We start from the raw sequence: 125,112 nt of genomic DNA on the forward strand, positions 1-125,112 counted from the left end.
TTAGGGGTTTTATGTTTACAGCATTATGTCTTCATGGCAACTAAGTTGTAAAATGGGATATAACTTTCCACAGAAAATATTAGCAAGCTATTTTATCACACTAAAATCATGTTAAAACACATATTGTTTACATTTTGTGGCAATACTTTTGAAAAAGTATTTAAATGTTTATGGATTGGCCCATTCACTACCATTGTAAGTGCCTCACTGTACCCATATTTTAAAAAAAAATTATTTAAAGAAAATAAAGGACACATTTTTGTTGTAATCAACATTGTGCCACAAATGCTTTCGATTGAGCTTAACATGTATTGAACCTGGAATATTCATTTAATTCTGTCACATCAATAACTATTTAATTGTTTGTTTTCTTCGTACACCTGCAGTTGTTAAAAGGTTGAAAATATTATGCTATTTTGTTTCAATCATAGAAATATCTGAAAACATTCAATTTTCATGACATCCTATTGATATAAACATATTGTGTCTATATATGTATGCATGTATGTGAAATATATGACTTCCTCTAGGATCTTCAAGAAGATGACACAGAGCTATGACTGCACTTTTCTTATAATAACAAATTTGATATTTACCAATTTTAAGTTATATTTAACAGGATATCACTTAATTGTCCCATCCTTAATTTGGGCATTCTCCATCCATCTTTTGCCGGATATCTGGGATCGGATCAGGGTACACAACACACTAATAAGCAAAATAGCCCATCCTTTTCCCCGGCCACAACCTCCAGCTCATCCCAAGGTGTTCCCAGCCCAGCCAAGAGATATAATCCCTCCAGCTTGTTCTAGATCTTCTCCAGGGGCGTAGATTCCAGGGGGGATATGGGGAGGTAACCATCCCCAATAATCAAAACAAGTAAGTACCCCCCCCCCCCCCTCCCCCTCCCCCCATTTATACCATGATTAATGGAAACACGTAAATGCTTAACGCTGCAATCCCTAATGTTCAAGCCAAATCTACCCACTTGGTCTTCCCCTGGGTCTCTTCCAATTTGGACATGCCCAAAACACCTCTGCTGGAATGTGCCCAGGAGGCATACTAATCAGATGAATTTGGGCATTCTGTCCTGTCATAATCTTCTTTTAGGCACTTGAAATGGCAATTGCTGATCCCACCAACAAGATGTTATGTCCCTCTGTGTTCAAATAATGTCCGATTTCTGAGCGAAGATGAACAACGGAAAGACATGTGGCAAACTTTGAGAGATGCCTTTTCATTTTATCAACATTCCCCATCTCAATGTGTTAATTAATCAATTAATTATTCATTTATAATTCAATTTATTATTAATAATAATAAAAAACATCTTATGCTTTAAATTATTTTTTATGCTCACCTGAGTGGGCAGTCTTCTAGTTATGTAATGAAGTGATGCTGATTTGACCTAAGTGTTCACATGCTGTTTCACTCAAACACCAAGGTAACAAAATTACTATTCAGTAGGGAGATCCTCCATCAGTTCCCTCTCCAGCCCTATTTGAGATTTAAAATGACAAGATCTGGCTGTTCAGTCTCCTTTGAAACTGTCTAAATTAATTTACCAATTTAGGTCTATGGGATCTAAAGATGATTAACTGCTTGATGGCTACAGGAGACAGCAGTGTAAATGTGTTCATGTGTCAACGGCATACCAGTAAGTCTCATTTGTCACCCTTGTCTTTTTCCAAACCTTTAAATTACAAAATAGACTGGCGACAGAGAGGTTAACCCAAGCAGTGCAAAAATAGGATCGTATTCATGTCACTCCCTTCTCGCAGGCTGTACTAGAGGTTCACAGTCGCACTTTTCAGGTTTACATCTGGACTGATCTGTGTTCACGCCTTCATTGTAACGCAACCTGCTCCATTCAGAATCAATCCGTCGCCGTTCAGCAGCCACAGCTCCACTCATAGCACTTTCTCATGGAAAATGTATCTGGTTTCTTCGATACTTTTGCAGCAGTGTAATAGTTAAATAAGTGCCGAATGCGTTATTTGATGTGGTGTGTGGTGTCTACGCTTGAACAGTCCTCTACAGTGAGAAGATGGCGTCGGACGGAGCGAGAGGGGAGCAGCCACCTCCGCTACAAACACTGGTAACCACTGGCCATGGAAGCGTCGAGGCGGTGAGATACAGCTACAAATAAACTTTTATCAGCTGCAGTTATAATCGTTCAAAGTGTTAATTATTACTGGGAATAGATGGTGTTTACAGAATAGGAATCGTCCAGTGGTGTAAATCACAACTATCAGTGGATGGGTTACGGTGGTCCGTATGTGGAGGAGATACATTTCGCGCCGCTTAATGTTACTTTGTAACAAATTGTCAGTTAGAATGTAGAATTCATGTTGTATGCTTTATTTCGGACAAAGCACAATACCGTATTCCCAAGTACCGTATTATTTTTTTTATCGTATGCCTAATGTGCAGCTGCGCACTATTCGTGATACTACCATGGAGATCTTAAAAGGGGGTTGGTTACCGTTTCCCCCAAAATAAAGAGCTTTATTTGTTGCATCTATCATATTCATCATCTGTTTTGTGACGTCACGAAATTCCACGATGATAGATTTATAATGTGCTAAAATCCGCTTATTATTCGAACTGTGTTTGTAATGCAATCGAATCTAATGTTGTTATATAAATGTGTATATATGTGTGTATGTATGTATATATACATACTTGTGTAAATTCCAATGGCACATTTAATTTAATAAACAGTACATGATGTATATTATATACAGTGGTATGTTCCATGGCATTTTATTTGACATTAGTTATGTTTATATTTTCTTTGGTAAATAATAGCCTACTTTATGTTTAGAATGCAACAATTATTGCATCTCACACATTCTGATGACAAGTTATCAACATATGTGCGTTAACCACACTTACCACCCTTTAAAAAAAAATCAATATTACCCCCAGGAGAGGTGCTGTAGAGCCCTCCAGTACAGTTGCCTGCTTGAATGCTCAGACGAACTCCTTGCTCTCCAATGTATTGATCTGCATGCAGCGTCTTACAGTAAAGGGTTGTCTTTAGTTTCAGTTGTAAGATTTGCATCAAATCTTTCCATCCATCCTTTTAAATTAATTTGCATGACAGGTGAAACACTATTTCAAGTGCCAGAGCCAGCCATATAACAAGTTCTTACAGATTAGTGTTTTAATGATGCACATAGTGGCACAAAATATGTAGTGAAAAGACAGATCTAATGAAGTGTGTGGGGGTGTTAACTGGAGATGTTTCTAAATCGGTCTGAATTGAAGTGACTCAGCTGGCATAGTTCAGAGTACTGTGTCACCCAACCAATCTGAGCTGCTTTAACTGCTCGAGGCCCGTTTACATTTGGAGTTGGTTTGAACAGTTGTGCAAACTTCAGCGCTATCCATTGGCCGGTGGCCGTAAGCCATAAATATCTGTCTTGTGCATTTCCCCGGACACCTCTCTCAAGGGCTCATGAAGGTATGTTAGGCCTAGGCCTACAAGTAGTTTATTTGGTGGGCTTCTGTTTATCACATATTCTATGACCCCATCCATACCCCATCTGACTTGTGGAAAGGACAGGTTGTGCAATTATTTCTAGCAGGAATTCTGAAAGGCCTGATCAAAATCTTTGAAACTTGAATCTTTGAATCTTGAAAACACAAAGATATGATGATTATAGCAATGCTGTACTCTACTTAAGTTTAAGATGAAGGCAGTCAGTTTTATCAGGTTTTTTTATCAGAGGTGGATTTTCATTTAATTACATTTTTAGTTAGGATCACACCTGAGAGGCCGGACCATTACATTTGCCGCCATCTTGGATTGTGATGATTAAGGTTTAAACCTTTCATATCCTGTAAACTTGGTCCAATTTTCCCAAACAATGGCTCAAAATAATAATCTCCTGACTGAGCCGCACAGATATGACTTCACTTAATTTTAATTTTTGCGATTGTTGAAAAGTTACAGCTTAGTGAAGTTAACTTTGTCCTATTGAAACATTGGTATGCTTCATTGGGACCATGATCTTGGGGTACATGCCAGTGGTCTGTGCGACATACTATGTGCCATGGTGATCGAAAGGGTGCTGGTTCAAGCCCAGCTCCGGGCAAGTTGAAAACCATTTACAAATTGCAATGAACTTTGTATCTTGACTGTTCTTTCATTCAGTTTTGTTTGATATCAGCTTTATTGGCTATCCAAGATTTAGGATATTTAAAAAAATATATATATCTTTTGAATGCTTTCCCTGATTTGAATGAAAAGATGCATCTTCAACATCAAGTTCTGAGGGTACCTGATCTTTTTTAAGACATCACACCTATAGTTAAAAAGAAAACCCACACTTGTGTGCTGACTGTAAACTTAGATTGTCTCTTTGCCACTCAATGAGCATGTTAACTCTGTGGCACAGTGTGTTAAACACTGGACTATAGGGGGCGTGGTAGCTCAGTGTGTATTGACGCTGACTACCACCCCTGGAGTCATGGGTTTGAATCCAGGGTGTGCTAAGTTACTCCAGCCAGGTCTCCTAAGCAACCAAATTGGCCCGGTTACTAGGCAGGGTAGAGTCACATGGGGTAACCTCCTCCTGGTGGTTACTCAGAAGCAGAGGCAACTGAGACTTGTTCTCCACCTCCTGGATTGAGGTGAGTAACCACGCCACCACAAGGACCTAGTAAGTAGTGAGAATTGGGCATTCCAAATTGGGGAGAAAATGGGATAAATAACTCACACACACACTGAACAAAAAACACTGGACTGTAATTCTAATAGCCATGGGTTCGAACCCTCGCCTAAGCAGGTCATCCGATTTGATTTTTCTTTTACTGGAGACTTTACCGTGATTACTGAATGATTGCAGGGCTAACTTACCATAATTTCCGGACTATTGAGCGCACCTGAATATAAGCCGCACCCACTGATTTTTAAATAAAATATTATTTTGAACATAAATAAGCCGCACCTGTCTATAAGCTGCAGGTGCCTACCGGTACATTGACACAAATGAACTTTACTCAGGCTTTAACGAAACACGGTGTGACAGCGGGGGCGTGGTCAAGCGCCCGTCCGGGAGAGAAAAGCGGTAAGGGTGCTTACACCTGAGCTAAATTATGTCTAACACCGGTGTCTAATTTCAGTAAGCATGGGGAGAGCGGCATAAAAAGGCAGCAGCCACAGAGCTGAGAGAGTGACACACGTCAGTCTAGTGTTGGCGCATAGAAGAATTCAGAAACTTTATAAAATTGATTGTAAACATTGCTGTGGCCATTAAAAGCCTTACCTGGAACGTCAAGTGCCCTGCTGAAAACTGTCACACTGGTGCCCGTGTGACAGTTTTCCCAAGAAGGACATGTGAAGCAGGGCACTGGAAATTAGACACCGGTGTTAGACATAATTTAGCGCAGGTGTAAGCGCCCTTACAGCTTTTCTCTCCCGGGCGCTTGACCACGCCCCCGCTGCCACACACGGCTTGTAATAAAACATTTGCAGTAAACAGTAGCCTACCAAGAAAGTCATTGGTCACTATCTTCCTCGTCCTGTGCACTGAAACCACTGAAGTCATCTCCTTCGGTGTCGGAGTTGAATAGCCTCAGATTTAGTCAATTAGTCAGAGTCAATTCCTCACGCTGCTGTTTCCAACGTCTTATCATCGACTCATTAAGACCAAGCTCCCGTGCAGCAGCTCTATTTCCTTTTCAACAGCCAGATCAATCGCCTTCAACTTGAAAGCAGCATCATATGCGTTTCTCCATGTCTTTGCCATGGTGAGGGTGACAAAATGACTACCGTAATCAGAATGATGGGAAGTTTGAGCGCGCTTGATTTAATCTAAACAGTAAACCAAAAAAGTTGTTTTGACCTTAACCCGTTCGGCAATTTCATTGGTCTAATGAAAGCTTCACGCCGCCAAAAAACTGAGCACGTCACAGAATGTTTTTTTTTTATTTTTTTTTTTTATAAAATTTGAAAGCGGGAAAAATCTATATATTAGCCGCGTCATTGTGGTCATTGTGGGAGCGAGGTTCAAAGCGTGGGAAAAAAGTTGCAGCTTATAGTCCGGAAATTACGGTAGTTTTGATTTTATATTGAACTAACTTTACAACAGAGATTAAAGTTGATCATGGTAACCGCTTTGTTTAGCTGTGCTTACTGTCAGCATGGTATGACATTCTTGTGTCTGGCAACCACGAGTCCGCATGGTTCAGTGGATTATGCACAGAACTGTAATACAGAAAGTTACAGGTTCGGACCCTTGGGATGACTTGTAAACGGTTTGCATTTGCAAAATACAACATAGCCATTCTGAGGGTCCAAGAAATCCGGTAGGCCACAAAGGCCATACACAGTTAAAGTCAGAAGTTTACATACAATTAGGTTGAAGTCATTAAAAAAAAAATGTTTAACCACTCCACAGATTTCATATTAGCAAACTATAGTTTTGGCATGTTCTTTAGGACATCTACTTTGTGCATGACACAAGTAATTTTTCAAATATTTTTTTACAGACAGACTTTCACTTTTAACTGACTATATCACAGGAGTCTACATACACTAAGTTAACTGTGCCTTTAAGCAGCTTGGAAAATTCCCGAAAATTATGTCAAGCCTTTAGGCAATTACCCAATTAGCTTCTGTTAAGATAATTGGAGTCAACTGGAGGTGTATCTGTGGATGTATTTTAAGGCCTACCTTCAAACTCGGTGCCTCTTTTCTTGACTTCATGGGAAAATCAAAAGAAATCAGACAATACCTAAAAAAAATGGTGGACCTCCACAAGTCTGGTTCATCCTTGGGAGCAATTTCCAAACACCCGAAGGTACCACATTCATCTGTACAAACAATAGTATGCAAGTAAAAAAAAAACAGGGACTACGCAGCTATCATACTGCTCAGAAAGGAGTCGCATTCTGTCTCCTAGAGATGAATGTAGTTTGGTGCGAAAAGTGCAAATAAATCCCAGAACAACAGCAAAGGACATTGTGAAGATGCTGGAGGAAACAGGTAGACAAGTATCTATATCCACAGTAAAATGAGTGCTATATCGACATTACCTGAAAGGCTGCTGAGCAAGGAAGAAGCTTCTGCTCCAAAACTGCCATAAAAAAGCCAGACTACAGTTTGCAAATGCACATGGGGACAAAGATCTTTTTGGAGAAATATCCTCTGGTCTGATGAATTAAAAATATAACTGTTTGGCCATAATGACCATCATTATGTTTGGAGGAAAAAGACTGAGGCTTGAAGAACACTATCCCAACTGTGAAGCATGGGGGTGGCAGCATCATGTTGTAGTGGTGCTTTGCTACAGGAGGGACTGGTGCATTTCACAAAATAGATGGCGTCACGAGGAAGGAAATTGTGTGGATATATTGAAGCAACATCTCAAGACATCAGCTAGGAAGATAAAGCTTGGTCACGAATGGGTCTTCCAAATGGACAATGATCCCAAGCATACCTCCAAAGTTGTTGCAAAATTGCTTAAGGACAACAAAGTCAAGGGATTGGAGTGGCCATCACAAAGCCCTGACCTCAATCCGAACTGAAAAAGTGTGTGCGAGCAAGGAGGCCTACAAACCTGACTCAGTTATACCTGTTCTGTCTTGAGGAATGGGCCAAACATACAGCAACTTATTGTGAGAAGGTTGTGGAAGGCTACCTAAAACGTTTGACCCAAATTAAACAATTTAAAGGCAATGCTATCAAATACTAACAAAGTGTATGTAAACATCTGACCCACTGGGAATGAATAATTCTCTCTACTATTATTCTGACATTTTGAGTTTGGACTCAAGATGGTGCCGAGTGTGGCTGCTGCTTTGCGAGCTCCGACACAACACTGCAGTTTGTTTGTTTTGTTTACAGTTTTTAGTTTTTTTGTCTTGGATGATGTCTGCCTTATTGTATACGACAGACAAACGCTTTTGGACATTGGTTCTACAATTACACACCGTAAACCGGACTTCAAATTCCTCAATGCCGACCCGCTGTTTACAAACACGCCAGCGAAGCCCTTTGTCTGGGCTGCCCGGCCGTGGAAACGCAGAAGGAAAAGGGGGAAAAAGAGCCGGCGCTCTCATCAGAGTAAGACGTCGTGCAAATCGACCCCCGCTACCCAGTATACCCCTGGGAAATGTTCAGTCTCTGGACAACAAGCTCTGCGAGCTGAGAGCGTGGATCTCTTTCCAACGAGGGACTGCTGCATTATCTGCCTTACAGAAACCTGGTTGTCTGTGGAGATTCCAGACTCGGCCATTGAACCCACAGGGTTTTCCGTGGACCGAGTGAACGGAGTGAAAGACCTCTCAGGTAAAAGCAGAGGTGGTGGTGTATGTTTTATGATCAACAAATCATGGTGTGATCAGAGGAACGTACATTTTATCAAGTCTTTCTGCTCCCCTGATCTGGAATATCTCATGCTTCTGTGTCAAACATTGTGGCTACCCAGGGAATTCACAGCGGTCATTATCACAGCTGTGTACATTCTCCCACAAGTCGACACAGACCGGGCTCTCAAGGAACTGTATGGGAGTATAAGCGAGCAGGAAACCGCGCACCCTGAGGCCGCATTCATTGTTACCGCGGACTTTAACAAAGCCAACTTTAAAACAATCGCACCAAAATACCACCAACACATCAGCTTCAACACACGAGAGGACCGGGTTTTGGACCATTGCTATTCTCCTTTCCGGGATGGCTACAAATCCCTCTCCCGCCCAGCTTTTGGCAAATCAGACCACTCTTCCGTTCCGCTTCTGCCCGCTTACAGGCAGAAACTGAAACGGGAAGCACCCACCCTCAGAACGATCCAGTGCTGGTCGGACCAATCAGACTCTGCACTACAAGACTTTTTTGAACACCGCTGCCTCTCTCCCAGATGAGCTTAATACATTTTATGCTCGTTTAGAGGACAATAACACCGCCCTTGCATGATGGTTCACTCTCCGTCTCCATTACGGATGTAACCCGATCCTTCCAAAGGGTGAACATCCGTAAAGCCGCGGGTCCAGATGGCATTCCGGGCCGCATCATCAGAGCGTGCGCAAACCAACTGGCTGGTGTTTTTACGGACATTTTCAACCTGTCCCTCTCCCTGTCTGTGGTCCCCACATGCTTCAAAACGTCAACCATTGTGCCTGTACCGAAGCAAGCCAAAATCACTTGTTTAAATGACTGGCGTCCTGTTGCTCTGACCCCCATCATCAGTAAATGCTTTGAGAGGCTAATCAGAGACCACATCTGCTCTGTGCTGCCCACGTCTTTGGACCCATTGCAGTTTGCCTACCGCAACAACCGCTCCACTGATGATGCCATTGCATCTACAATACACACTGCTCTCTCCCATCTGGAAAAAAGGAACACATATGTGAGAATGCTGTTTGTAGACTACAGTTCAGTATTCAACACCATAGTGCCCTCCATGCTTGATGAGAAACTCCAGGCTCTGGGCTTAAACAGCTCGCTGTGCAGCTGGATTCTGGATTTCCTGTCAGGCAGACGCCAGGTGGTTAGAATGGGCAGCAACATCTCCTCATCACTGACCCTCAACACTGGAGCCCCGCAGGGCTGTGTTCTCAGCCCACTCCTGTATTCTCTGTACACACATGACTGTGTGGCAACACATGCCAATGCCATCATTAAGTTTGCTGACGATACGACGGTGGTAGGTCTGATCATTGACAATGATGAAACAGTCTACAGAGAGGAGGTGCACACACTAACACGCTGGTGTCAGGAGCACAACCTCTCCCTCAACGTCAGTAAAACCAAGTAGCTTGTGATGGACTTCAGGAAGAAAGACAGAGAACACAGCCCCATCACCATTAATGGAGCACCAGTGGAGCAGTTTCAAGTTCCTCTGTGTCCACATCACTGAGGAACTCACATGGTCCGTCCACACTGAGGCCGTTGTGAAGAAGGCTCACCAGCCCCTCTTCTTCCTGAGATGGTTGAGGAAGTTTGGAATTAACCACCACATACTCACATGTTTGTACAACCGTACTGTAGAGAGCATCCTGACTGGCTGCATCACCGCATGGTACGGCAATAGCACCGCCCACAACCACAAAGCCCTGCAAAGGGTGCTGCGAACTGCCAGACACATCATCGGAGGTGATCTTCCATCCCTCCAGGACATATATAACAGGCGGTGTGTGAAAAAAGCTCGGAGGATCGTCAGAGACTCTAGCCACCCGAGTCATGGGCTGCTCTCACTGCTACCATCAGGCAGGCGGTATCGGAGCATCAGGACCCGCACCAGCCGATTACATGACAGCTTCTTCCCCCAAGCAATCAGACTTTTGAACACTTGATCTCTCACGATCAACAATCAGCACTGCAATTTATTAATCTTTTTAATCTTCATCTTATTATCTCACACTGGACTGTCAAATATATATTCCCCTCAATACAACTACTGCATATATATATATTTTATATACTCTTATTTATTTATTTTTTATTGTATGTGTATTCTATATTGTTTGTATTGTTTACTGTACATTGTATATTATATTGTGTTTTGTAAGTATTTGTACATTTGATATGTAAATTGTGTTTTGTAAATATGTTGTTTATTGTAATTGGTATATGTCTCGTCACTGTCATGACTGCTATGTTGCTCGGAACTGCACACAAGACTTTCACCCACTTTTGAACTTGTGTACATGGCAGTGTGACAATAAAGTGATTTGATTTGAGTAAACATTTCACATTCTTAAAATAAAGCAGTGATCCTAACTGACCTAAGACAGGGAATGTTTTCTATGAGCCTTTCTGCAGAAATGTCAGGAATAGTGAAAAACTGAGTTTAAATGTATTTGGCTAAGGTGAATGTAAACTTCTGACTTCAACTGTACATAGGCAATTTAAAGGGCTTCGCCCCGGAATGGCTGCTTGCAGCTATATATATTTAATAAATTTCCAACATTTTGATGATATTTGAGTATAGATTTACATTTATTAATTTGGCAGATGCTTTTATCCAAAGCGACTTACAAAAGAGGAATAATACATCTTAACTGATTCATCTTAAGGAGACAGCAGTACGAAAATTGCTGCAACACAAAGTGTCACCTGCATTAGAATAAAAGTATCCAAGACAGATAAGAGTGCGACGAGAATATATATCATTTTAATTTGTTATGAGTGCATGGTCAAGTGCCCATGGAAAAGATGTGTCTTTAGCCACTTTTTGAAGACAGAGAGTGAGTCTGCTTCACAGCCGACCGCAGGCTTCTGGTGGGAACCTAGCTCTGATAACGGATGGACAGGGTTGGGGAGTAATGGAATACATGTAATGGGATTACATATTTAAAATATAAATATTAGTTACTGTATTCCACTGAAATCATTGGAAAGTAGAATATAGTTACATTTTAAAAAGTATTTTGATGACTGAAGAGAATGCGTTGGTTTTTATTTTCATTTGTTTCATTTCATATTTAGTCCTTTAAGATGGAAAACATTTATAAATATAAATTGTGCAATCCAAAGTGCATTTGAACAGCAGTTAAACACTTTCTTATGATGCGTTACATTCATACAAGCAGACAGAGAAGTACGTTTGAAGTTAGTTTGGAGCAGAAGAAATAGAAATAAACCTTGTGTAAATTGTCGGCCTTATGATAAGCTAAAATGCTATTTCTAGCCATTTTACATGCACGTTACCAGGCATGATCATGTTTTTTATCAAGAAAATTCACTTTGGATAAATTTTTTTTTCTATTAGGGCAGAAATGGTATTCTTGATACCATTAAAATTATTAATAATTTTTGTATTGTTTTCCTATTAAAGTATCGAAAACTCCTTAAAACAAGATCAATTTGATTGATCTTGTTTTAGAAACAACACCGCATACGATATTTAGGTTTTTCAGAGAATGTATTTTTAACATGTGTGTTTTTATTGTCAAAACAATTGAAAAAGTCTAAAAGTGCTGAAGATGTAATCCAAAGTATTTAAAATACGCTAGTGACCTTGAGCAATCTAACAGAATACGTTACAAATGACATTTTACAGCATGTATTCTGTAATGTGTAGTGGAATACATTTCAAAAGTAACCATCCCAACCCTGCGTATAGATTCCTGAAAACAGTATGAGTTTTCCTTCAGGAATCAGGAAGAAATTATACCTTTTGGTTATAGTCAGAAATACAGAATTATATTGTCTTTTGTTGCTCTGTGATGTCACATGCATTATCTTATTTTATTCCATGTCCCTTAATTTGAACTCAATATTGTGTCTGAAATATTGCCTTAGAAAAGTAGTTTGTTTTTATCTTAATTTTTTTGTATATCATGGTATAACGACATAAAAAAACGGACATTTAAGCAATATCACACAAGCAAGATTGCGATAGGGCCCAGCATCAGCACTGCTGTGATTCGGCCACTGGCACGAGGCTGCAGGCAGTCACAGCAGTGCTGATTTAGGGCCATATTGCATGATTGCAAGTGTGATATTGGTTATATACAACAGTTCAATGAACAAGTACATGTAAAAATAAAATGGTAAAATTGAGTACGGTCATAAAGGCATTTGTGCATGGAACTAATTTCTTATGCCATGGATCAGAATCTGCCAGTGCTGGTTAAAAAAAAATATATGTTTCCAAGCCTCTCAAAAACAGCACTTTAGAACTACTAGTATCACAGCTTGGGATGTTTATAACATGTTATTGGAGAAACAAGGATATGTGTGAGAGAGTGAGATGGAGCGTGTGCAATCACCTGTTGATGATGCTGTAGTCTGTTAGCCCGGTTTTTGAAGATAATGTCATTTTCGTGAAATTCATCCTATTTTCTCAGTGGAAAAATAGCCGTCCAATCGGGGGTATTCCTCCCTTTTTCATGGTAGCTGATGCGCAAAAAGTCTTTCATTATAGAAACCTCAATCTCCTCCACCATTTTGAACAGTACAACCTCTCCAATGTGGAAAGTCCGGTAAGAGATAAGCACCTTGGCTTTGTGTAATTAATCAGTCTGCTTTGTCTCTCAGCTGTGATGAGCCTTAATGCTGAAGTTGTTAAAGCTTTTTAAAGCTATTTCCTAGCTGTAGTAGTAATAATAGTATCAGTAGTAGTAGTAGTAGTAGTGATCACAGAGTGCTTTTGAATGTAAACACTGAGTGACGCTGACTCCCTTCACATCACCAACTGGCTCATACTATAGTCAAAAATGGTCTTTTGCCTTCACCTTCTGGTTAAAATATGTGATGTCACAAAATTAAAAGAGACCGATATCTCTTAACACATCTGCACTACTCTTATACTTTAGTTTAGAATGGCACGAACACAAGCAGAGTGATACACACAGTGAAGCGTCCGAGTGCTGATGGTATGAGACCATCAGTACTCATGGAATGTCTCCCGTCCAATGAGATTCGAGGACCGGAACTAACTGTTGTATATTATAATTTAAAAATAATTTATTTTTAAAGCTGCAGACTACATGCATTTTTTTATTAATAGGTTGTAAAAATGAGAAATCTTCAATAATTATGATAAAGAAAAATAGCTCTTGTTATTGATATGCAGTGCTTGTTTTATGGATCATGATTTACCATTTATTTTACCCCTTAGGATTACAACTGAATGGAGCACAGAGCAGACAGTTCTGGTTTCAAATGTATTTGGTTAAAGTTTCAGTGAAACCTTAATAATGTGTGCAGTGAGATCAGTGCCCACTCAACACCTTCTCTGCCAATGATCTAATAGACCATCTGAAATATTCAGTGCCATTATCCTGTAACAAGACTCATCTTCGTGCTCTGTGTTTTTCAGAAATGTGAGCTAAACATTGACAACCTGAGCAAACCAGAGCTCCTTACTCTCCTGAGCATCATGGAGGGAGAGCTTGAGGCCAGAGACCTAGTCATTGAAGCTCTCAGGGTGAGTTTTTGCTCGAACTTTGCACCTGCACCACCTCAAATGCATACACATTAATTGTATAAAGTACCAAAATATGCTCACAGAATGGAGATGTATGTTCAGTCTGAGCTGTGTCATATCCGATCCAAGTTCTCTTCTCTCTGTACACATTCCTATAAGTGAATGGAATGAAAAATCAGTATGCCATATATTTATCAGTTAGACTTGCATATGTAGTCTATTTCCCCCATCTATATGAAAACAGATTTTACAGATTTAGTGCTCTCTTTTTTTTCTGCTCAACTGGATGTGCAGAGAGAAAAACTATATCTACCAGTGATATGGTAGCATTGGTTAAATTCAGGGCCATAACAATTCATGACAAAATTATGGTATAACGACATAAAAAAAATGGATATTTAAGCAATATCACACAAGCAAGAGTGCGATAGGGCCCAGCATCAGCACTGCTGTGATTCGGCCGCAGGCACGAGGCTGCAGGAAATCCCCAGTGATATGGTAGCATTGGTTATATTCAGGGCCATAACAATTCAGAAAAGTTGGTGAATGAGATGGGGTTTTCAATGATCAATTCAGATAGGCAAAGTGTAAAATATTTCAACATTACTGAAAGACGGCTATTCTTAGATTGATTTTTCCATAGTGTATAATCTGTGATGCTGTCAAGATGTTGCTTTGTTTGTTTGAGCATCCTAACCATCCCAACGCAGCAACACTGGCTTAACCGATGCCGGTATTTTGGGGGCAGGACTTTCTGTTTGTCTAAACAAACAGATACACAGAAGGAATGTTCAGGAAACCTGTTTTCAGAAATGACAAAATTCTACTTTTAACTTTAACATTTGGTCTTTCTCAATCTATAGGATACTATTTTGTTACATCCATTTTTATGGACATCAATGGTCTGTTACTTTTCATTGTAGCTGTTATGCATATACACAGGAGGGTTACTTTTGAAATTTATTTCACTACAGATTACATAATACATGCTGTAAAATGTAATTTGTAACGTATTCCTTTAGATTACTCAAAGTCAGTAACGCATTCTAAATACTTTGGATTACTTCTTCAGCAATGTTAGATTTTTTTCTCTTGTTTTGACTATAAAAACTCTACCAGTACAGACAAAATTCACATGTTAAAAATACATTCTCTGAAAAACCTGAATATCTTATGCAGTGTCAAAATTGATCTTGTTTTAAGGATTTTTTTTATATTTTTACAGGAAAACAATACAAATATTATCAAGAATAGGATTTGTGCACTAATATCAAAGGTCTTACTAAAAAAAATGTATTATGAACTAATGTGAATTGTCTTGCTAAAAAAATATGATCGTGCCTTGTAAAATGGCTAGAAATAGCATTTTAGCTTAGCGTAAAGGTGACAATTTACACAAGGTTTATTTCTATTTCTTCTGCTCCAAAATTCTCAAACTTACGTCATAAGAAAGTGTTTCACCGCCATACAAATGCACTTTGGATCACATCATTTATATTTATAAATGTTTTCCTTCTGAAAGGATTAAATATTAAATGAAGTAATCTTCAGTAATCAAAATACTTTTTAAATGTATTCTGATTACCAATTATATAAATTGTAACTGTAGTGGAATACATTTACTTGGAGAAAGAAGGTGTTTAGGGTTCAGTCGAGGAGCTGAGTCAAAGGAATTGTAAGGTTATGGTCCAGCATCTGTCCCTGTTTATCCTTGCATTAAGGTCATATGTTTGCAGTGGGATTAGAGGCCAAGTACATCTGATTATGGTTAAAAAAATATATATATAATTTCAAAATTGAGGCTAGGAGTGTCACTATAATTTCAGGTGCTCTAGTTCAGGTTTTCTGTAAAAAACACCTTTAGTGGTTGTACCACACTTGTTTCTAGGCCAGTTTATTGGCAGGATGATGGGCACATTTTAATGTGTTTCCATCTCCTCGCTTCCTATCTCTCTTTACTTGGTTTATAGTGATCAACTTTAGCATAACTTTAGCATGCATTATAGAGGCTAATCTCTTTGTTATTCTGTTCCCTTGGCTGCAAGTATATCCCAGCTGGTTTCCCCCCTACAGATATACCATCTCTTTTTCTCTCTTCCTCATGCCCCTGTCCCTGTCCAGAGCAACCAGCTCAAGCACAATGGTCTCGTTTGTTTCCTCAGGGAAATGGTGATAAGGCCAATCAAGTCCATGTAGACTTTCAGACATACCAATTTTAATAAACCAAATCTAGAATTCAGTGATTTCAGACATTTAGTTATTACATCTAGTCCACATTGTAAATATTGAAGTTGATGCATAGAAGATTGAAGCAGCAATCCTATTCATTATTAAGAAGCCGACTGCTGTGCGATGTTTTTTTTTTTTTTTTTTTATTTATTTTTTAGCAAGCTGAAAAAGCTCTGTGAGAACTTTTTTTTTTCCATCAGAAACAATGAAGGGACTAAACTGTAGTCCCCACTGTAGTGATGGGGGCGTGGCCGAGGCCGAGCGACGTCTGTGGAGAGCAAGGCCGGGAGAGTGATTGCAGTAAGCGTTGGCACTTGTGGGATATCACCTCTAACAGCTGTTTTGTGTTTGTAGTGAGAGCAGAGAGTGATTTAAAGGGTGATCCAGACCTCTGGAGGAGAGAGAGAGAGAGAGCCAAGCCTGTGTGTGTGTGTGTGTGTGTGTGTGTGTGTGTGTGTGTGTGTGTGTGGGCATCATTTGCATGTACAAAAAAACATTACAGAGTGCGAAAATAAAAATACCTTTTGAGTTTTATTCGCCGTCTCCCGCTTCCTCCTCGAGAGAGTGAAAGAACCTTGTCACAGTGGTGCCGAAAACCAGGAAGGATACGCTGCCACGATGTCCTCGCCACTGGAAGAAGTCTTCAAGTCCCTTGCCAGCATCCTCCAAGCACAACACCAGGCCCTAATGGAGCTGCGGATGGAGCAGGAGAAGTGATTCGAGGTGCTGAAGCGGAGGGCCGGGGAGGAGGTGTAACCGAGCTTGCTGCCCCAGGAGGGGGCTTAAGCCGTAACCCCAGCAGCAGTAGGACCCCATGTGACACAAGCGAAGATGACACCACAGGATGACCCGGAGTCCTTCATGGAGCTCTTCAAAAACACAGCCGGAGCCCTGAAGTGGCCATGCTCACATTTGGCAATCCATATGCTACCGCTGTTGTCTGGGGAAGCCCAACTCGTGGCACACCAGCTTCTGGTGGCCAACCTCCTGGGGTATTTTGATTTGAAGAAAGCCATCCTGTAACGGGTCGGTCGTAGCCCAGAACAGCATCGCCAGCGGTTCCACACACTGACACTGCACATGGTCGGCAGCCGTTCGCCTTAGCACAACAGCTTCGTGATGCCTGCCGGCTTACACCAATTTGTCACCCTTCCTTTTTTGTTTGAGTCCCTGGCTAAATTTTTTGCAGCTCATGGACCGAATCCTCAGACAGCACGCTGCTTATGCCGCTGCCTATCTGGATGATATCATTATTTACAGTAATGATTGGCAGGGGCACCTTCAGCATCTGAGGGATGTCCTGAAGTCATTGAGATTGGCGAGACTCACGGCAAACCCTAAGTAGTATGCAATTGGACAGGTGTAAGTATGGTATCTGGGCTGAGAGTAAGTGACAGGCCGGATGGCTCCCGGGCCTGAGTCGGATGATGGGTACATGTGGTTGTGGAGAGCGAGGCCATGAGAGTGAGTGCGGTAAGGGTTGGCACCTCTAACAGCTGTTTTGTGTTTGCAGTGAGAGCAGAGTGATTTAAAGGGCGATCCAGACTGCTGGAGGAGAAAGAGCCAAGCGTGCGCGTGTGTGTGGGCAAACCAAGCGCTGCCGGATCGTGACGCACGAATGGCTTGCACATGCTGTATGAGTCTGTTAAGTATACTGCAGTCTCGTGATTTAAACTTTTTGTTTAGCCTCCCATTCATGCTGTGTGGTCATGAGGAAGGATTACATCAAGATGTAGATTGGAATGCAGGTGTGGAATTTATTTAAATGGTTTACTACGTAGCAAAATCAAATGTGTTTTCAAACAAAACATATCGGTGTGGTTGTGGCTTAATGCAACATCCTAAAATGGAACCTTAAATTTGGAATGCTCTACATTGACAACAACTCCATGCATTAAACAATTAGCGCTCATAAGTTGAAACTCGCTCCACTCCACTCAATTGATTTCAATTAGTTGTTGACATGTTTCTAGTCTTCACCGCAGTAGCCCACCTTTGATGCCTTAAATTGCTGCCTAAGTGGGCAGCTCACTAGGTCTATGTGTATTAAAAATCTTTTTCTGGTTACTTTTGGTCTTTGTTTATTTTGTTCATCTGGGTGACCAGGTTTTTTTTATACTAAAACTAATAATAGTCCTAGCGAAGACCTGGACCTGGACCAGTAGACTGGAGTTGTGTAGACTGTATACTCATGTCCTTGCTATTAATGTGACTACCAATCAGTAACAACCCACCTGCACTTCACTGCCCTTCTTATGCTGCTATGATCAGATGGAGCTATTTAGCATTAGAATGCACTTGCTGGGACTGCCACGTGAGATAATGTCAGGTCATCGATAAACAAAACTGGAAATAGTATCAAGAGATAGCCTTTCATTGTCCCCTCTCTTTTGTGTGACCATGAACATATTTAGCCTCAGATGTGAAGGCATATTTACTGCAGACCATGTATGCAGCAACTGTCCTAGTTCACGTTCACGTGGCCATTACGGGGTACGTAAAATATAAATAAATAAAATACAAACATATTCGGATAATTAAAATGCTTTACATTCTTGTGGCAGAAGAGTTATTCATTAATAAGACAATTCAAAAAGTGGCTTTAGAATACAATGTATTGTTTACTACCAGGAAACCGATGGAGTGCGTACTCCAGGTAGGGAATGAGGTTTTGCCCCAAGTGAAGGAGTTCAAGTACCTCGGGGTCTTGTTCACAAGTGAGGGGACAATGGAGCGGGAGGTTGGCCGGAGAGTCGGGGCAGCAGGGGCGGTTGTCACGAAAAGGGAGCTGAGCCGAAAGGCAAAGCTCTCGATCTACCGGTCAATTTTTGTTCCTACCCTCACCTATGGTCATGAAGGTTGGGTCATGACCGAAAGAACTAGGTCGCGAGTACAAGCGGCCGAAATGGGCTTCCTCAGAAGGGTGGCGGGCTTCTCCCTTAGAGATAGGGTGAGGAGCTCAGTCATCCGTGAGGAGCTCGGAGTAGAGCCGCTTTGCGTTGAAAGGAGTCAGTTGAGGTGGTTTGGGCATCTGGTAAGGATGCCCCTGGCCGCCTCCCTAGGGAGGTGTTTCAGGCACGTCCAGCTGGGAGGAGGCCTCGGGGAAGACCCAGGACTAGGTGGAGAGATTACATCTCCACACTGGCCTGGGAACGCCTCGGGGTCGCCCAGTCAGAGCTGGTTAATGTGGCTCGGGTTAGGGAAGTTTGGGGCCCCCTGCTGGAGCAGCTGCCCCCACGACCCGACTTCGGATAAGCGGTTGAAGATGGATGGATGGATGTTTACTACCATATTATTGATCATAAGTCAATCATTGGCATACAGTTCACAGCAATCCATTTCACAAGTGAATTTGTCAATCGGTTCGAGATGTATTATGAGGGCTTGTTTAAGGACCTGTCAATGTACACATGCGTCAGACATGCTTGTGTAGCGTCTCGAGTGCGTTGCATCATAAACATAAAATGTTTAGGTCACTGTGTCAAGTTAAATATAGTTTAACTCTTTCCCCGCCAGTGTTTTAAAAAAAAAGTTGCCAGCCACCGCCAGGGTTTTTGACGATTTTCGCTAAATTTTAATGGTCCGCAGAATATTTTCTTCCATGAATATATGAAGATGCTATATATCACAATAAAGATCTGAGCCTCTGCTTTTAGGCAAAAAAAACCTAACCGTATAACACCTAAAACACGGAAACACGGAAAATTCCGTGTTTGGCGGGGAAAGAGTTAATACTTAGAACACATCTTGAGATCCCTTAGTTCGGATTTGTGCTCAATCAGGTGTTTTGAACGCAAGAATGTTACGCATGTTTGTGTTGTTCTGTCTGCTGATGGGTTGATTTCTTCACTGTATAAACTGTGTGTTGCTCACACAGCTGAAGTTTCACTTACTGCCCTCTGGAGTAAACAGGTGGTACTACAAGCTTGCATTCTCTGGAAGGAATCTTCCTTATTACGGTCCGGGGCGATTAATTGCGTAAATTTTTTTTAACACGTTATTTAACAAATTAATCGCACTGAATTAACGTGTTAAATCGACAGCCCTAATTTCTATATATTCATTTTGTTTCAAAGATGCTTAAGAGTTATTGCACAGTAACAGGCTGATACAAATAGCCACAAACACACTGTTATCTGTACGTATACTGTAGGTAGCTCAATATAGCATGTAATTCAAGGAAAACAGCTTGGAGCTGTTTGCGTTGTGTCAGAGTATTTGCCTCTCTCTCTACCTCCCTCTCCACCTCTTTCCACCACATTTTACATTTCTCTCTGACAAATGCAAGAAGCAGAACCATAATTCCACATGCTATAAGAGCAGCTTAGATGCTTAGGACAGTTGGCTGAGTGTGTGTGTGTGTGTGTGTGTGTGTGTGTGTGTGTGTGTAGCTGGATGGATGGACAGAAGTGCATGTTATGAGAACACTTTGAAACAGTTGAAAATCAACTGAATTTATAAACCCCCTTCTCAGGTATTTTCCAGTCCCCTCCCTTTTATTTAGAAGGTCACTTTCAACCATTTGCAAACACAGAAGGTAAAGAATAATTTGCCCTCATACAGGAAATCCTAAAGGATCTGAGTCAGTCATTTTGTTTGCTTTTACCTTAACAGTTTTCATTTCCCCTCAAGATTTAAGCATGATTCACCAGAAAAGAGTGCTGAACAATTAGTCTTACACCAAAAATCGAAAGCTTTTTACTGCAGCTGTGTGGAGAAGTGAAAGAGGGGGGTGGCCATTCAAGTGAGTCATCAAATATAGTAGGTGGGAATTTACATTTAGTGATCTGGAATTCTGAAGTGCTTAAAGACCCTAGTTATGTTTGCTTTAGTCCATGTCTGTTAGCTTTTAGACTCTATATGCTAGTGTACTCCTAAATGTAAAAAAAAAACTGTTAGCACATTTAATACACATTTAAAATGTACACACCATCTCTTCTGGAGAAACTGACCAAAAGTATTTAATGATGCATCTTGCATTCACGGACATATCCAAATTTTTGTTCAGTAGAATTCTCTTTAGAATAAGAATGTCTCACTTGCTAATACCACCTACTTCTGGCAGATAGCAAGCAGATCTTGCCCGTGTGATATAAACAAATGGCTACTGGTAAGATTAGACAAATTAATCTTATGAGGCATTGGAAAATGTAAAAATGTATTTGCAATTTTGTTGATCCAAAATGGGAAGTCAATGAGGCCAGTACTGCGGGATTTAACGAGGCCAGCACAGATTTGGCTTTCTCATCTTGAATGTGAACCTGTTAACCCGTGCACCCTTGTTTTGACCACAAGCCAAAAATTTCAACTCAAAATGTAAGGGCTGTAGTTCATCACTCCTTTGTATTACTAACATAATTTTGTTCTCTTTTGAAAGAAGACACATGAAAGTTTGGTGTCCAACAGTCAGAATTAAAATAGTTAGAGTTGCTCATATTTATTGTAAAGTTTTTGAAAAGTTATTTCCATAACATTTATGTAAAATAATATATGATACTGACATTCATTGGGCATAGAAACACAATGGAGCTGAAGTAACAATTCATCATGGTATAAATTGCTTGTCTTGATTATTTGGGGGGGGTCTCCTGTGCATCTCTATAACGGTTTCAAGATATTTTGACATATTGCCATAAATTAAGAAATTACTCTGGCAGTAACATTTCTACTATAAAACAGTGGTCTTACATCGTTGCCTGAGGCTTAGAACTTTTTAATTCACAAAAAAAGTAAAAGACACAATGCTTACAGAATGTTTATACATCAGACACCAGAGCTGTTGATTTGACAGCTACTGCTCTACTGGGCCTGTTTGAGAGAGATTAGGCTTATGGTGTGGAAATGTTGTCTTAACCCTGACAGCCTAACAGCACACAGACATCCCACAGACTTTTGTTAAGCTATGACAATAAAGTCCAAATGGAAGCCCACACTCCCATTATCCCGATGCACCATAATGCGCAAGAGATATGTTAGATTAGCTATAACAATTTAAAATGCAGTCACATTTATATTAAAGGTGATCTGGTAAATTGTTTTCTATGTTAAATACTTTCTCCTATCCTAGCCTAATATGCAGAGTAAGATAGCCATTTGTAGTTTGTCCACCAAAAAGTGCAAACACTGAGTGCGTTTACACGCACACCAATACATTGCTTACTACCTAATATTGCCGTATTAAAAAAATCTGACAAAGCAGAAAACCGAGTTAACATGAGATTTGAAATCATTATGTTAATTTCCCATTTTGACGTCCAAACGTAAACGGGCATGGGCGCAACTCTTGTTCACATTGAATGTGCTGGTAAAAAATGCAGGAAAAGGTAGTTTATAGTAGATTACATACAACGTGAAATTGGAGTAATGTTAAAAAAAATCATGTTTTTTGCTTAAATCTTTAATGACCTTGTTTCGGGGGGCTTGTAGGGGGGGCTACTGTATTATACCTTCTATGTCCCCTGTACACAACCAAATATTTACCAAATTTGAGTAAAAATATTAACATTTTAATTTTAAAATTTATAAACAAACATGCTCATGACAAATGTTTTAATTAATCAGTACGCCGTAATATTCTAGTTTTACCCATACATTTTTAGCCATGTTGTTAGAGGTGCCATGTTGCATGTTCTTTTGAACGACTAATGCAGTACAATTCTTTGGTAAATGGAATGATAGGCTAAATTAAGATTTTAGGTTAGAGGCTAATCAGTAGGCTAGAATCAGCATGTACAGGTCTTGTAAATGGTCACCATTTCCTTTAAGATTCTTTTTAATTTTTAAGCATATTTTTGAATTCACTAGTTAACTTTAAAGGGTTCAGTGTAACAAGTTAATTTTTAAATGCACGTATCTATCTCCATATAAGATGGCTTTAATGTGTTTTTTAATCAATATTATGTCTGTCAGTGTTTATGCCCTTATAAAGCGGTTGCTAATATTAAGCTCAATTTTCCATTGAGCACATGTGTGCCTCTTGTGATTGGTGCGCTGCGCTTTAAGGATTTGATTTATAAATGGTGTTCATAAAGAGGACGTTGTGTTTGTTATCTACCCTGTAAACTATTTAGTGCTTCTCTTGCATTTTGTTGTCTGCAAGAGAAACAGCAGGCTCAACACTGCAGCTTTGTTCTCTCTCTCCCAGTTAGTTGTATATTCGCTTTTTATTCTTGCACCTGTACCCAACTATACCAATATTAATCCGTATATATTATTAGGTTTATGTGCATTGATGTGGTGAGCTTAGTGTATAACAGCCTTTCTCAATGAAGGTAAGCTCTTATTTGGGCTTTAGTGGGTTTTTAAGGGTTTAAAATGTACATTTTTGTTTTTAAAGTTTTTTCATAATAAATTTGCCATTGCAGGTGTGGTGTGGCCCTGTATAATGTTAGCTGCTGTTTCTTCATATCTGTTTCTATACATCTGTTCCTGCATGCTGTTTCAGTCGATGAGTCACTTCATTGTTTGTATTGCCAAAAATGTTGCCCTACGTTTGTCTTGTTTCTGACTGGTACAGTGCAAAACATTAAAGACAGTGGAAAAATACCTCATTAGCAATAACACAAGTGTGTACTCTATGTTGTTCCAGAAATGAAAATGTTTCTGTTACTTATGTAACCTCGGTTTCCTGAGACGAAGGGAACAAGACATTGCCTTTATTATCGCATATGGGGAGTGCCTTCTTACACGACCTAGTTGAAACCTCTCTCCAATAATGCCAATATCCTAATATTGGCTATGGTGTTTCAGGGCTCCAGACTGCGACCAAAAATAATTGATTGTGACAAAAATTTTAAATCTAGTCGCCATTGGTGACAGTCAGGTTGTGTTTTGGCGGCATGAGGGGGACCTATACAATATTATTCAGGTCCTTTTAATGTTGTGGCTGATCGGTGTTTATACAGCTCTGGAAAAAATTAAAGAGACTGAAGAGATTTCTTAATTGTTTCCAGAGCTGTATATATGAGAGCCAGCTTTTGACACTTAGGAGAATTGAGGGACTCCTACACAACTATTACACAAGGTGCAAACATTAATTGTGTTCAAGAAGGAAACGCACTACTATATGCATACTATGCTTTATGTAAATTTCTGCTTATGTAGATTCTGAAGGGCAGTACTAAATACAAATAATATTTGATCTCTTATATTTGTATAAATTATGAAAGGGGTGTGAACATTGATGAGACAAAGGGGGAATGCAAACTTGCGTATCTTCTCAACTATATATACTGTTTATTAAACCTCTGATTAATGGGTTATCAGCTGTCTTTTCTTCTTATCTTGTTTCTGAACAACAATCTTAATGGAGCATTATATGATTTAATGACTAAAACAACCATTTGGCTCCTTAATGTTTCAGTTAAGGAGCCAATGGCTCCCAAGTATTTCAGTACAGGCTTGAGCCTGCCTGTTTTGGCGCATAGGAAAAAACAGGACAGTATAGACTCTTCACGACAAACAGTGAGAGACTTAGCTTTAGGTTATCCAGCACAGTCAGGCTGTTGTTGATGTGTATACCCTCTGGGGCTGGTTTGTAATTCCCCCTGTACTGTCTGAAGAGATATAAACTTTGATGTTCTAAAATTAGGCTAAGCCAATATCCTGTAGCATACAATTTGCTGTCCAAAGTATTAATTGGTAAGTGTCCTTGCTTACCATTTAAACTGAAATAGCATTTATAGTTGAAGACAGAAGTTTACATTCAACTTAGCGAAATACATTTGTAAAAATAAATTCACAATTCCTGACATTTAATTGTAGAAAGCATTCCCTGTCTTAGGTCAGTTAGGATCTCTTCATTATTTTAAGAATGTGAAATATCAGAATAATAGTAGAGCGAATTATTTATTTCAGCTTTTATAACTTTCTTCACATTCTCAGTGGGTCAGAAGTTTACATACTCTTTGTTAGTATTTGGGAGCATTGCCTTTAAATTGTTTAACTTGGGTCAAACATTTTGGGTAGACTTCCACAAGCTTCTCACAATAAGTTGCTGGAATTTTGAACCATTCCTCCAGACAGAACTGGATGTCAGTTTTGTAGGCCTCCTTGCTCACACACGCTTTTTTCAGTTTTGCCCACAAATTTTCGATCGGATTGAGGTCAGGGCTTTGTTATGGCCACTCCAATACCTTGACTTTGTTGTCCTTAAGCCATTTTGCCACAACTTTGGAGGTATGCTTGGGGTCATTGTCCATTTGGAAGACCCATTTGCGACCAAGCTTTAATTTCCTGGCTGATGTCTTGAGATGTTGCTTCAGTATATCCACATAATTTTCCTTCCATATGATTCCATCTATTTTGTGAAGTGCTCCAGTCCCTCCTGCAGCAAAGCACCCCCACAGCATGATGCTGCCACCCCATGCTTCATGTTTGGGATGTGATCTTCGTCTTGTAAGCCTCACCCTTTTTCCTCCACACATAATAATGGTCATTACAGCCAAAAAGTGTAATTTTTGTTTCATCAGACCAGAGGACATTTCTCCAAAAAGTAAGATATTTGTCCCCATGGCACTTGCATACTGTAGCCTGTCTTTTTTATGGCGGTTTTGGAGCATTGGCTTCTTCCTTGCTGAGGAGCCTTTCAGGTTATGTCGATATAGGACTAATTTTACTGTGGATATAGATACTTGTCTACCTGTTTCCTCCAGCATCTTCACTATGTCCTTTGCTGTTGTTCTGGGATTGATTTGCACTTTTCGCACCAAACTACATTCATCTCTAGGAGACAGAATGCATCTCCTTCCTGAGCGGTATGATGGCTGCTGGGTCCCATGGTGTTTATAATTGCATACGATTGTTTGTACAGATGAATGTTGTACCTTCAGGTGTTTGAAAATGGCTCTCAAGGATGAACCAGACTTGTGGAGGTCCACAATAATTTTTTTTTCTGAGGTTGTTACTGATTTCTTTTGATTTTCCCATGATGTCAAGCATAGAGTCACTGAGTTTGAAGGTAGGCCTTAAAATGCATTCTCCAGTACACCTCCAAATGTTGCCAATTAGCCTATCAGAAGCTAATTGCCTAAAGGCTTGACATAATTTTCTGGAATTTTCCAAGCTGCTTAAAGGCACAGTTAACTTATTGTATGTAAACTTCAACTAGTCAATTAAAAGTGAACCAATATGTCTCTAAACCATTGTTGGAAAAATTACTCATGTCATGCACTAAACTACTTGCCAAAAATATAGTTTGCTAATATGAAATCTGTGGAGTGGTTTAATGACTTCTCTCTACTATTATTCTGACATTTCACGTTCTTAAAATAAAGTAGTGATCCTAACTGACCTAAGACAGGGAAGGTTTTCTACTATTAAATGGCAGGAAATGTGAAAAACTAACTATAAATGTATTTGGATAAGGTGTATGTAAACTTTTGACTTCAACTGTACTTGTCCACTGCCAGCCTCCTTCCCCACTTCAGATATTCCTGTCTATATATTTAATCAAAGTCTGTGTTGTTTTCAGATTGGTTGTCATTACATTTCTTGACAACTTAAGTTCTCCTCTCCAAAGTAGTCCAGAAATAAATTATGATGATTTCTAATGTGTAACAGCCTCTATTTATTCTTGAGTTCTTGTGCTGTTTGTGTTAGATTATTTACTATCACGTCAGAATGTGGCACATACTTGCACTACCCTTAAGACTACACTAAGTACATTCTTAAAATAAATGAGTTGCTACTGCTAAACCACCCTGAATGCAAAAGTCATACTCCACTTTTTCCTAAATAGTCTTCTTGGTTTGCTGGACTGGTCCTAGGAGAAAGATGTATATGTATATATATATATCTATATATATATATATATATATATATATATATATATATATATATAGTAGGCTAATATAGTATTTGTAATATATAATCCTTGATCCATTGGCTATCTGACATCAACTAACACATTTATAAACAAAATAGCCTTTCATTTTGCACTTGGATAAACTGCTTGAGAAAAACAAATGCTGTAACTCAAAATGGAGCTACCTCTTCATACACACCTGTAATGTAGTGTAGTACAGAGAGAATATCCTCAGTGTCATTTGAAGCATACCATACTTTATTCTGGCTTTCGTGAGTTCGTACCTCTTATCTACTGGAAGTAACATGTATGCACCGGTCAAGTTTAAGCACAGATACTACATTTTTTCTATGTGGTTGCATACTGAATGGTTATGTATAGAGACATACTCCTATAAGACAGTTACAGCTGTTTTTCTTTAAGAAAAGTTAATTTTAGAGCAAAGCTTCCAAAAGACTTTGCTTGTGTGAATCTGTCAAGTTTTGCATAGGCTACAGGTTTTGCATGTTTATTGGATTTTCATAGATTTTCAACAGACCGTTGAGCTCTGCACAGAAATGTAGTTCATTTGAGAGGGTCATTAAAATAGGCCACAAGCATCATTAGAGAGCCATGACCAATTTTAGCATTCCAGCAGTGCCTGTCGATCTAGAGGCGGAAATACATTGAAACCCTCTCAAGTTCTGTTTTAGTGACTTGGTGGGAGAAAGCCCCACCATTCCCTTATCCAACCCCCAACCAAAACAAACCCTCATATGTTCAGCTGTGTTGAATAATTAAAGGATGTATGTCTTTCTTATATAATGATTTAGCTATAAATAGTTCAAGTGATTGCTCATAAGAGGGGGACGTATCTGTTGTGGAGGATGGGTCTTTAAAATAAATAGGCTGGTGCCTAGCTCCGATACCAGTTTAGCCTTTCATATTCTAGGACCACTGTCGCAATGCAGAGAAGAATTCTGTACAGATTTACAGTGCCGTAAGATGCGGTGTTGCCCATGAATGCATAGTGAATTCCACTGTAAATAATAAATCTGAACTAGGTTTTTTCTCAGCCAATCAGCAGATTGTCTGGTTTATGTGTGGTATGCAGCAGTGGCATGTGGTTTAATCAACCTAAGTGCATCTGGTAAGGAAGTTAATGTATGGTTTGTTTTGTGTGAAAACCCCAATGTATGCTTAACTGTCACTTGTCAATATAGCACACAGGGATTACTTTGCTTTCCCCTTTTCTATTGTAACTCGATGGGTGGTTGGTGCTGAACATAATACCTGCTTTTCGAAGAATTTTAAAAATTCTGTAGAATACTTTGTGTTTTGCTTTTCTCTGTGAAAATGCCAGTGAGCCACTGCTGTGACCTATTTATGTAATAACTCCTTGAGGGGCTGAACTCAAATGATGTTGCTTCTATATTGACAGGAAGGAAAATTCAGAGTTGGCTGTGATTCATTGCCTCACATTGTACACTCACTGTAAGGAAAATGCCCTGAGTGGTACACATTTACATAAACATAACATTATGTGTGTGTTGGTTTATTTAACTAAAGTTTGTGAAAAAATTTGTCCCCAGAAATTAGCTAATTATGACAAAAGCTTAATCTTGAAAATATCCTCATTTGGAAAACCAAAATAAATAATAATTAAAAAATAAATATATATATATATATACTTGAGCAGAAAGGGAAAAAGCATTGACCATTTATTTGCTGAAACTTCACTTGGTGCAGAACAATCTGGAATAAAATGAAACAATGCAACAGTCCCCTCTATGCAGCCTGAACTTGTTCAGATTGCTGAATCTTTGTGACAACTGTGCTAAACAGTAGCAGTTCTAGCTTGTTTGGTGCCCTGGGCGAAACCCGCTTCAACACGCCCCCAAAGTCGTTGACCCCGTAAGATGACGCCTTAAATCTGCCACTGCTGCTAAAAACAATCTAGATGCAGTGCAAAGAATGAAACAGAGTTTCAACATGCATTTTTGAATGTTCTTTTTACTTTGACATGGTGTTTAAAATGTGCCGGTCCTGCGCAAGATGCTGAAAAAAAAGCGAGACACACTACAAATGTCAAAGACATTTGTCTAGCATGTGTTTACATAGGACAATAATGGGAAAACAGAACAGATGTGTGCAAAAGCATGTTCAGTGTGAACTAGTGTTGCAACAGTTTGAGATTTACCCAGTACGATAACGTATCAGAATATATCACGGTATATGGTATTACACCATTATTATTATTAGTTACAATGACCCTTAAAGGAGTGAAAACAGACATTTTTGTTTTTTGGTTGAACAAAAGCTTTATTATAAATGAAACTTGAAACAATTATTTTATGGAAGTTTGTGTAAAAAAAAAAAAAAAAAAAAATTCTCCCTTTTGAAAATAAATAGAATAAATAAGAACGCTAACAGAATTATAATAAATAACCGAATTATAAACATGAAAAAAATAGTCATGTAACTATAACATGTTATATAACTAAAGCATGTTAGCATAGCATGTTAAATTAACTACTAAATAAAAAATAACATCAGCTGTGAGAGCTTTTGAAGTAATGTCCTATGATTATGAATTATTATTATATACTGTAGTTGCATGACAGTGCAGCCAGACTGCTCCTGTCTGTACCTTTAACTCAGTGGTTCTCAGCTGGTTTTGCTTCAGGACAGATTTTACATTGGAAATCAAGTGGCGACCCACCATAGTAAAAACATAACCTGTATTTAATGTATCCTGGGTTGCATTTCCTTTCATGTTGCATAGATTTGTTCATGAATTTCAAGAACAAGGACATGCATCAAGGTACATTATTTTTGTTGTTGACGTCAACAACAAAAGCAACTGGAAGTTTTCTCTCCCCCTTTTAAAAATTTAAGAGCATATTTACTTATATGAGCCCATTATTTTCCCGTTTATTTCCTTATTTCAAACATAATTCAGTCTTAAATAATAGTAATAATAATAACAACAAATTATAGTTGTTATGAAAAAAATAAATACTAGCTGAAACACATCTTGAAAAATACCACCGTTGATATAAAATGAGGTCTAATAGATTCTACCTTTTTAGATTATTTCATATGAAATTATAACATTTTGTCAAAATATAACAGTTACTTTTACTCATGTAAAATCGGGAAACAGTTTTGTTAAGGTGATGATGTATAATAAAAAAAAATGTGCGCATAATACAGTGTTGGTCTTTTCCTCCTCAGTGCTGTTAGGCTGCTTTCTGTTTGATGGGTTTGACTTGACTTCCTATTTAATGCTTTAAACTAGAAAAGTCTCACTAGAATTTAAATTGGTTGCATAAGATTGAGGGAAGCCCAGTTGTTGCGTGCTCGTATCAGAGAGCAGAGCAGATCATTAGCTCGAGCTGGTTCCATTACACTCGTGCGAAAGTGCAGATGAGAAGCCTGAAGTTGTTTGCGAGATTATCATTAAATCTACCTTTGCAGTCCTAAATAGGCGATCACTTGGGCGGCCGCCAAAATATCTTCAAAGGGAGAACCATGACATTGTTCTTTCCCTACTGTCCACGAAATGCCAGTCCGAATAGACCTGCCACCCACCAGTTGAGAAACACTGCTTTACCTCGCTTCTCTCTGACGTTTTCTCTGCTGCATGTGCAAGTCTGACGGGCTAGCCCCACGCATATCAAATGAGCACAAAGAGATGGTTTTAACACAACAGATTTCTCAAAATAAAATCTTTTGTTGTTTCAAATAATGGATATAAAACAAGTTTAAGATATTTCCATAGCTATTATTTCTTAAAATAAAGGTTATCTCATGCAATTTGCATAACAGCGACACATCTAGTGGGACCAAGGCTGGAAACGGGGGTGGTGGAGTTCACGGAGTGAATTTTGTGAGGGAATGATGTTCCCGTTCCAACTGGCTAAATGTGTTAGGGGAATAAAGGATTTGTATCTTTTTTACACTTAAAAAGTCTACAAAAGCTTTGCGGGTTCTGCACATAAATGTGTCTTCTGCATCTGTGCTTGCGCAATGTTGACTATGTGAGTGGCCAGAAGCCCAGAACACATTCACACAACAGATCGACAAATGCACGTAATAATCCAAGGGCAACTGATCCACACATGCTAGCAACGGATGCACACACGCTCAATTTAAGAATCCAGGCACCAGAAGAATGCACAAATATATGGTTTTCTTTGCACACAACACAATCCACAAGTACAGGTGAAACTCGAAAAATTAGAATATCGTGCAAAAGTTCATTAATTTCAGTAATTCAACTTAAAAGGTGAAACTAATATATTATATAGACTCATTACAAGCAAAGTAAGATATTTCAAGCCTTTATTTGATATAATTTTGATGATTATGGCTTACAGCTTATGAAAACCCCAAATTCAGAATCTCAGAAAATTAGAATATTACATGAAATCAATAAAAAAAGGATTTTAAATACAGAAATGTCGGCCCTCTGAAAAGTATAATCATGCATATGTACTCAGTACTTGGTTTGGGCCCCTTTTGCATTAATTACTGCCTCAATGCGGCGTGGCATGGATGCTATCAGCCTGTGGCACTGCTGAGGTGTTATGGAAGACCAAGATGCTTCAATAGCGGCCTTCAGCTCTTCTGCATTGTTTGGTCTCATGTCTCTCATCTTTCTCTTGGCAATGCCCCATAGATTCTCTATGGGGTTCAGGTCAGGCGAGTTTGCTGGCCAATCAAGCACAGTAATACCATGGTCATTGAACCAGGTTTTGGTACTTTTGGCAGTGTGGGCAGGTGCCAAGTCCTGCTGGAAAATGAAGTCAGCATCTCCATAAAGCTTGTCTGCTGAAGGAAGCATGAAGTGCTCTAAAATGTCCCGGTAGACGGCTGCGTTGACTCTGGACTTAATAAAGCACAGTGGACCAACACCAGCTGATGACATGGCTCCCCAAACCAACACAGACTGTGGAAACTGCACACTGGACTTCAAGCATCTTGGATTGTGTGCCTCTCCATTCTTCCTCCAGACTCTGGGTCCTTGGTTTCCAAATGAGATGCAAAATTTGCTCTCATCAGAAAAGAGGACTTTGGACCACTGAGCAACAGACCAGTTCTTTTTTTCTTTAGCCCAGGTAAGACGTTTGACATTTGAAGCCCATGTCCAGGACCCGTCTGTGTGTGGTGGCTCTTGATGCAGTAACTCCAGCCTCAGTCCACTCCTTGTGAAGCTCCCCACACATTTGAATGGCCTTTTCCTGACAATCCTCTCCAGGCTACGGTCATCCCTGCTGCTTGTGCACCTTTTTCTTCCACACTTTTCCCTTCCACTTAACTTTCTATTAATGTGCTTTGATACAGCACTTTGAGAACATCCAACTTCTTTTGCAAATACCTTTTGAGGCTTTCCCTCCTTGTGGAGGGTGTCAATGATGGTTTTCTGCACAACTGTCAGGTCAGCAGTCTTCCCCATGATTGTGAATTTAAGTGCTTACTTACAATAAAGAGGACAAAATCATCTTTAAAAAAATAGATTAAGTTTCAGTAAATTCAGTAAAAATTCTCTGCAAACAAACTAAACTATTTTAATCAAGAGTTGTTGTCTTGTTTTTCATTGTTTCCCACAGATTCTCTAAAAGCAAATCAAAATATCTTATATGTTGCTTCTCAGGTAAATGTATCTTGTTTTATGTAGGCTGTTTTTAGATAATGAAAATAATGTATTCAATATTCTCCAATAACAATATTTTCTTCGGCAGTATAGCTACTAATGTAAATGTACATTGTTTTAAAGGAGTTTTAATCAAGCCAAAAAAAACTATAAAAAGACTGGTCAAAAACTTTGTTGCAAGTGTTCTTGGATGAACAGAAGGTTTGAAGAGTGCATCATTTATTTGAAAAGAAATGGTGAATTGTAACATTATAAATGCCTTTTTTTTGTTTTTTTTTTGTTTTTCAATTATTTTCAATAAATGTATCGCATCCTCAATGATCAAAGTCCTGTATGCAGGTTTTGCATTCATTGTGGGGAGCAAATGTCCCCACAAAAAGAGTAAAACCTGAAATAACCTCTGTTGTGGGTACTAGGTAACATTTTGTGAGGAAAATGGCTTAATAATCATACAAATTTCTTTGAAGGTTAGGGTAATATCAGTAGCTCAGTTTGAAAAACAATAGAAGTCAATGGAAAGTCCCCACCATGAAAGAAAATCGTGCATGTGTGTGTGCGCGTGTGTGTGCGCGTGTGTGCGTGTGTGTGTGTGTGTGCGCGTTCAAACCAGGTCAAATACATTTTTATATGCTTCCATATGACGTCAGTGTGCTGTCAGCTAGAAGCATTATTTTGCTTGAACAGTCATGAGAATATTGTTTCTGTGATGTCCTCAGAGGGAAGTTGATCACATTTAGGATGTACAAAAAAGAAAGCAGAAACCAGCCTAATATGCTGGTACAAGCACAGATTTGGGGACACCGTAGTTCTAACGGGTCTGGTGATCCTGATCAGGGCTCGAGATTGTGGCTTGTATGAAAGGATGGATAACAGATGGTGGTTGGTGTTGGGAGTTTTCAGAGGGGGGTGGGATGGTCTGTAGGGACTCTATTGCTGCTTGATTTCCCAGATTCTTCTTTCCAAATTCTCCACTTTAGGGCCCTGTGGACCCCATCCTTTCCCTTTACCCTCTTCCCATTCTGGATACAAACCTCTTTAACCTCTATTTTTCTACCAAAAAAACAAGGCTCCTTGCCATATGACATCCCGCCTGATCATCAACATGGCGGCATTTAATCTGTGCCAGAAAACAGCCATGATGATGTGTGACTCAAAGAGATGGCAATGATTGAAATGAGCATTCTGAGAAGTCTTTTGTTGGTGAGGCCTTAAAAGAAAGGTATCACCATCTATACTTATAGTGTTTCACACTAATGTGATTGTCACGAACTGAATTCTGATGATCAAAGACGAAATCAAAGACTTAATCTCCTCTCAGAATCGCTCTTCCCCTTCATTAGCCTCATGCCTTTAGATCTTGCATTTGGGTTAAGAGACAGGAGCTGCATTAGTCCTTGGCCCACAAAGCCAGATTTGTGTCGATCTAATTGAAAGGCCCCTTGTGAGAGTCTTTGGACACACTCACACTCAAACAGCAGTGGCACAGGAAAAGCATTTTCTCCAACACAAAAGCCTTACTCATTGGTTAACCCTTTTGGGGTTTGTGGTGATGTGCTTCCATAGAGACTAACTTTATTACTTGTAGTGCCCTCAATCTGGCCCAGTTCAATGTAGAACTTTGCCTTGGCCTGACATTTAGAGGACGTCACTCATTAAATCAGCCGTAAAGAGTAATGGCCAATGAGAGTGCCCCAAAAATATGATAAAGTGCTATTTGATTCTTTGGCAATGATAAAATAGAGTGCAACTGTTTGGTTTAAAATGTAAATATCCCATTCATTTTCACCATAGATAAATTAATTTTCAACAATGCCATATAAACCTTTCAAGGTAGACCTTATCATAATTTCAGAGATGAGAAGTGATGATGTATGCTTTTATATAAGTCACAAATCAGAATAATTGTACCGGTAATGTAGATATTTCAAAGTCCTCATGCTGTATATCTGCACATGTCTAGATATTTTTAAATAAAACTATATATTACATATTGTTTTAAATATACAGTATAGCTAATGACTTTAAAGTAAATCGTTTTCTATTTGTCACCATTTCTGATTTAGTAAGATTCCAATAATAGTTTATTAACTTATATAAACAATAATAATATATAATAAAAACATTTTAAAATCACTTTGTAGAAAATGAATGTTGCAATCCTAAATATCATGGGGGAAAATACATTTAAATAATACAATATATAATAAAAATGTATATTGCCCTCTGTCTCACTTTGTTTCCCACCAGTTCAGTCATCCCCTGTCTCTCCTCAAACTTCCTTTTGTCTTCCCTCTCCTTCTGCTCATTTTCAGTGTCACTTTGCCTTTGGCAGTGTTCTCTGAACCCCTCACTCAGTCAGTGTGTGCCTGTAAAGGTTAATGCTAATAATACCAGAGATCAGCCTGAACTTCAGCAGGATTCTGGTGGGCTTCACAGGTCCGGTGCAATTTAAGCTCAATACCTGGCAGAATGCGTCGGAGGTTTCAACAAGGTATCTTGTCTTCGTTAAAGGGGACATATGGAGAACAGGATTTGCTCTTTTTCAAATAAACTTGTTTAATATACTATGTAAACATACTCTGATGTTCATAAACGCAAAGCTCTCTCTTCAATCCACCCGGACCATTTATGGAGACTAAGCTGCAAGAATGACTCAATTATTCATAATTAATTATTAATCTAAATTAATTTAAAAAAAATTATCTTGATGTCTGTTGCACATTAATTAATGCATTTTAAAGTTCGTTCACAGTTGCTTGCGTGTTCAAGTGAGAACTTGCATTGTTTAGCGCAAAAGACAATGCACACATTTTCATTTTTGGGTAAACTATTCCTTTAAATCAATCAGTTTATACAACAAAAACATGGCCTCATTTTAAGTTCAGAAGCATTGTGATTTGAATGCTGGTGTGTAGTACTTCGTAAAGATATTGATTTTTATGATGCTTCACGATTTAATTTGTCTGCGAATCATTTTATCAATCTTTACGCACAACACTCTTCAATGTGAATAAATCACACACATATTTGACAATTCACTCATCAGTGTTTGACTAGTATAGTGGCAATAATGTTCTGCATCGAGAACTTTCGCTGCGTGTTTTAACTCGTTTTGTTTATCCAAAGAGGAGACCACACTTGGTCCAATTGTCATTGAAATTTTGTATATATGCTATTTGTCTTAACAGCCTCACTGGTTGTTGCCGGTATTCTTAAAGAAACAATACCGATTAAGAACATGTTCTTCATATCAATATGCAGTAAATACTTATAATAATAATAATAATAATAATAAGCAATACAATATGTGCATTTACAAGGCATTTATTGATGGAATACACTGAAAAGCTAAAATGTTACCAATATAATGAAAAACTAATGAAAAATATATTTTGAAAATATATAACAAAATATATTTTTTAATTGTACCTAGATTATAATTAACATATGAATCGATATTGAATTGACTCAAAATCAAATCTAGAGCTTGTGAATTAGAATCAAATCAGGAAATCTGTATACTACCAGTTCTTATCTAGCCATTAACATTCTGTGTTGATTTAGGGCTAGTTTCCCCTACCTTAGTTCTGCCTGTAACTTTTAATTAAATCGGAATGTTGATCTGAATGTTGACCATCTTGACTTTTGATACCACAAAAGTGTGTTGCATGTGTCTCCTGACCCCATTGATGGACCGATAAAGTAGTACATAAGGAGGAGGGACTGCATGGCCCCAGCGATTACAGAAGAGATTTGTGAAAGGATAGAGCCAGATGGCTGAGAATCTCAAAGCCCTCCATTCTCTATCTGCCATTACACACAGACATTTCTCCTGCCTCCAGACTGCCATCTCTTTAGATCTCACTGTTGTCCTCTCTCGCTCCCTGTCTCTCCCTCGAACCCCTCCTCCCTTAGTCTGAGTAACAGGAGTATGTTTTAAATTTGAAAATCTCTTTCAGCTGTGCCCATGCAGTGCTTGCTATATTATTTAGACAATAACCATGAGGATGGTTAAGAAGACAAATCATTCCATTTTGAGAAAATTATGAGATTATGGTGTGGACCTGAATCCGTGTGACATCACACTTTGGTTGGTTTAAGCAAATTGCATCCACTTGAGAGGGTGATCCAAGTCCGCTTGAAGACCAAACAAACAAACCAAGTTTTAAAACATCCTTAAAAAGAAAATTCTGTCCTACCTTTCTTCCATGTAAAACAAAATTAGACGAATATTTGGGAATGACAGCCTCAGTTCCCATTTAATTTCATTGTATGGTAAAAAGCAGCATCAACATTATTCAAAATGTAGCCTTTTGTGTTCCACGGAAGAAATGAATGTATACAACTTTGGAACATCATGAGGGTGAGTAAATGATGACAGAATTTCCATTTGTTTTGGGGTTACTGTCCCTTTAAAATTTTGCATTAGACAATGGCATGCTTTGATTTGAATCTGCCTCTAAATTCTCATCCAGTTTTCTTTTGTATCCCACTTGCATGGCAGACTGCACTCATAATGAAATAAGCCTGGTCACATTTTAGTCCAGCACTGATCATTTGTTCTTGTTAAGTGGACTGAGAGCAGCTCACTCAGAGAACTTTTAAACCCTTGAAAGCTATGATACACAGCAGAAGTAAACCGATCCTGAAGCCCACTGTGAGAGTCATCAATCTCAGGGTTTGTACATCTACAGGGTTGATTATTGCCTTCTTTGGTGAGGCAGTAGCAGAAAGAGGCCAACAGCCTCTGGGATGCTTTGTGCTGTTAGCACTGTTCCTCCCGCCTCAGTACACAGGCTGCTCCAAATAAGTGCACCATATAGAGTGTAAATTTGTGGATTATCTCTGCCATTTGATCTGCATGCTCATTTCATAGCATTGCTGAAGCATAGCACTGTAGATCAGCCCAGATGCTTGTACTGGTTTTGTGAGGATGGTCTCGCTTATGTTCTTGGAATTGTTTTACTGCGTCTGTGTCTAACAGTATTTTTCTAACATAATTTTTTGATCAAGATGATTGTAGCATGCAGGGGTGCAGAAGGGGCACATTATGAACATTAGTAGGATTAATGCTTACTGCTTCCATGTTCGTTTAGTTTGTTTAGAAATGCTCATCTTTTAAATGTCCAGCTATATTTCTTTGCAACATGGCCAAGCAAAATGAAACCCTTAAAAATTGAATGAAAATATAATGACTGGTGGAAAGAAAAACCTTGTCCACAATGGCACAGTTGATATGGACTTGCAGTCTTGTGGCCTTTATTTCTTTATTTGCACTCAAAAGGGTGCTCACAAGAGCCTCCTTTGCAGTCTCGGTGCTCCATTCAGCTGAGCCTGCATCAGTGCAAGCTCCTAGCCCGACTACCCATATATATATGTATATATATGTATATGTACATATATATATATAGTGTGTGTGTGTGTGTGTGTGTGTGTGTGTGTGTGTGTGTGTGTGTGTGTGTGTGTGTGTGTGTGTGTCTATTGCTTTATTATCAGTGAGTTGCTTGGAATTACTTTAATTCTTGGATATTTGTTTTTATTTAAAGTGTGTTGCTTATCTATTAATGCCATGACTTTTAACATTATAATTCGTAAAACTATATGTATTTGAAAAACAATGTTTAACAGTGCATTATCTGATTGGAGTCTTGAATTCTGTCACAAATGCATGTTCTTACAACTCATGCACCCTCATAGACTAGATTTCTAAAAGATGTTATTATGGTTCCTTCTCCCTTGCGTCTGTGTATTTCCTTGTAGTGAATAAAATATCACTATTCTGTGTTGATGTGCATCAAGGAAAACACCCCGTTTGTATCTTGTTGGTTGCCATTAGCAAAGTTGACCCTGCTGAGATGACCAGCTAGTTTTGACATGGTCTAAGTAAACACCGGGCTTAATTACCTCCCCTGGAGAAGTGCTAACCTGCTCTCAGTGTGAGCATGTATGCTTCGTGTAACATGTCAGGGTGTATTCAAAAGTCTGTGATTGTTGGCACATATGAGGTACAAGAATACGAACGCTTTTTATTACGTTTCACCTTAATTAATATTACACAATTGTCTGTGCACTGATAAGTGCCCAAACTTGAACAGTTTCCACTGGGCATTAAGTCAGCAAGATATTTCTTCTCACCCACCACTTACAAGCATCATGTTATTTCATTTTGATTTGCCAGCATCCAACAGGTCTCACGTTGCCATCATAATGATGCTTTGATTTGTATTTACTCTTGACCTGTAGAAGTTTTTGTTTCTAAGTGATCTATTGTATTTATCTTTTCCCCCATTCTTTTCTTTGCAGGCTCGAAGGAAAGAAGTATTCCTGCAGGAGCGGTATGGGCAGTTCACTCTTACGGACCCGTTCCTTGCCATGCAGAGGGACTTTGAGTCCGGAATGGAGACGAAGGACCATAGGCCTGTCAGTGCAAGCCCTATCACAGTGCTAGAAGCTGTTATGGCCCACTGCCGCAAGATGCAGGAGAGAATGTCTGCCCAGCTTTCAGCTGCTGAAAGCAGACAGAAGAGGGTAGGACATTGATCTGTGTGTGTTTCATTGTCTTTGTTTGTTAAACAGGGGAATACTATGGGAATCATTTTTGTGTGTTTGGAGAGTTTTGAATTCCCTGCAGAAAAATCAGCTGAAACCATTCTGAGCTGTTTTTCTGGTTAAAGCTGGTCTAACTGGTTTCCCAGCCTGACTAAGCTGGTCTTCATCTGGTTTAGCTGGTCGGCCAACTGGTCTCCCAGCCTAACTATCTGATACTGTACCAAACACCTCTAAAACAAGCAAAACAGCATATTCTATCTGAAATAAGTCCTATGTTTCTGTATGATTATCTTGGCATGATTGATTAATGACAGAGGTTTGCTGACAGTTACTACAGTAGTTATTATCGCAATATTACTCTAAAATGCAATGTGTGCACTAGGGCTGAAACGATTAGTTGACATTATCAACAACGTCGACAAACATTTTAATTGCCAAATAGTCGTTTAATCTTATTAGTAGATCACCTAAAAAAACAAAACAAATAAGTAAATTCAGAAGCACTCTCGTTGTGGAATAAGCAGTGCCGGAGCTCTTTAAAGGAAACACACAGGCGTTACATCTTAAATGCAGTTATATTTAATTTTGCAGTTATAGCTTTATTAAAGTTCAAATAATACAGAAGCAGATACAAGATACTACAAACTCTGAAACTGTTATTTCTCTCCGCGGTCAGTTCCTCTTCTACGAGTTGCACAAATGTACCGATCTAAGGGGGAGAGATTACTTTAGCGGCTAACCGCAGAATATTTTTTTTTTATGAATATAATATTAAAAATGCAAATATTTTAAAATATCTAAAACTCTTTAAAAAAGATGCATTCACCTGAGAAGCAGCATATGAGATATTTAGACTTGCTTTTAGAGAATAGATCTTGAATATAAGTATATTTTGTCTTTACTGCACTCGCAGAAGTATCAACAAGTGAAAAAATACACTTGTATACAAAATACACTTCTATTTAAGATACCTTCTCTTAAAGCAAGTCTAAATATCTTATATGTTGCTTCTCAAGTAAATGTATTTTGTTTATAGACCATTTTAAATGGAAAACAAGAGAAAAAACTTGATAATGATAGGATTTTTTGCAGTGAACTTTAGTGAATTAAACTAAAAAAAAGTATTTTTTCCCCTTAAATTCAGTGAATGTCTTTTAGAGGTGTTTTTAGAAGATTATTTTTTCCTCTTCATTGATAGTAAGCACATTTAATCCAACCTTTTAAGTCGGGCCACAAGCTGAATAGTCTGTAAAGAGCTAATGATTAATATTTGCAATAATCTGCAAATAGTCAAATAATCGTTCTAATAATCGTTAGATTATTTGATAATTAAGCCTATTATCAAAAGCCCTAATGTGCACCGATGTTTGTCTTTGTGTGAATTTTGGTGGTATGTGTTGTAATGTATTTGGAAATGCCTACACCAACTTTGATACTGATCTGGCACAGGTGATGACAGGAAATCAAGACTTTTTATCCGAAGCCAAATCATTCAGATCCTCCTGGAATCATGTATGCATAGTACATACCAGAAACGCAGAGTAAGAAAGGGGTCCAAGACAAGGCGAGCAAAGACAAAATGCAAGAAGAAGAGTAGGTGTTGTAGGAGTAGAGAAATGGATGCTAATTTCTCATCCACTCTGCCAAACATACCCATATATCTATCTCATAATATAAGCAGCACTACAGAGAATATGAGCTACATGATAAAAACGCTTGCCTTGATATTTAAATATACACAGGCATTCTTGTTCCAAGTGGCTCTGACCCATCACTGCACACCTCTTAAACACATCTGCAGACCAGATATCAAGTGTCCCCACCATCTCAGTGGTTTAAGTTATACACGATCAGCCACAACATTAAAACCACCTGCCTAATATTGTGTAGGTCCCCTTCGTGCTGCCAAAATAGCGGCAACCCGCATCTCAGAATAGCATTCTGAGATGTTCTACTTCTCACCACAGAAGTAGAAGAGCGGTTATCTGAGTTATCGTAGACTTTATCAGTTCGAACCAGTTTGGCCATTCTCTGTTGACCTCTCTCATCAACAAGGAGTTTCTGTCTGCAGAACTGCTGCTCACTGGATGTTTTTAGTTTTTGGCACCATTCAGAGTAAATTCTAGACACTGTTGTGCGTGAAAATCCCAGGAGATCAGCAGTTACAGAAATACTCAAACCAGCCCATTTGGCACCAATAATAATCCATGTGATTATCTAATTAGCCAATTGTGTGGCAGTAGTGCAGTAGAAAATCATGCAGATACGGATCAGGAGCTTCAGTTAATGTTAACATCAACCATCAGAATAGTGAAAAAATGTGATCTCAGTGATTTGGACCATGGCCTGATTGTTGGTATATTGTAGTGTACATTGTATATACTGTATTGGTTGCACAAATGATTATTTGTTACACATACTGTCTCTGACACTGAGAAGTCCTCTATTCCAAGAATAAACACTTGTGCTTGATTATTATGGTGACTGCTCTCATTGCATTTAAATTAAATGTAAAAACTCATACACACAGAGCAGTGGTATTTATTTATGAAAAGTATCATTTGCATATTATCACGCTGATTTCTGTGTTTTTCTTTGTCGTTTTTATTCAGAGGAAGTGATGCACATTATATTTAAATAAGGCCTGTATAATATTCTCCTATCTCTAACCCTTACTGTGAATAATAATGACTAGTTTTTGGTTTTGTTTCTGTTTGTCCTTGTAGTGCCACATGTAATGTCTTGTGTGTTTTCAATCAATGATGATAGTAGCTGGTCACTTCTAGGATATTCAATTACATTTTTGTGATTATATTAAAAGCAATTGATAATGTCAAATTGCTATCAAAAATGAGTAAAGGTATCAGCCCAGCCAGTATCTTGGCATATGTTTTTACTGAGTACTAATCCCCTTACCTACTTTACAGCAAAGGTACAGCAAATAAAGCCAGCAGCCCCCTATATTTATAAAACGTATTACACCCACTGAAAACACCAGCTAAGACCAGTATGAATTTCAATGCTGGTCCAGGCTGGTTTGTGCTGGTGTGGTGCTGGTCTTGTCATGCTGCTCAATAGCAAAACTACTTTTTTCAATGAAGCTGGTTGACCAAGGTTGTCTTGCTTGTTAAACTATTTAGGAAGCCTGGTGGGGACTCCAGCACCCCATGCCAGGGACTAGTATGCAAAACAGTACATATGCTCATGACCAGCCATGCTTGACTTTTCAGCGGGGGGGTGGAGCTTCACATTTAGACAAGGTTGATTTTAAGTAACCTCTGATTTGAGGAGGTAGTTTAGATACCATTCTATATATCTTGCAGGAAGTTTCATTCTATTAGATTGTAAAATATATATATATATATTTTTACTCTAATTGTATAAGGGACTGACTTGCCTATACTTACTTAACAATCATATATTTTATAAGTGTCTTGCTCTATGTGTGTTATCTGCTATCTGAGAGTCTCATGTTTGCCATGCTGCTGCTGTTTCTAGCTTGAGATGGAGAAACTGCAGCTACAGAGCCTGGAGCAGGAGCACAGGAAGCTGTCGGCTCAGCTAAAGGATGAACGAGAGAAAAACAAACACGTGGTGATGTCGCTGGTGCATGAATGCAAGCAGCTAGCTGCACGTGTAGTCGAAGAGAACCAGCGTTTCGAGGAGCTCTCATCCCGCACTGATCAGGATGGCCGCTCTATGGGACGACTGGAAGAGGAGCTAGCGAAAGAGCGCCGTCGTAGCCAACAGATGGAGGCAGAGATGGAGAAACAGCTGGCAGAGTTTGACACAGAGCGAGAGCAGCTACGTGCCAGGCTTAGCCGTGAAGAGATGCGTTCCACAGAGCTGCGGGCTGAAAGCGAAAGTCTATGCCAGCAGGTTGAGCAGCTAAGAACTGAGCGATGCAAAGATGCCCCACCACTGCCTTCTGATATCACAGCTTCTGCACCTGTCCCTGCCCCAGTTAAACCCAAGACTATGACATCTGTGGCTGTGGGCCCTGATGCAGCCGTCTGCAAAACTGCCTCCTCTCAGACAGACCTTCCACTGGAAAATGAAGGGTCTAAGAAGGTGCCACTCACCATCCCTGTCAAGCCTACGGGTACCAACTATGCTAGCTTGAACCTCCCTAAGACTCCCAGTGCTGGACGGGGGACACACCATGGGAGCTCTCAGGCAGAAAATGGTGGTGAGGGCCAAATGGTTCCACATGGTTCACACTCACCTGGCATGTCTGCTACCTTGCCGACTGGGGTCAGCCCCCGTGTCCAGGCGGCTCGTTACAAATTCCAGCCCTCTGCCTCGGAGCAGGACCAAAATGGAACAGCAAACCAGAGCCCCCCTTCACGGGACCTGTCCCCTACAAATAGAGATAACTTTGCTGCCAAGCAGCAGGCACGCCACACTGTCACACAGGTTCTTTCCCGTTTCACAAGCCCACCAGCAGGGGGTCCCCCTGCAGTTCTTCGGCCTGGTCTGCCACACTCTGCATCTGAGGGGGGGCCCTTCCCAGGGCGTTTAGGCCACCCTCAGATTGGCCTTAAATCCCCAACTGTGGCACGCATCGACAGGGGTAATCCACCCCCCATTCCACCCAAAAAACCAGGACTATCCCAGACACCATCCCCTCCTCACCCACCAATCAAAGTGGTAGGTGAATCCAACAGGCCCCCTGGAACAGGACTGGGGGCGGGCCTTGCCAAATCAACTGCCACCCCTCAGCTTTCACCAAAGCCCTCCTTAGATTTGGGCAGTACAGTTCCAGCCTTGACTGCGTCACAGGTGGGTGCATCCTCCACTGGCTGGTCGTGGGGGCCACAGCCGACAGCAGCATGTGTGAAGTGTCCCCCTGTCACCAGCTCCTCCACCACAGCTACCATTGTCAGTAGCCCCTCCATAAACCCTGATTGTGTTCCGTCCCATAGCCCCCAGCACCCAGGCAGCCCCCTGGCAGCAGCATCAGGTAAAAGGGTGCTTTGTTCTTCACCCTTGCTTTAACTGCTTCTCCTCTCTACTCCCCTCCTTTTTCATACCTGATGGATTTCCCTGTAAGTCTTTTCAGAGGAGGACATAGATTGGAGTAACCAAGAGAGGAGTATTTATACTCAAGTAGGTTTACCTACAGGTAGAAACACCACAATGTAGTATTGAAAAAACAATAAGTTCAGACCAAGATTTTATGATTCATAAAGGCACCTATCTATGTCAGAACAGTTTCTTATCTTCACCAAAGCACTTTCAGTTCTGAACAGGTGAGGTTGACATATTGGCCCCCTCTTGAAAAAGTGGGTCTCAAGGGGTCTTTCCTGTAACCCACTCTTTTCTGAAGCTGATGCCAGAGGCTGCTCTCTCCCTTTCCACCCCTTCACATACAGCATGGTTTTGCTTTTGTTCTAGCTCTAACCAGTTTACCAAAGTGTTTTAAACTAACCATTCCAGCATGTTCATGCCACCACCTGTCTCTTTGTTTCATCTAGTGAAATAAAGCCATACTTGTGAATGTATGGTTGTTCCCTGCACCCGTAAATGAAATTTCTTTCCATGATCTCACTTCAGTTCCCAAAGAACTAAACAAATGTAATTGTATTTGTCATGAAATTGGACTTTCTTATCCATGTCTCTCTGCATTGGTTCTGCACAGTAGCTTTTATCTCTATTTCTATGATACAACACAGATTATGGTTTGGTTGAAGTGAGAATGATTATCTTTACTGTAATAGGCTAGTTCCAAAATTCAAATATGGTTATCTCTGCTGAACATAAACCGCTTAAACCAGCCTGGCCAGGCTGATGTTAAAATAGTCTATTTGATCTCCTAACCTGGCGAAGCTGGCCTTCAGATATTCTTCCAGCCTAAACAGCTGACAAGTGCCCAAAACGACTCTAAACCCATAAAAAAATAGACTGGCCTAATGAGCCTGGCCGAACTGGGAGACCGTTTAACCATCCTTAGGCTGGTGTTTTTCAGCACGGTGTACATTTACGTAGAGTGACATTGGCCTGTAAGCTAAACATATAAAGAGACCGCTCCAATTAAAGTTACAGTTTCCCCTTGGAAACAATGTCAGAAGCTTTTGAGTTCTCTCACATTTTGAAATACCACCCTGTCTCTGCAGGCCTCTCCATAGCTCTTTGAGAGCACCAGAGAAAAGCAACAGTAATCACCATTGAAAGCAGAGCAAGTATTCCACCAGAATATTCCTCCTCACTGTCATTAGAGACTAATCCACAGGGTAGCTCTAAGAAACGTCGGTAGCTAGCTGTCATTGCTAATGCCCCTGAAATGCTAAAAATTAGAACTTTTCTTCCTCTCTTTGCAGCCACTCAGCTATAGCTGTTCTCTGAGGCTCCTCTGCTCTCTCTGCCATCCGTTTTAATCCAGAAAGGACACACAAAATAATCTTATGCTTTCAACTGAACCTTCATGAAACTGCCTCACATTTCTCTTTATATTTCTATCTTTCTCACTCCTACCCCTTCAACTAACAGACAGACTTAGAGAATCCCTAGAGACAAAGCTATTTACAAACATGCCTTGAGCGTTAGTACTTCGATATTAGAGTAGTTCCATCCACACTGCAAGAACACAAGGTTCTTATATTCTGTTATCACATAGGTACCAATTTACCCATAGCATTCCATGTTCAAATTTCATCTGTTTCTCTGCTATAGTTGCCATCTTTCTAATGCTGTTTAATTGATGTCTGTCACAAAATCAGCTCCATGTTTAGAATGTTTTGGTTTTACTGACACAATTTATGATGTGTGACTTCATTTAATGTTCTGTAAACAGCCTGCTACCTGATTTGATTTACTATTTATATATTTATTATATTTTTTGTAGTTTTTGGCTGACCTAAAAACAGATGAATTGACTTCAAAATTATCTGATTAGAAGGATAGAGAATGTGGATTGCAGATACACTTTAGAATAACTCATTTCTAATGTTGTGCCAAAATGTGTATTTTACATAAACATTTACCCTTTGTTTTTAACGAATTTGGCTTACTGTAGTTTTCTCTAACACAAGTTTTATATATTCTTCTCTCTGGAGCAAAATTAGATTTTTGAACTACAAAATACTTGCTCCAGTCAGCAATGCTCCACTGGTAGTTGGCTAAATATTTTATCTATCATGAAAAATGTAGTCATTCTTCTTGGTAAATGTTTTGGTTCAGGGAGCACATTTTGACACAATGCAAGTAACCTGCCTCACTAGTTACTGCTGTTGCTTGAACCCTCCCAGGCTGGTGTCCCTCCATAGTCCCCTCGCTAACCTGTGGTGACCCCGTCCCCCTGGATGACGGGCAAACCCTTCTCCTCCAAGCTGCTTCCCAGGGAAATGTCACTTTATTGTCTATGCTGCTTAACCAAGATCCACTATTGGATATTCATCACCACCAACATGAATTAACCTCTGCCTTGATCTCTGCTGCTCTGAATGGACACACAGGTATGTTCTGTGAAGATTAGCATTTTTATGCATAGGAACGATTGAGACTTGCTAGCCTTGTGGTGCTTTAGCAGCTCATAGACTGTCTCAGTTGATATAGTTTTACTTTGTCTAAGTAGGGATTAGGTAGTGAAAGTTTTCCTATAGATATTAATTGTACATCATCACAATGTACAATGTATATATATTTACTGTAAACACACCAATGTGGCATTCAACTGATCATAAAATATAGTCAGGACATTGCTGATTTAAAAAAAAACAGCACCATCACTATTTGAAAAAAGTCATTTTTATTCATTTCATCAAATCTAGACAGACCCCATTTCCTGCAGCCATCACTCCAATACCTTGAGTAATCATGCTACATTGCTAATTTGGTACTAGAAAATCACTTGCCATTGTATCACACACAGTTGAAAGCTATTTGGTTTGTTAATTGAAGCTTAACATTGTCTTTGTGTTTGTTTTTGAGTTGCCACAGTATGCAATAGACTGGCATGTCTTAAGGTCAATATTAGGTCAAAAATGGCAAAAAAATAGAAATTCATCAGTCAATCATTGTTTTGAGGAATGAAGGTTAGAGTGGACAAAGAAACACAGGCATTGGACAACAGATAATTGGAAAAGAGTTTTATGGCTCTTAAACCAATGGGTTTAAAGCTTAAACCAATGTAAGGTGCGTGAAAAGTGCTGGACAAGACAGCCACATCTATGGCAAGTGCTACAGGAAGCTTGGGGTGAAATGTCACCTGAGTATCTGAACAAACAGACAGCTAGAATGGCAAGGATCAGCAAAGCTGTCATTGCTGCACATGGAGGATTTTTTTTATTAGAACTCTTTGAAGTAGTTTAAGTTGCTTGAATGTTGTTCTGAACATTTATTTTTTATTTATTTTTTCAAATTGTTATTAATGTCCTGACTGGACATTGTGATCCGTTCAATTCCACTTTGGTGAATAAAAGTAACAATTTCTTCCATAAGAGCAAAGTCTGTACATTATTCCAAACTTTTGGCCACCTGTGTGTGTGTGTGTGTGTGTGTGTGTGTGTGTGTGTGTGTGTGTGTGTGTGTGTGTGTGTGTGTGTGTGTGTGTGTGTGTGTGTGTGTGTGTGTGTGAGCGTGTATTTATCACTTTGTGGGGACCAAATGTCCCCATAAGGATAGTAAAACCCGAAATGTTTGACCTTGTGGGGACATTTTGTCGGTCCCCATGAGGAAAACAGCTTATAAATCATACTAAATTATGTTTTTTGAAAATGTAAAAATGCAGAAAGTTTTCTGTGAGGGTTAGGTTTAGGGGTAGGGTTAGGTTTAGGGGATAGAATATAAAGTTTGTACAGTATAAAAACCATTATGTCTATGGAAAGTCCCCATAAAACATGGAAACACAACATGTGTGTGTGTGTGTGTGTGTGTGTGTGTGTGTGTGTGTGTGTGTGTGTGTGTGTGTGTGTATATCAGTTGAAATCAGAAGTTTACATACACCTTAGCCAAATACATTTAAATGTGAAATGTCAGAATAATAGTAGAGGGAATGATTTTATTTCAGGCTTTATTTCATTCATCCCATTCCCAGTGGGTCAGAAGTTTACATACACTTTATATATATATATACATACATACATACATACACACTGTGTATATATATATATATATATATATATATATATATATATATATATATATATATATATATATATATGTATGTATTATGTATGTAATAATTGATTTTCGTCTCTTCTGCAGACTGCTTAAAACTACTGCTAACTTCAGGGGTGTCTGCTGATGCTACCGATGAAGCAAGATTCACGCCATTACATGCTGCTGCTGAAAATGGTCACCATGGGTAAGTCCCTATACCTCTGTCCCAGTTCCTGCTCATTTCTATTGTGAAAATAAAATTGCAGTGACAATTTCGCACACCATGTGTCTCCCATATACTGTATAATATCCATTCAAGTTTGTGTCTCTTATATATTGCTCTATGCAACTGTAACAATCTCAGCTGTGCTCTCTTTGGAAGGTGTGTAAGAGCTCTTGTCAAGTGTGGAGCTGATGTGGAGAGAGAGTGTTCTCGTGGAAGGACCCCTCTGTTCCTGGCTTGTGAACGGGGACATGTAGAGTGTGTGAAAGTTTTGCTGGATGCAGGGGCAGACCGGTCACACGTTACGACTGTGAGTTCTCAGTCACAAACTAACACCAGTGTCTCTAAAATGTCTATTATGTTCTGCGCTTTGAACAAGTTAGGAAATACTGCCCCTCCTGTCATCTCTATGGTTATCTTTATAGTTGTGCGTGGTATTTTGCTGTCTGTGTGTTCCTTGTAATTGTGGTGCCTATTTTAGTAACACTTAATTAAGGCCTGGATGTTTTTTCAGTTTGCTCCAATTTACTTGGCTGAAAAAAGGCCTGAATATCCTGGGAAATTCTGAAGGTCTAAATTAAAATGGTTTTCTATTACATTTGCTGGTTGGTTTATCTTGTGTGCATATGTATATTTGTGATCTGCGTTTGTGCACTGATGTGTTTATTGATCACAGGACAGCTGCACAGCTCTGCATGCTGCAGTCAGTTCAGGTAACGTGGGTCCTCTGAAGCTCCTGCTACACCACCCCTCTCCTGAACCAGAGCTGGGTCACCCTGCCTCTCCTTCAGGCCCCAACCAAGAGCTCTCACACCATGCCACGGCCAAGGCCAGCCACATCCTCAACCACAGTAACCAGGATGGCTGGACTGCTGCTCATATTGCTGCATCCAGGGGCTACAAGGTGACAGATGTTTAACGAGCACATTCACCTGTCTTAAACGCGCATCTAAAGCCTAAGGACTTTTACGTTTTTGCAGCGGTTGTGTATTCGCAGCTGGTAATGCTAGATTTGACATTTTTCACGAATCGCACAAACTCGCATCACAAATTACTTTTTTTAATTTCCAGAGGGCAACCACTGAGGCCAAAAATGATCTAACGATGATCTTACGTGATCAACATCACCATTGAAGATCTAACGGGATGAATGGTTCCCTGTCTCGCCACCTAAGTGCTAACTGAACACAGTAACTTGGTCGACTTAAATCAGCCGTTAATAAGCTTGAATATTGAATATGCCATATTATTTACTGTACGTGGACTAATATTTTAAGAAGTAATTTAGCAATAATTTAATTTATTCTATATAATAATTTAATATTTTAATCAACATTAATAATTGCAATTACAATATCAAGGGCAATAATTTACAATTATGATTTTTGCTATAATCGTGCAGCCCTATATATATATATATATATATATATATATATATATATATATATATATATATATATATATGATACAAAGGAAGTTGTTCCTTGTGTTTAAACGGTGCTTGTTTAACAAAAACCAGAGTAGATTATTTTCGCAGTTGTAGTTATTACGTCATATATTCGGGTACAGTACATACTCTGACAGTATGCAATTTTGGAAGCAGGGTAAATGTATGTATTTAGCTGATGGTCCTAAAAGTTGCACTTAAAGGGATAGTTCACCCAGAATAGAAATTCTGTCATCATTTACTCACCCTCAGTTCGTTCCAGACCCGTATGACTTTTTCCATGGAAACAAAAGAGAATGTTATTTTTAAGGACCGACAGCCTCAGTCGACATTTACTTTAATTGTATGGAAAATATACAGTATGCAATAAAAGTGAATGGTGACTGAGGCTGTCATTCCTTAACATTCTGCCTAACATCTCCTTTTGTGTTTCATGGAAGAAAAAAAGTCTCACTGGTAGGGAACAACATAAGGGAGTATCGCAGAATTTTCACTCTAATGCATTCAAAGAACTATGAAACATTTCATTTTTTGTTTGTTTGACACTTAAGACAAACAAAAGAACAGATTAGCAGCTTGCATGCTCACACATATTATGGTTTTCAGAAATGCCTGGAGGTTTTATGTAACCACAGTCAACAGGACATGGAGAAGATGGACAAATGCAATCGCACCATACATGATGTTGCCACAGATGACTGCAAAGACCTACTTGAAAACCTGGGTGAGTATAGCTTGAGAGAGGGAGACTTCTAGCTCTTTGTGTGTCTTTGTACAATTTCACTCGATTGCCATTGCTGGAGAACACCAACCTTCAAATGGAGAAGTTAAAGGGATCGTTCACCCCAAAATTTTGACATTATTAACTCACCCTTGTGTTGTTCCAAACCCATGTGACTTTTCTTATGTGGAACTCAAAATGAGATCTTACGCAGAATCTTAACTTCAGTCACTTCACTTTCATTAATCAAAAACATCTTCCGTGGAACACAGAGCTAGAAAGAATCTTGTATAGGTTTGGAACAACATGACGGTGAGTGAATGATGACAGAATTTACATTTTTAAGTGAGCCAAATACTGCTTAAATACTGCTTACAAAGCATTACAATCATGACAAAGCCTTCCCTTTTAACCTGTGCTTTCTACCCTACCTCAGACTGGTACAGAGTGGTTGTACAGGTGCAGATGGGCTCACTGGAGCATCTTTGCCCCGTGGATCTCCTGGAGGATGGCTCCACTGTTGGCAAAGTGAAAATTCACCGCCAAGCCAGCTGGGAGGAGTTGGCGGGGAACTTGAGTCACCTGCTGACCAATCACCTCCAGCGAGTTTGTGGGACCTGGGAGGTGCAGGAAGGGCGGGGCACAGCAGATGCTCCTTTGGGACTGTCTGCTGACAGCATGGCTTCTGTAATTATAGGTAAACACATCCACAATAGTAAGGCACTTTGCCTTATTGTCTCAGATACTCCGCTTTAAACCTTTCCATAAGTTGCACAATTGCAAGGTTGGTACTTTACCTGTTTTTAGTACTGAGTCAGTTTTTGTATTATGTAATTGGCCATTCAAACAGGGCATATTTTTGCATCCATTTACTCTATTTTTAATTGTGTAAGTTTTTTAAATATGTGCTTGATGAATGTTTTTGACCGTTGTGCCAAATCTCACCGTTTTACTTTTCAGCGTCTTGACCATGAGCGGTGTGTTTTTTTTAAATAAATGTAACTTGTAAAGTGTGTCTCGACACCTGCATTCTGTTCCGTTTTTTCTGCTGCTTCTAATTTAGTGCATTATGTCTGAACGCCCCCTAACTGGGAATTCTACAACTTGATTGTAATAATATAGAGTTAATTCAGATGATTTTAGCATATTATTGCTTTTATTCCCCTTATTATTTGCTTTAAAGGGCATTTGCTATAAGGGCTGATATTTCAGGGTGAATCTCATGAAAAGTCACAATTCAAAGTCATTTGCATTGTGACATTATTGTTATGACAATTAAACGCTATAAAAATCTTAATGTACCTAAAATAGGATTCATTGTCTTCATGCAAAATATGATTTCTTATTTGTTTTCTTCTTTTGATTTTGGGCTGAAAAATGACCTGGATGTGAGATTCACCCACCATGTATGAATAAACAGTGAAGGCACCATGATAATTTCAAAGTAAAATTATAAACATTTGAAAGACCGTTTGCAACCTGCTGACGAAAGGCACGTTTGCAGCGGCTATTCTTGGATGACCCCAGCCTTCTGAACAGCTGCTGTGCTTCCTGAATTGTCCGTGGTCACTATTCAAGTTTTAATTTTCCCACCTCAGCAATTTCAAACTTCCGTTGTCATAGATGCAAGAAAAAAGAGACCAGCAATGACATGATATAGCCTTCTGTATCATTAAATATATCTGATATATCCAGCACTAATATGATTTATGATATGAAACTTCTGAATATAGAAAGCTACTTCGAGCTCTCTGTGTAGGAGGCTAAACCACACACACTCCCACACACACACATACAAATGTGCTATTATTTACTTATGTAGGCTCTTCAGTAGTTATTCTGACTCTGGTGCGACTGAGTGACTTTAAAATGGCTCTTGTCTTGGGAGTTGTCCAACGCCACACTGGGCCAAGTAGGGAAGGACGTGGGAGAGGGGCTTAACTGAGCTTGGCTCGACCCGAGGGTTGTCATGCGGGGCGGCTGAAAATAAACTAGCCTTTTCCAAGTTCACACAAATCTCTTTCACACCCCTCTGGCCTTCTCCCTCTCTCTTTTACACTCTTTCTTTCACCACTTCTTTTTTTTTTTGTTTATTCTCAACTCATCCCTCAAGACAAGGTGTTTTCAAACACCAATAGCAGATGTTAAAATGAAATGATTTCGCCCACAGAGAGCAGCGTGATGAGTATTTGATATTCCAGACAGAGCATATGAGACAGACTGACAGACAGGAAAGAGAGAACGAGAGGATTTGTTGGAGAAAGTAGACATACTAGATGCACACTGCTTCCTTATCTTTAAAGATTACATTTCTATCTTTCACCATCAGCAGACACATTAATTTAGCAGCTCTTGACAGGTTGAATGTACTAAATATCTTCATGTTTTTAAACAGCGTTTTTTGTATGTGTGTATTTCAGGTGATGCCATATGGTTGCCGGGGCAGGAGTTAGCCCAGTCTCCTTGGGACCTTGTTCGTAAGCGCCTGAGTCAACGCATTACCATACGTCTTAAAGGTGGGATTTGCGACTATTTCTTAACTAATTAACTACTGTACGGTATACTTATATTAATATTAGTGCTGTCAGTCGATTACAATTTTTATTGCAATTAATCGTATCATTTTGAATATTGCATATAATTGCAGGTTTTGAAAGTGCTGAAATTTTATGCTATATTTAATTATTTTCTTGTGAACATTTATTTATTTCCATCTTAGGAAGAAAAAAAAAACAATATGTAGCAATATTGTCATTTATTAACATTTTACAAACAAAGCCTTCCTCAATATTTAAATAAAAATGCACTCAAATATCACCAATTCAAGTAACATTAAACGTTTCCCAAAGTCTAAGTGGGTGTTTAACTAATTGAAAGAACTAGTCCCCACATACATTGCATATTCATTGCAATAGGCATTAAATCTCTTAAACTCTCATCCTCCACAATATTAATCTGCCAGTAGTCTGTGGCTATCCGCTTTCCTACAGCAATCCTGAAACTGCATTCATGATTCGACTCAGGGCGGCAATGCCAGTGTCGAGTGCCGCTTTGAACTCACCATGCACCTTACATAGGCTGAAAAATACTTAATTTCTATCATAAATCACACCTGGGCTTGTGTTGTGCATCAAATAACGCTAAGAGGTACCTATTCCATAATTTTATCACTGAAAGAGTAGCGCTGTCAGAGATTTTTTATTTAATAACAACCTCTATCATAGGAGAGAGCGTATCAGTCAACTAGCGTGTTAAGACCGTACCGCCCATATAATGTCTATGGGACCACCGCGTTATGCTGTTTTATGCTAAGCTTGTAGTCTCTGACACTGTGGTGTGTGCGTCAGTGTAATGACTCCGGACGGACACATTACAAAGGTTCCACCCTTCACACCAGTGTTTATGCTGTATTAACGATAAATGCTTTAATCGCGTTTAAGAAAAATGTAACACAACATTTTTATCACATGCGTTAACGCGCTAATTCTTACAGCTCTAATGAAAATACATACAATACAATGTACTTATTGTGAAACTACATATGGTTCTGCAAAATTCTCCAAAAATTCACATTTGCTGCTACTGAGGTTGAGATTCGGGTAGGATTTGGATTAGGGTTAGGTTTAGGGTTAGGGGAAAGGTTAACAGTGTAAATACAAATGCATTTCCATGCTTTAATGAATAGCCTGGCTGTGATCCCTGTCATCACATGATGCTGATCTTTAGCTGGGTTTAAGAATATTCCATCTCATGCAACTGCACGTTAAAACAACTTCTTAAAACCCTTGCTCAAGTCCATTTCACACAGCTCTATTGATCTCTGTGTGTTGTGCTCTTTGATATGCTGTGCATGCTTGATATATGGCTCATGGCTGCTGTGATTTTGCTCTCTGTCAGGCCTGTCAGAGTGCTCTCTGGATAAGATGACGTACGACTCCCTGATTCCTCTACAGCTGCTGCAGAACTACGTCCGCCTGGTACACTGACGCACTCAAGCATTTTTTTTAGCAATGCTAAACTGTTACAGTTTCTGTTAAATTGGGGGACTTTTTGGTGAAAGGGATAGTTCACTCCAAAAAGAAAATTCTGTAACCACTTACTCTCCCTCATTTCATTCCAAACCTGTATGACTTTATTTCTTCCTTGTCACACAACGAGAAATTATGTTTGCTCTTTTCTATGCACTTACAATGAATTGTGACTGAAGCTTTCAAGCTTCAAAAAGGATGCAAAAACACAATTAAAGTATATTCCCTATCTAACGATCCCTTTTAAGAAACAGATCAAAAAGTCATAATTTGCTGGTTATATTCACCAATTCATGAAAAATCATTCAGACCAGTTTTGTGAATTGTTTGAAAAGTTTAATTGAAAATAATTGTTTGTTCATGAATCAAATTTGTTACTGATGTTTACTTATACTGTAGGATCAAAACAACATTTTGTGAGCCATTGCCACAAGTTTGACAATACTAATTAGATAATATTTTTGTTTTAAAATGTTGTAATAGAAGCTACATGCACTGCAATAGCCAGTAATTTGAGGTAACAAAAAAAGACACTTGAGTAATCAAGCTTGCATAAAGGTATGCGTACTGTAAATAAAATATTTGGCTTGGCTTCAAATTAACCTATTCCTGATAAATAATACATGTGCCTATTGTTCATGATTTTTACCAGTGGTATGTCTTGAAGGACTTTTGCTGGTTGTTTTTGATCATGGTCAGGTGGAGCAATACCATAATGTTATCTTCCATGGGCTGGAGGGATGTTTTCAGGAGTACATAGCCAACCAGATCTCTCATTATATTAAGGTAAGAGAAGACCTAACATCAAACTGCTGTTTTACATATTAGTGTTCAAACTTTTTTTAGATTCAGTTCTTTTGATAGGTTTTTAAACTTTACATTTAAGAGTGACGATCTTAGGCTACATCCACATTAATTTTTCAAAATACATTTGAAAAAGGCAGTTTTCGAAACACTCTACATCTACAGTGCCATTTTCAAGCATTTTCCAAAAGTTGCTTGCTCGCAGTGAAACATATGAACAATCACCGTTCCATGTTCGGTCTGAAACGCAATTGTCCACATGTTCCATTGCCGGACAGTAATTCCGAGTAAACTTTGCGTTGTCTTTGAAGCAATTGATTGTGATGGTTGTACAAAGTAACATTTATCTTTAACAATGTTATCTTTTTGGATAGCTGGCACAACAATGCTGCTACAACATGGGCCACCATCTTGATTGATTTGGGTTGAATGGATCACATGACCTGGTGGCTCAGCGGTTAAGGCTCTGGGATACTGACCGAAAGGTTGGGGGTTCAAGCCCCAACTACCAAGACACCACTGTTGGGCCCTTGAGCAAGGCCCTTGACCCTATCAGCTCCAGGGGCGCTGTTTCATGGCTGAACCTGCGCTCTGACCCCAGCTTAGTTGGGATATGCGAAAACAACTGCATTTCATTGGCTCTGTACCTGTACTCTGCACAATGACAATAAAGTTGAATCTTAATCTTTCCCTGTCCATACTACAACAAAATGTAGAGAAAAGATTTCATTCAAATGAAAATGTTTTAGTGTGGACGTGGCCTTAGGAGGTTACACTACCATACATATAAGAGTTTCATACATAAAAGGTAACATTTGTCAACATAAACTTTGATGTTAGCTTGACAAAGCCTGGCCTTAAAGTTCAAAAATAGTTTTTAAAGCTTGAGAGAGAGAGCAAGAGAATTAAAGCAGGCCATATGTGGGTTTGTTTACGCTTGAATATTTTGACAGTTGAGTTTGAATAGTCTTGGCTCATTTGAACATTCCATCAATGTAATTCTATGAGATTTTCCAGATTTTTGATTGTCTGCTGTGCAGAACCCATAATGTTGATAATTTAGAAAAGAGACAGCAACCCGAGTCAGAGCATTCTGAAGGCTTGTGCAGAGTTTGGTGGATGCAGCTTGAAGCACTTGGATGTTGCAATTGATAATTTATTTTGCCTTGTATTAGGGATTTTTAAAAAACCTCAACCATGTTTGTATAATAAAAGTATGTTGGCTTTGTCGAGCCATGGATACAAAAGTGCAATCTTGTAGTAAAGAAAGAAATTGTAATACAGAGTATAATCTTTAAATAAGTGAAACTGCACACATACCCCATTTTACTTATAATGTGATGTATTTCTGAATGGAAAAATATAGAAAGAAATATAGGACAAGACTTGATTTTATCCATCTGGAAATTATTGGATTGTGAAAAGTGCATTGATGAATCATGCATAATACAACTAGGAATATGTATTAAGAAAGTTAATAAGTTGTGATTTGTGATTTCATATTGACTTTTAGTAAGTGTCACAACTTTAAAGACTGAAAATAATCCAGTCAGGTTTCCTACGCAAACAATTGGCCCAGTTGCTATGTTGGGTAGAGTCACATGGGGTAACCTCCTCTTGGTCGCTATAATGTGATTAACTGGAGGCGACTGAGATTCGTCCTCTGCCACCAGGACTGAGGCGAGTCCCTATGCCACCACAAGGACTTAGAGCGGACTGGGAAAATTGGGGAGAAAAGGGAAGGAAAAAAAGCCTGAAAATAATATTCTAGTCAAAGTTAAACATTTAAATAGCAGTCATGAGATTGTGTCAAAAGGATTTTTGAATTACTAGTGTGTTTTAGTTTGCCTGGTGTACTGTGGATGTTTATGGTGCACCTGTTGTGTCTACTTGCAGCACAGACATGAGACCCACGGGATTGACTGTGATGTCGTCAGGGTGGAGATGGATGAGAGTTTATCAAAAGAGCACCTGCTGGAGATCTTGATCAACTGTGGTAAGAGCCTCTCCACCCTCTTCAATTATGTGGAGTCGTTTGTATGAGAGAATCACATTTCACGGGTGATGATGTGAACAGAGAAAAGGAACAGAGAAAGCCTTATTGCTTAAACTATTCATGATTCTGTGCATATGATGTATTTAGAAAGAGAAGATCCCTTGAATTTTACTGGTGTGTTTGGTATTGACTCAGTTGTGTTGTGTATCAGGTTTCCTGGTGTCTTTGCATGATGGAAGCACAAGGCGATGTGTGGTGGTGGTCCTGGAGGGTCTGGAAAGGGCCCATTCTCTCAGCCACATACTTGGAGATCTGTGTGAGGCCCTGGAGAACCGAGGATCTGTCTATACTTTTTCCCTCAACCATGGTGAGACTCCCATGCATTCATATTTTATGTAGTGGAGCTGAAACCTTTCAGTAAATTTTCAATACTTCAGATTGAGGTGACTTATTTCTCCTTGTGTTGATGTGCAGGTCACGATGGGCTTTACTACTTCCGAGAAGGATTTTTTTTTATTGGCACGCTGGCCAAGCCACGCCTCCAGGGAACTGAGCTACGATTACAGCAGCACTTCCGTTGGGTTCAGCTGCGCTGGGACACAGAGCCCCTTAATGGCATGCTGGGACGTCATCTCCGCAGAAAACTACTCCACAAGGTCAGCACTGCTCATTATTTAATGATCCACAGGGAAGAACACTGGACAACCAGAATTTGAATAAACATTCAGAGAGCTCTGACAACATTGAATGGCTGCATAACAATATGGATGTTAGTTAATTCATGGCTCAACAATAAGGATTTTTTTTCTACTGGCCCAGTAATATTGCTGATATTTTTTACTCAACGCCCCAATATATATATGTGTGTGTGTGTGTGTGTGTGTGTGTGTGTGTGTGTATACACACACACACACACACATATATATATATATATACACAGTGGGTACGGAAAGTATTCAGACCCCCTTAAATTTTTCACTCTTTGTTATATTGCAGCCATTTGCTAAAATCATTTAATTCATTTTTTTTCCTCATTATTGTACACACAGCACCCCATATTGACAGAAAAACACAGAATTGTTGACATTTTTGCACATTTATTAAAAAATAAAAACTGAAATATCACATGGTCCTAAGTATTCAGACCCTTTGCTGTGAAACTCATATATTTAACTCAGGTGCTGTCCATTTCTTCTGATCATCCTTGAGATGGTTCTACACCTTCAATTGAGTCCAGCTGTGTTTGATTATACTGATTGGACTTGATTAGGAAAGCTACACACCTGTCTATATAAGACCTTACAGCTCACAGTGCATGTCAGAGCAAATGAGAATCATGAGGTCAAAGGAACTGCCTGAAGAGCTCAGAGACAGAATTGTGGCAAGGCACAGATCTGGCCAAGGTTACAAAAAAATTTCTGCTGCCCTTAAGGTTCATAAGAGCACAGTGACCTCCATAATCCTTAAATGGAAGACGTTTGGGATGACCAGAACCCTTCCTAGAGCTGGCCGTCCGGCCAAACAGAGCTATCGGGGGAGAAGAGCCTTGGTGAGAGAGGTAAAGAAGAACCCAAAGATCACTGTGGCTGAGCTCCAGAGATGCAGTCCGGAGATGGGAGAAAGTTGTAGTAAGTCAACCATCACTGGAGCCATCCACCAGTTGGGGCTTTATGGCAGAGTGGCCCGACGGAAGCCTCTCCTCAGTGCAAGACACATGAAAACCTGCATGGAGTTTGCTAAAAAAAACACCTGAAGGACTCCAAGATGGTGATAAATAAGATTCTCTGGTCTGATGAGACCAAGATAGAACTTTTTGGCCTTAATTCTAAGCGGTATATGTGGAGAAAACCAGGCACTGCTCATCACCTGTCCAATACAGTCTCAACAGTGAAGCATGGTGGTGGCAGCATCATGCTGTGGGGGTGTTTTTCAGCTGCAGGGACAGGACGACTGGTTGCAATTGAGGGAAAGATGAATGCGGCCAAGTATAGGGATATCCTGGACGAAAAACCTTCTCCAGAGTGCTCTGGACCTCAGACTGGGCCGAAGGTTTACCTTCCAACAAGACAATGACCCTAAGCACACCGCTAAAATAACGAAGGAGTGGCTTCACAACAACTCCGTGACTGTTCTTGAATGGCCCAGCCAGAGCCCTGACTTAAACCCAATTGAGCATCTCTGGAGAGACCTGAAAATGGCTGTCCACCATCCAACCTGACAGAACTGGAGAGGATCTGCAAGGAGGAATGGCAGAGGATACCCAAATCCAGATGTGAAAAACTTGTTGCATCTTTCCCAAAAAGACTCATGGCTGTATTAGATCAAAAGGGTGCTTCTACTAAATACTGAACAAAGGGTCTGAATACTTAAGACCATGTGATATTTCAGTTTTTCTTTTTAACTTAAATGATTTTAGCAAATGGCTGCAATATAACAAAGAGTGAAAAATTTAACGGGGTCTGAATACTTTCCGTACCCACTGTATATATATATATATATATATATGTGTGTATATATATGTTAGAAATATTAATCATTTTTTTATTAAAAACTTCAGTCCATGTATCTGATTCTTCCAAGTCCATTAACACATCTCTTGATTTTGAAAAGCCTCATCTATAGTATGTAACCAGATCAGGTTAATATGGTGACACTTAATTCAGGAGAATTCACAACAACAATGTTCAATACATCACAGGAAACCTGATGTTTTAATTTGCAAGGCAAAACAATACATTGATCAATGAAAATTAGAAATGGTCATAACACCGCTATCAAGACGGTTCCATCAACTGACCCAAAACACTCTCACACTGGCCCTGGGGCATCAGACCACAGCTGAGCCCTGTAGTCTTTGTTGGATTTTCATATCTAGTGTTTAACTTTGTTTTTCTGTGGTCTTGCAGACTCAAGGCCAGAACTGGACATCTGATGAGCCTGTACATAAAGCGCTTTCTTGGGTGTGTTCAGTCTGGCACCAGCTCAATGCCTGCCTCTCACGTCTTGGGACCTCTGAGGCTTTGTTGGGACCCTATATCTTCCTCTCCTGCCCTGTGCATCCAGAACAGACCCAGACAATTCCCAAGTAGGTCCATTTAAATTTGTCTTTACCTCCTGAAACCCAAGCATGACTGCTGTGTGCATTTTCCATTTCCCTTTTTTTGATTTGTAACTAGTAGCACCTAATAAACAAGCACAGAAATAGAAAAAGATTTTGAGCTAATAAATTTGATGGCAACATATGTGGACAGCGGTAACCATTACGAACATTAAATCAGAAATTAGAATAATGAACAATGTTTCCCACAGGATTTTGTGAGACTATGGTGGGGGGACCTCGGACCCTATAGGGCAGGGGTGCCCACACTTTTTTGTGTGATGATCTACTTTTAAATGACCCACTCAATAAGATCTACCAACTAGAAAAAACACAGTTTCATTTAAAATAAGAAAATGCTTGTTGGGACTACTGCATGTATCCCTACATGGAATTCATCTTCTAATTAATAAAAAAATATATAACAATGTTCAATGTTGATATCATTCAGTTTTAAAACTAAACCTAAAACACCTACAGCACAATAGATTACAATAGCCAGGGCATTTACCTTATTCTGATTATTTGCACTGAATGGAATCACAGTTTTGCCTAATCCGGGCAGTAGCATCGCAATTTCGCGCTCTGTTCTCAGAAGTCCTTGGAAGGCGTGTATGCGCAAACCTAGTTGTCATGGCAACTAAATAAACAAAACCTCGCCTGGTCAATATTTACTCATCAAGTGCAAGTCAAACAGAAACTAAAAGAAGGAAAGACATTATATTTATTTTTAAAATTTAACGAAAGTACATTTAAATTTTGTGCGATCTACCAGCATTGCCTTTGCAATCAACGTATTGGACACCCCTGCTCTAGGGGGTCTGGGGGCATGGACCCCCTGAAGAAAATGTTGTATATTTTAAAGAGCTAAATTTTGAGAGCAAAATTAAGAGGCCAGATCTTTGTGCTTGTGTAAAAATTTTGCATTTGAATTTAAGCATAAAAACACTGGTTGTAAAATATAAATGGTGATGACACAGCAAAAAAGTCACACCCACAAAGCCTAAATGACACAGAGTTTAACGCAGTTCACAAATGGTCAAAACACAAAATCGACTAGAGCATATATTTGAGCCAGGGCTCGACATTAAGCATTGTCTTGTGCTTGTATTCTGGACAAGTAAATTGGCCATTCACTTGTCAGAGTAAAGAAGTAACTTGTACGGAGAGAAAAAAGGACATTTAAGATATATGCTCAAGTAACATGTCAAAAACATGTTGTATATTTTTACTAATAGTGTACCTATGCAATCAACTCCGTTCTCTGTGACAGAAATGTAAACTGCACTGGGTTGGAGTGGAGGCTATTGTCATATGATAACTATTTTATGTCACATATGGTAAGGGTCAAATAAAGCAAAGCCTCCATCACCATCATTTACAGCAGGAGTGCTCGTAGTTCTATGGAATGAGATCTACTTTTTCATCATGTTATTGCAGCAAGAGCTACCATGTGCAATAAAGGCTTTACATTATTACAATACCAAAATTTCTGCAGTCTGTAGTGAAATTTGACGATTCTCAATACCAGCATTAAAACCACAATTAATAATAACAATAACTAATATGTTAATTATGGAAGAATTGGTTTCAAGTAATTATTCAAGACTAGTAAACAATTCGAAATATATAACAATACAACTCAGAAATGAATAGAAATAGATTAAAAATAATAGAACAAAGAATACAAATTAAGAAAATTCAGGGATTTTTAACAGCAGTATCAAATATTCAAGTAAACATTCAGAATTAAATGCAACATAAAAATACTACTGGTCTTCACTGTATGATAATAATACATTCATACTTTTTAAAGCTACTAAAGTTACTCAGTCAAGAGCAGTGAGTGTTATTTTGTTTTCTTGTTATGTTTGTTTGAGTATTATAATGACACACTAGACAGCAGCAGATCTATTAATACATTTATACTTACAAGGCTGAAATTTTAATACATATCTGCCTTTTTCCTCCGCTGTTTACATTCACTTTAGACATCACTATCTGTGTTTACATGAATACCTCACCAAGACGGGCATTTTAGCAGAATTTTGAAATGTGTTTGACCATTCAGGTGCGCATTAGAGTGAGCATTTTCATAACACGTGCATGTTCAGCACACACACATAAGCCGTCTGTCAATCAAACAGGGTGCAGCTGTTACTAGATACGAATAATAAAATTAAGTGCTCTGGATTACTTTCAACAGCAGATTAAGAATATGAGCTTTCATTTAAGTGAGACAGGCCTAGGCTATCACAAATACTGCTGGTTATTTTTTTGTTATTGATGTTTTAATCAGTCTGCTTGTCAGGTCAGGCAAGTAAAATTCATTTTCACTTGCCCCTTCAAAAATCCACTTGTCCCGGAAAAGCGTTAATGTCGTGCCCTGTGAGCAATCAAAGAAATTAAGCAAAAGTGGTTACCTGTGTTGAACTCGCTCCTCAGATGCTGAAAATAGTTACATTGTCAGAGCCGCTGGTTAAAGCGTTAACGGTTCCAATGTGTATGTTTGTGTGTGTGAGCGAGCAAGCGCGCGTACAGTAGGGGAGGGGCTGAAGCTGACTGACTGGGAGTGAGAGATGCTTTGCCTAAACGTTAGAGATCTTTTATGTTATTATGAGAAGTGTACAAATATTTTCTGTTCATTATGAAACCATGGCGGGCCGCCACATCTAGGTAATTAAAGGGAAACACTGATTAATTCTGATTAAAAGCCTCTGAAAGCAAATTTTTCAGCTTTTGGATGAAACCGTTGATTCTCAATAAAAGTAAATATAGGATTTCTAAGGAAAATATGCCTTAAAATACAGTGTACATTGTGTTTAGCAGCGTGGCATTTCACAATAAATCACAAAAATTTAAAAAATGACATATCGGATGAAACTAGAGACTCTAATCTTTTGACTCAAACAGGTTTCAGTGTAAAAACCTAATTAGGCTTCTTACAAGATGTAGTTTTGTTGGTGTTTCTCCCAAAGACAAACTCCGCTATGGTCTACACACCATGTTGTTTGGTCAAATTACTCTAGCATCAAAAGTTTAACCATTTACTGACAGCACAGAGTCTCCTGAACTGAGACCAGACAGTTTATTCATTTAAATTATGCGTTGTGTATAGCAAAGCCAAAATACAACGTCCACGCATGTCTTTCTCATGCCGTTTTTAAATGCTTTGTAATTGTGCATTGTGGGGATTTTTTGTAAATAGTGGTCTATATCTTTAGGGTTTTGTTTATGTTTCTTTGTGTTTAGGTGGTTGGCAAGGCTTTGGAATGCAGTCATAGTCCCACGCGTCGAGGATGCTGTTATATCAAGAGTAACAGCCAAGCGCTCTCCCTCCCAGCGACGGTCTTCCAACAACAAAGGTCTGAGCCCAGGTCAGAGGGCTGTAGTCAAAGCAGCTCTTAATATCCTCCTGAATAAAGCCGTGCTACAAGGCTGCCCACTGCCCAGACCAGGTAAACCACCATCAGCAGTTAAACATTAAATCTTGCAGTAAGTTGTGTGGTATTAACTTACTGACAGTGTGATCAGGACCGTTATCCCACTTATAAGATGGCGAATTTCTTAATAAATTAGTAAATGGACATGGAATATTGATTTGAAATGATGTAATTATGAGACAAGAAAGTGTCCATAGACTGAGACTAGAGACATAAAACTAGTACAGCTTACAAAAAGAAATCTCTGGCCTGTGACAACGGTTGTTTGTAATATTTGAAATATTTGACTGTAAAACGCAGCGATTGACCAATCAGAATCCAGTATTCCAGAAAATACCTCTATAATAATGAACACTGTTTTTCCCCTGTTGGTGTGGTTAGAGATTGACAGGCTTTTACCAGAGTTCCAAGGAGGATGTTTGTCTCTTTCCACGATTGGCTCATCTTACAGAAAAGGTGGCAGAAAAGGGCGTGATAGTGGCAGTTGGAGACGAGCCAATACTAGTCCACGGAAGAAAGGAAACACCGCCCTTGGGAGGAGCTCTAGCTGCTCCTTAAGAGAAGGTGTGGGGAAATGTATTGTTTTGATCTTGCAGTATGTGGTCTTCATTAATAAGATGTATATCAAAATTATTTCTATTAATTACAGTGTTTATTAATAAAAAAATGTTTTAATGTATTTATAGGATCTCTGGCTAATTCAGAAGCTCATCAAGTGGCAAATGCCAATCACACAAGGTTTGTTTCCTCTGACTGTGCGTGTGTTTATACAACCAGCAGATGGCAGTGTTCAATATGTCAATGTGTTCATGCAGACTCGGTGATGGAGTTGCTGTTGGTCTTTCTCTCTACTCTGATGATGAGAATTATGTTATCCGGGAACTCCAGACCATGTGCTTTAGCAAATCTGAGCCTGACATAAGCAAGGTAATCCACTGTCATGTAGTCACATACATAGGCCTATACACCATAAATATTCACATGTACATAAATAAGCCTATAGATGTATTTTTGAAACTTTTATTGAATTCATGCTGCCACTGCTTCCCAGCTATTTGACTTAACTAAATCTTTAAATCCTTTTTTAAATGTACCGGTAAGCTGTCCATTTAGGTATAATAGTATACAGCTTGTTATATACCATAACTTATTTTAGATGGCAAATACATTTTTTAAAGGGTTCATATAGTAAATTTTTTTTATTTAGTTTTGTTTATTATTTTACTGCTTTTCCTTTAAGAAATGCCCCCTTTGTATATGCCATGTGCCCTTGACATTAACTTAAATGCATTAGTGGGTCGATTCAAAGTTTTCTGTGGTAATCAACAACCCATCACAGATACTGACAATAGAGTTTAACTTGTACCTAGAATATTCCTTTAATAAGACCGACAGTACTGTGCAAACGTTTTAGGCACAGAAGATGTTTGACAAGATATTTGTCTTAAGATGGTTATTTATATCTTCAGCTTTAGTGTGTCAATCAAAATTAATTTTAGAGTCCCAAACATTACTTTTGCAAATAGAATAGAATAGAAGAACAGGGAGCCCTGCAACAGATGTCCTGGCCCCCACAGAGCCCCCCACTGAACATTGTAAAGAGACAGAAGCAATTGAGACAGTCTAAATAGATTTGTGTGAACATCTGTGGTGAATTCTCCAAGATGTTTGGAAAATCCTATCTTACAGCTACCAAGAAGAACTGTCCAGCTGTATCTAGGTGAAATTGTGCTGTTGAAGGCAAAGGTGGTCACACCAAATATTGAATTCACTTTTTTTATGTTTACTGGACTTTGTATGACATTCATTGTTAAATGAAAACTTGCTATGGCATTATTTTTGAAGAAGTCCTCAATATTAAAAATTTTTCACAAGTGCCTAAAATGTTGCATAGTCTTAAATATTGTCCTCTGGTCTGTACTTGGATTTCTATAAAATAAAACTACTTGCAATTGTCTCAGAGGCTGTTTGTTCTTGCTACTTTGTCTGACAATATGTACAGTATGGCAATATGTACATGGCCTTGCATTTTCTAGGAATTGAAGAAGTGTGTTCATTTCCTTTTACCTGGTACAGATTGCTCTCTCTAAAGAGGACTTCATCATGCCTCCAGACTCTAATCTGCCCACACATCACAGGAGTGATGGAGAGGTCACACAACCCCAGACACGCCCTGTTACAACAGACAGTGTTGTAGATATTGCCCATTCTCCACCACAGAAGGCAAGTCTTTAAAAATCACCATGTTCAAGGTGTGTGAAATTTTTGTGAATGAACATTCCATCATTTACTCACTCATGTTGATCTAAACCCATGTGCTGTTACTTTTTAGTGGAACACCAAAGTACACATTTTTGAAAAACCTTTACACCGTTCATATTAACCAGTGGGTGTCAAGCTCCAAAAAGGACCAAAAAATCTTCAGTAGTCATACGCTAGGTTTGTGTGAGGAACAGACTGATATTTAAAGGCCCTGATATACTTCTGGAGAAGTTCTTCTTTGTCCTTAGTTCAAGGGTAAAAAGAAGTTCTAAACAGCTTAGCAATGGTATACTGTTTGCAAAAATGTAGATACCCACCACATCGCTGTGGGAGGCGTTTAGAGATACATTTAAATATTAGGAAGTTCAGTAAAACCGTAACTAATGTATGTGACATTAAAATGTGTTATAAATGACTTTATGCCTTATTCTATGAGTAGAATTCACATGAGGCCAGTAAAAGGAGCTCCGATGTGTTCATTTTGAATTAACTTAACTGACTGAAAGATGAGAAAAAAATTAGCTGTCAGCCTCAAAGTAGGTGGAGCTCCAGGTCACACCTACCAATGAATTGGACCAATGGCAGTAAGGTGTTTAGGAGGCCGTAATAATTTTTCCTAAAAGGTTGCCCAGACAAGCTGTTACAAAGCACCGAAACGAAAACACGTTTCTGGCCAGATTTTGTTCTAAATGATGTCACACCCATTCGTTTTTGACTTTGTATGAAGTATATCAGGGTCATTCACTGATAATCTTGTTATCCCATGAAGCTATCGACTTCTGAAGACTTGTATTAGAATCGAGATAATTTAACTCATACGGACTACATTTATGCTGCTTTTATCCTTTTCTGAGCAGTAAACTGTCTTTGTATGGCAAAGGCTACATCATTTTGTGTTCCTTTAAATAAAAAAATAAAGCACACCAGGTTGAAACAACATGAGAGTGAGTAAATAATGGCAGAATTCTCATTATTTGTTTATTTTTCATATATTGTTTTGTCTGTGAAAAGAATGACAGTCGCCACTCTTCACCTCAGCGGGCGACGAGGCCCAGGTCTCATCTGCCCATCCCAAGCAGCAGAGGGGCTCAGCAAGTGAACACTAGCAGCAGCAGTTCCATTCAATTTCAAGGTACTAACTCGAGCAGAGCCTCCACGAGCAGCAGAGCAAGGCAGCCCACATCCCCCAACAACACAAACAACTTTAAACAAGACCAGATCTGGATCCTGGACCCAAACTGTAATAAAGAATACAGTAATCAACAATAGATTCCTCCCACTGCCCTTGTTATCACCCTCTGTGTTGTGAAGTTAGGTTACTGGCAGCATTTTAGTATTTGTACATGTCCATACTTGTTACACTATATTACATTGTGTACTGTACTTTGGGACCATAGTTTTAATATATAAAACTGTTTAAGCAAAGAAATTTGACAAAAGTAAGATAATACAGAAACACTTGAACACTTGCTTTTTAGGTCAAATGTTTTGGATCGAAGTAAGAGCTAGTAGTCTTTTTGCTCTTTAGTATTTTCAATTAAGTGTTATGTTTAAATAGGTGAAAGGTAAGTTTTAAAAACTGTCAAAATCAGGGTTTTACCAAATGTGTAAATAAGAACTGGGAACTTAAATGTTGTATAGATTAGTGCGTGTGTGCGCGTGTGTGATATTACGCTTGTACATTGGAGGAATGTGTAGGGAAAATGAGAACTGTATATATATTGTTTGTAATATTAAATTTTGGTTAATATTTTTTCACTCGTTTCAAAGCTAACTGAATGTGGCAATAAGTACCGTCATTGCAAACACAGGATATTTTGTTTTGTCCGTTAAGCCATAATTAGTATTTTCGATTACTCTCATGCGTGCTCAGTGACTGGCTTGACCCCAACTACAATATTTCAAGTGCAGCGCATTACGTTTTCATTTGTCTTCTGTATTGAACACATTGGATAAACAATATTTCTTTAAGTCATTATTGTTCATATGTACAGAAGAGATTATAGTCGACCTCTGATGAACTGTATTATAGTTGTCTGATGAGGTTCAGAAAATATTGTTCTGTTTCCTCCAAGCACAAGAATTAAAATGCACTATCCTAGACATCAACATCAGCCTTTGGTTTTCTTTCTCAAAACATCTGCACACACCCTTGATGCGACTGATTTCTTTATTTGAAATAATAATAATAATTCAACTATTCAGCTGTAATAGTTTATCATCTCCTAAGTTTTTGAGTCCTGTCCCCTGAATCTTCACTGTCAGGATACACTATTACACACAAAGTACTGTGAGGTCATTTCTGATGACGCAAAACACAAAACCTGCTTTAATTAACAACAAACACAAATGAGGAGGGAAAGAAAGTCTTGAAAAATATATTTATTTTACATAAGTCTTTTGTATATATTTACACTTTTAAAAAGTCAAAAATTAATTGTCAATTCCATGACATATCTGAAGAAATGAAACAATAAAGAGTAACTTAATTTTCATGATTCATGCAAGCACAGTTGCTGCTCTTTCAAAGAATGTCAGATAGTCTCAATAAATTAAATGTTACGAGCAAACTAGAAGATGAAAACTTTTGACATGATCAACAGATAGTTTGTGGTGTTCAATATTCCTGGTCCCACTTTGTGCATTATGAGTCAATGAAGTACCTCCTGTGGCTTCTATCATATCTTGTTCATAACAATCACCTTCTCAAATGTGTTCCAATGATAGGCCATCCAAAATAATGTACAATTTGGAGACCTTTATAAAAAGCTTGAGTATGAAGTCCAGTTTGAGATTTTCAGAGGCGAGTATCTTGGATATAGTCCTCTGCCTCCTCCTGGAGTGTTTGAGTAACAGAGCAGAGTTTGGATTGAGGAATGTGCATGCTAGAATTCCGGCGGGGAAAGAGTTTGAGCTGCTCGGCTGGACTTATGGCTTGCTTTAGATGACTGGTCTCATTCAGCAGCCCCTGAATGGACTCGTACGTCTTCACCTGGCCTTTCTCCATCATCTGTAGCACAGAGATTCACAGAAGAGGTAAAGAATAAACTTTACATTTGAAACATTATTACAGTTTTTAATACAGCTAAATTAAATGACAGTTAAAGGAATATTATGGGTTCAATACAAGTTAAGCTCAATCAACAGCATTTGTGGAATAATGTTGATTACCACAACAAATCATTTTCAATCGTCCATCCTTAAAAAAACAAAAAAGGCAAAAATTGAGGTTACAGTGAGACAATTAGAATCTCGATTGAGATTAACTTGTATTGAACCTGGAATATTCCTTTTAAAAGTCTTTTTTTCCCTTAACATCTGCCACCAAATTAAAGCTGCTGAAAGGGAAATATATGTATTTATTTTTGAATATCACATGACATATCTCCACTACCTGACCTATATCACTAAAGATCCAAAAGAAAACTTGGAAATGGCTTTCTGCTAATGGCATGAGTTCAGGGTGGGACTACCAGTTTTAAATGTAAGAAGGCAGGAGTCTTTGGGAAGTCTGTTTGTAAACTTATTACTTCTGCAATTCCATTGGGTGACACTGTTGGTGCAGAAGTCACTTAAAGCAGCTTAATCTTATGCCAACCTCCATTTTTCCACCTAAACGCAAACTTAAAAACTTAACCGCTTAATAAACAGTTAAAAAATATGATAATAATTGCAAATAAGGAAATAATTGACATGAGCAGTGTTGATGGTATAAGTTAATGGAGAGCCTTACCAAAAAAGACTGGCACTCAAGTAGTGGTTCTACTTTATGTTCAGACAGTAATATAGTGCATTTGGAAAAAGACTGCCGTAGTGTCTTCTTTAACACCTTTATTGTTCTGAAACAAAAGACAAAGCTCAGCAACCATTGTGTACTTTCCATAAAATCTGCAGTCTGGGTAGATTAATAGTCCAAATCATATTTTCAAAACAAACAACATGAACATGAATTTTATAGATGGAAGACCATTATTTATTATAGTCTATTTGCTTGTCTTTTTTATTTTCAATACTAATTATTATAACATAGATAACCTGTTCAGGCTTCAATTATGTTTAACCAGTTTTTCAGTATTCATTTTTTTATTAATGCCGTTGGTACTCACATTGGATCGAGGTGGGCGCTAGGCTCATCCAGAAGGAGGATGCGAGCTCTGCTGAGGATGGAGCGAGCTAGACATATGAGCTGTTTATGGCCATAAGTCAGTACGTAGCCTCCATATTCCAGCTGAAAGTCCAGTTTATCAGGAAACTGTTCAATCATGGACTTGAGACCAACCTTTACACAAGCACAGCAGTGACATCATTGCTCATCCAAGTCTTTCAAAAATGATCAGAATAGGAGTAAAGTAAGTATCTATTGTTAAATCTGAAGTGTATAACTTTTTTTATATTAAAATACTTTCGCCTATCCAGCTTAATATGCAGAGACAACTATACTGTAAGTAAGCCATTTGTTAGTTGATTTCCTCAGACTGTTAGCACTGTGCCTTTTTGAGCAGCCTCTCCAGCCTAGGAGTTGCACGACTACTGGGTTTTAATAGTCGTCTAGTTGAGCCCATTAGTTGTGATTTAGACTAGTCATGACATAATTCCCAGCCACAGGATCTAGTGTGCAGACTACAGTGTAGATGCATTCTGTCATGTCAGTGGACTCTTGAAGAAGCGAACATCCAAGCCTGATGTCCGAACACACAGTTGACAATCAGAACGTATTCGGTCTGGTCATTGGACTTCAACTTGATGTGCTTTACTAACTGTTGCCTAATCATGTTCTTGAAAGAGCAAAGAGGTTGTATTTGAAGGCCAATTTGAATATCTTGCAGGTTACCATAGCATGTTTGTCATCTTTATCAGAGTAGCTTATGGAATGTTCTGAATATGTGCAATACACATATGGAGAATGCATAATCATAAGATTGTTGATACGTTAACGCGTTGCATTGTTTAGCAGAGCGACACAGTAAAGAAACAAGTTCTGAAGTGCATCTTTTAATGTGAGTAAAACAGAACATCACAGCCTAAATTTGAGCCACTCCGCCTTTTTAGTGCAGAGCCACCAGGCTTCGCAACCAATGTTTTTCCTATAGATGTGTTTTTTTAAATCACATGGTGAGCGACTCAGCCTGACTGTGTGAACTTCGTTAGCTGTAATCGACTAGTTTGTGCAACCCCTAGTCTGACCCGACACAACAACACTGACTTAACCAATGGTGTGAGTTTGGGGTGGGACTATCTGTTTAATCATCAATGGCAGATTGTTCAAGAGTGTTCGAAAAAGCTGTTCGAAAACAATGTTTATTTTTGCAGTCCCAACTGGCGATTGGAAATCACACACAATAATTCACATTCGAGTTGATCTTTAATAATACACTATTGATCTTTAATCATTTTCATATGTGCACTAATATATTACCAGCACATTTCATCCTATTTTAGAACTAATGTATGGCCTTCATTAAATGACATCAGTTTTTGATGGTGAACAATGAAAGGGCTCCTTGTATTGTATAAACATCAATTGTTGTCATCAAAACACATTAGACCTAAATTCTAACCAAAAAACTGTTATCAAATAAAGTGTTGCCATACCAACAGCTGAAGAGACAATGCTGCTTCAGTCTGAATTGCACTAACAAAAAAGGGTCATCAAACTACTAGGCATCAAGCCAAGATCATTGCTCTGGACCCCTGCAGCAAAGAAACCCACCTCCTCAACAACCTGCCACAGTTCCTCATCACTATGGCAACCATAAGGGTCCAGGTTCATCCGGAATGTTCCCGTAAAGATGAAGACTTTCTGTGGAGGTTTAGACGGAGACATTTCATAAATAAAATGTGAGAGATATCAAGTTATCAAAAGATATGAAAAAGAAGTATAAGAGAAGGCATCCACTGCACTCAAAGTTACCTGAGGCACCACACCGAAAGCTTTTCTCCACTTCTGAAGTGGCATTTTGTTCCAGTTGACTCCATCAATGGAGATGTTTCCATCGGTGTAAACCAGCTTCATGAAAGCATTGAACAGAGTGCTTTTCCCAGAACCTGTTCGGCCCAAGATACCCACCTGAAGAAAGCCACACGATCAAAATCAATCTAACCTCAAATTTCACAACAAAACTGTGAAGATCAGCTTTAAATGTGATGGATATTGCAGTAAATCTACAGCAATTCATGTAACACATTCAATTGTATTAGATGACTCCATTTACTGTATGTACTTCCTACATGGATTTCATAAAAATGCTTCAAAGGAACTCACAAATAATCTCTCTAATATCTATGAGGCTAAACACATAAGAGATTTGCAAAATGAGAATTTTACACTTTAGCAAAATCTGCTGTCTGTTTCCAAAACCTGTTACTTATTAAAAACAAAGCACAATTTAAGCTTTATGGTAATACTGTTCTTAGATACAATTGACCTATAAAATGCCTCATTTGAATATATGCATTAAATAAAACAAGTCAAAACCACCTTGTTTTCTTGTTAGCATGCATTTTCATAAAAAGAAAAATAATATTAATAATTACATTTTTTATTTTTTTTATATTCAAGTCACATTTATATCACTGTCAGGATGTTCCAAACCTGTATGACTTACTTTCATCCATGGAAGACAAAATGAGAAGTTAGTCAAAATGACGCCATCAGTCACCATTCACTTTCATTGTATGGGGAAAAAAATGCAATGAAAGTGAATAGTGACTGAGCAGTGGTGTGTCCAGACTTTTATGACTGGGGTGTCCCAAGTGGGACACAGTCACATTCAAGGGTTGCATGAACACCATGTCCCTGATAATAATCAGAATAAGAATGATAATAATAAGAGAAGTACATTTTCAGAATTTTCATATAGTGGAATATTGTTTATTTAAAGTTGATGTAAGAGATTTTAGCCATTCTGGAACTTCCTCGAGACTGAGCTGTTGAATTATAGTGAAATGGTGCGTCACAGGTGCGCTTCAGTGTCGTGGCCTTGGGGATGTGACATGCAGTATGATCTACAGTGTGCGTTTAAGCCATATTTAATTTAGAATGACTGTATGCAGTGTTTCCCAATGTCATTCCTTGACGCTGCTTCCCACTTCAATTTAAACCAACAAGGTTCTACCTAGTGTTATGAAATGACAAAATCATAGTTTAGAATTTGGCCAATCTGGACACTCCCCTGTGATTGAAACTAGCATACTGCCTAACATCTCCTTTGATGTTCCATGGACGAAAGAAAGTCATACGAGTTTGTAACATGTGAGTATGTAAATAATGACTGAAATTTCAAGTTTTGGTGTACTATGTCTAAGTGTGGGAATTCGAACAATTATGGCTTGTACATACCCGTTGTCCACCCTCCACACTGAAAGAGAGGTTCTTAAGTACAGCGTGACCTGCTCCTGTGTATTTCACCGTAACATTCCGCACATCAATCATACCGCGGTTGGGCCAGCTTGTGTCAGGCAGAGCATCTACGTTCTCAATAATCAGGTCCGAGCCTTTGCTTCGGTCCAGTTTGGGTGTCTCGGATGGTAAGTCAATAAACTTGAACACCCGGTCAACAGAACGCATCTAGTGGAAGAAGGATTAGAGGGGTTATGATGTAATCAGGTACACCGAAGTCCAAGCTGCATGTGGTTTGTTTAGCCTTTAAATTACGCTTGACCTCTGTGTTTTTGTGTGCTTAGGGAGGCAGTATGAGTGTGCATAAAGTTACAGTCTGTGTATGCCACAGGCAAAAATAAAGAGCCACAACATATGAGTATCAGTATCATTGTCACTATTCTACTTGGGTATATTGAGCGGAAAAACAAAACGTCCTGCACCTTGATAAGCCCCGTCAGTTATGCACTTTGGGAAAACTGACTGAAAAAAACAATATTTTTCTTAGCGTTTGAGAACGGGACAAATTCTGCACTCTAGTACAACTGAAAAAACAAGCTGGTATGCATTTTTTTTTTTTTTTTGTGAGAAAAAGAAGCCAGAAAAACAAAAGACTTTACTGCAAGTCACTAGGTGTAGGAGTGCACAAAAGTGTAGCTAAACTAGAGTCAAGCTAAACTTTTCAAAAGTAGTTAGCAAATACTTTGAATCTATTTATGAAAGGAAAGCTTTTTAAAAATAAAACTATACTGTATATCATATAATAATATATTATAGCTAATAAGATATTATTTAATTCTGCAATCATAGTTGTTTAAGTGGCACAAAAACAATAAAGATCTCAATTAGTATGACATTCAACAAGTTGAATAAGAACAAAATGTATCAAATAAATAGCTAACACTTAACAGTAAGGTTCCATTCGTTAATGTTAGTTAATGTATTAGGCATAATAAACTAATTATTAACCATATATTTCTTTACAGCATTTATAAAATACAATTGTTCATGTTAGTTCATAGTGAATTTACTAATGTTAACATACTGTATACAACTTATAATTTTACAAATGTACTAGATGTTGAAATTAATAAATGCTGTAAAAGTATTGTTCATTGTTAGTTCATTTTAACTAATGTTGTTGACTAATAATAATAAATGGAACCTTATTGTAAAGTGTTACCAATTAATTTACACTAAATACAACTAATAAAACTAGAAAACACCCTATTTTATGTCAGTCAGTTGAAACATAGTAATAAACTAAATTAACAACAATTAACTAAATAGCTTGCTTCAAAAAAGAAGCTGTGACTTCTGCACAAGGACTCCCTTAATCATTTATTTGAACTAGTTCATTAACTGGAAAATCTAGTCACACTACTCTAAATTAATCATCATTTACTCACACTTAAGTTGTTTAAAACCCATATTACTTTATTTCTTTCATGGAACACAAAAGGAGATGAGGAGAGGAGCCAGTGTTTTAGTCTCAGTCACTATTCACTTTCATTGGATTTTATTTTCCATACAATGAAAGTGAATGGTGACTGAGGCTGTTCTTCGTTCTCTAAATTCATCTAAAATTTCCATTTGTGCTCCATGGAAGATATAAAGATTTATAATGATATGAGGGTAAGTAAAATATGACAGAATTAAATGTGTTTACATCCCTCATTTTGTTAAAAAAAAAAAAAGCAAAAATCAAGGTTAGAGCAAGGCACTTGCAACGGAAGTGAATAAGGCCACTGTTTGGAGGGATTAAAAGGCAGAAATGTGATGCTTATAATTTTATAAAAGAACTTACAATAATTCTTCTGTCAAATCTTGTGCATTATTTGAGCTGTTAAGCTGTTTATATCATTGTTTTTATGGTCGTTTTAGGGTTTACATTGTTATGTTATCATGGCAACAAGGCTGTAAAATTGGATAAAACAGAAAGGGTTAGTAAGCGGTTTTATCACAATAAAATCATGTTAACAAGCATATTGTTTACATCTTGTGGCTATACTTTTAAAACAGTGAGTATGTTAATGTTTACAGATTGGCCCCATTAACTTCTCAAATCTCCCTTTTGTGTCTAAAATACTAGAAACGAGAGTGTCCTCCCAACTGTGTTCATTTTTTCAAAGATAGAAGCATTTCAGTCACTTATTAGAGTTACGAATGACTTGTCTGAGTTAAGAATGACTCTTATCATCTGACTGCTGCTCCATTTCTCTTCTAGTCATTTTAGATTTAGTGCTGCCTTCGTCACCATAGATCACGAGAATTACAGTATGTTAGCATTTGTGGACGGGCAATAGCATGGTTTTGGTCCTATTTATTGACCTCTACTTTACTACTTGATATAACAATTTCTCGTTTACACAGAGTGGTAAAGTATGGAGTGTCGAAGAGCTCAGTATAATGTCCTCTGCTTTTCTCCTTGTACAGTATATGCTTCCCCTGTGAGACATTATTAGGAACCGTGGAATTAGTTTGCACTGTTATGCTGACGTTTTTCAACTTTGTATTTCCCAGGGACCTGGTGAAATTTCCCAATTCTCCAAGTTAACAGAATGTATCAATGATCTTAATAACTGGATGGCTAAAAATTACCTTCTACTAAATTCTGACAAAACAGAAGTATTAATTATTGGACAAAAAACCTCTAGATATAAGCTGCTAGAATATAATTTGTCTCTTGATGAATGCACTGTTACATTGTCTTGTACCATTAAGAGCTTGGATGCAGGGCCATAGCAAGGTATTCTGGGCCCCCTGACTGTATATTTCTCTGGACCTCTTTCCTATAATAAAATACTGTTTAGAATTTGCTGTGGGGCCCCCCTGCACCTTTGGGCCCCTAGAATCATTACCACCTTTCACCCCACTAGCTACGGCCATGCTTGGGTGTTATGTTTGATAGCAGTCTGTCCCTAAAAAAAAATCTAATTTCCAATATTTGAAGAACAGCATTCTTCCAACTAAGTAATATTGCAAAATTACAACGCATCCTCTCTGTTTCTGATGCCGAAAAGCTAATTCATGCATTCATCTCAAGACTAGATTATTGTAGTTTATTACTGGGAGGATGCTCAGCAGGTTTAATACTGTAAATAAACCACAATTAGATCAAAATACAATTAAAAAAATTCTCTTAATTACTTATAAAGCTTTGAATAGTGTAGCTTATCAGTACTTAAGCGACCTTCTTTCACACTATAATCCATTCCGTTCACAATGATTACAAAATTCCGGCCTTTTGATGGTACCTAGAATCTCAAAATCCACAAAAGGAGGTATATCCTTTTCCTATTTGGCTCCTAAACTATGGAATAGCCTCCCTAGCATTGTTCGGGACTCAGACACACTCTCTGTCTAGACTAAAGCCTCATCTCTTCAGCCAGGCATACACCTCATTTATACCTCAACCCATAGCTATGCTGCATTAATCAGGTTTGCTGGAAGGAAACACTTCTCATATTATATACCTCTGCTTTAAAGTGAATGGCATCTACACTAATATTATTCTATTTGTTTCCATGTCTCATCCTTGGGATATATATATATATATATATATATATATATATATATATATATATATATATATATACAGTATCTCACAAAAGTGAGTACACCCCTCACATTTTTGTAAATATTTGATTATATCTTTTCATGTGACAACACTGAAGAAATGACACTTTGCTACAATGTAAAGTAGTGAGTGTACAGATTGTATAACAGTGTAAATTTGCTGTACCCTCAAAATAACTCAACACACAGCCATTAATGTCTAAACCGGTGGCAACAAAAGTTAGTACACCCCTAAGTGAAAATGTCAATATTTTGTGTGGCCACCATTATTTTCCAGCACTGCTTTAACCCTCTTGGGCATGGAGTTCACCAGAACTTCACAGGTTGCCACTGGAGTCCTCTTCCACTCCTCCATGACGACATCACAGAGCTGGTGGATGTTAGAGACCTTGTGCTCCTCCACCTTCCGTTTGAGGATGCCCCACAGATGCTCATGTCTGGAGACATGCTTGGCCAGTCCATCACCTTCACCCTCAACTGTAGCTCCCCATTGCCGGCAGCACTCATGCAGCCCCAGACCACGACACTCTCACCACCATGCTTGACTGTAGGCAAGGCAGACTTGTCTTTAAACTCCTCACCTGGTTTCCGCCACGCACGCTTGACACCATCTGAACCAAATAAGTTTATCTTGGTCTCATCAGACCACAGGACATGGTTCCAGTAATCCATGTCCTTAGTCTGCTTGTCTTCAGCAAACTGTTTGCAGGCTTTATATAGAGCAACAATTCTTTTTTTCAGATCTTCAGAGAGTTCTTTGCCATGAGGTGTCATGATGAACTTCCAGTGACCAGTATGAGGGAGTGTGAGAGCGATGACACCAAATTTAACACACCTGCTCCCCATTCACACCTGAGACCTTGTAACACTAACGAGTCACATGACACCAGGGAGGGAAAATGGCTAATTGGGCCCAATTTGGACATTTTAATGTAGGGGTGTTCTCACTTTTGTTGCCAGCGGTTTAGACATTAATGGCTGTGTGTTGAGTTATTTTGAGGGTACAGCAAATTTACACTGTTATACTAGCTGTACACTCACTACTTTACATTGTAGCAAAGTATCATTTCTTCAGTGTTGTCATATGAAAAGATATAATCAAATATTTACAAAAATGTGAGCGGTGTACTCACTTTTGTGAGATACTGTATGTATGTATATACACTCACCTAAAGGATTATTAGGAACACCATACTAATACTGTGTTTGACCCCCTTTCGCCTTCAGAACTGCCTTAATTCTATGTGGCATTGATTCAACAAGGTGCTGAAAGCATTCTTTAGAAATGTTGGACCATATTTATAGGATGCATCTTGCAGTTGATGGAGATTTGTGGGATGCACATCCAGGGCACGAAGCTCCCGTTCCACCACATCCCAAAGATGCTCTATTGGGTTGAGATCTGGTTACTGTGGGGGCCATTTTAGTACAGTAAGCTCATTCTCATGTTCAAGAAACCAATTTGAAATGATTCAAGCTTTGTGACATGGTGCATTATCCTGCTGGAAGTAGCCATCAGAGGATGGGTACATGGTGGCCATAAAGGGATGGACATGGTCAGAAACAATGCTCAGGTAGGCCGTGGCATTTAAACGATGCCCAATTGGCACTAAGGGGCCTAAAGTGTGCCAAGAAAGCATCCCACACACCATTACACCACCACCACCAGCCTGCACAGTGGTAACAAGGCATGATGGATCCATGTTCTCATTCTGTTTACACCAAATTCTGACTCTACCATCTGAATGTCTCAACAGAAATTGAGACTCATCAGACCAGGCAACATTTTTCCAGTCTTCAACTGTCCAATTTTGGTGAACTCTTGCAAATTGTAGCCTCTTTTTCCTATTTGTAGTGGAGATGAGTGTTACCTGGTGGGGTCTTCTGCTGTTGTAGCCCATCCGCCTCAATGTTGTGCATGTTGTGGCTTCACAAATGCTTTGCTGCATACCTCGGTTGTAACGAGTGGTTTTTTCAGGCAAAGTTGCTCTTCTATCAGCTTGAATCAGTCGGCCCATTCTCCTCTGACCTCTAGCATCAACAAGGCATTTTCGCCCACAGGACTGCCGCATACTGGATGTTTTTCCTTTTCACACCATTCTTTGTAAACCCTAGAAATGGTTGTGCGTGAAAATCCCAGTAACTGAGCAGATTGTGAAATACTCAGACTGGCCCGTCTGGCACCAACAACCATGCCACGTTCAAAATTGCTTAAATCACCTTTCTTTCCCATTCTGACATTCAGTTTGGAGTTCAGGAGATTGTCTTGACCAGGACCACACCCCTAAATGCATTGAAGCAACTGCCATGTGATTGGTTGATTAGATAATTGCATTAATGAGAAATTGAACAGGTGTTCCTAATAATCCTTTAGGTGAGTGTGTGTATATATATATATATATATATATATATATATATATATATATATATATATATCTATAGATAAAGTAGGCACTTCGAAGGGAGCACAATCCATACTGTAGGGTCATTCCAAACAGATTTTCCAATAAGAATTGCTTAAAAATTTAGTTTTGACTAACTGTTACAGTGGAGGGTAGTTGTCATCAAAGGGAATAGGGCATAGATATAATCACTTCTTAATTAAGTGATGAAGTGTCTTGTTGTAGTATTTTTGTAGTAATCGACATTATGCCACAGATGCTGTCGATAGAGCTTAATTTGTATTGAACCCAGAATATTCCTTTAAGTTAGCAGTATCACTACTTTTACTTATTGACACCTAGAATGAAGATGCACATACCATTCCCTCTACTGCAATGCTGGTGGCAACACACCACTGGAAGTTGCCTAGAATGAGCATTGCCAGGCATATGATGATACCAGTCTCACCCGGTTTATCTTCTGTGGAATAATACACACACACACACACACACACACACACACACACCAATAAGCAAGTATAAACATAAAGTACCACAGCACTCGCAATGACTCAATACTGCAATTCAAAGGAATTTTCAACGCATTGCTTGCAATTACCTCTTATTAAATTAATTTTCTGTAAAACTCCCTAAATCAAGCGTTCATTGCATTTTTGTCCACACCAAGCACTTATTACATGAAGAACCCTCAGATAAATAGTGGCATCCGCTCACTCTAAATACTCTGCTGCTTGTTTAGTGCACTCTCACATATCTTGCCTAGATAGAAGGAGGAGCGGTCTTACGGTTGGTTCCTACCGCAATCCATGCGGCCAGCGTGAAAAAGAATACAAAGATGATGTCGGCCCGGAAGAGGAACCATCGTAGGGTTGACAGGTAGAGGAACCAGGTGGCTGTGTGGGTGTTCATGGCCTTCTGGAACAAGTTCTCAAAGTAGGCCTGACGTTCAAAGGCCCTTATGGTCCACAGACCCTTCAGCGAGATCATGAGGTGTGAAAAAATTGGACTCCGAGCTAAACAAGGAAAAAAAATAAACATTACTTTACATAGAGGGAAAAAATATGTCAACAAATGCCTGATGCCGAGCAGGGTGGCAGCTTCTCATGGTGTACCCGTTTATTCATCCCATTTTATAAATTTTCAGCATCATCACATTATAAAAATATTGGGCAATTTATGGGCCTCGCCAGTATATCGGTTAGTCCTATGGACTTCTTTCATGATTCTTTTATAGTGCTTCTGCATTTTGGACCTCGACAAAACATGTCCCCTTTCACTTTTAATTATATTCCAAAGAGTGGTTAACACAAAAATAGTCATAGTGGTTTGGAACAGCATGAGTAAATTCTGACAGAATTTTCATTTTGGGTGAACTATCCCTTTAACTTTAAATCTCAGTGCTTACAGTATTTTTTCATTATCTGTCCTTTCATTTTCAAATTTCTTATAGCAGAAGGGGTGAGGAAGAGGAAGGAAGAAATAAAAGTACTGCCCTCTGTGCTGTGGCCTTCAATCAACTTCATAAACAAAACTAACTAATCCACGTTCAGCTACCCACGATATCACAAAATCATCACATTTTTCACATTCATCACGGCTTTCCCTGCAACATTCCTTTCCCTTATATGGGCAAGACAATACCTTTAGCTCCTCTTGTCTGAAAAATAATATGGTTTGCACAGTTTTCTAGGATCCCTCCCATTAACGTTGTTATCAGTTGTTGATGGTGAGAGAAGGATGTCAGGCAAGCATCAAAGGAAATCCCTTGTTGGGTTTTTAGGACCCCGTCAACTCTGTATTACAAAGTATGGAAAGCTCCAGTTGCTTTCCATACTTCCAAATGTTTCTTAATTACATTTTTGAGTCAAGTGAATTTTGAAAGCCAAAAATTATTTTTTTATTTGAAAACTAGGTTTCACATTGTTATAAAAAAACAAACATTGTTCCTTTTCCCCCATGGAACATAAAATATCAACACTGCTCTTTTATATACAGTGGTCACTGGCTATCAAGATCAGTTGTACATTTGCTTGATTCATATATATATATATATATCAGAAGTCAGGGTCAGAAGTTTACAAACATTAAGTTAACTAAGCAGCTTGGAAAATTCCAGAAAATTATGACAAGCCTTTCGGCAATTAGATTCTGATAGGCTAATTGGAGTGTACCTGTGATTACATTTTAAGGCCAACCTTCAAACTCAGTGCCTCTTTGTTTGACATTATGGGAAAATCAAAAGAAATAAGCAAAGAACTCAGAAAAAATTTTGGTCCTCCACAAGTTCATACTTGGGAGCAATTTCCAAATGCCTGAAGGTACCACGTTCATTTGTACAAACAACAGAATGCAAGTATAAATACCACGCGACCATGCAGCCATCATAAAGCTCAGGAAGGAGACACATTCTGTCTCCTAGAGATGAACGTAGTTTGGTGTGAACATTTCAAATCAGTCCCAGAGCAACACCAAAGGACCTTGTGAACATGCTGGAGGAAACGGGTAGAAAAGTATCTATCCACTGTAAAATTAGTCCGACACAACTTGAAAGCCTGCTCAGCAAGGAAGAAGCCACTGCTCCAAAACCACCATAAAAAAGCCAGACTACAGTTTGCAAGTGCACATGGTGACAAATATCTTACTTTTTGAAGAAATGTCCTCTGTCTGATGAAATAAAAATGTAACTGTTTGGCATAATGACCATCATTATGTTTGAAGGAAAAAGGGTGAGGCTTACAAGCCGAAGAACACCATCCCAACCGTGAAGCATGGGGGTGGCAGAATCATGTTCATTGTGGGGTGCTTTGCTGCAGGAGGGACTGGTGCACTTCACAAAATAGATGGAATCATGAGGAAGGAAAATTATGTGGATATACTGAAGCAAAATCTCAAGACATCAGCCAGGAAGTTAAAGCGTGGTCACAAATGGGTCTTCCAAATGGACGATGACCCCAAGCATACCTCCAATGTTGTGGCAAAATGGCTTAAGGACAACAAGGTCAAGGTATTGGAGTGGCCATCACAAAGCCTTAACCTCAACCTGATAGAAAATTTGTTGGCAGAATTGAAAAAGTGTGTGTGAGCAAGGAGGCCTACACACCTGACATCCAGTTCTGTCTGGTGGAATGGGCCAAAATTCCAAAAGCTTGTGGGAGGCTACCTAAAACATTTGATCTAAGTTAAACAATTTAAAGGCAATGCTACCAAATACTAACCAAGATTATACTCTCTTCTATTATTCTGACATTCACTTTTTAAAAATAAAGTAGTGTTCCTAACTGACCTAAGACAGGGAATGTTTTCTATGATTAAATGTCAGGAATTGTGAAAAATGGAGTTTAAATGTATTTTGCTAAGGTGTATGTAAACTTCTGACTTCAACTATATTGCTTTGGCCATGTCATCTCTTGCCTAAGGCACCAAGAGAGTTAGAACTTCCTTCAGTAACCCCTCAAAACAGAATAGGTGCATGACACCCCAACTGCTGCAACTGGCCATAGTTGATTGATTTGTGGAGAGAGACAAAGCACTGACCACACACCCAATGCCATTTCCTCTGAGATATCCTTTCCCTTTCTGGTTGATTCATACATCCTCTGCTCCTCCCCTGTTTTCGGACCTAGCACTGACCTACCATCAGTGCCCTGTTTAACTGGCCTTCTTATCCCTGGCAGCAAGCCACATGCTAGCACATTCAGCATTACAATCAAAGAGATACACTATGCCCACACAAGTGTGTCAGGGATCCCTTTGCCAACAGCTTATTAGCCTGCAAAAAACTTATCTAACAACTGCATGCAAAGAACGCTCCCTATCTGGTCTTACCTTCTGTCTCCATCTGCTTCAGCTGTTGACCTGTATGCAAAAAGTACTTCCTCATCCCAATGAATATGATAGCCAGGGGAGTAGCTGCAAGAAATATGTATGGCCGGACGATGGACACCACGAGAATACATCCTACCACCACCACAGTCAACTGTAGAAAGAAAAGTAAAGTCTAAAGACAATACATACTCTAATGCAATGAATTTGTCAACATTACAAAGTTATTTTGTCATCAGTTCATGTTGTTTAGATATATTTACAGAGCCACAATATATTACTTATAGTTGATTCTGCATTTTAAGCTGTAATACGAAACAAAATATTGTAACATTGAAAGAATTACACACATCAGCTTTAATTTTGATCTGGTATACTAAGTACATGAATTTGGATTCAGCCTATGATTAGCTGATTCAAGTGTACAGTATTGATCATCAGAGCTAGAAATAAACTCGACTGGCACAAGTAGATCAGCAGATCCTAGACTGAGCAACGCTACACTAAACCCATCTTAAAAGCAATGCTTACAAAAATTAATGTTTATAAGATGAGTCACAAACCTGGACAAAGTCAAACATGAGCAAAGGAAGCATGTCGTCTATAGTGGCCATGTCTTTGGTGAACCTATTCATGATTCGACCTGCAAAAATGACAGCAGGATACTAATAATAAAGCAAGATGTCAAGAAAAGGTGCTGTGATAACAAAGTTTACTTCTATTTATTCTAGCCCAACAGAACACTGACCTGTCTTCATGGGATTAAGCACAGACATTGGTGCCCTGAGGACAGCACGCAACATCTTCTGGTGCAATTTCTTGGAGATTGTGATCATGGTGTGGACAAGAGGAAGACCCCGGAAAAATCCTATAGCCAGGAGGCTCTCTGATGTGGCTACGTAGATGTAGAGAATGTAATAGCTGCTGGTGGGGGTCACAATGATGGCATCGTTTTTTCCAGGTGACGAAATGTTGGAATAATTTGTTATATTTGGGTCGAACCGGTGATGCTCCTCTTTCCAAAGTTCACTGCAAGAAAATAGAGAAAATGCAATATTTTTGGATTGATAAAAATACAATTTCCACCTTTACTGAAGTGAGGTTGACAAATGAATCATATGAAGCTTCACAAAATTCAACAGTGCCTGTCCTTGACAGCTACTGTCAAGCTACTACTAGTTTACATTAACGGACAAAATGAGGTACAGAATAAAACACTTACTCAGTTATAAGAAAAATCCCTGCAACAGAACCTGCAACCTCAAAACACATATGACATAAATATGATTACTAAACCTAAAATAATAGGTATGGGAAGAAAAGACATTATGAAGTGTGCATTTTTTCAATGTTAAAAAACCTATTTCAGGCTATAAGCAGAGACAACCATAAGAACTGTAGGTTGATTTCTCTGAAAAGTGTACAGTAAGCATTGTGGCTCTGTGGCACTATCAAAACATTTCTCTGTGTCTTTGAGCATCCTAACTAGCCCGACACAGCAACATTGGCTAAACCAATTGCATGAGTTTGGGGCGGGACCATTTGTTAGTCCAACCAATGGAAGACACATGGTTGCAATTCCGTTTACGGACTTCAGTTTTAAAAATAATCTTACAGTATTAATAGCACAAGCCAATACACAGACTGTGAATACAGTGGTGGGTACATGTAGATTATAACCCAAAAAATATTCACAAGAAATACACAACAAATATTGCAATTACCTCAATTGCAGCAATAATAAGAATTAAGATCAAAACATAAAGAAGACTTTTGTTATTCGACACATATCTGACATATGTGTTCCATTTTGTCGTTTCAAATGCCTCCTCTATTTCATCAACTAAGCATGCCTACAAAGAAAAGCAAAATAAATTAAGTTGAAGTCTAAGGACAACACCAATATATAATGTAAAGTAATATGTACACAAGTCTAAGAGAATTTGTCCTTAAAAGTATGGTTCAAACAAATATGAAAATTCTCTCATCATTTACTCACCCTCGTGTCGTCCCAGATGTGTATGACATTCTTTCTTCTGCAGAACACAACAAAGGTTTTTAGAAGAAACTTTCAGCTCTGTAGGTCCATACAATTCAAGTGAATGGTGGCCAGAAATTTGAAGGTCCAAAAATCACATAAATGTAGCATAAAAGTAATCCATAAGACTCCAGTGGTTAAATCCATATCTTCAAAAGCAATATGATAGGTGTGGGGGAGAAACAGAACAATATTTAAGTCCTTTTTTTTCATATAAATTCTCCTCCCTGCCCAGTAGGTGGTGATATTCACAAAGAATGTAAATTGCCAAAAACAAAAGAAGAATGTGAAAGTGAAAGTACAGGTTTATAGTAAAAAATAATTAAATATTGATCTGATTCTCACCCACACTTATCATTTTACTTCTGAAGACATAGATTTAACCACCTTGCTTTTATGCTGCCTTTATAGGCTTTTTGTACCTTCAAAGTTCTGGCCATTCACTTGCATTGTATGGACCTACAGAGCTAATATATTCTTCTTAAAATCTTTGTTTGTGTTCAGCAGAAGAAAGAAAGACATAGACATCTGGAATGGCATGAGGGTGAGTGAATGATGGGAGAATTCAAATTTTTGGGTGAACAATCCCTTTAAAGGTGATGTGTGTATTTTTTTCAGAGTTAATATACTTTTACCCCAGCTTAAAATGCAGCAAAAACCCAAAGAAAGCCATTTATAGGTTGATTTCCCCATAACATGTAAATAATATAGCTCTGCGCTATAAAAACTTTGGTCTGTTTGTTTGAGCACCCTGACCAGCCTGACATAGCAATACTATCTCAACCAATAGTGTGAGTTTGGAGCAGGACAATCTGATTTTCCAATCCATGGAAGATGGGGGAGTTTTCGGGAAATATTTTTGCAATTCTATTTGTTGATGCTAGTGGCGCAGAAATTACACACTTCACCTTTAATGAGAGTAGACTTGACAAAAGTGAGGTAGAAGTGCCAGATTTTTCCACACCTCAATTGTCTCTTCCTCTAGGATCCCAGTTATGTCATAGGTGCTGTCTGATAGGCGACGGGTATCACTCTGCGGCACAACAGAGAGCCGTCGATGGAAAGATGACTGAAGGTGGTCACGTCGAGTTGAGTTGACTTGACTTTTTGAGTTGGTCATGAAGGCTAACACTGACTGCCTCCTCTGACCTGCCATATGCACTCCGTGATTATGATATATGTCGCTTCCCATGAAGGACTCGTCCACTAGCTCGTTCTCAGGTACCAAGGAGAACTTTCTGTCAGGTAAAGTCCGTTGTACCTCTTCCTCTGGTACCTGAATGAATGATGCCTTACGAGCTGCTCCGAGAGGGTTCAGGATTACTGAGGGTTTTTGTTCATCTATGTACTTGGGCTTGGAGGGGGGCACCTGACTATAAGAGGGATGCTCAGGTCTTATGCCTCCGCTCTCATCTACTGAGACACGCCGGAGTGTCTCTGTGAGGATGGAGCAACGATGCTTGGCGCTGAAACTGTCATAGGACTCCAAACCCAGAAGCAAAGAGCTGAAATCAGGTCGCTCTGACTGAAGCTTGGAAAAGGTTCCGTAGAAGAAACTTTCGCCATTGTGGAGCAGTAGGATCTTATCAGCCTGCTTCAAGTGGTCAATCTTATTGGTTACTAAGATACGTGTTTTGAAGGCTATCAGCTTACATAGACATCTGAGAAAAGAAATGAACAAGACAATTTTATACATCACAGAGGTTATACGTCACAGTCAAGTTAAGATCAACACCAATATAGTATGGATTGTCATCTTTGGCTGATTTAGTCTCTTAGATTGGTAAGAAGTCAGGACTGGAATTTGCTTTAGAAAGGCTAAAATTAGCTGAATTCTAATCAGAACCTTGAATCACATATTAATCTGTCAGCTTGAAGCATCTAGTTGTGCAGACTAAGGGGCCATTCACACCGAACGTGGTTGTGTTCATCTGCACTGTTTTTTTTTCCCTTTCAATAGTTTTTCTATGTAAAAATGTGCTAGATGGATATCTTGGACCATCTCAAGTTAAAAATAACGAATCGAGACGCTTGTATTTTGTTCTGTAAATTGTGCTGCATCTAGCTTTTTTAGTGCAAGTATGTGTGTATGAATGGCTCCTTAAAGCTACCAAGTCAAAAAGTAAGCAAAGTCAAAAAGCAAAATCACAAAGTCACAATATTAAATATGATATAAATTTGGTGTTATATTCATATTTTAACCTATAAAATCAATAAATCCCTGCTGAAAAGAGTAGTCACTCTTTATGCCAAAAATAATGTAATTTACATACTTGTCAAATATCTCTTTTTCTGTTGCAATATCCAGGTGACTAAAAGGTGCATCCAGCAGGTAAACATCAGCATCTCTATATACAGCCCTGTGCAGATAAAAGAATGGTATTTTTACATTTAAAAAAATATTTCTAATAATTGTATCTAATTTTCTTTTAAAATAATAAAATTTCAGAGTCTAACTGTTATACTTTATTTAAGAATTTTCATACAACAGAGAACCAAGTACAACTGAATTAGTCTTGCTAAAGATAGGCTAGTTTCAGAAGCCAAATGCCTCGTGTTGAAAGTAGACAAGAGTAGGTGTCTCCAGTCAGGGGAGGAGTGAAATAAGTGCTGTCAGGTTGGACAGTTCTCACTTCAGAGGAACAGCCATCTACGAGATCAAAGGCAGATTTCGCATGATTCACGCTCATGTGCTATTTTGCAGATAAAGTGGATGTAATTAAAATTATGTTGCCTTTAAATGAACATGAATATGATGAACTCATCACCCAATGCACCGGTTATTTAATTCCCCCTAAAAGCCATGTTTTTGAGTAAAAAAGACTATATACCCAAAAGACAACCATCAAGTTGTTTAAGCCAATGAGCTTTAAGCTGTGTCTTCAGCAAGTCGGTTCCCTTCGTGCTTGATTGGTAAAAAAGCAACTGCACTGCCTGGCTGCAACAACTGTGGCCACTTCAGACTCGCAAGAGTATTTTTGGCATTCATCGTCATGACATCACCGCATGTCGGACAGATTTCTAACCAGCATGCACCAGCCAGTGATCACCGGTGATTGGTTCTGCACAGAACTCGCTCATCTCAAATGAGCCTAATATATACCATGCTAAATGACTGAAGTTAAGCTATGTAACTCTATGTGGCACAAGCTGATATATACTTTGAACTTGTTATCTGTTAGCCAATCAGCTCACTCACATGTGACATGTTAAGCCCATCTGCTTTCATGGTGTAAGATGATTGGTCCTTTGATGTGTAATTAGGCTGCAAGCATTTTTCTCTGAAAATGCTCAGGTGGTTGCTGGGGCTTTTTCTTCTATTAGCTTGCAGAGTAAGGTCTGCTTTTGGCCATGACACAAGAAGACCATAGCCAAAACTGGCCTGACACACATCTTCTTATGTCATTAGTTTAAATAAATCCACAAATAGCTAGGCTAAATCACTAGTAAAATAAGCTCTGGGATTTCCAAATCCAGGTACATATTATGAGTCAGGTCACTAACCGTTTATGCCTTTTGTCCAAGCAGGACAAGACACACATAGAAATTTAGTTAATTAGCCTTACACTGTTCAGCCAGTGGCCATAGGCAGACCTAGTTTGCCAAGACAAATATCCTATCAATATGTCATACTAGGGCTGGGGAAAAAATGTATTCTGTTACAAATTGTGATTCTTGAGCCAAACAATTTTTAAATCCTCTCCCTGATGAAAAGTCATGTTTATCTTTATGCTACAATGATACATTTAGGAAGCTATATTTTTGCAGTGTCTTGAGACTCACGCGGAACAACCCCCTCCTCCTCGCTGCAAAAGTGCTCCTGAAAGGCACAGCTCTTTGAAGCAGAAAGCAGAGCCTGCGGTTCCACCCGGGTCTGCTCCAAAGAAGGCTCGATTGGAGACACAAAACACTGTTCCCAATCTCCCCACTCCTGTTTGTCGGGAAAGGAATATATTGTTTGCAATATTGTTTGTGTGTATATAATGTAATAAAAAATGCAATGAATGCAAAAAAGAATACAGCACTCTTTGCAAATGCTCACTGAGATCCTCACACATTCTCAATAAAGAGCTCTTTCAAAGCACACACATTATGCGGAACCATTTCCCTATGCTGAGAAACGCATTATATCATATGATGAGCAAACCAAATTGCCCTCTGTACCGTTACACAGACACGTGGCAAGCCCTAATGGGTATTTAGGAATGGCTGCAAAAACATTCTAATGTAGTTATAGGATCCAATTTGCACGCCGGTCACCCCATTTCAATGGCATTCTGTCTTCCACGGTTTCGTACAAAGACAGGCCAATGTTATGAGACGAAATACACAATCTCCTTGTGAAAAGTGCAACAGAGGTTGTGCCAAATTGTCAAGCCCAAAAAGGGTTTTACAGACATAATTTTCTTGTCCCAAAGAATGATGGTGGGCTTCGGCTGATCCTGGATCTAAGACATTTGAATTGCACACCCAAAAAGTGCCCATTCAAAATGATTCCTCAGAAACAGATCTTATTGCATGTACACCCACACAATAGGTTGTGTCGACAGATCTGGATGCGTACTTTCATATCCAAATTTTTGGACATCACAGGATGTTTTTGAGATTAGCATTCAAGGGAAAAGTCCTGCCCTTTGGACTGTCTCTGTCTCCTCGCACTTTCACGGTGCATTCTCGCCCCTCTGAAACTGAGCAGCGTGCGAATCTTGAACTACCTTGACGATTGCCTGTTACTGGCACAATCAGAAGCTCTGTTATACCAGCACAGAGATTTATTGCTTCAACATCTAAACAGCTTTGGCCTCAACTTGAAATGGGTGAAGACCATGCTCCCCCCCAGCCAACAAATCTCCTTTTTGGGAGTCTGCTTCAACTCCACGAGCGGGCCTGCGCACTTCACAAGCAAGTGTGTTCAAGCAATTCTACAGTGTCTGTCTCATTTCAGAATGGGGAGAACACTTCCAATGAAGCTGTTTCAAAAAGCCCTGGGATTTATGGCATCATTCCTTTAGGTCTCTTAGACATGAGACCTCTTCAGTGCTGGCTCAAGCGCCATGTGTCATGGCATGCTTGGTGCAAAGGGCACATCCACATCATTATAACCTGCTGCTGTATAGCTGCTTTAGCAAATTGGACAGCTCCTACCTTTTACCAGTGAGGTGTTGTGCTGGGGCAGGTTGTCAGGTGGAAAGTGTGACTACGGATGCTTCCAACGCAGAGTCCTCTCTGTTTGGAGTGCTTGCTATTTTATTGGCCTAATATATATACTTATGCTCCTCTTTTAAAGGATGTACTCCCCATCTTTTTACACATGTGGCATTCAGGCCCTTGTAATTTACCATAAGTTACAAGCACTTACATTATAAATAAACTCCCTTCCCGACTGGGTTCGTGAAGGAGTTAATTCATACTATATGACTACATTTCATATATTCATTCTGAGTGCTACCCTCCTGGCCCAACACAAGGGTCACTCACCGCGGCATACTTATGTCAGTTGCCATCCCACGAGACTGTGGCGTCATGCTTCATTTCTGGGAGGTTATGTCGTCTAGTGTGGAGTGATGGGATTCTGTTTCCCATATGTGTTAATAAACGCAATGCCAAGTGTACTGAATCGTAAGGGAAAGTCTAAGTTACGTACGTAACCTCGGTTCCCTAAGACGAAGGGAACGAGACATTGCAAACACTAAGACTCAGAGTTCTTGAGGCACGAGCCATGCGCTCCTTGTTCTCAGTCAGAAAGTCTGAGGAAATGGTGTTTGTGCACCTTTTTTTATAGCAGACAGTTTCGCGCCAAAACAGGCGGGGCTCGAACACCATAGCCATTATTATAGAGAGTTTTCAACTAGGTCATATAACAAGGTGTAACCCCCCTCGACTTTCTCTCTGGCCTCTCTCAAAGGATCACACAGAGATGTTATGTTGGACTCATTCATGCAGCACGTTTACTGAGAATACATGAGAAAACACCAATACAGTCATAAAATGTTGCTCATCGGGTCACAAAACTTTGATAGTAGTGTAGATGTATAAATTAATAAAACATATACACAAATGAAGAGACACAATGTATTCTGTGCACTCGCCATGTGCTTGGCATCAAACATGATATATATGGATATAATTGGTACTTAACTTTTTGTTTTCTATGCCCCTAATGTGGATTTAGTTGAATAAAATGTTATTTCAAATTAATTATTTTCATTTGAAAGCAAAATAATGGTTTTTATTTCCCATCTGACCGGAGAGATATTAACCTGCCATTCACCTCAACAGCTTACACAAAACTGAAAGAAATGTCCATCCTCACTCACTTCACAACACTCAACATTGCCAGCAAGTTTCCCCATATCACCACTCAGATGCACATAATCCCCTTTACAATGAACATAGTACAAATATTTAAAAGACCAAATAACCATTTTGGCACAATTCATAACAATTTCTTTTTTAACCTTGTTACAAAGGCACTCCCCATATGCGTTAATATGTCTTGTTCCCTTCTTCCTCTCAGGGAACCGAGGTTACGTACGTAAACGAGACGTACTCACATTCTTTTCTCTGTCAGTCTTCTTGGAGGAATTTGTAAGAATAATTTTGTCTATGTGAACGCCGCATAGGACTATCTCAGGATGCATCTGCAAATAACATGCAATGACATTGGGACTACAGGTGAATTTTCATGCGTGTCATAATTCAGTACAGCCCCAAAAATGGTTCTTGTGCAGGTTTACTCTTTAGTCTCCATTTGTATGTTGCAAAATGATCATTTTGATATTAGTAATAGCCTATAGTTATATATGTTATATTCTAAAGTAACCATATTAGTTTGATAAATTATATATAAATGTTTTTACTAAAATGGACATAGTGCAGCATTATACATAGGTTCCTTTGCACTAACTAGTCGCCTAGCTCAGACAACGCACTGACTGGTCAATCGATTGTTTTGAACTGGTAGTTTTGCACATCCCTACCTTTTACCTGCAAATGATGTCACAGAGTGAAACAATTGTCATGTCAGACTCAACGGTTCTTAGATAGACATTTCTTTCTGTGAAAAAGTTGTTTGTTTTTGTTTATCTTTTTAAGAAGATTCTATATCAAAACAAAAGTCCAAATATTTCAAATCAGCAAGAAAATATCACTGTAATATTGAATCGGGAGATCTGTGGCAATTCTCAGCCATATGTCATACACACATTATCATGCTAAATCTTTCAGAGAGTTAACATGACTGAAATAACATTATGTAATGCACATGAGCGCTGAGTCAGAGCAGCTCTCGCATAAACAATATTGAAGACAATAAAGAGGTTGCGAACTCTAATCTTATTTTGTTTATGGTTGCAAGATTGTATTAAACTGTAAGATTTAACTACATTCAATATACATTTTATGGCTGTATAAATCTAAAAGACATACAAGCTTAAGCTTCATGACGTAACAATGTGTTGTTTTAGTCAATAAAATGTCATACGCATGTAATTTACTTTCTTCGCTAAAGGTTTTGTGGGAAAGAGCAACCATTGAGATTTCGTGAAAGAGGCAAGTGAGGACTTCAGCATGCCCTTTGGCCATTACAGGAGCTGGAGTACATCTGAAGAGTTAAAAGATGTTCAGGTATAGGTGAGGAAATGTGAGAGGTAACCTAAAACATCTATACCTTGCGAGAGCTACACACGCCTTCTGACCCCCACTCAAGTTTAAACCCCCCTCAGCCATAGGAGTCTTATCCTTCTCAGGCAGAGCAGCCAGATCCTAAACATAAAACAAAATACCATCAAAGGAAGTAGCAGAAAGACAGATCAAAATCACAAACACATTTCAAAAGTACACACATTAGTTTTTACCCTAATAACACTAATCTATGTGAGCGGACAATGCAGACCAACATGACTTAGCCTACTGTGCGTTATTTTGCACAGACATACAGGATGAATACTGCATATAGTCTGCATATACATTCTGTGCTTTAAAACCTTCTTGACACCAATTAATGGGAACACAACAAACACTGTGACATTGAGATGAATGATTCTCTGTTAAGGAACTTCTTACCTTGTCATCAACTCTCGCCATCCATAGAAGCATTACAAATAAAAGTGATACAGTTTGAGTGAGACAGACTCTGAAAATAGGGTGACCACTTTGCTTGACCACCCTATTTTTATGAAAAACTCTCTTATGGCTGACATTTTGTGCTTGTCACATAATATTTAGCATGGATAATAGAAATGCCTGAGACATAGCCTGACCTGTGTTCTTGTTCATTTAATTTTCTGACTTTTTTGCCATTGACACACAAGTGCCAGCTTTACAGGTCCCATACAGAGGTTGCACTACAAATATCTGACGGACTAAGTTATAACATTTACATCTCAGTCTATTTTTATCCGTCATATTAGTTACAATTTCCATTATATGTAGTATATTTAATGTTTTCTCGATATAGTCAACCTTTTCTGTTAAAATGACAATGCGTGTTAAGCAATGCATACTTTTAAAAGTGCTTTTACCATATTTAATTTTCTGGCTGAGAGCGAGCAAGCGCTGGAAGTTTTTTTTAGATAAAAAAAAAAAAAGACAAGTGCGGGAAAAGAGGATCACCCTATCTGAAACCCTAGACAAACACAACAGTGGTGAGTATTAGATAACTGTTTTCTTAAAGGTGGAAATGCTGGGGTATGTTAATGCCCAGATACAACATGAATGGGTACTCAAATGCTATTATATCATTGATACAAAGGAAATACATGGACAACACAAGCCCACAAAACTATGGGAAGAGTTTTGTCCAACCTTTACAAAGTCGATATGACTATTTATTAGGGGTTAAGTCTTGAAGGGGCAGAGCATGTTATTCATGTTATTATTTTTATTCTAGCTGGGAGTCTATGGCAACCCATAGAACCGTACATAGGAAAATATAGAATTTTGGCACAGAGGTTTATCTCTTTGACAGTGCTCTACTATGTGAGCTGAGTGGTGCAGTGAATAATGCATTATGCTAACACTGCAAGCACATCCAAATTGGGTGTTCTCCTTTGAGTCTTCATATTGGGCTCACTGCAACATATAACTTGATTTATATTAGCTTGATGCCAATAATTGCTGCTTGCAGCTATATTGTTTAGTGTGCTATCCTAACTATGCACAATCATATGGTTATTTGCATTTTATTATTTCCATTTAGCATTGTTATCACCCTGCTTTCCTCCCCTAACAGACCTGCGGCCAATTTTTGGATTGCGACCCACCAGTTAAGAACCACTGCTCTAGGCCATCTAATGTAAAAAGATAATAACTTTTTAAGTAATGCTTTTTGTTTTGTTATCCAAAAATTGTTAAACATGTTTGCTTTTTTTTTTTTTTGCTTTTGACAAACATAAACTTTTTTGGAAAAGGTCTTGCAATATTTCCCTTGCTGACACTAGACAAATCTTAGTCAATGGCACAGATAAATCTCACACGTCTAGTGCTTGGATGTGAATGTGTTCTCAGCAGAGCTCTCTTCTGACTGGCCTTTTATGTAAGACAATTAAACAAAGAGTTTATAACTCAACACATTGCCTATAGTTGCACATGATTGGCTGATTTGGTATCAACAGATTGAGGGGGAGAAAACCATACTGAGCAGTTTTACATATAACAAAGTTTCTTAGTTCAACTGCCAGGTGAACATTCCATCTAGAGAGAGAGAAAGAGAGAAAGCGAGAGACAGAAGACAGAGGCAAAGCAGGCAAAGTGAGGTCAGGTAATATTGATAAAGGTTATTAAATATACATGAGAAATAGAGAGTGAGAAAGAAAGAGAATCTAAATGAAATGGGAGTAAGACTAAGGAAGTGAGAAAAACAATGAGAGGATTGATGAGCATTCATTTGTCAGTACCTCTTCAAGCTGGCACGCTTTGACCACACTCTTATAGCGATACTCATCATAGGTCAGTCCAAAGAGGATGTTGTCTCGGATTGTGCCAGGCATGATCCAGGCTGTTTGGGAGGAGTAGGAGATTCGACCACTGTGGCGGATCTTCCCAGATGAGGGAACCAGCTCTCCAAGGATGGTCAACAACAATGAGCTCTATAAATACAGATGTTATTTCTGAACAAGAACAATCTTCAGCCTGGTGTAATGAAATTTATGTGAGCATTGCAACATTTCTGCAAAACTGAAATTACGTGCTTCTTAACACGTTTGGCTGCACTTTTCATATGAAATGTCCAGCAGGGGGTGCCAAAACCAAGAAAAATTAGGTTGTAATCAAACAAGATTTTTAAGGATTTAAACGGAGGTTTTTTGTTTCTCCCAACTTGGAATGCCCAATTCCCACTACTTGGTAGATCCTTGCGGTGGCGCAGTTGGTCACCTCAATCCGGGTAGAGGAGGACAAGTCTCAACTGCCTCCACTTTTGAGACTGTCAGTACGCACATCTTATCACATGGCTCGTTGTGCATGACACCACGGAGACTCCGCACGTGGTGGCTCATGCTACTCTCCACGACCCACACACAATTTACCACACGCCCCATTGAGAGCGAGAACCAATAATTGCAACCACGATGAGGTTAACCCATGTGACTCTACCCTCTCTAGCAATCGGGCTAATTTGTTTGCTTAGGAGACCTGGCTGGAGTCACTCAGCACGCCCTGGATTCAAACTCATAAATCCAGGTGTGGTAGTTAGCGTCAGTGCTCGCTGAGCTACCCAGGCCCCGCCCCAGATGTAGGTTTTAATAAAACATACCAACTTAACCAAGTGTCTGAAAATTGAAATGAGTCTTTAACAAAACAGACATCCTTACCCTTAACCAACACCTAACCTTAATGATAGTGATTTAAAATGCAGAAGTGTAATGAAAAGTAAATTTTCCGAAGCAACAACGTAAATTCTCTCTGTCCTGTCACGTTTCAGCTTGAATTCTTGTCTGGTTTTGGACCACAGTCATCCGAGTCCAAAGTCCAATGCTCTATGAGGTGCGCACAAGCTAATCATATTGGAATAAGTGTATATATGTAGGTGGGTCTGTATTACAAGCGTTAAAATGTAAAATTTTTCAAAAGATGCATTAGAGTAAAAGTATCTCAATGTCATAACATAGCAGGGTCTGAGTAATAGAGAAAACCATGTGTTATAAAGTCATAATCAGCCATTGGAGTCATTATTTGTGTGAAACTGACATTTTATAAACACACGTTTGTTGTAGGGCCCCTAGTGTTCATTTCACCTGGAAACTGCAGGGAATTGTACCTGGAAACACGTATAACAACTTTTGCAAAAATGTATATAGTCATGTTTTGACAATGAGACCAGGTTGACAGTCTTACAGTTTTCTTTTAGCAAATGTTCGGTTTCTTTGTATAGAATGTTCACAAATTCTTTTATATTTCCTCACACTGTAGAGTACTGCATGGCTGCCTTTACTTCTATATTTGCTTGCCTCTTTTCCTAAATGTATTGTCTTAACAACAGCAGAAAAACTCAGTTTTTCACATCCTTAAAAATAAAATAAAATAATAACATAAATAATATTATAAATACAAATATAAAACAGTTCATTAATTTAATAAATAAGTAATAAACAGAAATAGTAACTCTTCCCACCTTCCCAGACCCCATCGAACCAGCAACGGCCAACATCTCTCCTTTCTTCAGATTCAAGCTGATATCCTTCAGTACAGGAGTCACATACAGGTGGGTGAAGAAGAGAAATGCATCTCCATTGGGATGGCCATCAGCTTTGTTCTCCTGTTTAATTCTTTCCAAAAGTTCACCAGTACCCTGAGAAAACAAAGATAGAGAGACCTGCTTTAACACATACACATGTCTATGTTTGACTGATCAAACAGATTGACTGTGGATGTAGGGAGAACCCAGTTAAAGAAAAATATTGGGTAATTTCATTCAGACAGGTACCTATACTTTTTGAGTGGTACTATCTATTATCTTTGAGTGGTAAATGGAGTAGCCAAGTCACGTAAAACATGCATTTTAACCTTGATATAAAAATGCTCTGTAATGAGTTTTAAGCTTAGAATATCATGTAATTCTAGTAAAAAAAAAAAAAAGAGCCAGAGCCAAGAGCCAGTTTAGAGAGAAAATACGTCTACAGTACATCACAGTCTAATTGAAAAATAACTAGTTTATGCTGGTTATCTACAGGACCGCCCTTAAGGCAGTGCAACAAAGCCCCCCACCCCCTGTCCTGCACAGCGATGGGCCCTGCGTTCAACCGGCCCCACCCCTTGCTTGGGACGCCCCTGGTTCCCTATACAGGTTCCTACAAGGAAGGGATGATTACAATCTTCCAGAAAGAAAGAGGGCCTGACTCTGGCTTAATCATTTACCTCAGTTAGGCTTTATGAGTCACTGGCCTTGTAGCTACTGAATTGAGCAAGCAATTTGTTTTCAAATAATGTGAAACAGTCAACAAAGGGTACAGCAATTAGTTCTCTAAACCTGCTTCTTAGTCTGTAAAAAGCCACATGAAAAGTCATTATTTGGACTAAATGCTAATTATTGTTCAGGTAGTGTGGGTGAATGCATAAATAATAACCAATAACTAAATCGTATACATAGCCCAGACTGTTCCTCTCAGTTTAAAAAAGTCTACAGGTGTTGAGCCAAGAACAAATTTTTTTTTTTTTCTGGTTGTTTAGTGGGGAAATCGGGCATACAAAAAGCTCAAAATGCACACATAAAAGACTTAAACTTAAAAAAAGTGTCCAATATAATCACAGAATGTTCCAGAATACTTATTTAGGATCATGCTTTACATGTTTAGATCTTGACACAGTCTAATTCTGAAAGACAGACATGTCTGGCTCATGGTAAATATAAAATGCAAGTTTATGCTCATCATTTACTCTTAAAGGGGTAATTTACTCAAAAATGATAATTCATTTCAATTCATAATAAATTACTCACCCTTATGTTGTTCCAAACCCATATGATATTCTTTCCTCCATGGAATACAAAAGGAGATGTTAGACAGAATGACAGCCTCAGGCACCATTCTATTTTATTGCATGTAAAAAGATGCAATGATAGTAAATGGTGACTGAAACTAACATCTCCTTTTATGTTCCATGGAAGAAAGTTAGACATAAAAATTTGGAACAACGTGAAGGTGAGTAAATGATGACTGAGTTTGAATTTTTAGTTGAACTATCCCTTTAAAGACTGTGAATGCCTAACTGTACCTCATCCCAAGAAGCAGTCACATTTTTAAGTTCCAGCTCTGTGATGCTGAGATCATACTCCATTAACATGTATTCTTCCTTGCTGAGAAATTCCTTGAGTAAGTAAAAAACACAGGTTAATGTTTTGGTTACAGTTTTGGATACAGGCAAGATTACAGTACTGCCCGCATTCTCTCAAAGTGTAATACAGATTTTATAGCATTTTACAACAACATAATGATCCCAAGAAGAATGCTCTTCAGAAATATAATATTATCGAGCAGTTCAGAATGTCGTATTGTACTGTAGTAATAATATAAAATATCCACAACTGCATTATGTAACAAAGAATTACAGTCTAGGGCACTAAGAGAATAGGTTACGTTTTTGTGTCACTTGTAGTGTCACAGCACTCACTTCAATCTTCCAAATGAGCTGCATGGTGTCATACCACATCTGGATGGAGCTGGGCAGTTGTCGAGTGATGGTCATCCTTAGCACCATGCAGTAGGAGAGAGTAGTGAATATGCGACGTAGGTTGATACCACGGCTGAGTGCGTGGGGAACCACTGCTGCCACAATCACAAAGATGGCTGAGAAAAAGTAGGCTGAGCTGTAGAAGTAGCGCAGGGAGCCAATCTTCCTGGTCAACTTAACCTCATCCCTAAAAACAGTTTACAGGAACAAGCAAAGACAAACTGAAGGGGAATGCCAGATGGGTCAGATTTTTGGCGTCTATGTCATAAGATGTCAAATAGCTATAAAAACAACAGCACATTGATTCACCAGAACTGAACTAATAACAAAAATACAAAGGCACAGAGAAACAGAGGGAGATTGTGGCTTCAAGTGTCTCTAAGACAACCCTACTGCTCTGATCAATAATCACATGCAAAAGGCTATTATAATATGAAAGAAATAGGAATCAAAACATGTTTAGAAGTAAAATTCAATTAACTGTTTGAATTTTCATCAACTTTTCTTCTCTTATAATAATATATGATAATGACTTTTATCTGATAATGATATTCCAGGTTCCAATACAAATTAAGCTTAATTTGTGGCATTTATGGCAAAACATTGATATCCACAAAAATATTTTTTTGACTTGCTCCTCCTTTTCTTTAAAAAAAAGGCGAAATTCTCTAAGTTAGTTGCAAGAATCGGGGACATCGAGAGATTGATTAATGATCTGGAGTCATCGGAGAGGGAATTAGCTGCTAATCCACTAGTGATCAAAGCAGATTTGCAGCACGTTTGGGAAAAACTGGTAGACCTTTAAAATCGTAATCGGCGAAACAACATCCGAATTGTTAGAATTCCTGAGCATGAGGAGGGCCGAGATAAGGTAAAATTCCTAGACGAGCTCTTTCCGAGTCTCCTCGACATAACAGGCCATAAGATGGAAATCTAGCCAGCTCACAGAGTCCCGGCTCGCAGATCAGCTGAGGGAGATAAGCCCCAATCAATTCTGGTAAAATTTCTGAGATCATCCAATAGAGATCTCATGCTGCACGAGGCGAAGTGTAATGGAAAGCATTTTCTTGCTTCCAGACTTCGTGAATTTGGCAAGAGATAAACGTGATCGATTCAAGGAATGGCAAGAAACTCTTACTTCAACGGAGGATCACTTTTGCACTGTTGTTTCCGGCCAAACTGAGAATAGATACTAATGCAAAATATTTACATTCCAACAGCAAGCATTGTCTTTCACAGAACCATTTGTAAACCATTTGGTATTTCTCATGTGGCCCCCAAGTGAACGGACTCGCTAAATACACACTAACCGTCTTTTTTTTTTTTTGGTTCCGCCTAGCGGCTGGTATTTGTATTGTGTAGTACCACTCCTTCAAGAAACTCTTGCATCGACAGAGGATCACATTTGCACTGATTTTCCTGGCCAAACTGAGAATTGATACTAAGGATGGCAGCAAAATAGTCTTTCATAAAATTGATGGACTGAGGAAGTCATTGTGTGTTTCTCAATTGGCCCCCAAGTCAGCTCATTCACATTTGATTGTTCGAGGAAACTGGGCACCTGTTTTGTTTCTTTCTGTGCTGGTTCCACCTAGCGGCTGGAGTTTGTTTTGTGGAATAACACTCCTTCGGCACAGTTGTGGATGAATTTGCTTGTTCTTTGTGCTTATGCCTCCTATTGGCTGGAGTTTGTTTTGTGGAGTATTTTGTGCAGGTCGTTGGAAGGATTAGGTCATCTGCTGCACTTATGAACAGCCGGCTCACTGAACATTCGTTTGACTAACCAAGGAAGCGGAACAGTTTTTTTTGTGCTAGTCCCACTAGAGGCTGGAGCTTGTTTTTTGTTTTATTTTCTCCGCTTTTTCTCCCCAATAAGCTGTAAGTCCTCATGGTGGAGTAGTGACTCACCTCAATCCGGGTGGCGGAGGACGAATCTCAGTTGCCTCCTTGTCTGAGACTGTCAACCTGTGCATCTTATTACATTGAGCGCATTACCACGGCGACATAGCGCGTGTGGAGGCTTCACACCATCCACCACGGCATCCATGCACAACTCACCCACTGAGAACTAACCACATTATAGTGACCACGAGGAGGTCACCCCATGTGACTCTACCATCCCTATAAACCGAGCCAATTTGGTTGCTTAGGAGACCTGGCTAGAGTCACTCAGCACGCCCTGGATTCTAACTTGCGATTCCAAGGGTGGTAGTCAGCGTCTTTACTCGCTGAGCTACCCAGGCCACAGAGGCTGGAGCTTATTTTGTGGAGGAACAAACCTTCGATACAGTTTTGTGAATGAATCTAAATGTTCTTTGTGTTTATTCTGTCTATTGGCTAGAGTTTGTTTTATAGATTTTTTCTATTATGTAATTCTGTTTCAAAAAATTTGCACTGAAACACCGGACTTGAGCATTCCGACAGTAAAGATGTCATGGACACTATCGTAGGCATCCATGGACTGTTTGAGTTTAGAGGGATGGACCTGTCATTCGTGGGGTTAATGCACACTGTTTGTATTGTTCTGTGGTAAGTTCTAGGTTTGGCTGTTGCACTAATGTCTAAATGACACATGTTAATATGAATGCAATATCTCTCTAAACATGGAATGTGAATAGGTTGGGGCATCCCATAAAAAGGTTTATGCAGGGGTTTATTTTCTTAAACGTAAGAAATATGTTGGCACCCCTCATGATATAATATTGGGAGGTGACTTTAATCTTTTGATGGACACAGTCCTTGATCAAAGTGAAGCAAAAATGTGTAAGCCCCCTAGAGCAACATTGACGCTTCACAGGATGTTTAAAAATCTTGGTCTTGCAGATATTTGGGGACTTTTGAACCCATCTGGTAGAGCTGTCTTTTTCTACCATTCCCTCAGTGAAATCTGCTGGTGGTGAAATTTTTACCTCAGCCATTGATTTTAATAATGCCTTTAAAGAGTTTTATCTTGATCTTTATGGTTCCACATGGGAGAGGGAGTGGTAGTGGCATAGTGGGCTAAAGCACATGACTGTTAGTCAGTCAGAAGGTCGCTGGCTCGATCCCTACAGCCACCACCATTGTGTCCTTGAGCAAAGCACTTAACTCCAGGTTGCTCCGGGGGGATTGTCCCTGTAATAAATGCACTGTAAGTCGCTTTGGATAAAAGTGTCTGTCAAATGCATAAATGTAAATGTAAATGTCCACGTCTTTGTCTACTGATGAAAACATTAGAAACTTTGTGGAACCATTAGAACTCCCTAAATTGATGGCCGAGCAAAAAACAATTAACTTGAATCAGAGATAAACTTGGAGGAGCTTGACGAGGTAATTCAGGCCCTGCCCGCTGAATTTTTTATGCTACAGAATTGGCTCCACTTTTGTTAGATGTTTATACAGAGTCATTAAAGAATGGAAAGCTTCCCCCAACTGGATCAGTCTGATTCTTAAAAAGGACAAAGATCCAAGTGAGTGTAAAAGTTACCGTCCAATTTCTCTGATCCATTATAAATATAGATCAGGTGGGGTTCATTAGGGGCCGCAGCTCTTCTGACAACATTAGGGGTCTCATTAATATCATGTGGTCAGTCGACCAGACCAGACTCCGGTCGCTGCCATCTGACTTGACGCCGAAAAGGAGTTTGATATGGTAGAATGGGATTACCTTTTTAAGATCCTAGAAATATACGGGTTCGGAAATACTTTTATTGGATGGATTAAGTTATTTTCTAGACACCCTGAGCAGCAGTACAAACAAATGGATTGATTTCAGATTATTTTATTCTGGATAGGGCACTCGGCAGAGTTGCCCTCTTTCCCCAAATTGTACTCCTTTGCACTGGAACCATTAGCAGCCACGATAAGAAAGGATGATTTTCCAGGGATGGCGCCGGGAGGCATGGCGCATAAGCTTTTATTTTACGCAGATTATATTTTATTATTTATCTCTGACCCCACTAGATCTATGCCTTGCCTCAACAGAATTATTCATTCCTTTTCTAAGTTCTCAGGATACAGAATCAATTGGAAGCTTTGGCTCCGACAGCGTACTGCCCAGTAATGGATTTTCAACCAGGCGCCTTCCAGTGGCCCAAACAGGGCATTAAGTATTTGGACATTTTATTCCCAGTTAATTTCTGTGATTTAGTTAGAGTTAATTTTGACCCCTTAATAAAAAACTTTTTCGAGCGATATGGGCAAGTGGGCTTCATTAAATTTGTCTATGATTGGGAAGGTTAATGTTATTAAAATTAACTGTATTCCAAAATTCAACAACCTGCTACAATCTCTCCCTGTAGGTGTCCCCCTCTCTTATTTCAAGCAATTTGATAGCATAGTGAAGTCCTTCCTTTGTAATGGTAAGTGTCCCAGATTACATTTCAATAAGTTACATAGGCCGATTGGCAAAGCTGGGCTAGGCCTTCCCAATATTTTGTTTTATTATTATGCATTCGGTCTCAGACATTTGGCGCTTCCAACTGAGAGAGCCCCTCCCTGGTTTTGTATTGAACAGGACGTTCTTGCCCCTATTTTGCCATTGCAAACCCTTTCTATTAAACTAACTGGAGAAGTTAAGTTACACCCCGTTATCTCGCATCTTCACGTGGTATGGACAAAAGTGTTCAGAGTGTTTAATTCGGACATTTATTTAAATGTTGCCTCAAGCATATGGCTGAACCCAAAATTAGTCCCCTTTCTGCTGGTCAGAGTGGATTGTGAGTGAGGTTAATATGCTCGGTAACCTATATGAGAGTGGATTGTTGAGATCCTTTGAAATTATGGTTCAACATTTTAGGATTCCCAGATCTCAGTTCATTAGGTATTTACAGCTGCGCCACCTGCTTTTGACTACATTTGGGAGTATTATACACCCCCCTAAAGTTGCAGATACTCGAGAGTGGTGATTACTGCTTTTGGAAAAGGTCATGAGGCATCAGTGTATTACTCCCTGTTAATTCAGAGTCTGGGGGATGGAGCTTCAACTTATTTCAAGGTATTATGGGAGAAAGATTTAAACTTGGAGTGTGGGCTAGGATTCAAAAAAATGTCAAGTCTACATCTAAAGAAGCAAGGGTGCATCTGATGCAATTTAATATTTTACATATATTCAATTGGACCCCCTCTAGATTGTATAGCCTTGGTCTTAAAGACACACCCACCTGCTGGCGATGCCAATCAGAAGACGGGGACACAACCAATGTTGTTTGGGTGTGTGTTAAGATCCAAGAATTTTGGTTGAGGGTTCAGAGCTTTATATGTGACATATTGGACACTCAATTTTCATTTTGCCCCAGTTCAAGCCAGAGTGATGATCAGCAGATGGATCATCCTCAGGGGATGGATGTCGGCTGGGGCACCCTCGTTTTGGGAGTGGTGCGGAGAGATGGGCGGCATTCGAGGAGGAGATTTATAGAAGGCTGGGAAAATGGGATTTGTTTGAAAGGAAGTAGGGTGGATATTTTGCTTTTTTGTAGGGTTCTCGGGGTGAGGCAGTGGAGAGGGATTTGTAGTTTAGATGTGTATGTGCATTCTTGTTGCTTTGTGAAAGTATACTTTTTTTATATTTTAAAATGTTTTTAATTTTGATGTTCTAATTGTTGGTGACCATTGTTTGTGTGGGGTGGGGATGTTTTGGGGAGGGGCTTAATTTATATAATTTGATTCCATATTTTATGTTTTGTTTGTTTGTTTGTTTTATGAATGGAATCAATAAAAATTGTTAATACCAAACAATACTGAAAATGTCAGTATTCCTATTCTTCAAAAAATTGTAATTGTATTGGAATGGAATGAAAGTCTAGCTGAACATCAGCTGTCTCTACCCATGTGGTTGATATGAATCATGGGAATTCTCTAATATCATTGTACTTTTGTTCATGGACTAGCACAAGTTGTGAAATAAAGGTGTAGTATGGTTTGCACTGATGGGAACAATTCCAACAAAAGGAACAGTTTAAGAGAAGTGCTTTGTCCAATCACATGAACTTATAATACGAGAAAGTGGTAGAGACTGTCTCTTTATATTTAACTTAATTGATCCATTTCTGATTTACATAAAAACGGTGTGCACTCATGATTCTACTGTATACAACCCTTCTAATGTTCAAATAAGTGCCATATTATGCACTAACAGGTTATTGCACATACAGTATAATTTGTATACACTGTACATTAAGAAGTCAAGCAGAGGAACATAATATAGAAATTACTTAAATGAAACATTAAAATACTCAATGTTTCAAAAACAATATGCATGTTAACATGATTTTAGTGTGATAAAAAAGCTTATCTTTAACTAATATTTTCTGTGTAAATTTATACCCAATTTTACAATTTAGTTGCCATGACTATGTAATGTCATCAAACCCTAAAATAAAAAATAAAACTTTACAGCTCAAACAATACATTAGTTTTAACAGAATAAATAATGCTAGTGATTCTATCAAATTTAACTCTTAGCATGAAACCCTCCAATGTTGGCCCCATTCACTTCCATTGTAAGTGCCTCACTGTAACCTATATTTTGTTTTTTTAAAGAAATGGACAGACGAGTTGAAAATATAGTTTGTGGTAATCGATGTTATGCTACAAATGCTGTAGATTGAGCTTAACTTGTATTGAACCCAGAATATTCCTTTAAAGTATAGTTCACCCAAATAGCAAATTCTTGTTCCAAACCTGTTTCACTTTTTTTTTTTTTTCATTTTTCCCAGTCTCCGTCACCAATAGGTTTCATTGTTTGTAAAAAAGATGCAATGAAAATTAATATTTTCTAAGACTGACATACTGTCTAATGTCTCTTTTAGTGTTCCATGAAAGAAAGTCAACTGATTTTGGAACAACATAAGGGTGTGTAAATGATGGCAGAATTTTCATTTCTGGATGAACTATCCCTTTAAATTACTGAATAACTTCAAAAGACTGGAATATATCACTATAGCTCCAGTACCCATTCATTGTAACTGCATTGTATAGACAGACAAGTACACAGGTTTGGAAAAGTGTGTAAATGATGACAGAATTTTCATTTTTAGGTGAAATTATTTAGATATAAATATAATATTTATATTTTATTTGAAATATAGAACTGTGTGTTACATCAGGTCTTACTGTCTTATGTTTTTGATGAGGGTCTCCATTATCTCCTCCCAGCCATAGGCCTTCACCGAATGCAGGTTCTCCATGATCTCTGAGGTCAGAGCCAAGCGCTTATTGGTCAGTATTGCTTTTTGTGTTCTGATGGAGAACAAAAAAAAGGAGGCAGAACATTTGAATGATTTGTCTGTACAGTGCTCTGTGTTCTGTACATAATAACCACTACAATGAGCTGTGGGTGTTTAATACATGTCTTATGAGTGAATGCACTGGACACAGACAGCATGCATACTGAATTGAGCTTCACTGTGAGTATGTGTGATAATCTGTCTCTGTAGCTGCTTTGATCCTCATTGTTTACATTTCTCAAAAGCACAAGACTAACCCGCCTCTTGATTACAGCAGCAGAACTGAACTACATTTCCAAACTTTTCAAAGATTGTAACACACATTTATCACAACTGGAATCTGTGTTTCTGTGGGAGCATTAAAAAAAGACATGGAGAGACATCTCTCAAACAAATCTGTGCCAGTTGAAGGCTTGTTTTAATTGCTGAATAATAAAAAATAAAAAAAAGGTTAAATCAAGATGGTGTCAAAGCTACAACCTACAACCACTTTTATTGCACTATTTTTTACCACTTTAAATGTAATAATTGATTAAGAAAATTTTGCTGAAACTCTGTTAAAAATAAAAACATATACAGTATATTATGGATATTAATTGAAACAAACATGATGTAATAGAAAATATATATAATTAATATATTATTATTATAATTACAATAAGACTTGTAAGGCCCCATTTTATGTGACAGAAAGGCCTGCAAGACACCTAGTAAAGAGATTGCAGCAAGAGCACTGAAGCTATTGACATCAATGTGTTCCCAGATAAGACCTGTACACAGGATGCATTGCAATGGTGATATCCATATAAAATGGGCCATACCCAGGCTCTGTACCAAAAAGGAAAACAAATTGTATATGTATTATGGTACAATGAATACAAGATTGGGATTGTATTAAATTTTACTATTTAGTTCACAGTGATGGGATTAGCTTTAGTGGCTTGCGTACTATAGGTCCATAAAATGAAAGAATCCTAAAAATGTAACCCTTTAAGCTCTGAATGTGTTTTTAAAGATTTCTTATTTCAGTGGCATGCCCATAATTAAAGGCTTATAACTCTCTCTCGCTCTCTCTGCTGAAAGATTTTTTTTTTAAACTGAGCCTTGAGAAATTGACATTTGACATTATATATCTCAGGGTGTAAATAAGGTAGCTCTTTTTTTTTATTTTATTTTGAAAAGCTTTTGTTTTGTTCCCAATCATGTCACCTGTGTTGATATGACAATGCAATCAAAAGTTTTAGCATTACAAAAATTATTTTTTTGATCTGCGCTTAATATTTTTTTATTCACACTTATTATTTTGATTCACACTTATTATTTTTGGATCCGTGACGCAATACTATTGACGGGATTTTGATCCTATATATTTCAGCCCACATAAATTGCTTCAGAGTACTTACAGAGTATTTCAATACTCAAAACCTTGGCTCTATCTTCCCATGAGGTTTTAGAGTTCTGCCATGCTCCCCTCTAAAGCATTTAATCTGTGTTACACTGAAATGCTCTCTTTGAAACATTTTCAAAATCCATTGCTCTGTATAAAAAAATTTCAAAATATCTTCGGTCCATAATTAAGAATTACAGTGGTGCATTTGTAAAGCAATATATTTTAAAGTAGTATTGATCAATATTTTAAACTTCCAAATCTCACAGGTCTATGTGAGAAAAACATCATGGAAAACTGTGGTGATTTGCTCTCGTCACACTTGCCTGATCAAACTTGCCCAGGTTTGCTGACATCAGACTGACCAGCTGACCTGTGCTGATCTTGTCCAGGACTCGGCTAGAAAGTTTCAAAGTCTAAAGACAAAGTTAAGAGAAATTCATATATTTAATGTACAGTCCTTTTGAATATTTTGTGCTATTGATGGTCCACGTTTGAACCATTCTGCAGGCAAAAACAAAACTGGTATCAGAGACAGATAACAGTGATAACTGGATGCAAACCTTTTTGTAGATTATGCTAAAGAGTGCAATCCTGATCTGCATGCCCAATCGGTGCAGTCCAAACATGGCTGGCTGGAGCAAGAGAAAGCGGGCAGTGAAAAGCAATCCGAGGCCCATGGCGAGAAAGTAGCCCATGGCTCGCTCTGGTTCATGTGCTGGGTCAAATGATGCAATTATCCGCCCTAAAACCTGTGGCTGCACTGATTTTGTGGCCTCCTGAAAAACAGTCATGGAAATGGCTGAACAAAAAACACAAAACTTCACATTTTCATGACAATTGTGTAATGGAATGCCTGGAGTCTGGATTTCTGGATATTATAAGCTTAATTAAGAAATGAATAAGAAAATCTATGCTAAAATTTACATTTTAAAGCACTTGCAAATATACAAAAAAACAAGACATATACAGAGACTATTTGGAGACTTACGCCTATATATAGGAGGACGCCAAATAACAGAAAAGGTTGTATGAAGCATCGTGCAAGTGCTCGCAGGAGACTAGGTTTTTTTTTACCAGATCCAACTTCTCTGTCCCATTCCCTGTGTAGAGAAAAAGGGGAAAACTGAATAGAACCGACAAAAAGCTCTTTGCATCCACCCACCCTCAATAAAACTGGTATCGTCCACATAGGTGGGTACACTCCTGTATAACCTGGGTGATTTAGCTAACTAATTAAACAGAGCAAAGGGACCTTGACAAGCATGGGGAAATGCTGGAGACTGTTAATGGAATAAAAAGTTCAAATTCCCAGCAGTACAGCACATTAGAGGAATAAAAGTTTGATCACTCTCCAGGGGCCTGGCACTTTAAAAGGTTGTATTTTATGCCATTAGCAGGGCATTGTCATGAATGTATTGTTGTTTATGTGAGACATGGCAAGAGAGGAACTTTACTGGAGTAGACAGGGTGACATTTAAAGAGGTGGGCTGTTTATTTTATTCTTCTCTTTCCCTTCTTTTGTCAAAAACATCACACAACCACTGTGCCTAAGAGGTGTGATATCTGGATCTATTGAGTAACAGAACCTTTGTAGACACTGAATGAAAGTCACAATAGAGACCAGTTCTTTTTGAGTCACTTGATGTAAATTTGCTCACTTCAGACAAGTGTAACTATTCTTTCATGCAAGTTCCGGTTACTGAATTAAGGAGACCCTGAAGACAATACTCAGAGATTAAGACCAAAATAAAGGGGGTTAAACAATACAGTATATATTATTTTGAAAAGGGCAAAGCTACAGTGCCTATAATTAATCAAATGGTTAATATACAGTGCAGTACAGCAAAAGTTTCAGGCACTTGTGAAAAATGTTGCATAGAGAGGATGTCTTCAAAAAATAATGACATCAATTGTTTACATTTATTAATCAACATCATACAAAATCCAGTAAATATAAAAAAGCTAAATCAATATTGGCTGTGGCCACCTTTGCATTTAAAATGCCCCCAATTCTCCTAGGTACACCTGGACACAGTTTTTCTTGGTTACTGGCAGAAAGGATGTTCAGAATTTGCTACAGTTCTTCTGTCTATTTAGGCTATCTCAATTGCTTCTGTCTCTTCATGTAATCTCAGACTGACTCGATGTTCAGTGGGGGGCTTTGTGGGGGCAATGACATCTGTTGCATGGCTCCCTGTTCTTCTATTTTAATCTTTTCTATTCGCAAAAGTAATGTTTGGAAGAATAAAATAAATTTGTCCTATTGACACACACACACACACACACACACACACACACACACACACACACACACACACACACACACACACACACACACACACACACACACACACACACACACACACACACACACACTATATATATAAACACACACATACACTTATTTATATAAAAAAATATATATATATGATTTCAGAGTAACTGTAAAATGAAGTAGCCAGCAACAAATTTTAATACCTAGGATTGTAGGAATTAAAAACTTTTTTAAATGCATCACAAATTGAGTCATGTGTCAAAAAAAGGTGCGAATGCAAATACTAACTTCTCCAAACGTTCTGAAAGGACATCTGCTGTATCTTGACTGGGAGCTTGACAAATATCAGATGGCCTCAGTTTCTCCTTAAAACCCTTTCTCATAATAGGGTTTGTCCACCTGCAAACGGATGTACAACAGATATTGGAAAGTTACCAAGAAAAGCATACACAATATGCATAATGTGATCATTTGAAATTACAGTCATTAGAGTTTGCCTAAAATGATTGTAGAATTGTAGGAATGATTGTTATTCTCTGTACGTTTTCTTTCCAGTCTATAATTATACACAGTGCTGAACAAACATGCTGGAGTCACAACCTGTAAAATGCCACTTGAATTTGTCAAGCAAACCTTTACACAGCAGATTTCAGAAGGAGATTATTGTACTGTAACACTTACTATTTGTTAAATTTAGTTCATGCATTAGGTATCATGAACAATATATTTTTTACAGAATTTATTCATCTTTGTGAGTTCATACAAATAAAATTTTGCATTATTAGTTCATTTTAGTTCATAGTGAATTAACTGTTAACAAGTACAACTTTTGATTTTACAAAGTTTTAGTATATTTTGAAATTAACATGAACTTTTGTTACTTATTGTTAGTTCTTAATTAATGTTGTTATCTAATGTAAATTGGACATTTATTGTAAACTAACCAAATGTATCTTGTGCGCTTCACAGTGCTATTGAAATTACAATGTTGCCAAAATGTTCAAGAAATTGGCTTTAGTTAACTGTACAAAATCTTATGAATGTGTTTGAGTGAACGTGTCAAACAGTCATCATGTTTCCAAGTGCTCTGCTACATAAAATCGGGTGGGAAAAATTCAACAACGTCTCTGATATCAAAACATACACGTGTTCTGAGGCACTACATTTTGCTTTAAGGTTTCTTAATCAACGCGGGAAATCACAAAACATTTAATATTCCCTTTTGAGTATTACCAAAAGAAGTATCTTGAGAGGCAGTTGGCATCCTCCACAGGTGAGCTCTGCATTCTAAATGTTCCCCGGGGGTGACACCGCTCACATCGGGTGTCAGTTTAACGCCTCTCCGTTGAAGGAGATCGCGAGCGCTGCCCTCCACTCCAAGTGACTGATGATATTGTTAAGGTATTCGCTGCCAGTATTAAGACGGTGGAGAAAAATGTCTCCTATCTCAAAAAGGAACATCAAAGTACTGTCTACTCTTGCTTATATACACAGCAGCGCTAGTACAGTCATTGAGAGAAGTGCGCGCTCCAAACCTAATCCGCCAAAGATCCTATGGGCATGTCATCATCAAACTGTCAGTCATTTACAGAGATGCTCACGTGTTGTTTTACTCCGGCAACACGACCAACAAGCGCGAGTGGCGTCATTATCAGAGAATTCTTATGAGCAGCAAAACATTTAACACACGAAATTGTAGTTAATGATTCCACACCTCTCGTTTTTTCACAATGTTTTACATAGACTATAAATGGGAAAAATTGCATAAACATCAAAGAGATTAAGGATCATAATTGATATTAAAGTTTCATACAAAAATCTGCCATTTAAAATAAAATGTTGCATTATTGTTACGAGATATTTGTGTCGATCGATATAAAGTATTGATACTTCCGTTAATGATGTGGTATCACGAATATCGATCCTCACACAAAAATATTTTTAACTAGTGATCTTATTATTTAGATAACATGAATATTAATGCATCTCAAAAGCTTCAAAGTGGAAAAGAATAATTATAAGCAAATTGTTGCATGACACCGGAACTATTCACACTAGTATTCATGTAATATAATGGGCTTGTGTGGCCATTTTTGCAGGCTTATTTAAATTCAGAGGTGTTAAAACATTGATAATGATCTTTAATCCGCGTTAATAAATGATACCCTTATGAAAACCAACCATGGATTTACTTAATATTGTATTAACCATAGTAACCACGTCTGTAGTAATATATATATATATATATATATATATATATATATATATATATATATATATATATATATAAATATAAATGGCAGTAATCAAGGTTTTGATACAATTAACCATGATTGGGATACAATTAACTAAGGTTTTGATACAGCATTACTGTAGTATCCATTTTGTAATTTGTTTTTAGTAATAGTAACCATATATTAATATCTATGGTAAATTTTGTGTTTTGCTTATATACAAACACATTTTTAAAAGGTAAACAAAGCAGCCCAATAATTTCTGCTTAGAACTATAAATATATAAACATTTTAATTATAGTTTAATTTACTAATTTTATAAAAATTGTATCCAAATAAATCATTTAATAGAGGTATCTGTATTGGTATCAGGGGTGGAAAGATTAATGAAAAATCATACTTAAGTAGAAGTACTGTTACTTCCCAAAAACAATTAGTGTGAGTAGAGTAAAAGTAGCTGTCTTAAAAAAGAGTAAAAGAGTAGCTCATTTAAAAGCACTCATGAGTATTGAGTACTGGGTTGCAAAACCTATGCCCCATCATAATGAACACTGTATGCCAACTTTTAAATACATCACTTATCTATGATAAACACTACATGAATCTGATTCCAAAAAATAAAAGGGAGACATATAACAGAAATGAAAATATTAAAAAGTTATTTTCAATACACTGATCACCATTTTAAATCTTAATGTATGGTTTAATCCATGTCTTCAGAAGCGATATGATAAATGTGGTGAGAAACAGATCAATATTTAATTCCTTTTTTACTATTAATTATCCTCCCTGCTCAGTCAATCTCCACTTTAACTTTCACTTTCTTCTTGTGTTTTTGGTGATTCACATTCTTCATGCATATCGCCACCTACTGGGCAGAGAGAAGAATTTCTAACAAAAATGGACTTAAACAGTTTAAAAAACTAAATTGTGTTCTGAATAAAGTAAGTCATAGACAGGTGGCATGAGGGTGAGTAAATGATGAGAGAATTTTCATTTTTGTATGATTTACTATTTTAAGTAGCACATGGGGGCCACATTAACCTCCTTTTGAGAAAAAGTGTTCCACATTGATTTAGTTCTTGAATCGTTTAAGCCCAGCAATAGTTCTGTTCTCATTCTAATGCATGATGCACAATTTTCTGAAGTTTGTGACTGGTGGAATATTCTGCTGAAGTATTGCGCTGCAAATGTTAATACTTTTCTATCTTTATAAAGGCGAAGTATAATTATAATTTATTTTATCATCTCTACTTTCGTGGTAATTTATTATACCAATTAACACACTCTCTACATTAGGTGTCAGTATTATTAAAAAACAAACAACATTTTTAATAATAATATTTTTTTAAATGTCACTGTTTTATTCTATTACATTAATACTTTTAAAGCTATACTCAAGTTATTCAGCCAAAAGTAGTGAGTGGTTTTCTCGTTTCCTTGTTATTGTTGTTTGAGTAATAGCCTTTATGTGACAGCCTACTAGACAGTGCTCAATTTGGTAAAAATGTACACTTCAAGTCAAACATTTTGATGCAAATACGCCTTTTTGTCCCACTGTTTAAGTTCACTTTAGACATAAATGACTGCATGCCGCATTAGCGCTCAATATTAGCCACCTTTCAATCAAATAGCGCGGAACGACAAACATCAGGAAATAAAAAGTAAATCTTTTATATTTTAGGAAGAGCACCACTGGTTGATTGATCTATCGCAATTGATGTAATCAACACCCCTGTTCTAGATGTAGATCATAGGCTAGATATAGAAAACTACTCAAAGGTTTGGTCGAGTACCATCTCAAAGAATTGGATTATTTTATTTCTAAGCCCTATTGATAACATTGCATTAATCTCTCACATCAGCCCAATAATATCAGTGATAGATAGTTAAATTACAGGCTACGTTATAAAAACACAGAATCTAGTAAGCATAAATATACATTTACCTCGATATGTTTCTTCAAATTAGAGGCAGGATTAATGCTGATATCTGGCTTGAGCAAGATAAACTCACGTGACATGATCAAGCAATTGGCCTTTTTCACTGCGAAAATCCCTTCCAGGTGTTGAAATTTGCTAGAGGAATTCTCCACAGTTGGCACTGATCTGCAGCTGCAGTTCAAGCTTTTTACATGTGATTTGATTTGACGGGAGTCACGAGACTCTCCCTAGCCAATCATGTGGATACATAAAAATAAATTAAGGACAGGGAAGTAGTGAACACAGACGGTGGGAAAGTAGTTAATAAAAGTAACGTGAGCATTTGTAATTAGTTACTTTACATCCCTGTTCATATCCGACCCCTGCTTCAGCTCATGTACTATTATTTAATATGATTATGACAATGGGTGAGTGGTTTTAGTTTATACACATTATGTATCGTTATGTATCGGTATCACGTCAGTATATAAATTGAATGGCTTATGGCGTAAGGAAATGAATGATACTTCGCATGATAACAGTCTCCTCTAACTACATCAAACTTTAAACTATTAGACAAGAAACATACACCTTATTCAGCCCGCCTCTTTACAGCGCTCCGCGCTTCCGTGTTTTGTTTCTTAACCTCCGGTTTGCATTAAAGATTCTGAGAATAGGCGATCAAAATGTATTACATGTAGGAGCACAGAAAGTATTTTTGCTGATAGTGTGAGTCTATACCACCCCTTTACTAGCTACGTGAAAATGTGACGTCTTTTGCTTTTACTGTAAATGTTCGTTTTTCTGACACCAGTGGAGGTAAATTGGACCTGGCAGATCACATTCTATTTACACACTGCACTTTTTCATAATACAAGTGTTTGTTAGACCTTTCTCACAGACTGTGATGAAACGTTTCCGTCTTATTTAGCAGCAAATCAAGCAAAACAAATATATATTATACATTTTTTAAATATTGAGTTTTTAAATGTAGCCTATTACATTATGCTTATTGTTATTAACTGGAATTCGTTTTAAAAAACGAATTACTAAAGCTGCTGAGAAATTTGGCCTCTTGTCCCATAATCCACCGCTTTCGATTTTTTTTTTTTTCGTCTTCTGGAAAGTCATTCAAACGTAATAGGGGGGGTTTTTTTGGGCCTTGCAGCAAATGGGTGAGTGAAAATAATATTTACTGAGATCTCCAATTTACGAAATTGCAAACATTTACTTCCGCGTTCCAAAACCCGGAGTGTGAAAATGGTCTATTGTTATAGGCCTACGTGTAATTCTGCCTAATTTCTTAGGATTCAACTTGTTAATAATTTCTGTTCAAATGCCTAGTTAACATGAAATTTAAAACAGTAACAGCTCATATTTTTTCACATGCTCATAACATTAATGAAAATTACATTTGTAGCAACTTTTTCAAATTAATTTGTCACCCCACATACACGTACACTTTCGCGTGTGTGTGTGTGTGTGTGTGTGTGTGTGTGTGTATTAACCTCCCCGTCCCGGTTTATCACTCAAAAAATCTGCTTACCTTAACTATAACCGGATGGGAGAATGACATGAGAAGACGGTCAGAGGTGTCGTACAGAGATATTTTTAATGACTTCGTGTTGTCTCTTCAAACAAAGAGGCATATCAGTATGTCCAGAGTGTGAAGGTAGAACGTTGTGGATTTATGAATGAAGTACTCTTATTTTAAAATCTTCCCACTCTGCTTCCAGTTGTTATGACATCCCCTGAACACCCCTGAATGGTATCTTTTGGCAACTCTATAACCTGTAAATCCAATTCGCTAGTTAATTATACTTTGACATCAACACCATATATATATATATATATATATATATATATATATATATATATATATATATATATATATATATATATTATACTTTAAAACTTTATATATATTAGGAAACGCTAGACCGGAAGTTCAAAGACAACGTTTTCAAGATGGCTGCATGCAAGTTTCTCTGGTGCATAAGGTGCGATTAATTGGCTAGTACATTGCATGTGCACGGTCTTGTTGTACAACTTTTGTTGCTGTTGTGGTAAGAAACCCTAATTTTCGAGCGGGTGATTATTACCTATTCTAAGTTAGCTATGTGCCATTACACTAGATGTGTTGTCATTCAGGTAGCTTGCAAAAAACATGTTGGCTGAATTATCTTTCCTAGTAAAGTTCTTTTCAAACAAGGGCTGTCGATTTAACACGTTAAATCAGTATGATTAATTATATAAAAAATAACGCTTTAAAAAAATTTACACAATCATGTCCCCGGACCATTCCTTCCATCTGAGCAATTCAAGCTTGGAGTACCATCTGTTTTCTCCAGGGGGCAGTAAGTGAAACTCGCTGTATAGGCAATGCGCAGCTTATACAAACAGAGAACAAACCACACTTGCCATGAGTAGATGACACAAGAATAGAACAAGTTCTTGCGTACACAGCTTGATGGAGCGCAGATCCAAAATCAGGGATCTCAAGACGTTTTTTTCTATGTTTCAAACATTGTTTAACCAAACAATATTTTTATGATGCGCCGCAACCGAAATGCTCCAAAAGCGTCTGTCTGATGCAGGTGTACATTGACGCATCCTCAGACAAGCCTTTATAATAAATGTCAGACTGACTGACGAATTCAGTTGCAAAATTGATTAGGGCCAATGATACGCTAATGTTCAGTAATATGGAAATAAATAATATATTGCATTCTACAGCCATTTTTTTTAATGCTTCACATATGTGCCAAAATAATGTTTTTAGTTATCTGTATTATTCGTTTTTATAATTAATATATTATTTATAATGATTCAAATATAACTATTTATAATTATTTAATCATAAATTTAATTAGTTTTATTTGAGGGGCTTTCTCAGCAAATATTTATGTATGCAATTAATTGCGATTAATTAATCGGCATACCATGTAACTCATTTGAATCAATTGAAAGCCCTAGTTCAAACTGTTAATAATGAGAAAACAATGCAGAAAATGATGAGATGAGAATCTAGTGGGTACTTGCGTTGTTATGAATTGTCTGACGCATGAAATCGAGCTTACATCGCTAGAAGCATTTGCATTTAGTACATTGTGAAGTGTGAAGAGAAGTTTATCAAAGGCCATGTTCAAACAAATCTTTAAAAAAAAAATCAACGCTTTTTCGTTTTCCAAATGGAGGGGCTGGTGTTTTCTAAATGCTTCATTTTAATTTAGGAAAATGCATTTTTGTGTAAATAAGAGGTGTGAACATGGCAAAATCAATGCAAAAATCTATTAGTGTAGATGTGGCCTAAAGGTCATAAGGCCCAATAGCCATACAGAACGTATGGATTGCTGAGTATGTTGTAGTTGGAAGTAAAAGAATAAAAAAGGTATGGTGTGCCTGCCTTGTTTATTTCCTGACAAGCATCTGCCATTCTAAATGATACATGAGTTAAACTGATGTTTGAAATAAATGTTTGATTTATAAGAGTAGCATTGAATAGCTGCTACTTACTACTTTTTACATTATGCAGCTACTCTTTAAAATAATGAGCTTGTCCATATGATGAACTCTGTTTACATCATTTAGGATCAAGTCATATTGATTCAGTAAACTTCCTTATTGCTCCTCTGGTTTTGAAGACGGACAGCCTTGGAAAAGGTGTTTAAGACAGCAAATATTTGTCACATATTCAGTCACTGTGGGAGAAATGCGTAGATAGCCAAGAGATAATGTGAAGATGAGGAATGATGGTGCCCTCGCTTGCCTGCACCTGATGCAGAGTTCAGTTTGCCACCCTCACCCGTCCTCTGGGAAATGCCACCCAATCTGATTAATAGTGTCAGGACATTCCTACAGACTCACACCACACTAAATGTGTAATGTTTGACACCTTGATCTTAAGATAAAACTGTAGATGTATGACAGTGACCCAAGCTGACTAGAAAGTTCCTCTTTTGTGCTTTTTGCAGGTAATGGATTGTACAAGAGCAAGATGTCAATTTATTTTTATTTTTGTTTAGTTTGGCACAGTAATAAAGGGCTGCATTAAAAATATATTTACCTTAAGTAATAATAGAAATGTGGTAGGTGACAGAAAGCTGACGTTGAAAAAAAATATATTTTTTCTCTGACTTTTATTATAACTCTCTTTCAAGGGTTTAATTTGTTGCTATTACAGCTTTGTATCATTTTCATATTCCTCAAAATGAGACTTCTGGTGAATATACCAGTACACTCACTATCAGTAGACAAACTTTAAGAACTGTTTTTTACTATATCAAAAATAATAATGGCAGGCATCTCTAGTTTTAGTTTTTCACTATTACAGTCCTGCTTAGTCTAATAGTTCAATACTACTACAGTTCCATCAATTGCAAGTATACAGTAAATGCCTTCATTAAACATGACATTTTGAGAGAACAGTAACCCCCAGTATGTGTCAGTTGTACCCAGCAGCAGTCTGTTTTTTGCCGTTGCTCAGGAACAGTACGACATGTCTGAGGGTAGCTGCAAGAGATGGCTATTCGCAGGTGATTAATTTGCTTGAGGCACATGGAGCGGAGCTGAACTTTCAGAATGATCATGGACATTCAGTAAGATGAGCAAGGCTGTGACAAACATTATTGACCTTATGTGATATTATTGCTTTGTTCTCCCTGGGAATCTACTTTAACAATGTTATGTTGGAGCAGGCCTTCATTATAGCAGTGCAGTATGGTCAAGAATGGGCAGTGCTGAAGCTGCTTCAAATAGGAGCTGATAAGTTTATCAAAACCAAAATGGGGAAGACAGCAGCTGACATGGACAAAATATTCAAGCAACCTGAGGTAGTTCACCTCTGCCACTGAGCCATAGCCAAACTCTGAACTCTTATGTTAGAAATCTCAAAATCTCCAGTCATCCTGTATTCAAGATTAGCTCGACATCTTATTTATAGCATCATGTGCTGTAGAAAATTTTAAAAATAGTACATCTGTGTATTCCTGAACTTGCTATACTTGATTTGATGAAAGATTAGATCTGTTTTGATACAATTGAGTCTCATATAATTTAAATGTTTCTCCAGAGAAACAAATTGAATGCACTTCTCTTTATTCTAGTGAATTAAATCACATTAAAAACAAAAATTATTTCTTTAGATCTCTATGATTCTTTTTTGTTTTGGATTTTCTCCCCAATTTGGAATGCCCAATTTCCAATGCACTCTAGGTCCTCGTTGCCTCAATCCGGGTGGCGGAGGATGAATCTCACTTGCCTCCTCATCTGAGACAGTCAATCTGCACATCTTATCATGTGGCTTGTTGAGCTCATTTCTACAGAGACCTAGCATGTATGGAGGCTTCACGCTATTCTCTGCGGCACCATGCACAACTCACCACGTGCCCCACCATACATGAGCGAGAACCATATTATAGCGACCATGAGGAGGTTAAATAAAACGTGACTCTACCAACAACAACTGGGCCAATTGGTTGCTTAGGAAGCCTGACTGGAGTAACTCAGAATGCCCTGGATTCGAACTTGCGACTCCAGGTGTGGTAGTCAGAGTCTTTACATGCTGAGCTACCCAGGCCCCCGATCTCTAGGATTCTTGAATGTCCAGAGCACTCTGCTGTAAGTAGCAATCCACCATCCAAAGGTGAGGTGATGCTTAAATTTCTCAGTCGAAACCCTGATCCTCCCTCTGCCTACAAAGAGAGGCGAGCCTCTGTGTGTCTGTGTCTTGGGTGGTGGTGCCCTCCAGTGGTGACTGAAATTTGAAAGGACAGATTTCTTTTATGATCTGGAAAGGACAAAGCCTTTCCTCTATAAATTTAAAATGGAGTAAATAGCATAGTCAAACAAAATGTAAATAAAGCTGGGCTTTGATATTGAAATTAAGGTTCAAGGTTACAATTTATAGCGATGAGATATTTGCTTTATTTTACTGTTAAACTTAAAAAAAAAAAATGCCTTTACTGTAATTCTCTTACAATGACTGTCTACAAGGCAGTACAACAGAGACGTTAAAGTAGAAACCTTATATGACTTTTACACTAGTTATTCTGTAAAATGTTTATTATTTAATCTCTAAAGTGTAGAAATGATTGTTTGAGGTGGAATTATTTTTCTAGATGGATGACTTTCAGGTTATAGATGTAATTCCTGTGTGTGAGTTTTCTTAATGTAAACCATACTTTGTGAATAAATATGTCACATTGTGTGGATATTGAGATGGTTACTGGGTCATTACATGAGTTGAAAGATTGGATAAAACTTTGGACAGACTGTCATATTCTCATGTTTTTTACATTGAAACCTGTTTGAGTCAAAAGAGTCTCTAGTTTCATTGTAAATGGTCTGCACTTATATAGCGCCTTTTTATTCTTAGCAGTATTCAAAGCACTTTACACTGCGTCTCATTCACCCATTCACACACTTTCACACACCAATGACGGCAGAGCTGCCATGCAAGGCACTAGCCTGCCATTGGGAGCAACTTGGGGTTCAGTGTCTTGCCCAAGGACAGTTTGGCATGTGGACTCATGTGGGCTGGGAATCAAACCACCAACCCTGCGATTAGTGGCCAACCCGCTCTACCACCTGACCCACAGCCCAGTCAGTAGAAGCTTTGTTTTTTTTTATAAAATACTGGAAATAATTAAAATTGCAAATTATCTGCAACAGAGATGTAATTTATTGGAGCCACTGAGCACATGTAAAGACATGGATGGATGGATAATTACATCATATCATTTAGACAATTATCAGCTTTTCTCGACCCTAGCCTGACGTATACTTTCCCTGCAGTTAGTGTAATGAAAATAGCAAATGGCCATGTTATCAAATAATGTTGCTTTATATACTGTTAATATACTGATCTCCTAGGATACATTTTTATATGTATTCTTCCATAACATAAACTAAATATTGCTTTAAACTGCTAAATAATTTATCTTTTTATTTTTAGATTGGAATAACTGATCCTGAAGGTCAAAAGAAGATCCTGTGCACCCCTGAGCAGATGCACCTTGATGAAGTAGATGTGGACACCATGACGCCTCTTAATAATATAGACGGCGGGTAAGACTCATCTAGCCTCAAGTTAACCTGAACTCTTTGGTTTTATTGTGTGTTTATTATCTAATCCAGTTCATATTAATTTATCCATCATCAGTTCTGATGATGGATAAATCCTATGAACAGTTTTCTGTCTTGGTAACACTCTGCAATCCAGCTATTCAGAGTGAGTCTCTTTTAACAGGATGACAGTGTCTTGACAAGGCTTCCATGTAAGCCTGTCTTAATGGTTTAAGCCCTAGTAATGATTTATAAGGTGAGAAATAAACTAGTGCCATTTTTGCATGAGTGATGATGGTGAGCAGTCAACATGACGGCCATGTTTAGCTTTAAAGTCCACACTTAATGAATCTAATCAATCTGTAATTTCTTTATTCAGTGCCGAAGAGGTACAGAGAGGGCAGACGGACGCACAGTAAATTGTACGATTAAATCCTCTTCTGATAGGTGCTACATAAACACACATTAAAAGGATACAGAGTTACTCATTGCCGGTTGATTTCCTGCCTAATGGGCATGTATGTAAATATAAGCACTTGTGTTTTCACTGAGTTCATAATTTACCTATTTGGAGATGACTTTTCCTGGAAAAAACTTGGTGTGTAGCTTTAATACTGATTACTGTTATTATTTTTTGATAAAAAAAAAAAAGTGGTACGTTGGTTTACTCGGAACACAAATAAATTAAACCGTAATTATTTTCATTGGTTCGATTTTTAAAATGGCCTCTAATTGCTTGCCGCAGCCTACGTTCCCTGATATAAAATGATTGATCTGCTCATGGTGCCTGTTGGGACGGAGGCATTAACTCAGCACTTAGTCATCCCATGAGAGCCTATCACTCATTCAGTCATAGAAAAACTAACAAAGCAATGCTTCAAGCCCGTCTCTGCGACCTGAAGGAGATAGTAAGTCCACAGTGTCTGACAGTGTTTACAACAATCTCTGACAGAGTGTTACGAGAAGAAAACGGCTGCTTGGGGAAATGCTCTGTTAAGATAACACTATCAACATTGCTAGGTATGTGTGAGCCATTACAGGGGTTTGAAATTGTAAGTGATTGCATAAGTGCACCAAGAACACTGTCATCAAATTGAGGATACCATTGGTCATTTTAAGGAATATTTCAGGTTCAAAACAAGTTAAGCTTGATCAACGGTAATTATGGCATAATTGATTACCAAAAAAATTCCAAAATCGAGGTTACAGTGAGGCACTTATAATGGAAGTGACTGGTGCCAACTTTTAGAGGGCTTGAAAGCAGACATGAAAAGCTTTTCATTTTATATAAGCACTTAAATTAATTCTTCTGTTATCTTGTAAAGTTGTAAAGTTGTTTAAATTGCCAGGGTTACAGGTTTCGCAGCTGTATTGTAAAATGTTGTAAATTTGTCATAGCATTGAATTTGTAACATTAGAACTTTACACAACTGAAAGTGATTTCATCACACTAAAATCATGTTAACATGCATATTGTTTATGTCTTGTGGCTATTCTTATGAAACAGTGAGTATTTTAATATTTATGGATATATTCACTTCCATTGTAAGTGCCTCACAGGAACCCAGATTTTTGCTTTTAAAGAAATTACATTTTGTGGTAATCAACACTGTCACAAATGCTGTTGATTTAACTTGTATTGAACTCTGAACATTCCTTCAAGAAAGAATTGCTTCACTTTCAATGCTTGATCGTGGTTTCAGGATAAATAGATGTTTGAATATTTCTTGAATTAAACATTTGCTGGTATTGTCATGATGAAGGTTATGTATTTAGGCTGCTTTTATGGGATCATTATCATTTAATTTGGTAACTCTGTTCCATTTTTTTTACTATCATGAAAATGTAATCTCTTCCTCAGAAGTGAAGATTTTCTTAACTTTCTGATTAGCTTGAAACAACAGTGCTGGTACTTGACAGAAACTGTTCAGGACATCATCAGCAGGTTCCCACGTAGCCCATCCAAGGTACATTGTGTACTTTCTTGCCTGTCTCCTTTGTCAGACATGACAGGTTACATTGTCTTCAAAAAGACAAAATGCCATCAAAATGGAGTGAAAATAAGACAATGTGACAATGCAACAGGACAAATTATGTTATGGTAACAGTTAATAGGACAAGCACTGTAAATGGGACCCTGATAAATTCAATGTTGCTGTATACATGACAGGACAAAATCTGTTAATAACATTATCAAACACCAGGCTGCAGTGGCAATGACAGAAATTATCCAAAGTCCCAAGTGTATAAAAATGTCCTTAAATATTGTTAAAGTGTATTTTAAACATTAAAGTTATTTTAATTTCATGCAGTTAACTGAAAAATAAATTAGTCATCTAGGTCTGTCAACTTTTTATTAGAATTAATACATAAGATGCTGATTAATTAATTCAATTAATCGCAATTAATTACATACTGTATATCAACATTTGCTGAGCAGGCCCCCCAAATAAAGATAATTAAATATATAATAATCAAAATATTAAATATATAATTTAAAGGTATTATTGTGGTGGACAATTAAAGCATTGATTATTAGACAATACAAAAATGGTCTTTAGTCAATATAAAAAAAAAAATATTTCCATATCATTGAACTTAAGTCTATCGCTAATTGATTTTGCATAGTGTCACTTTAGTTGTGTTGCGTTTTACTGGTTTTCAGCATCTCTAGCATAAACACTGAATTTTTAGAATGCTGTGTTTGCAATTTAAATGCAGTTTGAAACTTTGAAAACACATCTCGAGACCACTGGGTGTAATATGTGTAATAATTTAAATATAGCTATTCATAATTATTTCATTATTATATAGAATTATTGCTATTTATTGGGCTTTCTCAGCAAATATTTATATATGTGATTAATTCGATTAATTAATCGACACATCATGTAATTAATTGTATTAACCAATTTAATCGATTCACAGCCTTGGTTATAACTAATGACCTTTGCCTCTAAACACTCATTCATTAATGTAATACCTGAATATTATGTTTTTTTAAAATGTATTAACATATAGAATCCAAGAATGAGTACAAGGCTAATAGTCTTACCTCAACTTTGACAGAGATGGCAGGATTAGTAGACGGATAGAGCTGTTGTTTCTCACATTTTTAATATTGAATTATACTTAACAACTTTGTTTGACAGGTTGTTCTGACATGTGATCCCAAGAAAGAGGCTCAAGCCATTTGCACAGAGCTTGTAACTCAGACAGGAGACCCACAGAAAAAGTTTGTCTGCATTAAGACCCTACTCGTCAAGGTCAGTCACTTCCACATTCCTTTATGTCCTCATTTTTCATCATCTCTGCCTCTTCTATTTACAATAGTTTTGTCTAGTAAAAATACTCAGAGTGCTCAGAACAACAGGGGCTGCCATTGCATCCCTCTCAGAATTCTGAATAGTCTCTTGAAGTGAAGGAAGGCATGAGGTGCAGGCAGGGATGAAGGGTAATTGGGATGCCCCCGGTGTCAAGATGGAATTTGACAACCAATGAAGGCCATGTGGACAGGCTGGCTGCATGCCGAGAACAAATACATTGTGATATATTTTACCTTATCAGCTAACACTTACCAGGGAATTTCTACAACTCTCGTCAATCTCCACTGTGGATTTTGTATAGTGAGACATGCTTGTAGCTTGTTGTAGCTCTTGGAAGGGCTCTAGGTATTCAGTATTTGATTGTGTTTCACAGTTACACTGAAAACCCTAATAAGTTGACTCTACTTAAATGATACAGTAAACGTGTTCCCTCAACTGAATTGAGTAATGGTGTATCCAAAACTTGTGTAATTAAGTTCACTTAACCTGGTGTTTATATTGAATGAATTTAACTTTTCAAGTTAAGATAACTAAATGTAAGTAGACCAACAGTAAATTAGATTTGTTATTTAAATATTGTTTCAA

General features: G+C 38.3%; 2 protein-coding genes across 4 annotated transcripts; one reads left to right on the plus strand and one right to left on the minus strand.

Moving 5' to 3' along the window:
- The first annotated feature begins 1,820 nt into the window (after window positions 1–1,820).
- On the plus strand, window positions 1,821–68,329 carry LOC127661729 (cortactin-binding protein 2-like). Of its 3 annotated transcripts, none has more exons than XM_052152576.1 (23): window positions 1,821–2,128; window positions 13,779–13,886; window positions 38,861–39,085; window positions 42,605–44,069; window positions 46,354–46,560; window positions 48,311–48,410; window positions 48,588–48,738; window positions 49,105–49,332; window positions 50,482–50,599; window positions 51,033–51,293; window positions 53,017–53,112; window positions 54,494–54,573; window positions 55,324–55,410; window positions 57,325–57,424; window positions 57,636–57,791; window positions 57,899–58,080; window positions 60,331–60,509; window positions 63,774–63,979; window positions 64,346–64,528; window positions 64,651–64,702; window positions 64,780–64,891; window positions 66,041–66,187; window positions 67,238–68,329. In XM_052152576.1, exons 1-23 carry the CDS (start codon window positions 2,048–2,050, stop codon window positions 67,493–67,495), a joined length of 4,782 nt encoding a protein of 1,593 aa, XP_052008536.1. In that variant the 5' UTR covers window positions 1,821–2,047; the 3' UTR covers window positions 67,496–68,329. The 3 variants fall into 3 exon arrangements, with proteins under 3 accessions (XP_052008536.1, XP_052008537.1, XP_052008538.1); XM_052152577.1 differs by having other exon boundaries at window positions 67,265–68,329; XM_052152578.1 differs by having other exon boundaries at window positions 66,041–66,216; window positions 67,265–67,407.
- Window positions 68,330–69,023: 694 nt separating this feature from the next.
- LOC127661473 (cystic fibrosis transmembrane conductance regulator-like) lies at window positions 69,024–111,340 on the minus strand. Its single transcript, XM_052152214.1, is given in 27 exon segments — window positions 69,024–69,236; window positions 69,960–70,065; window positions 70,333–70,505; window positions 71,937–72,026; window positions 72,138–72,293; window positions 73,566–73,793; window positions 79,945–80,045; window positions 80,371–80,598; window positions 83,411–83,561; window positions 83,971–84,050; window positions 84,156–84,381; window positions 84,383–84,422; window positions 85,103–85,260; window positions 86,410–87,106; window positions 87,719–87,805; window positions 93,115–93,209; window positions 95,342–95,533; window positions 97,057–97,233; window positions 98,655–98,747; window positions 99,051–99,297; window positions 106,203–106,328; window positions 106,980–107,143; window positions 108,029–108,118; window positions 108,266–108,481; window positions 108,694–108,805; window positions 110,269–110,379; window positions 111,214–111,340. Coding segments are annotated over 27 exon segments (4,410 nt in total). The 5' UTR covers window positions 111,267–111,340.
- Window positions 111,341–125,112: the final 13,772 nt, after the last annotated feature.

Source organism: Xyrauchen texanus, chromosome 21 (genome assembly GCF_025860055.1).
Source record: "Xyrauchen texanus isolate HMW12.3.18 chromosome 21, RBS_HiC_50CHRs, whole genome shotgun sequence".
NCBI classification, from domain to species: Eukaryota; Metazoa; Chordata; class Actinopteri; order Cypriniformes; family Catostomidae; genus Xyrauchen; species Xyrauchen texanus.

Bases quoted from the DNA above. Each gene is read 5' to 3' on its own strand.
- LOC127661729 (XM_052152576.1), top strand. From the start codon at position 2,048: ATGGCGTCGGACGGAGCGAGAGGGGAGCAGCCACCTCCGCTACAAACA. The intron at 48,411-48,587 runs GTAAGTCCCTAT...TCTCTTTGGAAG, and splicing joins GCTGAAAATGGTCACCATGG to GTGTGTAAGAGCTCTTGTCA. The intron at 53,113-54,493 runs GTGGGATTTGCG...GCTCTCTGTCAG, and splicing joins CATTACCATACGTCTTAAAG to GCCTGTCAGAGTGCTCTCTG.